At 39.3% G+C, this 144,179-nt stretch overlaps 1 protein-coding gene across 1 annotated transcript; it reads left to right on the top strand.

The window, feature by feature from the left end:
* The first annotated feature begins 64,957 nt into the window (after positions 1–64,957).
* On the top strand, positions 64,958–107,226 carry Apt1 (Acyl-protein thioesterase 1). Its single transcript, XM_067135955.2, has 8 exons — positions 64,958–65,187; positions 65,282–65,375; positions 83,048–83,079; positions 85,984–86,049; positions 90,910–90,957; positions 95,695–95,941; positions 98,895–99,059; positions 106,436–107,226. The coding sequence occupies exons 2-8, from the start codon at positions 65,325–65,327 to the stop codon at positions 106,484–106,486; spliced, it is 660 nt and encodes a 219-aa protein (XP_066992056.1). The 5' UTR covers positions 64,958–65,187; positions 65,282–65,324; the 3' UTR covers positions 106,487–107,226.
* The last annotated feature ends 36,953 nt before the right edge of the window (positions 107,227–144,179 follow it).

Genomic DNA, 144,179 nt, shown 5'->3' with positions numbered 1-144,179 from the left:
AAATTGTACAGGAGTTAATCCTTTCGAAGAAATAGCTGATTTTACTCTCCACTATTCATATCTTTCACACGCAATATTGAAATTGAGAGACTGTTTACTCATCTCGTAATATCAGATGAGAACAAAAAGTCTGTTCAAAACACCATTTACAACGCCTGGAAGGTATGCATTGCCACTTAACGGTGTGGACGGACAAGTTGCCGACTTAACTCCCAGCCGTTCCAGTGTAAGGGCACCTGTGTTATCGCTGCTGTAGAGCGGATTGTGGCTTAAATTTAAAATTTTTAATCCTGCTGAGTGGATCATGATGCGGAGTGCGTCGCAGTTGAAGCAATAGGCCTACTTCAGCGTACGAATTGCTTTAGAAGTACCGTGCCGAATTGCCTAAGTTATGTCATTTCTTTGTTGTGAACTCTTGGTTTATTTCGGAAATGTTTCTTCTTCAACGTCTTCTTCTTGTTCTTCGCGAATGGGTCACTTTGGACAACGCGGAATCAACATATGTTGAGTTTTCCTCCTTGCCCAATAGTTCTTCATTTTAATCGATTATTGTAATTTCTGCTCCTCCGACCAGGTACGTCCTGTTGGTTTCTTATCCTTTTCCTCAAATACCCTTGTGTGAATATCTTTCCTGATTACATTTCTATCCTGCAGATTTGGTGATCCTAATTCAGTGAGGTCTTTCTCTACTTGCTTATATAATTTTGATCTCGTACGTCTGATTTGCAGAAATGTATCTACTCGACAAGTAGTCGTTCTTTCCAATTGGTTTAAAAATTGAATTCGTAGAAGTGGCATTGTATGAGTAAGTTTACAAAGTTTTAAATATATTTCTGAGTTGGGTTTTGGGTAATGTATTCCGTTTTTAATTCTGGGCCCCAAGATTTTTCTCATGATTTTCCTTTTTTTAATATCTATTTGTTCCTTTAAATTTTTATGATGTAAATTGAGCGTTTATGAAGCTTAAAGAGCTTCAGGTTTTATTATCACTGTTAAGTAATGACGAATTTTACTGTTTCAGGACAAACATTTTTGGTTATAGACACTCTTTGTGTGTTGAAAAGCATTATCCAATTTCTGAATTCTTGAAACTACTGATTTATTTTCATTGCCATTTTCATCGACCCATTAAACTAACAGTAACTAGCCCTACTTAGTATTATTTATATTTTAGCGACTTTTTCCTATATTTGAGCTGATTTTGAGCGACTTGTAAATATAGTCTCTTGATAACATCGTTTTAAAATTCCCAGACACAGTGTGTAGCATTTTCGTTGAACAATGGTGTACATTCATGTGGTTCATGATTAACGTTATTTAAAAACCCAGAACAGAACAAGCACATTATACTGAATCTGCCCGCAGTCGATTTCTTTTAGGTAGGCTCAATTGTACAGGTTGGTCCAAGCGTCTCGTCACAGCCCCGAAGGAACGTGGCCTACCAAGCGACTGCTACTCATCCCGAAGGCCTGCATAGTTGGTTAGCACGAGGAATCCTCTCGGCCGTTATTCTTGGCTTTCTAGACCTGGGTTGCTATATCACCGTCAGATTGCTCCTAAATTGTAATCACGTAGGCTGAGTGGACCTCGAACCAGTCCTCAAATCCAGGTAAAAATTTCTGACATCCGCGAATGGAGCCCGGGGCCATTCGAGTAACAGGCGGGCATGCTACGCTTTCATCGTGATGCCGGCATAACAGCACTAGGACCTACGAAAGGTTTTCATTCCCTTCCCCAAAGGAGAGAAGCGGGCCACCTAGGAGGTAACGCCTTCTCTCTGGCCAGGTGTTACATCACAATAAAATCTATCTAGCTAGGGGCTTTACGTCGCACCGACACAGATAGGTCTTATGGCGACGATGGGATAGGAAAGGCCTAGGAGTTGGAAGGAAGCGGCCGTGGCCTTAATTAAGGTACAGCCCCAGCATTTGCCTGGTGTGAAAATGGGAAACCACGGAAAACCATTTTCAGGGCTGCCGATAGTGGGATTCGAACCTACTATCTCCCGGATGCAAGCTCACAGCCGCGCGCCTCTACACGCACGGCCAACTCGCCCGGTCACAATAAAATCGAATTCATTGTAAGAAGGTAAAGGTTTTTAGACACTGATAGGTTAGAATGGAAACGTACGGTACCCAACAAAAGTTTAAGATCATAAGCGAAAATCAGTAACACGTGGTCCTATATTTATTGTGCGAATTGGTCTGCAAATATTTTTGGATTATTCGTGTTGATATATAACTTATTAAAAGAACCGTTGAACTATCGAATGAAATTTAAGTGTTATAATATTTTTAACAGTTGGAGAACCCATTAAAAATACCCCGCTTTTTGGAGTAAAGACCATCATATGCACTAAGCTACAAAAGGTATAGGGCTAATTTATTTTTTCTAAATAACTACTCAATAGAGTGTATATTGCCATAAAAGCCGAAAGATGAAAGTATCATCGAATCGTTTTTTCTGGTGATGATCTTTTGAAATTTCACATTTAAATAATAAAAACTAACACCGTATTTAGAAATGCTTTTAAAATCTTTGGTATGAGCTACCGTCACCAAACTTGAACTCCTCACATAGTACAGGCTTTGCTCACTAGATCGCAGGGGTAGATACATGTTACGGATGGAGAATTATCGCTGACTGACCTCTTATCCTTGAGGTTACAGTCACCGTCCGAACTGAGAAGTGAGTGTCGTAGAAAATGCGAAAAAACGACCCTGTGATGCTTTCGTCTTTCAGATTTTACGGAAATATACACTCTGTTGGATATGTATTTAGAAAAAATAAGTGGCCATAATACCTGCTGTAGCGTGGCCTTTACACCCAAAAGTGGGGTACTTCTATAGGTTCTCAAAATGTTTCAAAAATTATAACTCATAAACAACATTCGATATGTCAGAGGTTCTTTTTCCATAAATTGTATATCAACAAGAAAAATCCAAAAAATATTTACAGACCAATCGTTCCATAAATGTGGCATGAGGATTCCCTAACTGATTGTCGCTGGTGGAAGCACGCAAATCGGCTCTCCGTTGAAAGCAGTGTGTGGTGTGGAAAAGTGCAAATCTGTGGAACTTGTGCCAGGGTTCAAGTTGAGACCAGTTTTAATCAATACCAATATGTATATCAAAATAATATTAAAAATGGGCCGTCATCCTAATAAAGCTAGCAGCGGTAGTGCCTGCAGTGATGCCAACGAAATCGAACAGGCGGTGAGAAAGGTACTGGATGAGGCCGTGCTCTCCGAACGCTTCGTGGACAGTATGGTAAGTGCAGTGGCGAAACAGGTGACGGAAATTGTGGTGAAAGAACTTAAGCGTAGTCTCCAGTTCAATGCCGAATTGGTGAATGATCTAAACAAAAAAACTCGAGTGCCGCGAAAGAGAAATAAAACGTCTCAAAGAAGAACTTGAAGTGAAGTGGGACTCCCTGGAACAGTACCAAAGGAGGTCAAGTTTAGGTCTGTTTGGTTTTGCTGAAAGTGAGGGTGAGAACACAGACGACATTGTTGTGAGCCTCTGCAATAAACTGGAGCCCAAGGTAACCAAAACTGACATTGACAGGAGTAACAGAGTAGGACCGAAGGTGCCTGGAAACTTCGGCCCATCATTGTGGAGTTCACGTCCTTCCGCTCCAGGAAAGAGCTTTTCACACCGAAGTGCCAACTAAAAGGAACACGATACGGGAAGACTTGACTGCAACTCGTCTAGCAATTCTGAAGGCAGCCATCACTGTTCATGGGCTGAGGAACATTTGGACTGATCACGGGGATGTCAATAATTAAGTTGGCAAATGGTACAAGGCGTCGTATCAACCGCATGTGTGTTATTCCTGCAAACATCACCACATCAAAACAGAACTACACTCGCTTTTAATGTGAATACCGAAATATTGTCTTCTCTTGTTTTCATAGTAGGAATACACTATAGTCAACTTTCACTTTTCTTTCTCCTCTCTCTCTCTCTCCCTCCTTCCCATTCACTTAATCTCCCATAACACACTTCCTATCACATCTTTTACTTTATCAGGTATATGTTTTCAAAGTATAACATCGCTAGTTAGAACCCTCTAATTTAAAATTAGACTCATTTGTGTGATTTACCTTGTATAATTTGTCTGTAGTGTGTTCTATCACTGTTATTAGCTTCGCATTGTCTTTTATTTCTACAATAGTCAGTATTGCTTGAACTGTATTTAACCGTAGTCCTCTCGTTAGTTCTGTTTTAGATTAAATTTTCTGCTCCGAAGTTGGCATACCTTTTAACACAATAAGGACATGCTTCTGACGACAGCAGGTCTAGGCGCATTCCATCCCCTTACCCCCCTGTTCCGTTAACCGCTCCCTTCACACACATGGCTACTAGAGCAAACCCAGGTCCTCTTTCAGTTGCTACTATCTTGAAGGAAACCTTGAAACAATTTCCAAGAGCTCTTAATGTTTGTCACTGTAATGTGCAGTCTTTGTACTACCAAACGCGTAAGGATGAAATATATATTTATAATCGTATGGCCTCAGCTACCGGGTGCAGACATTTCAATTTGAAGCCATCTGGCTGTCTGCTCGTCAATTTCGACGTTCCGTTTTACTCTAGGTCCCCACTAGATGGCAGACCGAGTAAACCGAAACTCTCTTGGGCGTCTAAGGCTGAGATTTAATTAATTTTGTCGGGTAAACACCAAATGTGTCACCAGAGATCTTTTACATGCCGACATCGTACGACATGGAGTGTCGAATGGACTTTTTTCCGCCCTTCAAAAATCCGACTACCTCTGCCGGGTTTGAACCCGCTATCTTGGGATTCGGAGGCCGACACTCTACCACTGATCCACAGAGGCAGCTAAGGATGAAATGCATAAGCTGTTTCCTTCGAGCCAGTTCCATGCAATTCTTATGTCTGAAACGTGGCTGAGCAGCAAATGCCCCAGCTCAGTTGTTGACATGAACGGGTACGTCCTTCTTCAAAATGATCGTGAGGGTAAAGGTAGTGGGGGGGGGGGGGGGTGTCTGCTTATGTTGCCAGAAACCTCCATCTTCAAGTAATTAACCATTCACCTTCACAGTCTGAACGTAAACCGGAGTGTTTGTTTGTAGAGATAATACTGTTTAGAGCGAAATGCTTGCTAGGAGTGGTTTACAAGCCTCCGAAAGTAGGATATTTGACCGACCTTGGCACTGAAATACTAAACCTTCTGCCAGACTATGGACACGTTATTATAATGGGAAACTTCAACACAAATTTGTTAGACAGTACCGCAGCTTCAACTCGACAGTTTCGTAATGTTTTCGAAGCATGTAACATGACAATTTTACCCCTCGGACCAACCTACCACACTAATTGTAGTCACACTCTTCTCGATCTAATAATAACAAACAATTCAGCGAAAGTCCTGCAACATGGACAGACATCAGCCCAGGGACTATCTGGACATGACATAATCTACCTGTCCTTCCAATTGCAAAGCCCGAAACCAAGGACGAAAGTATTATCATTCAGGGACCTCAGACGAATTAATGCAGATATGTTAGAAGATGCTATTTCCGTGCCGTGGATGGAGATAAATCGCGCCAATAATGTAGAGGAAATGGTCTCATTTAATAACCTAGTAACGCAACTCTAGGATCGGCACACCCCAGTGCGTACGGGAAAAGGTTCCAAATCTCCTAAACCGTGGATAGGTGACGAAATTCGCCACTTAATGGCTAAACGAGACTCTGCTTATAGACGATACAAGCACTACCCAACGGAAGTGAACCACCAGACTTATAGAACACTGCGTAATAAAACGACCTTTAAAATTCGAAACGCTAGACTACGTTATGACCATAACTTGATTACACCTGACTTACGCCCTGCGACGATGTGGAAATCTATGAAATAATTTGACATCAATAAACAGAAATCTAACGAAGAACTAAATTTTAACGTAGATGAATTAAACGACCATTTCATCTCGCCAACGGGAATTAATGCGGTCTTGAAAGAGAAAACAATTAATACATGTGATAATACGCCATCTCCACACAGAGATGAATTTTACTTCAGTTACCCCACACCGCAAGAAGTGATTGACTCAATACATAGTTCGCCCGCTTCCGAAAATAAGACTCGTGAAAGACGGTGGTGACACTCGGCCGATTAGCATCTTATGCATATTATCAGAAGCCTTAGAATGCATAGCTCACAAGCATATTACCAACTGTCTTACTCCTCGATATCCGTCAGTCCGACTTTAGACCGAGACACAGCACTTGCAGTGCATTAACACATGTGACTGATGACATAAGGCAAGCTATGGACAACAAACAACTGACAGTTCTAACGTTATTGGACTTTAGCAAAGTTGTCGACACTGTTGACAGAGACATACTTATATATCCAAATTAAGTAGTTTAAATTTCTCCGCGAGTGCACTCCAGTGGATCAGATCCTATCTCACCGGTCGTCGGCAGTGTGTATTTAACAACAGAAATAAATAATCAAATTGGCGTACGTTTGACGTAGGAATACAATAAGTATCTATACTGGGCCCCTATTTTTCTCTTTGTATATAAATGCCATATCTTCCGGATGAAAACACTGTAAATACCACTTATACCCAGATGATTTACAGATATACATATACACAGCAAACCCGAAAACCTACACTCAGAAACGCTTCACTGGAATGAAGAATTGATGACAATAGATATATGGGCCAAATATCACGGATTAAAACTAAACCCATCAAAATCCCAGGCAATAATATTATTGGTTACCCTAAACTCAATCGAACAACGTTACCACAGTTGTTCGTAAGTGGTACTCCCATACAGTATAGCCAAAATGTAAGAAATGTTGGTATAATATTTGACGAACATCTGTCTTGGTCTGCTCAAACTATATCTGTGTGTAGAAAAATATACGGAACGCTACACTCTCTTAGTAAATTCAAATTCACGTTCCCTTCTAAACCAAAGAAAATTCTTGTTGAATCACTCGCATTACCTCATTTTGATTATTGCGATATAGTTTACAACAACTTAGGAGCAGACTGGGGAAGGAAATTACAGAGTGCTCAGAATGCTTGAGTAAGATTTATCTGTGGTGGTGGTGGTGATTATTGTTTTAAGAGGAAGTACAACTAGGCAACCATCCCCTATATAACACTAATCAGAGAGAAAAAATGGAAGGGGTCCGTCACTTCGAAAAATGAAGTTATCGGCCAAAGGAAGACAAGGGCCACGAAGGGCATGAAAATGAAAGACTCCCTAGCCCTCGCAAACCTAATAGCGTCGGGGTCGGAAAAGAACAAGAGTTGACCAAGGGAGGTCGGATAGGATAGATGAAAGTGAGGAGCCGGGCACAAGTAAGTGGAAGCAATGCCAGGACTCAGCTGAGGGCCCCGTGGTCGCCAACCCACGCTCCAAAGTTCAGAGCCCCCGGGGCCCCTTTTAGTCGCCTCTTACGACAGGCAGGGGATACCGTGGGTGTTATTCTACCGCCCCCACCCACAGGGGGATTTATCTGTGGACTTCGTTTCGCTGACCATGTCACACCGTCTTACACACGGCTCGAGTGACTTCGTCTGCAAGAACGACGCACACTTCATAAACATTATACCGTTAAAATTTCTGAACCAGCCTATCTCCGTGATCGCATCAAGCTCCTCTCCACAGACCATAACAAAAATACCCGATCCTGAAGCATCATGAGTTTATCCCTTCCTGTACACAGAACAGCAATCTACAAGAAATCATTCACCGTTACCGCAGCCCGACAATGGAATCTCTTACCAGTGGACGTCAGAGGCTTGTCCAGCAGCTCAACTTTTAAACATGCCTGTGTCGAAATACTAGGTAAACATGCTGAAACATCAAATTATAACCTGAAAACACCTCCTCCTACCACCTCTTCATCATCATTTCCCTCTTCCTTTCACAGATCTTATTATTATTATTATTTTTCTTACTAATCCTTCTCTTCCTCTCTCACTCGAAGGCGATATTTTGGTGTACTGTAAAAATGTACATATTTTCTAAACTTTATCTTAACCTAAGTAGTAGTTACAGTACTCACTATTCATATATTTTTAATTTACTATACGTACAATGTGTATTATATAGAATATAGATGATATGATTATTTTAGGTGTGATTACTTTTAAAAATACTATTACTGTTATTATTGTTAATATTGTCATATTGTCATCAGTAGTTATTGTTAAGTGTTCTAGGTTAAAACTGATTAAGTGTAAGAAAGGGAGTACATCCCTAACTTTGCCAGAATTAATAACATGTTATTATTATTATTATTATTATTATTATTATTATTATTATTATTATTTGTTAAGCACTGTAGCCCGCTTACCCGTTCTGCAGTGATAGTGGTGGGGGTCGTTATTAAGAGGAAGTACAACTTGGCAACCGTCCGACTCGTTGGCTGAATGGTCAGCGTACTGGCCTTCGGTTCAGAGGGTCCCGGGTTCGATTCCCGACCGGGTCGGGGATTTTAACTTTAATTGGTTAATTCCAATGGCTCGGGGCTGGGTGTGTGTGGCGTATTCAACATTAGAGATCAACCTAGGTAGGACCCTCATCTTCACAGACATGTAGGTTGCCTAATAGGCCGTCTACTAGAAAAAGAGCTGCACCAGGCCTCTCCGGAGGCCATACGCCATTATTATTATCAACTGGGCAACCATCCTCTCTTAACACTAATCATAGGAAAAAAATGAAGATATCTGACACTTCGGAGAATGAAGATATCGGCCAAAGAAAGACGAGGGCCACAAAGGACGTGAAAATGAAAGACTCCCTAGGCCTCGTAATCTAATACCGTAGGGGTCGGAAAAGAACAAGAGTTGACCAAATGGTCAGTGGTGAGGAACCAGACACAAGTAAGTAGAAGCAATGCTAGGACTCATCTAAAGGCCCCGTGATCGCCAACCCAGGCTCCTAAGTTCAGAGCAACTAGGGCCGCTATTAGTCGCCTCTTACGACAGGCAGGGGATACCGTGGGTGTTATTCAACCGCCCCCAACCACAGGGGATTTTGAGAGTATAACTAGGCAACCATCTCCTATTAACATTAATAAAAGGAAAAATGTTGACACTTCGAAAAATGAAGGTATCGGCAAAAGAAAGGAATGGCCCATGAAGGAGGTATCAAATAATAATAATAATAATAATAATAATAATAATAATAATAATAATAATAATAATAATAATAATAATAATAATAATAATAATAATAATAATTGAACCCTTTAGGTCCATATTGAGGGAAACCTACCTTCCTTACCTATCAGCAAAGTTCATGAGATCTGTCTCTTGGGTCGTTTCGGGTTCTTCGTCACTTGCTGAGGTAAAGGTAGGGTTCATTAATTCTAATCTATCTACTGGAATGAAAGGTCTGTTTAAAAGATTCCTATTTATTCAGGAAAATTCTGAAGTAATTTACTATGTCAACGGTGTCATAGTCAATTGTGTCCACTGGACACCACAATCATTTTTACATAAACGTCAGAACACTGGTGTGAGACTTTAACGTAACTGCCTGATGGGCATTCTCACTAGAAACCATTATCTCAATTATTAATCATTTAAGAAAGGAAAGTCTGGAAATCCTTAAATTCGGCTTCCATGTGAGGCCACATGTACCATCATAGTGATTCGTTATGGTCCAGCCCTCGTAACACGAACTCTGGACTCTGGGAATAATTAAGGCCGTCCAATCGGTGTGTGCCACACAGTGGTTCTACGGCATGGACCCTTAATTGAATCGATGTGACCTGCGTCTATGTCATGGACCGACATCTACTCTTCTAAGTTACTTTAAAGTCATTGTGGATGATGACCGCAAGGAAATGATGCTACAATGGCATATGGCCCTAATCTAAGTCACTGAGGTTGATGATCCCCTGACCATCCAAGTTTCTATGCTGAAGGCTAAACACAATTAAGTTAGATCGGTTTATGACCAAAGTTCCACTTTACTATCCCCAGCACATTCACTGCTCAATCAATCAAAGTTCAATAATTACAACAATAGCAATGCTCACAAACTTTGTGGCAGAAAAATCCATTTTCTTCGGATATGTCCCCTTAATCGTTACTTTACATGTTAACATTCCCCAGAAAACAAACTAAAATTTCCAGAATGCATCTCCAAGTTATTCGCTTGATTACAGTTATTTCAAATGCGGTTTCACTGCATTTAATAATTAAATAAATGTAAATGATTTAACGAAATATTAACGAACAACAAATTTTATCTCCGCGGACTCTGGTTTCTTCACAAATTTCTACGCAGCTGTGATGTGAGTTCAATATTGCGATGTTTATCTGGCTGGAAAAGAATTTTACATAATTCATGTCCAGCTGTATATATCCTATCTCGTGATATCATGCTTAAAAATCTAATCTAGTCCTAACCGTTATTAACACTTGGATATCCTAATAATCTACGCACAAACCAAACAACTCGCCATATAATTACGATGTCATATCACGTCATTACCATTATGAATTTTGCACACCCCTCACAGACAAACCGATCATCACGACCATCGCTCTATATTTTGGACATCCCTGAAATTGGGTTACTCTGTTCCTTATACTCAAAGTTCGTGATTTCAAATGTTCATTACGTCCCCAATTACAGTACTTCACAATACTTAGATCATTACCGGCTATGAATTTCAACTAAATCCAGCATTTTAACGTTTCCCCTGGCCGAGAATTACAGTACAATCTCAAATCCACTCCTTTCCCGCTATCATAGCTGAGGTCTCTCACCCCATGCTCGCTTGGCAGTTACATGAAACACCTGTTTGTTCCAGTTGACTGGCTTCTCAAAATGCTCACCTTTTAAACTCTGCCGACATAATTAAACAAATACGATATTCTAACCAACAAAATGCACAGATTATGCTTCAAGATGCCCACACTAATTATACGCGTCGCCAATTGATACCGCTATGGATTTCTATGAATTCCTTTCCATTCCCAACATTATAAAATATTCCTCGGGCTATCATGTCCCGGCTTCAAATGACAGGACTCTAACCTGATTCGCACATCTCATCTCAACTCATATAAAACATTCCTCGGGCTTCCGTGTCCCGGCTTCAATGACAGGTCCAACCTGATTCACAAAACTAACCTCTGTTTCCCAGCTCCACAATTATCATCGACAAAGAACTGGAATAAAATCCTCACTAGAAATCCCGACGTCTAATATCGCACAATGCATTAATCATGAATAACTTCGCATAATGATATCGTATTTAATAACTTGATTTTTTACGAGAAATGACTGAAACATTCTACTAGATCTTCTATTGTCAGTCAGACACAGTTTAAAATTGGCATTAAAAAAAACGTTTCTCTCCGTGACCAAATTCATCACCCTAGGTTCTCATCCGACAGCGCGCTTCCACTCGATTGAAAATGAGTGACCATGGATTATTATTATTAACGTCAAATTGCAGACAGAAGAATTTTACGTCGAATGAACATCTTAATTTGACATCACAAAATATAGGCAGTACACTCACACGGATGACGATCTACATTGGACGTGATATCACTTCGGAACCCATTTCAATAACTTTTTACAACATTATACGGCACTCGCAAGACTTCAAAAATTTATCCAAGTGGAAAATAAAACAAATGACTCTTTTAGTCGTACTCTCACATTTACAAAACTTAGTAGGGTGACCACTGCGTCGTATATCCCCATTCAAATACACTTTAAGAAATCACGAGACAGGATATAAGAGGTAGTAAGATGGAAAGTCACCTACCTCATGTCTTCATGCCAGTATTCGTCTTAGGGCTCACCTGCGACCCTGGCATTTTATTTAGCCATTTTTACATTCATGGCTTCACAATTTATTATAATTTCTTCAGGTTTCCTGGAATAAAGCATAAAAAAAAGAAAATACCCTTCACTTGTTTGCTTGAACGCACACGATGGACTATAACTATTTCCGCACACGAATTACTTAATCACATTAGAATTTATTCAGTACTTTGACCGTCCTATCTGGTACAATTATTTCACTCAAGAAAACTATCTCCTCATGGAGTCAAGACTTAGCCGCAATGGCTAAAATCTGCAGTTGAACTCAGTCTACTTTCGTTGGTTTGATTTCGCAGAGCAGCTCAACAATTTTTCGTCCGCTTTGTATCACAAATGCCGGAGAAGGAGGCTTCGTCATGGCGTCCCTTCATATTTATAGCAGTTACCCCCTCTCTTCGGATCTCTCCCTTTGCCGCCAAGAAAATTTCTGTAAATTTTCTGACTTACCTAAACTGTAATTTCAAGAGTTTTGAAAGTGATTACATGCTTGCTACATTTCTGGCGGTAGTGTTCATGGACATTTAAAAATTTTACGGGTTCGATTTGTGAGATGATTGACCTCCTTTGATAGGCACTATATTTTTTTGACTTGGCGTGGTCACGCCATGTACACGCGCTTTGAAATAGTTCATAAAAATGACTTGAGATTCTTCCGCCGTCGACACGTGTGGTTGACGTCACGTACCCCAGAGCGTGGGACCGAAGGTAATCACCCCCTCGTCACGTGTCAAATCCATGCTATCAAGAATCCAACTTTTAATTTAATTGTTACATTATGCATAATGTTCTTAGGGCACAAAGGTCATGGGTTCATATTTCCCCCAAGACACGAATTCCTTTCGCACAGTGACAAGGAATTTCCTTTAAATACTCCAGATGGCGAAATTTCTAATTTTGACGTCTGATGAAACATGACCTTTGAATACGAATTCCTTTCTTCTCTCTTATGCAATCGCTCATCTTCTGGTGTACGGATACTGGTTGATGCCTTCAGCTTCCTGGTAGTTCTTGGTTGCTTGGAGCGTTCGGGGTTGCGGGGTAGATCTCCAGTGAATTATAGTTGACTTATTGGAAGTTAGGTGGTTTGTCCTTCCAACTTCTCGACGAACTTGCATTCACATCAAAATGCGAAGTTTCTGGGTTCAAATCCCTGTCCTCATTACTATCGTTGTCACTGACTATTTTCATTTTTGCGGGTGGTTTACCGTTCTTCTTCTTCATCATTCTCCTCATCTTCTTCATTTCAGCAGCTGGCTGACCCTTCTTCTTCATCATCATCCTCATCTTCATTTTAGCAGCTGGCTTACACATCTTCTTCATCATCATCCTCATCTTCTTCATTTTAGCAGCTGGCTTACACTTCTTCGCATTTGCTTTATCCTTTCTTGACGGACTATAATCGTCATCGCTGGCATCGTCGTCTGAATTTTCGTCCCTCGCATCACTGCTGCTTTTCTTAGGCCTCTTCTTCTTATTGGCACCAAATCGTTTAGGTTTTGCTTTTTCCTCTTCAGACCCATGCCATAGATCGGAATGTCTGGATTTGTAATTATTCCACCTTCTATCGGCTTCATTTCCACAACGGCGTCTGCGTCTTTGGTAAGAATTTTCCCGACATCGACTCTGGTTCCTCCTACTTGGATCACGGCGTCTATTCCACTTTCCGTACAGGTAGCTAGGCTGTTCCACGTTCTTACTATCCTGGTTTAGTACGGTTTCAAATCGTTGCCCATTATTCTCTTGTATGTCTGCCTGCGAAACATCCCTTTCCGGTCTACGCTCTTGGATATGAATTACGACATTCACTGGATTTTCCACATGCTTAGTTACTTCTGACGCTGATTTGAGAGACTGCATGTCATCTAGCTGTTCCAGTGTAGTGTCCGGTTTAACATTCACTATTTCTAACTTCTCCTTCAATTCTTTCGCATCCGCCCTTATATTTTCACTTAGTTCCTTCAAGTCTGCTTGTACCTCCTCAATACTCCTAGCCGTTTCTTCCTGAGTTGTACCTAATTTTCTCATATCCTCTTTATTCATCTGGATTAATTTAAAGTCAATGGCCTCAATACGCTGGTCTACAGTTGCCTTGACGTCTTCGGCTACCTGGTCTACTTTGTCATTTACGACGGCTATCTCTTTACACAACATTTCCTTATGTTCATTCATTGCTGTGAAGACCTTTGACTTATCGTCTTCACGCATGATGTTGAACTTCTCTACCTCTGTCTTCAGATCGGCCTTGAGCTCAGCTTGATCTGACATCAACTGCTGATGTAGTTCCCTACTTTCGTTGACGTGCCTATCGAGGTCTCCTCTAATTTTGTCCTGATTTTCACTAAGAACACGATGTAGCTCGCGAGTTTCTATAAACTGCTGATTTATTTCATGTTTAAAGTCACCAATGTCCTTCCTAATATCAACGCTAGCTTCCTTACAACTATCCTGAGTGTCCTGCACTTTAATGTCAACATTTTGAACAACTTCCTTCATACCTTTTAATTCTACATCTGCACTATCTAATTTATTGTCCATGGTTCCTACGACTTCCTTCATACCTTTTAACTCATTGTTAATAGATTTTACACTCTCACTTAAGTCCTTCCTATCGGCTTCCGCAACCTTCCTATCGGCATCCATTCTCTCCATAAAGTCCTTCATCATTTGGACCACCTGCCCTTGGGCCAATTCTCCCTCCTGCATAAACATACTGTATTTAACAGAAAACGATAGGTCATCGGTGAGCCCGAGACTTCAACGGCGTATAATAAGACTACAACGATAAACATCACAACATCCTCCTATCTAACACATCACACTGTTAATGCAACATTCTCTAAAAATTTTATTTAATAAAACGTGAACTGCAATGTTCACTCGATCAAAGTGATCAGCCAAAACACTCAAACCAGTATTCAAAATTTTGGGAAATTACACTAACACACTTAAATTATACCTTTCATTCAGTAGATAAACTATTCTCATAGTGGTATCTCCTAGCCTTACTCATCGGGCGTTTATCTATTTCTTCGAGTTCACTATCAACTCTGGCGCACGATTTTATCATCCATATGTGGCATAGCCTCAACATTATTTCTCTTTTCCTCTAGTACACGATCTTTTTCAAAATATCCTTATCGTTATCGTGACTTAGGTTCCCTCATCGTTATCGTGACTTATGCCCCATCGTTGGTGCGACATTTTAATGAACCCTTTAGGCCAATATTGAGGGATACCTACCTTCCTTACCTATCAGCAAAGTTCATGAGATCTGTCTCTTGGGTCGTTTCGGGTTCTTCGTCACTTGCTGAGGTAAAGGTAGGGTTCATTAATTCTAATCTATCTACTGGAATGAAAGGTCTGTTTAAAAGATTCCTATTTATTCAGGAAAATTCTGAAGTAATTTACTATGTCAACGGTGTCATAGTCAATTGTGTCCACTGGACACCACAATCATTTTTACATAAACGTCAGAACACTGGTGTGAGACTTTAACGTAACTGCCTGATGGGCATTCTCACTAGAAACCATTATCTCAATTATTAATCATTTAAGAAAGGAAAGTCTGGAAATCCTTAAATTCGGCTTCCATGTGAGACCACATGTACCATCATAGTGATTCGTTATGGTCCAGCCCTCGTAACACGAACTCTGGACTCTGGGAATAATTAAGGCCGTCCAATCGGTGTGTGCCACACAGTGGTTCTACGGCATGGACCCTTAATTGAATCGATGTGACCTGCGTCTATGTCATGGACCGACATCTACTCTTCTAAGTTACTTTAAAGTCATTGTGGATGATGACCGCAAGGAAATGATGCTACAATGGCATATGGCCCTAATCTAAGTCACTGAGGTTGATGATCCCCTGACCATCCAAGTTTCTATGCTGAAGGCTAAACACAATTAAGTTAGATCGGTTTATGACCAAAGTTCCACTTTACTATCCCCAGCACATTCACTGCTCAATCAATCAAAGTTCAATAATTACAACAATAGCAATGCTCACAAACTTTGTGGCAGAAAAATCCATTTTCTTCGGATATGTCCCCTTAATCGTTACTTTACATGTTAACATTCCCCAGAAAACAAACTAAAATTTCCAGAATGCATCTCCAAGTTATTCGCTTGATTACAGTTATTTCAAATGCGGTTTCACTGCATGTAATAATTAAATAAATTTAAATGATTTAACGAAATATTAACGAACAACAAATTTTATCTCCGCGGACTCTGGTTTCTTCACAAATTTCTACGCAGCTGTGATGTGGGTTCAATATTGCGATGTTTATCTGGCTGGAAAAGAATTTTACATAATTCATGTCCAGCTGTATATATCCTATCTCGTGATATCATGCTTAAAAATCTAATCTAGTCCTAACCGTTATTAACACTTGGATATCCTAATAATCTACGCACAAACCAAACAACTCGCCATATAATTACGATGTCATATCACGTCATTACCATTATGAATTTTGCACACCCCTCACAGACAAACCGATCATCACGACCATCGCTCTATATTTTGGACATCCCTGAAATTGGGTTACTCTGTTCCTTATACTCAAAGTTCGTGATTTCAAATGTTCATTACGTCCCCAATTACAGTACTTCACAATACTTAGATCATTACCGGCTATGAATTTCAACTAAATCCAGCATTTTAACGTTTCCCCTGGCCGAGAATTACAGTACAATCTCAAATCCACTCCTTTCCCGCTATCATAGCTGAGGTCTCTCACCCCATGCTCGCTTGGCAGTTACATGAAACACCTGTTTGTTCCAGTTGACTGGCTTCTCAAAATGCTCACCTTTTAAACTCTGCCGACATAATTAAACAAATACGATATTCTAACCAACAAAATGCACAGATTATGCTTCAAGATGCCCACACTAATTATACGCGTCGCCAATTGATACCGCTATGGATTTCTATGAATTCCTTTCCATTCCCAACATTATAAAATATTCCTCGGGCTATCATGTCCCGGCTTCAAATGACAGGACTCTAACCTGATTCGCACATCTCATCTCAACTCATATAAAACATTCCTCGGGCTTCCGTGTCCCGGCTTCAATGACAGGTCCAACCTGATTCACAAAACTAACCTCTGTTTCCCAGCTCCACAATTATCATCGAAAAAGAACTGGAATAAAATCCTCACTAGAAATCCCGACGTCTAATATCGCACAATGCATTAATCATGAATAACTTCGCATAATGATATCGTATTTAATAACTTGATTTTTTACGAGAAATGACTGAAACATTCTACTAGATCTTCTATTGTCAGTCAGACACAGTTTAAAATTGGCATTAAAAAAAACGTTTCTCTCCGTGACCAAATTCATCACCCTAGGTTCTCATCCGACAGCGCGCTTCCACTCGATTGAAAATGAGTGACCATGGATTATTATTATTAACGTCAAATTGCAGACAGAAGAATTTTACGTCGAATGAACATCTTAATTTGACATCACAAAATATAGGCAGTACACTCACACGGATGACGATCTACATTGGACGTGATATCACTTCGGAACCCATTTCAATAACTTTTTACAACATTATACGGCACTCGCAAGACTTCAAAAATTTATCCAAGTGGAAAATAAAACAAATGACTCTTTTAGTCGTACTCTCACATTTACAAAACTTAGTGGGGTGACCACTGCGTCGTATATCCCCATTCAAATACACTTTAAGAAATCACGAGGCAGGATATAAGAGGTAGTAAGATGGAAAGTCACCTACCTCGTGTCTTCATGCCAGTATTCGTCTTAGGGCTCACCTGCGACCCTGGCATTTTATTTAGCCATTTTTACATTCATGGCTTCACAATTTATTATAATTTCTTCAGGTTTCCTGGAATAAAGCATTAAAAAAAAAGAAAATACCCTTCACTTGTTTGCTTGAACGCACACGATGGACTATAACTATTTCCGCACACGAATTACTTAATCACATTAGAATTTATTCAGTACTTTGACCGTCCTATCTGGTACAATTATTTCACTCAAGAAAACTATCTCCTCATGGAGTCAAGACTTAGCCGCAATGGCTAAAATCTGCAGTTGAACTCAGTCTACTTTCGTTGGTTTGATTTCGCAGAGCAGCTCAACAATTTTTCGTCCGCTTTGTATCACAAATGCCGGAGAAGGAGGCTTCGTCATGGCGTCCCTTCATATTTATAGCAGTTACCCCCTCTCTTCGGATCTCTCCCTTTGCCGCCAAGAAAATTTCTGTAAATTTTCTGACTTACCTAAACTGTAATTTCAAGAGTTTTGAAAGTGATTACATGCTTGCTACATTTCTGGCGGTAGTGTTCATGGACATTTAAAAATTTTACGGGTTCGATTTGTGAGATGATTGACCTCCTTTGATAGGCACTATATTTTTTTGACTTGGCGTGGTCACGCCATGTACACGCGCTTTGAAATAGTTCATAAAAATGACTTGAGATTCTTCCGCCGTCGACACGTGTGGTTGACGTCACGTACCCCAGAGCGTGGGACCGAAGGTAATCACCCCCTCGTCACGTGTCAAATCCATGCTATCAAGAATCCAACTTTTAATTTAATTGTTACATTATGCATAATGTTCTTAGGGCACAAAGGTCATGGGTTCATAATAATAATAATAATAATAATAATAATAATAATAATAATAATAATAATAATAATAATAATAATAATAATAATAATAATAATAATTGCATGTGGCTATTCCTAATCTGGCGTAGCCTTTGTAAGGCAGGCCTTGTCGTGAATAGGAAAACTGCGTGTTATTATTATTGTTGCTGTGTATGGTTTATGAGTTGCAGGGAAACACCCTGTCCCCGAGCCAGGACAATTGACCGTTTAAGGTTAAAATCTCCGAACCGGCGGGGACTCGAACCCGGGGCTCTCTGAACCAAAAGCCACTTCGCTGAGGATTCCGCCAAGGAGCCGGACACGAAGGGCCTGAAATTGAAAGACTCCCCAGGCCTCGTAAACCTAGTATCATCGAGGTCGGACGAGAGCAAGAGTTGACCAAGGAAGGTCGGATAGGAAAGATAAAAGTGAGAAGCCTGACACAATGCCAGGCTCAGCTAGGGGAACCGTCGTCCCCAAATTCAGAGCCCGTGATCCCCCTTTTGGTTGCCTCTTACAACAGGCAAGGGGATACCTTGGATGGTATTCTAACCGCCCCCACTGGGTGCAGATCACCCTGTGGGATAAATATTTTGAATGTTCTGGTGATTACTGTTTGACATACGAAATGTTTCACTAGACGTTTTCGGCAGGTGATCTGTTTTCATTCCACTCCCCTTTATATAAGGAGATACAGTAGTGGGTTTTTAAACCACCGTGCTGGACACTAAGGCCCGGTTACTTCAACGAATGTTAAGTGTTAACGCTGCTGTTAAGCTGACTTAACACACAATTTAACAACATTACCGTCACATCAAGAAGGGTTAACACTAACAAACTGTTAATACCTGTGTTAAATTAACATGACACCAGTCCCGTGTTAAACCTCTTAAAAGCTGTTAAAATTTCATGGCACATCTATAAGACTTAAGTCTGAAGCTATACTGCTGTATGAAAACAATCTATAAATTAAAGAAGGCAACGGACAACCCATAGTAAGAAAAAACTACTTTCTAGAATTGTTAGAAAAAGATATATAATTACCAGAGCCACAATGAACAATGTATTTTTAGAAACTGAAAATAGATTAGAGGTCCCCTTCTTTCTTCCTTTCTTTCTTTCTTTCTTTCTTTCTTTCTTTCTTAATCCGTTTACCCTCCACGGTTGTTTTTCTCCCGGACGCAGCGAGGGATAACATCTCTACCGCCTCAAAGGCAGTGTCCTGGAGGGTGAGACATTTGAATGGAGGGTACAACTGGGGAGAAGGACCAGTACCTCGTCCAGGCTGCCTCACCTGTTATGCTGAACAGCGGCCTTGTGTGGGGATGGGAAAATCGGGATAGACAAGGAATAGGGAAGGAAGTGGCTGGGACCTTAAATGAGGTACCATCCCGGCATTTGCCTGAAGCAGAAGTGGGAAACCAGGGAAAACCAGTTCGATCTCGAGGTGGGAATCGAACCCCCTCTACTCAGCTGACCGTCTGAGGCTGAGTAGACCCCGCTCCAGCCCTCGTACCACTTTTCAAATTTCTTGCCAGTGCCGGGATCGAACCTAGGCCTCCGGGGGTGGCAGCTAACCACACTAACCACTACAACACAGAGGCAGTTAGAGTTTCCCACAGACTGAAACTTATTAGTGTCTCCAGCGCAGGAGTAGCTTATAGTTCTTAGATATTATGTTTCAGACTATTTTTATATAACTTAATTGCAGGAGACTACGCTCATGATTTCCGCTGCATTGGCAAGGCATTACATTACTTTCCCCGCAGTGAAAGAGTGCCCGAAAATCATTCAAGATGTATATCAATTATCACATTTTCCCGGTATTGTAGGAGTCTTGGATGGTGAGTTCTTTGCTTTACGTCCCACTAATTGCTTTTACGGTTTTCGGAGACAGCCTTAGATGGCACTCATATAATAATAAATTGAATGTTGTGATATAACCGTCCGGTTTTTTTTATTTATCAAGCACACCCGCATACTTTCGAATTAAATCTATAACAACGTTTCCCTCCAAAATGCAATTCCAATAATCGCTCTAGGGGCTTTATGTAAAGAAACAAAAGACGCCCACTGCTAAACGCGTTCCGAAATCTCACGGTTACATTTTAATTTTTGTCTTTAACAATTATTGCTTCCTAACAAATGTTGGAAATGTGTGCGCGACCGAGCTCTATAGCTACAGTCGCGTAAGTGCCGCCAGTATCCAGTAATCGGGAGATAGTGGGTTCGAGCCCCACTGTCGGCAGCCCTGAAGATGGTTTTCCGTGGTTTCCCATTTTCACACCAGGCAAATTTTGTACCTTAATTAAGGCCACGGCCGCTTCCTTCCAATTCCTAGGCCTTTCCTATCCCATCGTCGCCATAAGACCTATCTGTGTCGATGCGACGTAAAGCAAATAGCAAAAAAAAAGTGTGCGTGAAACACAGAACTTTTAACCAAAGTGATAAATTAATAACAATTGTTAGTTAACATTTTGAATGTTGAAAACCTTTCTTAGCAGACAAAGTAAGATCCCTATACTACGAAAGTTTTCAAATTGTGAGTCTTATATAGCTCTATCAAACTAAAAGTCACTTCCGGCCAAAATGCGGTCCCGGAAAAAGAGTCTAAAATCGTTTGTTTCTTTACTCGTCCTTTTTTTTTAATTCAAATCCTAACCAAATTAACCTATTTACATAATTGTTTCTGTAATATGTTCCTTGGTTCAATACCCTCAGGTACTTCTTTGATTTTTGAAAAATGACCACACCGAATGTAGTTATAAGGGCTTAAGTGAAACTCTGCATTGATTCAGTGCCCGTAGTGGTGTTTAAGTGAAACAATCCATTGACTCACATTAGCACTCGTAGTGGTAGAAAAACGCAAAGCGTTAATCTAATTGACCGGATAACGATGAAACTTAATTATTATTTTATATATAGGATAATTCTTTCGTGACAGGGAGTAAGAGTATACTGTAAGTCGTGTTATATTAGTTCCTCGGAGAACAAGTTACTGATTTAATTTTCAACAGTTAGAAGATATAATATTTTTAAGAATAAATAAAGAATATATTCCCATACTTTATTAAGCTATATTTTATTTACCTAAAATTCGTGGCACCGATCTCGGTAGCTGCAATTGCTTAAGTGCGGCCAGTGTCCAGTATTCGGGAGATAGTAGGTTCGAACCCCGCTGTCGGCAGCCCTGAAAATGGTTTTCCGTGGTTTCCCATTTTCACACCAGGCAAATGCTGGGGCTGTACCTTAATTAAGGCCACGGCCACTTCCTTCCCACTCCTAGCCCTTCCCTGTCCCATCGTCGCCATAAGACCTATCTGTGTCCGTGCGACGTAAAGCAACTAGCAAAAAAAAAAATCAACATTGAATTGCTTGTCTGATGGGCTAGAACTGTGGAATTTTTTTAGTAAACTGTAATACAGAGTTCAAGAAACCGACCGTAAAGGTAGTTTCCCTGCTGGGCGAATGTAGGGGCTGTACCATAACAAGGACAATGGGGAGGTCAGTATCTTCCCAGTTTTAGCCGCTTTTCGCCATTCTTCTTCGGTGGAAAACTGGAAGTGTTAGAGAAATGTTAACCCAATTGAAAGGAAATGAAGTTTGTCAGCTTGGGACTTACTTAACTTTCTCTTACGTCAGTCATGGAACTAAACCCTAATATTTACAGCAATTAAATTTGAGAACCGCAACCGTCACCAACATCATGTTACGTAACCACCGGCCGGAAAGGATGTGTGCCCAGTTTGGATGGAGCTTTGTTGATATTCTGGAGTTACGTTTGTAAATATGAGAAGGACATCCCCCTTCGAGTGGAAGGAAGAAGGGAATAGAAATACGTTAGTGGCATCGAGTCTTATTCCTGGAAGGGCAAGGCCACCATCTTAACTTTATGGGGAATCTGCGTACATCGAGGAGAGGGTGGACGTAAACTTGAAGTGGGTAATCACAAATAAAGCTTCCTTCAAGGATACTGATACGTCACCAAGCATGTGGCTGCGAGGTTCGGTTCTAGCAGCTATGAGCTTACTTTCGGGGGGTACAGGGCTTGAACTCCACTGTCTGCAGCCCTGAAGATGGTTTCCCCCTGGATTCCCATTTTCACACTAAGTAAATGCCCATGCTGTACTTTAATTAAGACCACATCCGCTTCCTTCCCACTCCTACACCTTTCGTATCCCATCGCCGCCATAAGATCTATGTGTGTCGGTACGACGTAAAAGAAACACTGGCACGTCACTACAGTATAATATTTAGCTAAATGGCCACATAAAAATCTCAATTATTATTATATATATAGGATAATTCTTTCGTGGCAGGGAGTAAGAGTATACTGTAAGTCGTGTTATATTAGTTCCTCATAGAACAAGTTACTGATTTTATTTTAAACAGTTAGAAGATGTATGTATGTATGTATGTATGTATGTATGTATGTATGTATGTATGTATGTATGTATGTATGTATGTATGTATGTTGGGTATTCAGCCCGAAGGCTGGTTGGATCCTCAACAGGTTCACCATTAGCTGTCATAGATGGCCTAGATGTCACTAAAGAGGCGTACTAGGGAAATGAGGAGTGAGGTAGTTTCCCGTTGCTTTCCTCACCGAGCCAGAAGTTGCTATTGCACATCTGTCTGCCAAGCCCACTGAAATGCCTGTACCAACCGACCCTATGAGCGACATTTTCACACCATTCATAGCAGGGACTGGCTGCATAAGGAATGGCATTAGTAGCGTCACTCATACCTCAGCCACTTTCACATTGTCAAAGCCAAGTATAAGACTGAGACAGATCAATTAAAGTAACAATTTTATTCTAGCCCATACCAGAATACATAGCGCACTGTAAACACTACATCTTGCCAGCAAAGGCATAGTTAGAAGATAACGATCATTAAAAGTCGAAAATATAATTTTTTGAAATATGTTGATGTAGGCCTATTTATTTCAACCCCACTTCAAACGTATGTCCTGTAATGCAGCTACTTTTGACTTATAAGCTTTATCCCTTCCGCGAAAGAATTATGCTGTTGGTCCACATTAATTATATTTATGATGGTGGCCTTTTTAGCTGTGAAAGTTTTCTGGGAAGAACATCTCGATACGCATCCCATTAACTAACGAAGAGTGGTGGTGGTGATTATGTTTAATAATAATGCTACTTGCTTTACGTCCCACTAACAACTTTTACGGTTTTCGGAGACGCCGAGGTGCCGGAATTTTATCCCGCAGGAGTTCTTTTACGTGCCAGTAAATCTACCGACACGAGGCCGACATATTTGAGCACCTTCAAATATCACCGGACTGAGCCGGGATCGAACCTGCCAAGTTGGGGTCAGAAGGCCAGCGCCTCAACCGTCTGAGCCACTCAGCCCGGCCTCGATTATTTTTAAGAGGAAGTACAGTTGGGCAACCATCTTCTCTTAAGAATAACGATGATGGTGGTAGTGATGGTTAATGGGATTATAATTTTACAACCTATTCAAAGAAAAAATACAGTTCACCTGTAATGATGAACTTAAGACATTTTGTTGGCAAATTCGATATTTTATGTAAAAAAAACATTTCTTAGTAGATAAAGTACGGGTCCCCATACTATGAAAAACGTAAAATTAAGCAATTTCCTCAATTGTGCCGAAAGCTAAAGGGCTACCACTAATCCTGGTCTTGTACCAAAACTAAGGAATAATTTTGTATCGTTTTCGAAGCTACAGGAAGAAACCGTATTCTCTCCTTACTTCACACTTTAAACAAGTGATCTATTACAATACCGCAGTGACTGACCGCTCATTCACTGGGAAGGAAGTCCGTACACTCCTTTCGGTCTAGTGAAAGATAACAGCGATAAATATCACGATAAAAAGTAAGAGCTCAAGGCTATGCTTGAACGTAGCGGGAGGAGATTAACAAACGTGATAACGTCTCACTCCTCAGCACGATCGAAAATAAGCCTGTCTATCGCAGGTTATTTCTGGCAATTTATAAGTGATACATTCTAGCGCTTAATAATAATAATAATAATAATAATAATAATAATAATAATAATAATAATAATAATAATAATAATAATAATAATAATAATAATAATAGCAAAGCAAAGTCACCTCCGTACAGGCCATGAAGGTCCTTGGAGGAGTGGAAGGTAAAGGCTTCCACCATTGTTAACCTCGGCACGTGATGGGGTAGAGTGGTTAGCTCTACGCCCGGCCGCCTTTGCCCCCAGGAATTAACCTGGTACTCATTTTTGGTGTAGGCTGAGTGAACCTCAGGGCCATATGCACCTCCGGAAGTGGAAATCTCGTTTCATAAATGTTACGACTTCCTGACGGGGATTCGAACCCACGTCCTTCCGGGCGAATAATAATCATCATCATCATCTGTTTACCCTCCAGGGTCGGCGTTTCCCTCGGACACAGCGAGGGATCGCACCTCTACCGCCTCAAGGGCAGTGTCCTGGAGCTTCAGACTCTTGGTCGGGGATACAACTGGGGAGAATGACCAGTACCTCGCCCAGGCGGCCTCACCTGCTATGCTGAACAGGGGCCTTGTGGAGGGATGGGAAGAGTGGAAGGGATAGACAAGGAAGAGGGAAGGAAGCGGCAGTGGCCTTATGTTAGGTACCATCCCGGCATTCGGCTGGAGGAGAAGTGGGAAACCACGGAAAACCACTTCCAGGATGGCTGAGGTGGGAATCGAACCCACCTCTAGTCAGTTGACCTCCCGAGGCTGAGTGGACCCCGTTCCAGCCCTCATACCACTTTTCAAATTTTCGTGGCAGAGCCGGGAATCGAACCCGAGCCTCCGGGGGGTGGCAGCTAATCACGCTAACCACTACACCACAGAGGCGGACCGCGAATAATAATAATAATAATAATAATAATAATAATAATAATAATAATAATAATAATAATAATAATAATAATAAGGGATAATCCCGATCATCTAGGGCAGGAGGGATTGAAGTCAACTGTCTGGCTTTCACTTACGACTTTGCTATACTGTCGGAAAGTCCAGAGATCGCAATCATCCAGAAAGAAAGAAAGAAAGAAAGAAAGAAAGAAAGAAAGAAAGAAAGAAAGAAAGAATCGCTAGCCAAACAGGACTGAGGATCTCAGCAGAAAAGACCGAATTCATGACGAACGCCGAAGATGGGCCAAAATTCCTGGAAATAGAGATAGGGCGGATATAAAGGGTCAAGAATTTCAAGTACCTTGGCGAGACCCTACAGAAGAATGGACTTGGAAAAGCTACAGTGGAAGATTGGATCTCAAAAATGGAGAGAGCATATGGCTTGACAAAATCCTCTACAGTAAGAAGTGCTTATCCTGGAATGCCAAAATAAAACATTACAAACCCGTGATCAGAACAGAATGCCTGTTCACGAACTACAAGCTGGAGAAGTTAGAGGTCTTGGAAAGAAGAAACTTTGGAAAAATTATGGGAGCTGTCCATACTGAAAGCTGATGGAAACTTCGGAGGAACAAAGAAATTTACCAGAAGGTGTAAAGAATCTCGAAGACCATGAAGAAAAGGAGACTGGCGTTTCTCGGACATCTGTACAGAATGAACGCAAATAGAATTACCAAACAGATATTTGATTACTTCTGGAGAAAAAAGACCACTACAGCGTGGATTAAGGAAACGAAGAAGGATATGGAGAAGTTAAACATTTCGGGAGTCCAACTGTTAAAAAAAGAATATATTTAGGAACACAGTGAAAAATACGGAAGGGTTCAAGCCGCATGAAGAACTAAAGTGACCGGAAGAGCCTGGACAGATGAGCAACGGAAGCAAGCCAGGGAATGCATGAAGGAGAACTGGACACAGAGAAAGCTCCGCACGAAGGGAAAGAAATGAAGCTGTAGAGCGATAGTAATAATAATAATAATAATAATAATAATAATAATAATAATAATAATAATAATAATAATAATAATAATAATAATAATAATGGTTTGTACCTCCCACTAACTGCTTTTACGGTTTTCGGAGACGCCAAGGTACCGAAATTTGGTCCCAGAGTAGTTCGTTTACGTGCCAATAAATTTACCGACAGGAGGCTGCCACATTTGAGCACCTTCGAATACCACCGGACAGAGCCAGGATGGAAGCTGCCAAGTTGGGGTCAGAAGGCAAGTGCTCTACAGCCTGAGCTACTCAGCCCGGCAACACAGTAATTAAAACTGAGTGGATGTGGTGGTGGTGATTATTATTTTAAGACGAAGTACAACTGGGCAAACTTTCTTTCTTAATACTTATCAGCGAACAAGAGTTGATCAAGGAAGGTGAAATAGAAAAGATGAGAACGAGGAACTGTAGAAATAATACCCAACTAAGCTACGGCCCCGTGGTTGCCAAGTCATGCTTACAAATTGAGAGGAAGGGGCGTCTCAGTATACGCTGACTTACCCGAAGCCAACTTTTGGGTGAATAATCGTAGTGGATTATCGTCTTCGGAGTGGACAAACGCCCTTAAAATATCGTCCAACATCTGAGCGGTCCCTGCAAGGTGCACAAGTACAACCCGCTGCCGTCATCCTGACTGTGGCGAGACTGAAACTTTAGAACACGTGCTTGGTGTCTGTCCCAAGAGAGCACTGCAAAGAAACAATCGCCATCACAAGGTTAGATCAGCTCTAGCTTCAGCATTGAGGGAAATGAAGTGGCAAGTTTATGAAGAAGTTCACTGTGTGTCTTCTACGGGGTCGAATAGAAGAGCCGACGATATTGCCATTCGTCCAAAAAATAACACTGCTTTAGTGTTGGACGCCAGTATTCGTTTTTAAAAAGACATTTAGCAGGCGATTGAGGTTGAAAGAGAAAAGAAAGATATTTGTGAACCATGCCTTCCATATTTAAGGGAATATTACATCATCCGACTTGAGCATTGGCCAGTTAAATGATTGCTTCTTTGGTAGCAGGGGAGGTACTACAAAATACACCTGGAATATCTTGAAAGGGTTAGGTATCCCCAGAAATACACTCAATTACATCATAATGGGCGTTATCAAAGGTTCATTAAGCATTCTCCACCACCAACTTTATATTTCATAATCCCCTATGAATGTGTTGCATTCCGTAAAGTCCAAACAGGTTTTTTCATTTGTGCATACGAATAGTTTATTATTTTCCAAATTGTAACATTAACATTCAAATATTTATCCTGAATGAGTATATGAGCGGATTTTTTTTTTGTAAAATTCAGGACCTTTGTGGTCACACACAGTACGTGTGCTGATGTTCTTGTGATATATATATATATATATATATATATATATATACACACAACATATTATGAAACATCAAGAACCCAATGAATGATTTGTATGACACATTTCCTGGTGTACTGTGCAACACAGCTGATGACAATATTATATTAAAACTTCTATAAACAATGTTCGGAAGTAACTTGAGAGGAACCATAAGTAGCTTTACCAAGAAGAGACAGATAAGTTATCGTATAATATACGTCGAACTGGTGTCTATAATTACGTCTAGTAGAGCTACCAACGTCAAAATATACGGTATTCTTCATTCTTTTTCTAAAAATATTTCTTCTCAAACTGTGAATTATAAAAATATGTTTACGATAGATTCCTTGGGCTTGACTGACCGAGATTAGACCAGGGCTTCGACCAGGGCCACGCAAATTACGGTCCGGAGGCCATATTCGGCTTGCGAAGTATTTCTTTTTTACTGTCATTAATTTTTTAGTTTAATTTCACGTGATTATCCTGTCTGGAAAGCCAAGAATAACGGCCGAGAGGATTCCTCGTGCTGACCACACTATACCTCGTAATTTGCAGGCCTTCGGGTTGAGCAGCACCCGCTTAGTACTTCCTTCGGGGTTGTTGCGCCATCGGGTCCGGTTTTGTTTGGTTTGTACGCAGCATTGATGAATTTATCTTTTTTCTTGTACAAGGTGTCCAAAAAGTAACTACGCAGGATTGAAAGGCCCTAGAACGCCTTGCGCTTTCAGACCCTTCCTAGCCATTGCATTCTTCTTTATTTTCCCTTTCTTTGTATTCATTTAGATGGGGACCGTTGTCTACATAAAACAATAGACTTATCAACAATATATCTGTAATATTAAAAGAAGCGTTTTGACAGATAGGGCTGGAGGGAGGAGCATTGCACGGTGTTGCCACATTCCTGCATTCCTTTCTCTTTCACTTTGCTCTCCAGCTCACTTGTTCGTTCGTTCAGACCGTTGTGTCCTGTTGTACATAACTTACAGTAGAAGTGAAAGGTTTGATAACACGGACCGACCAGTAAACTTATCTTCATGGCAACCGCAGTGGATCTGCCCACGTTTCCATGGCAACCATACCCCCTTACACACTTCACCCCACCCATGCAGGCAGTATTCCGCATTTGGAATCGGAAGAGTAATCACGTATCCATCAGCGAATTCATGGAACACTAGTGGGCCTTGAATCCGGCACTAATCTACAAGATCTTCGGCTAACGCAGTCTCCCTTGCCGTTAGCTGTACCTGAAATCTGATTGGTCGACGTCATCACCGGCCAACCAATCACAATCATCCCTTCCTCACCTGTGTAGAGGATTGCAATTTATGCTTCTTGCCAGGGAGACACCCCTCTAAGTTGCCTGAAGCAATTTACAGTTTAATACACTTTCATTCCCTTCCCATACGATCTACCTTCCTGGTATCTGATCTCCTCCCTCATCTACTCCCATGGGTCGAACCCTAAAAAGGCACAACCACTCCTTGGAGCATACAGCTGCCACTTCCTCTCCCTCTTCCAGCTATTCCAGTCTACCTTTTCTTTCACACACACCTGGTGCATCTCAGCCATCCGAACAGCTATGTATGTCTACACCTAGCTCTCATCAAAACAACACTACTACCACCCCTTGCTCAGTCGGGGTGAACCAAGTAGCCTCGACTAGTAAGGGCTCTGATGGTACCACACTTCCACCAGGTGCACACCTCGCCTACAAATTACAAGGTTATCAGCAGTTGACAGGACAACCATCCAGAAACTTGAATCTAACCACCTCAACAACTTCTACACAAATGAAAACACAGCCTGTTTTCAAGCCAAGGCAAAAACCTAAACTAGTAGCTTCCAAGTTTTGTATATATAGCACCAATAAGGCTGAAGAGATTATCGGAAATGCAAAAAGACAGACCCCAGATGAGGATGGTTTTCTGTTTCCTCCTTCTAAGAAGACCATCAAGCAAGCTACTGAAACTAACCAAACACAACCTCTGCCTACAACAAATACCTATTCCTCCCCGCAAGATGACATGGAAACTGAAATTGATGTTGCTGAAAATCAAAATCAAGATCCTCCTAACACCACTCCTAGAAGAATTCGTAATGACACTATCTTCTACATGCAAAGGCGAAAATTCGTTAAAGATGCCATCAAAGGGAAGTTTACTGCCAAAATACTCTGTAATCACGTGATTCAATTCAAAGGTGATACTGTTGAAGATCATAAAACTTTAATGACTGCATTAAAGCAAGATGATGTACAATTCTACGCCCAGTCTACCGAGAAAAGTTAATTTTTTACTGTCATACTACGACAACTACCATTAAATACAAATGTTGATGAAATCCACTTTACATAAGAAGAAATGGGCTACCCTGTGCTAAAGGTCGTCCAGCTGACTAATTGCTACAGAAATACAATTACCAACTCTACTGGCGAACAACAGGAAAGCTTTGAAAGAAGAAATATCCCGTTATTTGCCGTAACCAACCATGAAAGACTGTGTAAACGCCCGTAGAATCTTCAAACAACAGCTTTATCTCTTTGATCTTGAAGTCACCGTCGAGTGCACCTTACAAGAAATTGAAAAATTTACCTGTGTCAACTGTGGTGCCAACCACACGGCAAATTATGAAGGTTGCCCTGCCATCAAGAACGCCAAGCGTCTCTCTAAAACTAAACCTTCTAGAAATACAGAACCTTCTACCTTCCAACTTATTGGCAGTGAAATTCCTTCGTTAACAACCCCACAGAAAATACTGCCTTTCACTTCTGCACATCAATCAAACTCTATTAATGAACCTATCCTTACTAATCTTACTCCTCAATCAACTAATACACCTATCCAATCATCTTCAAACATCCGAAACCGAACTAGATCTTCCTCTACTAACATTAATCTACCTTCAACTAAAGAAGCAGCCCAGAAGTACCTTTCTACCCTTCCACCATTTCTACAATACCAAACTCCTATATCCCATATCCAGCCTTCTGGTATGTTAGAACTTATCAACAACATGTTATTAGATCTCACCTATCCTCCTAAATCCCTTGAAGCTGTAGTTTATCAACATCTTTTCCAACTTCCTATCTTTTAAATTACTCATTCCAATCATTTCTGTAGAATAATACCTTTACCCAATCAGAAACATCCTTCCCCTTAGATGTAGGCTACCTGCTTTCAGGTTTCCTGTACTAACGCTGAAGACTTTTTATATACCTACCTATTGAACTTGCCGAATATTTTTTTTTAATACTGCATGTCTCCTTTCCTTTCTTCTCATTTCTATTGAATTTAAACAAATTTTCCTTATCTAATGAAATTAAAACTCTCTCCACTTATCAAAGTTGTATACTCCAGGAACCTCAATCAGCTTAAGAAGATTAAGAGACGCACGATGGTCGGAGAATCTTGCCTTACTTACGCTGTTTCCCCTGGACTGATGCAGGCAGTAAACGAATCTCTGTCAACAACTGTCATAACGCATATTTCAATATTACTACGCGTACTATAGAGCTTGGCTAATCCAACTGAAATGCAGCAAAGACTGCGAACTACGCACAACCACCTGCTGCCCTTCTGCTCCTAGTCGTATAGGATAAATATAATTCTAATCTCTACAGGGGAGCGTCAGGTCACGAGCCAATAACAAGTGAAAATGAGCCAACATTGCCGAATAGTGACTGTAGATCTGTCTCGCCCAGCTGTCACGCGAGACGTTTCCGTTAAGCCAGTATTGAAGCGCGTTATTTCCGTCCATTGCACACGACTTGGCAACACCGAGGTGGGTGCAGACCGTCGAAATAGTCAGTGCTGCCGGGTGTAACCAACACCACCTAGATAGAGTGTTGCAGTTTATTGAGATTGTAAGTAAAGGTCTCTTCATATGTTTTTCAGGATATTTAGGGGACGTAGTAAGGATGTAAAGGAGGAGGTATATAGAATAAGACTCTGGTAAGACCCCAAGTAGAGTATTTGTTCCAGTTTGCAGGGCCCTTACCAGGACTTCTTGATACAAGAACTGGAAGAGATCCATAAGAAAGCAGCACGATTTGTTCTGGGTGATTTCCACCAAAGGGGAAGTGATACGAAAATAAGGAGACGAGCTGCTCGACTAAGCGGTATGTTCCGAGCATTCTTTTTTTTTATTTTGCTTTACGTCGCACTGTCACAGGTAGGTCTTATGACTGCAATGTGATAGGAAAGGTCTAGGAGTGGGAAGGAAGTGGCGATGGCCTTAATTCACTCATTCCAAGGAATAACAAGATAATAAAATAATCATGTTATTTGCTTTACGTCCCACTAACAACTTTTACAGTTTTTCGGTGACGCCAAAATGCCGGAATTTAGTTCCACAGCAGTTATTTTACGTGCTAGTAAATCTACAGACACGAGGCTAGTATATCAAAAGTTGTCGCGGGAAGCATCATTTTCAATCAATATGAAATCACCGATTCACCAAATACCTATTGTCAACCCATTTTGCGTTATATTAAACAGCTTTTAAAAACGGTTTTGGTTTAATTTTGTTTAATTCAAAAATGAATGAAGTATGTGCGTTGGATCGTGAATGAAACTGACTTGTCCTATATTTTCTTATGTGGACCAGTCAAAACCAACGTACAGTAGTGTAAGTCACATTTGTGTATTTTTTTTTTTTTTTTTTTTTTTTTTTGTTATTTGCTTTACGTCGCACCGACACAGGTCTTATGGCGACGATGAGGCAGGACGGGGCTAGGAGTGGGATGAAGCGGCCCCAGCATTTGCCTGGTATGAAAATGGGAAACCACGGAAAACCATCTTCAGGGCTGCCGACAGTGGGGTTCGAACCTACTATCTCCCGAATACTGGATACTGGCCGCACTGTATTGTTAGCTGGTAAGATTTAGTAGTTCTCTTTAACAGAATCAGATGTGTAAATTCACTGCCAATAATTCATTTAAAAGTGAACAATGTCCATTTTAACAATAACAATAGAAAATGTACCACACACAAGACAAACTGACTTATCTGGTTGAAGGCATTTTTATTAATAATATTCAGAATATTAACAAGATAGCCGGGCTGAGTGGCTCAGACGGTTAAGGCGCTGGCCTTCTAACCCCAACTTGGCAGGTTCGATCCTGGCTCAGTCCGGTGGTATTTGAAGGTGCTCAAATACGACAGCCCCGTGTCGGTAGATTTACTAGCACGTTAAAGAACTCCTACGGGACAAAATTCCGGCACCTCGGCATCTCCGAAAACCTTAAAAAATAGTTAGTGGGACGTAAAGCAAATGACATTATTATTAACAAGATAACTTATCTGGTTCTTACCGGGGACTGTTTTGGATTCTTGAATAATCTGGAAGAACAACTCGGCTATTTCTTCAATATTATGGCGAAATAACTTATCTTGTTATAACGAGCATTGACATTAGTAGGTTGCTGCAAAGAAAATATTTAAAAAACAAAATGATTAGTTATCTGGATTTACCTCAGGATTAGTGAATTAAGGTACAGCCTGGTGTGAAAATGAGAAACGATCTTCAGGGGTGTCGACAGTGGATTTTCTAACCCACTACATCCCGAATGCAAGCGCACAGCGGCACGACTCTAAACCACACGGCCAACTCACTCGGTGTTCCGAGCTGTCAGCGGGGAGATGGCGTGGAGTGACATTAATATACGATCAAGCTTGAGTGGAGCCATAATATGAAGCTAAAGAGGACAAACTGAGGCAAATATTCATAGAAGAAGTATTAAATTAGCACCGTATCCAATGCATACGATAGCAATTGTAGCAGGCTCCGAGAGGGATGCTGAATGTAATTGTCATCAGCAATGTCAAATTCAACCTTTAAAATGAATGCTAAAAACTAAGGTATTAGTTGTGAGTAAACATCCTGAGCGAATTCACACCAACGTCAAACTTACTGACAAGGTTACCAGTTTCCTTTGTCTAGGAATTCTGATCACGAACGACAACAGCTGCAGCAAAGAGATCAAAGGCGAATAAAGATTACCAACAGGCGTTTTAGTAATAAAAGAAATCTTGTGATCACTGCAAATTTAGATTTTGGAATTAGGAATAAATTGGTGATTTCTTTTGTATAGAGTGTGCTATTGTATGGCTGTGAATCTCGGGCAATCAGAAATCAGGATTCGAAAAGATTGGAAGCATTTGAGATGAGGGTCTGGAGACGAATGCTACGGATTAAATGGACTGAAAAGAAAACAAACAAAACCACCCTGTAAGAAGTTCAAGGGAAGATATGACTGTTGCTAACAATACTCAGAAGTAATAATAATAATAATAATAATAATAATAATAATAATAATAATAATAATAATAATAATTGACAGTAGAATGAGTTCTTGGTTCAGGATACTTACAGGGATTAGACAAGGCTGTAATCTTTCACCTTTGTTGTTCGCAGTTTACATGGATCATCTGCTGAAAGGTATTAAGTGGCAGGGAGGGATTCATTTAGGTGAAAATGTAGTAAGCAGTCTGGCCTATGCTGGCGACCTGGTCTTAATGGCAGATTGTTCCGAAAGCCTGCCGTCTAATATCTTGCAACTTGAAAATGGATGCAATGAGCATGGTATGAAAATGAGCCTTTTAAAGACTAAGTTGATGTCAGTAGGTAAACAATCCAACAGAAGTGAATGTCACATTGGGAATACAAACCTGGAACAGCTAGATAATATCAAGTATTTGTAATGCGTTTTCTCCCAACATGGTAATATAGTAAGTGAGGTTCATGCAAGGTGCAGTAAAGGTAATGCAGTGAGCTCGCATTTGCGATCAACAGTATTCTGTAAGAAGGAAGTCAACTCCCGGACTAAACTAACTTTACATCGGTCTGTTTTCAGACCAACTTTACTTTATAGGTGTAAAAGCTGGGTGGACTCAAGATATCTTATTCATAAGTTAGAAGTAACAGACATAAAAGTAGCGAGAATGATTGCTGGTACAAACAGGTGGGAACAATGGCAGAAAGGCACTCGGAATAAGGAAATAAAGGCTAAGTTAGGAATGGACTAGATGGATGAAGCTATAGCCTACGCATAAACCGGCTGCGGTGGCGGGCTCATGTGAGGTAGAATGGAGGATAGGTTACCTAAGAAAATAATGGACTCTGTTATGGAAGGTAAGACGGGTATAAGGAGACCTAGACGACGGTGATTAGACTCAGTTTCCAATGATTTAAATATAATAGGTATGGAACTAAACGAGGCCACAGCACTAGTTACAAATAGAGGATTGTAGCGACTATTAGTAAATTCACAGAGGCTTGCAGACTGACGGCTGAAAGGCGTAACAGTCTATAATGAAGATGTATAATAATATTCTATATATATATAAAACTAGCAATTATCCGCGGCTTCGCTCGCGTGGATTTCGTAATTTGATCAAAGTAATCGTTCCTCGCTATTGTACTAAGACATTATCTGAAAATTCCTAACGTATAAAAACTCACCCAAAAATTGAGTTTCATTTACCCCAGAAATTCTTTTTAAACCATATTTGTGGTATTACCTTTTGGGGCTAAGACGACTATGCGACATAGAACTGTACATGTGAGAAACAATCTTCTCTCAAGTCGAAAAAATAAATAGATACATGTTACTTTATTTTTAAAGGAGGTTCCAAAAATCTATTCCCACGTCTGTAACATCTTCAGTTTTTGAGATATACATAAGTATCCCCATATGTCCGGCTCCATGGCTAAATGGTTAGCGTGCTGGCCTTTGGTCACAGGGGTACCCGGTTCGATTCCCGGCAGGGTAGGGAATTTTAACCATCATTGGTTAATTTCGCTGGCACGGGGCTGGGTGTGTTGTCTTCATCATCATTTCATCGTCATCACGACGCGCAGGTCGCCTACGGGGGTCAAATTAAAAGACCTGCACCTGGCGAGTCGAACATGTCCTCGGACACTCCCGGCACTAAAAGCCATACGCCATTAATTAATCCCCATAAAAGGAATTCAACCCCTTGATCAGTCCTTCCCCTTCACCCATCACCATTTAACTGTATTTTCCGAAAACAAAAATACATGTTTCTTTATTTTTAAAGGAGATTCCAAATACCAGTTTTCACGTCAATAACATCTTCAGTTTTTAAGATATAGGTATCCTCATAAAATATAATTCAACTATTTTTCACTCTTTTCACCCCCCGTTAAGCGCCTTCTCCATAAATAAAAATGTACATGTTCCTGTCTTTTTAAAGGACTTTCCAAATACCAAGTTTCTTGTATCTAACATGTTAAGTTTTTGACATATAATGTAGATATACCGGTACTCATTTTAAAAATTCACTCGCCTTTCCAATTCCTTTCAGCCCCTTAACTGGATTTTCCGAAAACCAAAAATACGTGTTTCATTATTTTAAAAGAGATTCAAAATACCAGTTTCCATGTCTGTACGTTTGTAACACCTTCAGTTTTTGGATAAGTACTCATAAAAATAATTCAACTTCTTCGTCTTCACTTCTTCCCAACCCTCTCCCGCCTTAAGTGGACTTTCCAAAAACAAAAAAAATACGTGTTTCTTTATTTTTAAAGGAGATTCCAAATACCAATTTTCACGTCTTTAACATCTTTAGTTTCTGAGATATAAGTATCCTCATACAAAGAATCCAACTAATTTTTCAATCCATGCACCCCCGTTAAGTGGATTTTCCGAAGACAAAAGAACACGTGTTTCTTTACTTTGAAAGAAGATTCCAAATAAAAATGTTCATGCCTCTAAAATCTTCCGTTTTGAGATATAAGTATCCTCAAAAAAGAATTCAAATCCTTTTTCATCCCAGCCCGTTAAATTTATCCCCCCCCCTCCAAAAATGCATGTTTCTTTATTTTTACAGGAGATTCCAAATACAAATGTTCACGTGTGTAACATCTTTAGTTTTTGAGATATAAGTATCCTCATACAAAGAATTCACCTAATTTTTCAATTAATTCACCCCCCCCCCTTAAGTGGATTTTTCTAAGAAAAAAGATTAGGTGTTTCTTTACTTTGAAAGAAAATTCCAAATACAAATTCTCATGTCTGTAACATCTTCAGTTTTTGAGATATAAGTATCCTCATGAAGAGAATTTAACTCTCTTTTCATTCCACCCCCGCCCGTTAATTTGGTTTCACCCCACCCAAAATATTGCGTGTTTCTTTATTTTCCAAGGAGATTCCAAATACCAATGTCCACGTCTGTAACCTTCAGTTTTGAGATATAAGTTTCTCCAGGAAAAAATTCAATTTTTTCACTTCCTTTCACACTCTCCACTTAAGTGAATTTTCCAAAAACAAACAGTACCCGTTTCTTTAAAAGAGCTTCCAAATACGAATTATCACGACTGCAACATCTTCAGTTTTTGAGATATATGTATCCTCGTAAAAGGAATTCATCTCCGTTTTCACCTACCAAGTTGATTCCCTCCCCAAAAAATGCGTGTTTCTTTACTTTTAAAGGAGACTCCAAATACTAGTTTTCACGTCCTGTGGGTGGTGGCGATAGAGTAACAACCACGGTATCTCCTTCCTGTCGTACGGGGCAACTAAAAGGGGCCCCAGAAGCTAACTTGGGGAGCGTGGGTTGCAACCACGGTGCCCTTAGCTTAGTCCTGGAATTGCTTCCATCTACTTGTGCCAGTCTCCTCACTTTCATCTACTATATCCGACCTCTCTTGGTCAAGTCTTGTTCTTTTCCGTCCCCGAAGTTATTAGGTATCAAGGCCTAGGCAGGGGAGTCTTTCATTTTCATGCCCTTCGTAGCCCTTGTCTTTGTTCAGTTTTTGAGATATAAGTACCCTCATAAAAGTAATTCAACTACTTTTTACCCCCCCCCCCTTCCTACCCGTTAAGTTGATTCCCCTCCCCAAAAGTGCGTGTTGACATCTCATTATCGCATTAGAGCTGTTTACGTACATCCTGAAGTGAAAAATACAGAGAACGGGCATGCAATGTACTTAAAACTAAAGGTCTGTCTTTCAAAAGTCACAAATATCCGAAGAATGCTCTCAATCACTAACTTATGTTAGATTCGCAAATACAACTCATAACATTCCTTCAGCCGCCCTAATCGATCAGTTGATGGGCTTGGCGCGCTTTGTACAGTGCGACATGTACATCCCGAAGGCAGAGACATTGATGGTGAGGAAGAGGAATTAAGAAATGGAATAATTTATCAAGGGACATGTTTCTCAAATTCTTTGAAATCATTTAAAAAAAGACTAAATAAACAACAGTTGATAGGGAATCTGCCACCTGGGCGACAGTCCTAAATGGAGACCATTGATTGATTGATTGATTGATTGATTGATTGATTGATTGATTGATTGATTGATTGATTGATTGATTGATTGATTGATTGATTGATTGATAGTCAATAATCTGATGGGAAACTCTCTTTCTACCAAAAGGACTCGAACAAGCTAACTGTAGTTTCATACCATGGAAACTTGGTGGTGGTGGTGGTGATCATTACTGTTTTAAGAGAAAGTACAACTAGGCAACCATCCTCTACATAACACTAATCAGAGAGAAAAATGGAAGGGATCCGACACTTTTCGAAAAATGAAGGTATCGGTCAGAGAAAGGCAAGGGCGATGAAGGGCGTGAAAATGAAAGACTCCCTAGCCCTCGGAAACCTAAGAGCGTCGGTGTCGGAAAAGAACAAGAGTTGACCAAGGGAGGTCGAATAGAATAGATGGAAGTGAGGGGCCTGGCACAAGTAAGTGGAAGCAATGCCAGGACTCAGGTAAGGGTCCCGTGGTCGCCAAACTGGCTCCAAAGTTCAGAGCCCTTGGGGCCCCTTTTAGTCGCCTCTTACGGCAGGCAGGGGATACCGTGGTTGTTATTCTAACCCCCCCGCAGAGGGACCATACCATGGGGACTTAACGGGTTAACAATCAAGGCCACTATGTGGGTAATATATTGAAATAAAACATACTAAGTTAGTCATATGGCACTTTTACCTGAGAAATTTCCTGCAAATCTTCGTGAAATTCCCACCTATGGTTTAAACGTGATGTCACTTCGGTAAGTAGACAGACAGACACGTTATTTCATTTTTATATAGAGAGATTCATTCATCTCCACGTGTAGTCTTCAGCATTTTCGAAACCAACCAACACAGAAAGTTGAAGTTCCGCAAATTTGTAAAGAAAACGTAATTCATTACGTCATTAGCGTCGCTATTACACGTGTGACGTCATGTCGCTTATGTTTTGTGGCATATTTTACTTCATGGTAGAAATCACTGGCGGCGGTATCGTATTTCCTTTGAAGTGTTCCTTGTGGTGATGGTGGTCAATATTGTCTTACGGGAAAGTACAACTACCTCCTGTGAGTGAGGGTATCCCCTGTCTGTCGTAAGAGGCAACTGAAATGGGATTCTCAGGGATTCTCAGGGATAGGCCTCTGGATTCGATACCCAGCAAGGCCAAAGATTTTGTAGCAGTCACCACAAGAGAAGGCCCTTGGCAGCGTAGAGAGAGAAGAGCCTATCAGTAAAAAGTTCTGGAAGCTTCTCCTTATGGAACTATAAAAGCAGGGCACATATACATAACTCCTTATGAGACGCTTTAAGGGTGCTTGCGCAAGATAGTTGCTACTCTTAGCTTAGAGGCTAACGTGTCGTGATAGTTCGATTCATTAAATTTAGGGCTTAAATGCAAAATGTTAAATATATCGAAAACGGTGCACCGTAGAGCAAAACGGACAAAATTTTTCTGCCTAATACCTAGGTTCGCAGTATGAGGAACAAGAAAATCATAGTCTAATGATGGGATCAACGGTTCGGTTCCTACTTAGGCCCTTTGGCATTTGCTCTGTTTTAGCTTGTATTGAAGCGAGTCTTCGTAACATGATCAGGTCTAGCTATGGTAGAGAGTATAACGTACCGTGCAGGTTCGATTCATTAAATTTGGAGGCTTAAATGCAAAATGTTAAATATCTCGAAAACGATGCATCGTAGAGCAAAACGGACAAAATTTTTCCGCCTAATACGTAGGTTCGTAGTATCAGGAACAAGAAAAAACATAGTCTAATGATGAGATCAACGGTTCGATTCCTACTTAAGCCCTTTGGCATTCGCAGCTATCTATTTCTACAAGATGGTGGCTGCTCTTATGAGAAACAAGATGCCTTGAGACGTCCTAGGGTTGCTTACGCAAGATGGCAGACACAAAATGGTGACTATACATAGCTCCTTATGAGACGGCCTAGGGGTGCTCGCACAAGATGGCGGCTACTCTTATGAAGAAAGCTAGCTTAGAGACTACTGCGCAAGATAACAGCTGCTGTTATGCATGTGGTGGAGGGCAATTTGAAATTCTATGTGCTTAATCAACAGAGCACCCCGCTGCCCTCTTTAGCTGAAATGTGGTGGTGGATAATTTGAAAAATTCTTTTGACAGCTATCATCTTTAAAAACAATGGCGACTATACATAGGCTGTTAAGGTCTTATCATTCTCCTCCTCCTCCTCCTCCTCCTCCTCCTCCTCCTTCTCTACCTCCTCCTCCGCCTCTTATGTCAAGGCATAGCTTTATATCGAACAAGTTTAAACCTGCATCGCGAAGGCAAGCGTGTGCAGCGATAACATTATTGTGCATGTTTAGACTTTCGAAACATAAGAAGAGTAGAATCAAACGCTGTACTCGATACGACATGTGATCAGAACATTGATTGATGCGTTCAGAAAAACAAAATAAGTGATCAAGACTAGAATCGAACAATGTACTCAATACATCATGTGTTTAGAATATGTCAGGGGATACGCTTGTTCTAAGAAGATCAGATTGAAACATAACAAGACTAGAATAGAACACTGTAATCGATGTTGTTAACTTCAACATGTGATCAGAACATTGATTGATGTGTTCAGAACACAAAATAAGTGATCATAACTAGAATCGAACACTGTACTCGATACAACATGTGATCAGAACATTGATCGATGTGTTCAGAACACGAAATAAGTGATCAAGACTAGAATCGAACACTGTACTCAATACAACATGTGTTTAGAACATGTTAGGGGGTACCCTTGTTCTAAGAAGATCAGAATGAAACATAACAAGACTAGAATCGAACACTGTAATCGATGTTGTTAACCTCAACATATGATCAGAACATTGTTTGATGTGTTCAGAGCAAAAGTACAATTTTGATGATTTGCTTAGTGTAAAATCAAAAACTATGGAAACACACTGTGCACATATCGCGTAGCTAACTCGCTCAGTAAGCAATATTGCAAAACTACAACTTCAATGATTTGCATAGTGTAAAAATCAAAAACACACTGTACCCATACTGCGCAGCTAACTCGCTCGGTAAACGATATAGCCAAAGTATAACTTCAAATTATTTACCTTCCATCATTCGTCTTGTGTGTAAAAATCAGTCGAACAAGTTATCGCATAAACATGGCTGAAAAAAAATCGTGATAGGGTATGGAACCCAGGGGTTACATCTTATCAGAAGGGCAAAAAGGATGAAAGGACTCTTCCTCCTCCTTACCGCACATTCCTTGAAGGGCTAATTGGCTGAAGGGCTAATGGGCTAAAGGGCTAAAGGGCTAATGGGCTAAAGGGCTAATGGGCTAAAGGGCTAAAGGAGCAACAACCTCGTCGATCGCAATCAGCAAGAACGCTTGTACTTTGTTAAGTGTAGAAAATTAATCTTTATTGGTAAATGGTTTTATGTTCAGAACAAGGAATGGAACCTAGGGGTTACGTCTTACCTAATAAAATCCCCGAGGTGCGATGAGTTACGTTTTTCGAACTAGTGTTTGGAACACTGAACTTTTCAAGATGATAGCAGAGAGTTTAGCAATGTTCTGTTGTTGGATTTTAAATTCCGCGCTACAACATGCATAAGGTGGTAGCCTTGAGGTTTACCGCCGTAAAGATGGCAAGAGTGAGGTTAACAATGTTCTGTTGTTGGATTTTAAATTCCGCGGTACAACATGCATAAGGTGGCAGCCTTGAGGTTTACCGCCGTAAAGATGGCAAGAGTGAGGTTAACAATGTTCTGCTGTTGGATTTTAAATTCCGCGCTATAACATGCATAAGGTGGCAGCCTTGAGGTTTACCGCCGTAAAGATGGCAAGAGTGAGGTTAACAATGTTCTGCTGTTGGATTTTAAATTCCGCGCTATAACATGCATAAGGTGGCAGCCTTGAGGTTCACCGCCGTAAAGATGGCAGCAGTGAGGTTAGCGACGCTCTATTGTCCTTCAAAGTGAGGTTAGGGTTCGTCAAGAAGACAGCTGTCAAAAAAGCACGTGGCTATGTTTACCAAACAAGAGCACGTGGTCGTGACGTCACGGTCACGTAATCAATCCTTAGCTCGACGTCGTTAAGAGCAGTATTAGGGTTAGCTATGCTTAAAAGTCTTGGCAACAGAGCAGCAGTATGAATTGCTATGTTTCAAAGCGTGTACACATGACCTATCGATTTTACATGCATCGACCATCGAACTAAACTTCATCCGCTAGATCGTGCTGCTATCTTAGCATAACCTATACCCATAAAATTAAAGTACAATGAATAGCCATGTCTCAAAACGTGTACACATTACCTATCGATTTTGCAAGCATCGACTCTCGTACTAAACTTCTTCCGCTAGATTGTGCTGCTATCTTAGCGTAACCTATACGCATGACCTTAAGGTACAAAGAATAGCCATGTTTCCAAGCGTGTACACATTACCTATCGACTTTGCATGCAACAAATATCGTACTAAACTTCTTCCGCTAGGTTGTGCTGCTATCTTAGCATAACTTATACACATGAACTTAAAGTACGAAGAATAGCCATGCTTCAAAGCGTGTACACATTACTTATTGATTTTGCATTCATCGAATCTCGTACTAAATTTCTTCCGCTAGATTGTGCTGCTATCTTAGCATAACCTATACCCATGAACTTAAAGAACAATGAATAGTCATGTTTTAAAGCGTGTACGCATCAACTATCGATTTTGCATGTATCGACTCTCGTGCAAAACTTCTTCAGGTAGATTGTGCTGCTATCTCAGCATAACTAAGACGCATGAACTTAAAGAACAAAGAAGAGCTATGTCTCAAAACGTGTACACATTACCTATCGATTTTGCAAGCATCGACTCTCGTACTAAACTTCTTCCGCTAGATTGTGCTGCTATCTTAGCGTAACCTATACGCATGACCTTAAGGTACAAAGAATAGCCATGTTTCAAAGCGTGTACACATTACCTATCGACTTTGCATGCAACAAATATCGTACTAAACTTCTTCCGCTAGGTTGTGCTGCTATCTTAGCATAACTTATACACATGAACTTAAAGTACGAAGAATAGCCATGTTTCAAAGCGTGTACACTATACTTATTGATTTTGCATTCATCGAATCTCGTACTAAATTTCTTCCGCTAGATTGTGCTGCTATCTTAGCATAACCTATACCCATGAACTTAAAGTACAATGAATAGTCATGTTTTAAAGCGTGTACGCATCAACTATCGATTTTGCATGTATCGACTCTCGTGCAAAACTTCTTCAGGTAGATTGTGCTGCTATCTTAGCATAACCTGTACGCATGAACTTAAAGTACAAAGAATAGCCATGTTTCAAAGCGTGTACACATTACTTATTGATTTTGCATGCATCAAATCTCGTACTAAATTTATTCCGCTAGATTGTGCTGCTGTCTTAGCATAACCTATACGTATGACTTTAAGGTACAAAGAATAGCCATGTTTCAAAGCGTGTACACATTACCTATCGACTTTGCATGTATCGACTCTCGTACAAAACTTCTTCCGCTAGGTTGTGCTGCTATCTTAGCATAACTCATACACATGAACTTAAAGTACAAAGAATAGCCTTGTTTCAAAGCGTTTACACATTACCTAATGATTTTGCACGAAACGACTATCATACTAAACTTTTTCCACTAGATTGTGCTAAAATCATGTAAGTGTGCTGCTATCTTAGCATAACCTATCGATTTTACATGCATCGACTATCGTACTAGACTTCTTCCGCTAGAGCATGTAGCAATCGCTTTTGTGTATCCCAAACCCCTGTGCACGAACTTAAAGCATAAAGATGAGCTATGTTCTAAAGCGTGTACACATCACCTATCGATAATGTATGTATCGAATATCGTACTAAACTTCTCCTGCTAGAGCGTACGAGTATCGCTTGTGCGTGCACGAACTTAAAGCATAAAGAATAGCAATGTATAAAAATCTTGTAAACAAAGCAGCAGCATTACGTATAGTCAAGATTAAATGCGTGCACACATCATGTATCCATGATGCACACAGTACTAAACTTATTCCATTAGAATGTACAAAGTTCGCATGTGTTTGTACTGCTATCTTAGCATAGCCTATGTGCATGAACTTAAAGCATAAAGAATAGTTATGTGTAAAAAATCTTGTGAACATAGCAGAGTGTTAACTACGTAGGTGTAGACATTGAACTTTACATGCTGAGGCAACATACTACGTGACCGTGACGTCACGACCACGTGCTCTTGTTTGGTAAACATAGCCACGTGCTTTTTTGACAGCTGTCTTCTTGACGAACCCTAACCTCACTTTGAAGGACAATAGAGCGTCGCTAACCTCACTGCTGCCATCTTTACGGCGGTAAACCTCAAGGCTGCCACCTTATGCATGTTATAGCGCGGAATTTAAAATCCAACTTCATAGAAGAAGAAAGAAGGTGATGAGCAGATTCGTAAGTATGTTATTGTCTAGCTCATGTTGAGAAGAGATTTTTTTCTAAACAGTGTTTGATTGCAATGCAGTGCCAAACAAGAGCACGTGGAATTTGCCGCCACCGGGCAGCACGGTGATTAAAGATGGCGGATGACAGCTGTCAAAAAAGCACATGGCTTTGTTTCCAAACAAGAGCACGTGGAATTTGCCGCCACCGGGCAGCACGGTGATTAAAGATGGCGGATGATAGCTGTCAAAGGTAAGTAGCTAAAGAGGGGACAGCACGGTGATTAAAGATGGCGGATGACAGCTGCACATGGCTTTGTTTCCAAACAAGAGCACGTGGAATTTGCCGCCACCGGGCAGCACGGTGATTAAAGATAGCGGATGACAGCTGTCAAAAAAGCACATGGCTTTGTTTCTACGTGGAATTTGCCGTCACCACATAGAGGGCAGCACTGTTCTTTCTGGATTAAAGATGGCGGATGACAGCTGTCAGAAAATAGCACGTGAATTTGTTTCCAAACAAGAGCACATAGAATTTACCGCCACCACATAGAGTGCAGCACTGTTCTCTCTGGATTAAAGATGGCGGATGACAGCTAACGAAATTGCCCGCAGCACAGTGCTCTATTGATTAAAGATGGCGGATGACAGCTGTCAAAAAAGCACGTGGCTTTGTTTCCCAACAAGAGCACATAGAATTTTTCAAATTGCCGCCACCACATTTCAAAGGTATCTAGCTAAGGAGTACAGCACTGTGCTCTGTTGATTAAAGATGGTGGATGGTAGCTGTCAAAAAAAGCACGTGAGTTTGTTTCCAAACAAGAGCACGTGGAATTTTTCAATTTGCCGCCACCACATAGAGGGCAGCACGGTGCTCTCTTGATTAAAGATGGCTGCTGTCACGTGGAATTGTCTGCCACCACAGGTATCTAGCTAAAGAGGGCAGCACTGAGGTTTGCGATGCAAGATGGCTGCTGTCAAAAAGCATTTTTCAAATTATCCGCCACCACATTTCAAAGGTAAGTAGCTAAAGAGGGCAGCACTGTGCTCTATAGATTAAAGATGGCGGATGACAGCTATCAAAAAAGCACGCGGATTTGTTTATCTCGAGCTAGTGAGGTTAAGTTGGTAGCACTAAGGTTTAGGCCCGCCAAGATGGCTGCACTGCCGATGACAGGTGACGAAAGAGGGCAGCACAGCGCTCTGTAGTTTAAAGATGGCGGATGACAGCTGTCAAAAAGCACGTGGCTGTCAAAAAGCACGTGGCTTTGTTTATCTCGAGCTAGTTAGGTTAAGTTGGTACCACCGAGGTTTATTCCCGTCAAGATGGCAGTACTGAGGTTAGCGATGCGTTGTTGTCTGTCAAAAAGCACGTAGCTTTGTTTACAAATCTGTCAAAAAGCACTTGGCTGTCAAAAAACACGTGGCTTTGTTTACCTCATGCTAGTTAGGTTAAGTTGGCACTACTGGGGTTTAGGCCCGTCAAGATGGTAGTACTGAGGTTTGCGATGCGTTGTTGTCTGTCAAAAAGCACGTGGCTTTGTTTACAAATCTGTCAAAAAGCACGTGGTTGTCAAAAAGCACGTGGCTTTGTTTACCTCGCGCTAGTGAGGTTAAGTTGGTAGCACTGAGGTTTAGGCCCGTCAAGATGGCAGCAGTGAGGTTAGCGATGCGTTGTTGTCGATGACAGCTGTCAAAAAGCACGTGGCTTTGTTTACAAATTCAAATTTCCCGCGGGAGGTGGAGGAGACCTCTGGGAGGCCTCTGGCTGAGGTGGAGGTGGAGGAGGCATCTGGGAGGCCTCTGGCTGAGGTGGAGGTGGAGGTGGCCTCTGGGAGCCTGAGGTGGAGGTGGCCGCAGAACCCGCCTATTATACTACTAACAAAGAATAAACATGAAGCTCTCCACACAGGGTAATCTTATGAAACAGGAAAATCATAGGCAAAAATATCAAGAAAACCAAACCCCATGGCGAAACAGCACCGAAGGGCCATGGCCTACCAAGCGACCACCGCTCAGCCCGAAGCCTGCAGATTGCGAGGTGTCATGTGATCAATACGACGAATCCTCTTGGCCGTTATTCTTAACTTCATAGACAGGGGCTGACATCTCACCGTCAAATAACTCCTCATTAGTAATCACGTAGGTTAAGTGGTCCACGAACCAGCCGTCAGATCCAGGTAAAAATCCTTGACCAGCCTGGGATTCGAACTCGTGGCCTCCGGGTAAGAGGCAAGTACGCTACCCCTACACCGTGGGGCCGGGAAAATCTCAAGAAGGGAAACAATAATGGACTTGTACACCCATCATCAAACACGTTCTTCTTCAACTTCGATAAACTGTAATTAACAGTAAATCTGAGAGTTCAAATAATGTGGTATTCTACATGTTATTTCGCCTGGTGGCCATGATCGTTTAAGTGTCAGGTAAAGGTCCGACACCGTGGTTAGCCGGTTCGAATCCCGTTGGTCGAAAAAAAAATTCACCATCGGAATGTTAGCCGGTAGGGTACGAGAGGCGGTGGTGTATATATTCTAATCACTAAATTATGTGCCATGATTCTGAATTTAATTCCAAACCTCTCCGCAGGGTTCATACGAAGTGAGAGCATATGACACTGTTGATGGTGATTTGTCCGTAGGATGGTGACGGTAAGCCTTGAGCAGATCCCTTGGTGCTATTCGACAGGAGTAGGCTATGTGTTGGCACCGGTTTTCATACTCTTCCTTCGTCATTCATTTCATTTCTCTGATGAGGTTGACGTCAATAAGTGTATCCGGTCGTAAAACCTTGCTACGAAAATTCACCCCAGTTCATACCCGACCCCGTAGAGGAACGGGATAAGAGCTGAACATACATTCAGCATGTTGGTGTCAAATACAGCAATGGGAATAACCGTTCTGGTTCGAGAAACTTTCAATTTCAAACTCTTGGTATAAATTTGAAAGAAACAGTTATTTCCAAGCTAAGCGCTGATTGGACAAAAAATGGCTGATCTTTCACTACTCCTACAATCAAGTGAATCTACTGTTGCATGAAGATCGCTGGACATCTTTGGCGCAGGAGTTGTCAGACCATTTTACTGTAGCGTACCAACGTATAACCGTAGAACCGCCATGTTTACGCCAACCCACCTTAACTGCGGTATCCAGCCCTAGGCATATGATCCACCATTAAAAAAAACGCCCGAGCGAGAAAACCCATACACTATATGGCCCGCAAAATATGGCCAGGAAATAATGTTGTTCTAGAAAAAAAAGTTCAAAGAACGAAAATCCCAAAATATGATTATGGCCAACACAGATAAGTAAAAACAACTTTTTCATTACCTTATTGTACTTTTATGTTGTGATTTTGTTGTGGAAACATTCTCGTTTTGATGATAAGATGTGGTTCAAATTAAATGTTAAAATGACAGAAATGAAATGGCGCATGGCTTTTAGTGCCGGGAGTGTCCGAGGACAAGTACGGTTCGCCAAATGCAGGTCTTTCGATTTGACTTCCGTAGGCGACCTGCGTATCGTGAAGAGGATGAAATAATGATGAAGACGACACATACACCTTGTCCCCGTGGCAACGAAATTAAGCAATGATGGTTAAAATTCCCGACCCTGCCGGGAATCGAACCCGGGACCCCTGTGACCAAAGGCCAGCACGATAACCATTTAGCCATGGAGCCGGACATGACAGAGATATATTGCTAACTCAAAAGGGGAGCCGATGCTTTTGTTTCAGGAAATGTGTCATTTTCATTCACAGTAATATAGCAGCATGACGAATAGAAGAACCAAATGTGAGGACTCAGCCGTTATAGCATGCTAGTTTGTGGCCCCACCACTGCAAGCACTGCAAGTGATTCTGTCCAACACGTGTTCCAGTAGTTCCGGTAAGCCGGGAAAGTAATTAGTGCAAAACTGAACTCAAAATCGATGTGGGGCGAAATATTTTTTGATTTATCGATTCCATAGACAAAATTTCAGTTGATCCTTCAGGAGCTGGCTGTTGTCTTCAAAATGTTATGGATATAATCCCCCATTAACTGAATTGCCGATTTTTCTTCAGAATGAAAGAAATCCGGTGAGATTTACAGTCCCGAACATCCGCCAAATCTTCACGCAAGCTTTCGAAAGTCCAGTAACCGACAAGCTGAGTTGGTAAGTAGAGTATTGCCTTTAAATAGTTCATGGATGTTTGTTTTAATATGCTGGGTATTATATGTTATTTATCTGTATATATACACTCGAGTAACCTCTGCTTTTCGCAACTTATGATGAAGATCGTAGCTCTTATTTCTTGTGTGATTTTTTTTCCATTGTACTCTGCCGTGGCATTGCAATTGTAATCTCTCATTGTTTTTAAAAGACAGTGTATATACTTATCAGTTACGGAGTAATAACTTTCCCTCCGGCCTCATTCCTAAGAGCAGCTGATCGGTACTGTGGACATAGCCCACTCTAGCGCTACCTGGAGGGGCGCGCTTGAACTCGATGAGTCCTCACACTTGTTCTTCTATTCGTCATGGTAGCAGGGTAAATAAACACAGGCGATGCTTCGACAGAAAATACCTTGTAACACAATATGCACAACTGCTGACTTGTACAACAACTGCTCCCACTTACACGGGGTGTGAAGACATTGTCAGCCTCGGCTAGTGGTCCTCCAGTGTCCATTCGCCCCACCAAATAATAGGATACACACTATTTTTGAACATTCAAGACAGCGGACAGAAGAATCCGTAAGTGGTCAGCTGTTGAACATGACAACCAAACAGAGTTCTGCTACTGTTGTGTTTTATTTATTTATTTATTTATTTATTTATTTATTTATTTATTTATTTATTTATTTATTTATTTATTTATTTATTTATTTATTTCATGCCTTCATTTGTGGCGAAGTTAAGGTTCACGGCCCTCTCTTACACTTAACCAGATATCTAATAAACTTTATACAACAGAATAATGAAATAACCACATATCTAATAAACTTTATAAAACAGAATAATGAAATAATTTAACAAAATATAAATCCTAACCTCATTCATTCTTCCATTCATACTGCCATTCATACAAGCTGGTTATACATTTAATAGGTAATCTCGGCAAGACCGCTTGAAAGAAGCTAAGGAAGTGCAATTCCTAACACTAACTGGAAGGGAATTCCATAGCCTTGCACCAGACACGTGAAAGGAGCGGTTAAATGAAGATGAGCGATGCACAGGAATTGAGAGTGTCGTAGTCGATCGTGTGTTGTGTTCATGAGAGGAGGAGAGTAAATTAAACTTTGAGGATAAATACTGGGGTTTAGATTCATTCAGCAGACGAAATACGAGAGTAGCAACGTGAAGATGTCGTAGTTTATCGATTTTTAACCAGGAGAGAAGTTCATAATAGGGGGAGATATGAGTTGAAAATTTAATTGAAAATATAAACCTAATGCATGAGTTCATTGCCCTCTGTAATTCTAGTGTCTGTTCCATGGTGGCATCTATCATTACAATATCACAATAATTAAGTATGGGAAATATGAGGGTCTGGATAAGTTTAATTTTCAAGCTTAGTGGAAGAAGTGATTGGCGAGTTTTGAGAGGGTGAAGTGACGAGTGAATTTTCCTACAGATGCTTGTTATGTGCTCACTCCAATCTAGTGTGTCACTTATGATAATTCCAAGATTTTTTACCGACTTCTGAAATGGTATAGCTACACCACAAAGCAAAAGTGAAGGCAATAATTTCTTATTAAGGATATTTAACTGCCTTTGTTGCCCTATTATAATAGCTTGTGTCTTTTTAGGATTAATTAATAAACAATTCTTATTAGAATAGGAGCTAATCAGATTTAAAATGGAATTCATCTGATGAATTCCAAACTCAATATCAATAGCTTTACAGTGATAATATATTTGTAGATCATCTGCATATAAATGATACTTACAGTTACTGAACTGAGAAGATATATCATTGATATATAGAGTAAACAGAAGAGGTCCAAGCACGGATCCCTGTGAGACACCTGCTTGCTTCGTTTTCCAGTCTGTGGTAGTGCCGTTTATGACAACACGTTGTCGCCGATTGGAGAGGTACGAAGCAAAGAGCTGAATAGCAGAGGGACTCAGATTAAATCTTTGTAGTTTCGCTAATAATATGTCAATATTTACTGTGTCAAACGCACTACTGAAGTCAAGTAGAATAAGTATAGTCACTTTCCGCTCATCTACAGCTCGTCTAATGTCGTCTGTAATTCTTAGCAGTGCCGTCCCTGTGCTATGTTCTTTCTTGAAACCAGATTGGAAGGGGTCACGCAGAGAATATTTTTCCAGATATTGTTCAAGTTGGCTATAGATCAATTTTTCTAGAGCTTTAGACAGTGCTGAAAGAATGCATACAGGACGAAAGTCGGATGCTACATTAGCTGGCGACCTTTTTGGAACTGGGACAACTTGTGTATCTTTCCATTTTGTCGGAAAATAACTACGGGAGAGGCATGCATTAAATAAGTCAGTAATAACCGGCAATGTTATATCCATAATGTTAGTAATAAAGAAAATAGGGATTTCATCAGCTCCTGTTGCATGAGATTTAATTGAAATCAGTACTCGTCTCACTTCAGACTCTGAAACAGTTCGAAATTCGAAATATGGACGATCAGATGATTGTTGTCGTATTATAGACTTGATGGTGGCCTGCACTATATCGTGTTCAGGAGTAAAAACATCTGTTGAAAAGTGTCTATTAATATCGTCAACCGGTATTTCTGGTTTAGCATGGTTCACAGGAGGCCTTCCAATACCTAATGAACGAAGTTGTCGCCAAGTACTACCAGCGTTTATATTATTGGATAGACGCCGGAAGTAATCGAATTTCTTATTGCGGATAATTTGTTTAATTCGATTACGCAGTACATGGTATTGTTCAAATGTGTCAGCTGATAAATTTCGTTTGTAACGTCTATATAACGAATCACGCTGAGCCATCAAACATTTAATTTCAGTTGTCAGCCACGGACAGGGCGGCCGTGTTACTTTCATACAGCGCTTAGGAGCATGCTTATTGTAAAGTCCATGAATATGAGAATTAATATTTTCCAGTTTTTCATCTATGTCATTCATTAGTATTATGTCACCCCAAGGACATTTGCATGCATCTTCTTTTAGGTGATTGAAATCTATATTTTTAAAGTCTCTAAAAGTCACGTATTTCGACCTATATTTAGGAACTCTTAGCGAATACGCTAAGTATATAAGGTCATGAGTTGATATTTCAGGAACAGGTATTTGACCGTGTTTAAGAACCTTGTGTGGATTATTGGTTATCATGAGATCAATCAGTGAATCGGAAGAGACGGTGGAAGTATGAACGTGGTTAGTTGGTTCCAAGGGCAATATTATCATGTCACAGGAGAGAAAAATATTTCGAAAACGTATTGTTTCACTAGTCCGAGTTAACAAATTTGTATTAAAGTCGCCTAGTATAATCACGTGTTCATAAGATGGTAAAAGTCTCATTAAATCATCCTCTAACTCACCAATGCCCCCTGCATTTGGAGGCCTATATACAACCCCAATGAGTACTTTAACAGTGTCTATAATAATTTCAACAAACATAAATTCAGGACCAGGATTTGTAGTAGTGGCAGAAGTTTTTACCACTGTACTCCTGAGATTAAGCTTACAAAACAATGCAACACCACCTCCACGCCTGCTCATCCTATCAAATCGATGAATACGATACCCTTGTATTTCAACCATACTGGAAGGAATTGAACTACATAGCCAACTCTCACTTACAGCAATTATATGAAATAAACTGTTTTCAAATATAGCTTTCAGTTCATCATGGTGAGCTACAACAGATTGGCTGTTAACATGAGCACACAACAAAGCGCGTGGAAATGCTTTCACTTCCGTTTCTAAAATACTACCAACAGAGAGATCTGAAGAGAGAATCTGGGAAGAAAGAGGGGTAAGAGGAGTAAAACTAGAAGTCGGTGCCAAAGAGAAAGGAGGGGTGGTGTCTGTGTCCAAGTCTATGCTCGCAATAGAAGTGAATGACATTGTTATACTTAAATCCTCAGGCAGAAGTTGAGAATAAACAGATAGCGGCTTACCTCGACATAGCATAAAATATAACTTCCAGCTGATTCACACAAACACACACACTTACTAACCATAACTAACCTAAAACACAGAATTGGCCTAGTATTATTTATTTATTTATTTATCGTGTCATTAGCAATAACAACAGCACAATCATAATTATTTCCTAGTGCTTTCGCCTAACCGTCTAATCAAAGAATTTAATTCTGCAGGAGTGTTTAAGTGCATCTTCTTTCCATCGGCTGTGAGGACGATAATCGTGCCATTTTGCGTATAGGTGTTACGCATTCCAAATATATCACATGCCTTGCGGAACATCTCCTTCCTTGTAGCTGTCAGAGATTCAGTAATAAGAACTTTAGTGCCTTTTAGCAGCCGCTTAGCGCGCCACACTCTATCTCGTTGCTGATATCTAAGAAATTTTATGATAATTGGCCTGTTTCCTGAAGTCACCACATCAGCAGTCGATCTCTGTTGTCGCCCTAATCTGTGACATCGATCAATGCACTCAATATTCAGGTCAATCTGCAGTTTATCTCTGATGGTATCCAAGGCCTTGCTGTACACATCTTCATCAGCAGTCTCCTTAACACCATGCAACAGGAGACAATTGCGTCTGCTGTATTGGGCCGCTTCATCTGACAATGCTTCTTGTATCTCAAGACGCTGTTCAATTTCACTTATACTTCTCTTCAAATCGGATATTTCCGCTGAAATCGATTCTCAAAAGTCACGGAAGTCACTTTCAAGCACACGTAACAACTCTTTGGGATTAGTGGCATTGTTAGTAGTAACAGTTAGAGCTTCCTCCAGGCGCCCTTGGAATTGAGACATACGTCTTTCAAATTCACTGATCTTCTCATTCACAGCTTTGAGGGTCATGTTTGATGCACTAAAAATGAAATATATATATTTATAAATCTAGTGGATCCCACTCACGGTAAATATGTGTGATATATTTTGATATTCGGTAGGCGAATTACGGAGCACTTTCACACACGTTTAACTACAGGCGCCTTCAATGTAAAATGTGCTATGGTGGGAGAAGTGTAGATGTACGGGGTTGGCAGCAGTGGCCAAGCCACATCATGATGCTGGAGAGTGATTATTGGTTTCCTATGTTGCTATAATACGACTTGTCATTTATCAACCTTCGTTTACTAAAACGTGGGTAGCGTAAAACTAACATTGTGGCAACCGCGACAGGTCTTACTGGTGCTGATATTTAAATATTACGTTCGGGACGGAAGAAAGACGTTGTGAAATATGGCTCTGAAACCTCTATTACAATGAGGAAGGTGAAACGTTCAGGGTTCATACGGCAATTCAACATTCTCAAAGACGGACTGAACGACAAAGAATTGGATCACGAAGAAAGAAGGAGGAAAGTCAGAATCTCCTTTTCCTTGCTTCAAAAGAAAAACGAATATCTTCTGACGCTGGATGGTAATATCTTAAGTTGAAAATAGAGGCGGGTCACGAAGGCTTGGGAGATGAATACCGTGTGGCCGATGACTACCAGTGACTGTTCCTTGACGCCGAGGTAAGTGTGAATGAAATATTAACTAATCCGGCGAACACACTTGATGGTTCGTATTTCAACAGTGGGGCTGATATCGCAAGTAGGCGGAAATTCAAACTCCCGAAGCTGGAATTATGGAAATGTGATAGTGATGTGAAACAATGGTTACAGTTCTGGGGACAGTTTGAAAAGATCGATAAGGACCCCGACATTGTAACAGAGGATAAATTCCAGTATCTAGTGCAAACTACTGTTGAAGGTTGTCGTGCTAGAGAAGTGATCGAGAGTTTTCCACCTACCGGTGAAAATTATATTAAAGCTGTAGAAAGCTTGAGAAATAGATTCTGTAGAGATGATCTACTTGTAGAAATGTATGATAGAGAATTGTTGGCTTTAGGTTTGAAGAATGCTTCCTCTGTAAATGATTCCACTTCATTGTGTAGTCTTTATGACAGTCAGAATTACAAATTAGGTCACTTGAAACTTTGGGTGTCACTTCTGATAAGTGTGCTGCTATGCTATATCCTCTGGTTGAATCATGCTTACCTGAGGAACTGCTGAGAGTATGGCAAAGAAGCAGTACTTCTGTACCCTCAATCAGTGTTTAGAAAGTGGACCTAATCTCATTGAATGGTAAGGAACATTATGAAATTTCTGAAACTCGAAGTTGAATCTAAAGAAAAAATCAGGTTAGCAGTAGCAGATTTTGGTATTCACGATAATGTTTACAATAATGCTCAGACAGTACTGTCATGTAACAAGCCTGCCACTGCTACTGAGTTGCTAATAAACAGTAGGGTAGAAGATAAAAGACAGGGTTGCATTTTTTGTGATGGTCAGCATGAGGCTTCAAATTGTTTTAAGGCCCAGAAGCTCAGCCTGCCAAATAAACAAAGGGTACTGAAAGGTAAGGGTGGTTGTTTTCGTTGTTTTAAGAAAAGTCATTGGATAAACAGATGTAAAATTGCTGTGAGATGTTTGGTTTGTAGCAAGAATCACAATGGTTTAATGTTCTCTGATGTACCTAGTACCGGAAAGAAAGATTCTAAAAATAGTTCAGACCACAAACATAAAAATCAAGCGAAAACAACCTCCCTAAGTAGTACCTCTAACCGCCAAGTTCTTTTGGAGGCCTTAATTGTAATTATTAAGGGTCCTAGATTTTCTGCTTCAGCACGATCTCTAGTTGATTCAGGTTCGCAGAGATCCTATGTCAGAAAAGAGATTATGGAAAAAAAATGGGTTACACACCACAGAGGAATGAAACTATTAAAACTAATGTGAAAGAACATTCATGTTATAACGGAGAATTACAAAGTTTGCAGGGTGAATTTCAATGTAATTTTGAAGCTCTGGCTCAGTATGTCATATGTGATGGTACTCCTTCAGTCGAGGAAGGGCCTTGGTAGAGATTCCAGAAGCTAATATTTCTTTAACTGATGTAGAAGGTAGGGATAGACCTGTCGACTTACTAATCAGAGCAGATGTAGCAGGTAAATTAATCACAGGGAGACTCAAAATTTTAGACTCGGGACTGGTGGCTTTAGAAACCAAAATTAGGATCGCGGTGATGTGTAAAGTACCGTGCCAATCGGCGAACAACTTAGCAGTAGACTTTACTTCGCTGATCATCAATGACGTCAGTGACCTCTGGAAGTTGGAAACAATAGGTATCTCGGATTCGACCATTCAGAAGTCCACAGAAGAGAGAAAATTTGAGATTGCATTGACAAAACTGACGATGGACGCTATGAGGTAACTTTGCTTTGATAGGAGGAGCATTTACCTCTTCCCAATAACCGATATTTGGCATTGAAGAGACTTGAGTCCACGACTCGAAAACTGCATGACCAGGATTTATTTAATTCCTACGATGATGTCCTGAGCGAGTGGGAACAGCTTGAGATAATCGAAGAAGTTCCTCCTCAGGTACCTATCTATGGTTTATGGACACTACTTGCCGCACCGAGCTGTCGTGAAGGAAACCAGCACCACTAGGAGGCGTCCTGTATTTAATGTCTCTGCCAGGAAGCGAACCTCGCCCTCCCTCAATCAGTGTTTAGAAAGTGGACCTAATCTCACTGAACCCATTCCCTCTGTCTTGCTCAAATTTCGAGAAAGAAAGCTTGGTGTAACAGCAGATATAGAAAAAAAATTCCTGCAAATTAGTATTAGAAAATAAGACAGATAATGGTCGCTTCTTCTGGTGGGATAAAGAAGACCGAGAAAAGGGAGTTTTTCGACACCAAAGGTTTGGTAATTGGATTGAGATGTAGCCCATTCATCTTGGGTGCGGTTCTCAATTATCACATTAACGAAACAATACGAAGCCCTCACTATAACAATGGAATCATGTTGAAATCGAAACAAAGCTTGCATGTTGACAATGTGGTCACTAGCGTTGAATGTGAATATGAATTAAAGCAGTTCATCAGCGAGGCCACTGATACTATGAAATTTGAGAAATTTAATTTAAGGGGATGGCAGTCCAATCACTACAGTTTTGATTCCACTGTAAAAGTTGGTGTGTTAGGAATGTTTCGGGACACTGTTTCGGATACCCTGACTTTAAATTTAGAATGGATGGAAAGTTTTCTAGTAGATGAGGTTACAAAAGTACTATACTTACTGTTGCTCAAAAGATCTTCGACCCAGTTGGTATAGCCAGTCCTGTATTATTAATTCCTAGGCTATGGTTGCAGAAATTTTGGAGGAATGGGTTGTCATGGGACGAGGAGACCGATGCTGGTACTCGAATTGAATTTTTGACGTGGTACTAACATCTTTCACTTCTTAGGAACTTAAAGATACCACATTGGTTCTTTTACGTAAAAAGGGGCAGTAAAGTAAGTATCCACACCTTCTGTGATGCCAGTGAGCTAGCCTACGGAGCGGTTGTATTTATAAGAATACAGAATAATTATGAAGTGAAGGTATGTCTTCTAGCTGCCAAAGCACGAGTAGCTCTTATTAAAGCTGTCTCCATTCCTCGATTGGAGTTGTTAGCTGCGGTGGTAGGAGCCACATTATGTAAACCTGTGCGAGATACGCTTACATTGAAGGATATTGACTTTTATTTCTGGAAAGTTTCTTCCACGGTATTGACCTGGATCCAAAAACAAGACAATTGGACAGTGTAAACAACCGAGTTCTGGAAATACGAAGTCTGATTCTTTCCGAATCTTAGAAACACGTGCCTGGCCATCAGCATCCCGCAGATTTAGTCTCGAGAGGGTGCCGGGCAGACAAGCTGTTAAGTTTGAAATGCTGGGTGGGACCAGATTGGCTGAAAGAACCTCCACGAGATTGGGGTTCGGGAGAGATAGTTGTGAACGAGCAGGTGATTCGTCAAGAAATAGACGACTCGACACAGGTGGTGAGCTGTCTTATGAAGGAATCGATTGTCTGTGAACGGTGTCATACACCCAAAGAGACACACACCAATCAATACAAATATAATGGTGTTAGCTGCTACTACAGATATTTTTCAAGCTAAAAGAGATCCGTATGGCGGAAAAGAGTAGTAATACGTCTGACAAAAAGAGTCGTCCATCTCAGAGGATGCCAAATGCCACACTTTTTAAAGGTATTTAAGGATGATGAAGGGTATACCCTCTAGAAGTTTCGTCTGACTGGGTAGAGGAAGTTAGGACATCAGACAAAACTGATGAATCCCAGGATCTTTCTGAGAGTGAAGGAATACCAAGGACTGCCAGGAGTGGCAGGCAGATAAAGGTGCCTGAAAGATTAGATTTTTTAATTGTTTATCTTATTGTTCAGTAGGTTTTCATTGTATTGTGTATATCCCTCATTTTTGTATGCATTCTGACTTGTATGTATATACATTTTTCTCATGTAATTTTTGATTTGTTAACAACCAAATTAAGGTGGGGGGATGTTGTGTTTTCAATGTAAAATATGCTATGGTGGGAGAAGTGTAGATGCACGGGGTTGGCAGCAGTGGCCAAGCCGCATCATGATGCTGCAGAGTGAGTAATGGCAAATTCAGTAGAGACAATACGCGACGGATTTAGCCTTGTTAAAATGGCAGACAATTCGACGGTGCGCTCCTAGTGACTTGACCTGAAAAGTTGCGCTAAATTCAAATATCAATGGACATATACGAAAATGGATAAATAAATTACGTCTAGAAAGAAAGTGTTATTGAGATATTAACTTCGAAGTTGCTAAAGCAATTCTGGATAAATGAATGAAGAATTATTTAAAAGGTTATTATTTAAAGACTGAAATTAGACATATAAACGAGATGTGAAATGGACTGCTGTGAAATGGCTTGATCTTTCATTTATGCATTACTTTTCTTTTGCTTTAGCATTCCTGCCTGAACTTTTACGGTTAGATTTAATTTTAAAACATTTTATCATCACATTAAGACACTTGTCAATAAAAATATCGGCACATTCCTTGCACACATGATGCAATGAATTAACATTTAAAAGCAGGACAATTTTCCTCTTAATTCTTATATAAGCGTAACGTCCCTTCTTTCTTGAACACCTTATCCAAATCACTTCTGTGACATTTCAAAACCCACAGACCACACCTACAATAACACATCGATATGGAAGGTTAACTGCTGCACTATACAATAAAATATGCGTATTATATTTTAAGCCAGTTAAAATATGGGTCGAGCAGGTCAGAAGATTATGAAGTACTATAAAAATCTCTTTGTCACTGGAAGAATATATATGCAAACACAATATTACTTACATTTTCTTGTCACGAGGTAAACGAAAGAAAGACCGCGCATTCTTCTCTACTTCATAGTAACTGCAGCCAAACACAGCACATACCTTTCCCCTTGTGTTGAGAGGAGATATCAAGGAATGACACACGCTACTATTTTATTGTCAACTCACTGAAAACGCATAAATAACACCAAAAACTTCACACACAAATACACGTTCTCTTATGACAGAATCCGTAGTTCTCAGGTCCATCCGGTAGAGAGAGCTCTAATAGCTGTCCCTCGATATCTCGCTGAGTGTCGTGTATTGTCTCTACTGTATTTGGTAATGGCTTCCTATGTTTATGTTGCTATGGTGATGTGTTGTTCGCATAGATTGAATAAATACCTGTTGTAAGTGTAATGCGACTTATCATTTAATAACCTTCGTTTACTGATACGTGGGTAGCGCAGAGCCATCTACAGTTAAAGCCGGAAGGTACGCTTGGCAACGCTGTATCTATCTGTCAAGCGGAGGCCGAGAGAAAAGGGGGCGTGTCCGTCTTTGAATTCACTTCAATGATATTCAGCGCACTTAGACCAACCTGATGGTTATGAAAAATATATACACCGTGAAAAATGACACTAAGAAACACACACATCAAGAAATGCACTCAGTAAAGTTAGAAATACACATTTTACATGCATAAAAACAAAACCCTTTAAAGAACAGTACTCACAAGCTCAATATTTATGGAGTGTTGACAGCTTCCTTCGTTTACTGATTTTATCATCACTGCTGGCATAACTCTTGTTCTTAATCTGCTTTCTATAATTATTCAACGTGACGTTGCAAAATGTGGACAATAAACAGTCTATTAGACTATTATTGTCATGCCCACAGTTACCCTGTTCAAACCAGAACTGTTGATTTTCATCTCTCCCTAAAGCAGCTCTGGATAGAGAGAAGAGAACTTCTTTGTGATTTCCACAATCCAGGTAGTCTTCCTTGTAGTCTTCAGACACCAACAAGGTAAACATTCCTGTCACTGTTACACAGACACACACAACACAATCTGATGGCACCACTAACCCACCTCTCTGAAGTTCTTCAAAATAGGGGCCATCTGTTTCATTGCACTGCAGGAGACCTAAACATGTGTCACAGCTTATCCTTTTGGATATTGCCCTTACTGCATACCCAGAAATGTATATTACACCTGACATCTCAAAATGCCCATCAGAAATGTCACATGATAAAAGTGAGTCGAACTTTTTAATCACTGCCATATTGAGCCTAATATCATCTGTCTTGGTGGAATCAGACATTTCTAACTGGCTACAGTCAAACTGCACTTTTCCATACCTAGATGAGTGCAAGCCCAGAACACTCTTAATCCTAATTTTCTTCTCACTTTCTATAACTTGAAGTGCAGTAACATTGTAGTTGCAACCACTAAGCTGTCTGTACTGACCAAACCTTCTTTCCAGATTGTCACTCTGAAACTTCCCTAACAGTAAATAATTTGGTTTCACAGTTTCAAATGAAAATTGGATAATTTTTAACAGGACAGTTGTGGTATGTACCAAAGCTCTTGAAGTGTCAGTTGTTAAATGACTATGAACCAAATTTAAATCATCCCAACTGCTTACCCACTCACAGAAATGTTGAAGAAATTGAATGCGGTCATCATCTAGTTCAGTAAAAGGCATTTGATTGTGGTCCCTCTTGCAAATTCCTTTAGTTACACTTTTGACGTTTACAATACGCCACCACTTACTAATAATTTCTAAAAAAATTGCAGTGGCATTAGAATCTAGTTGACTGGTTTTTAAAGCAGCTATGGTGGTGTCATGGAACAGATTATCAACAAGTAACACTTTCTGCCCATCAAGATTGTTGGGATACAACATTTTATAATTAAGTTTAAAAGTTGTAGCAATCAGGTTAGATGCATGACTGTGGTACACATAAAGGTTCCTTAAATCATTAAAGCACGCCTTACGGATAATCTGATCTACTTCAAAATCAGGGAAAATAAAAGTTTTGTCTCTGTCTTTCTGATTCAGCCAGTTATTCCTGATGTTCTTAAATATATGTACAGGATCAAACATGAGAAATATCTGTAAATTCTTGTGTTGGGGATTTGGTACACAATATGGACTTTCACTTCCTAACAATGAACACATACTGCTAAACATATTCTTATTTATCCTATTGTTGTCACATATTATGCACATAACAATTAGTCCTGTATTCTGAACAAGTGTCAGGTTAAATAAAATATCTCCGGACTGTGCTTTCACTGGGGTGAGAGAGATGACTTCCTTAAAGGATCCAAATGCAGAATGCACCATGAAAGCTTGTAATGTTCTTGCTTCTTGTAAAGGGCTATTCTTGGCTTGACCAATGAGTACTCCGTTCTTGTACTCGAGAGGGATTCACATAGATTTCATCAAGACTTAAAACTACATATTTTTCAATGTCTGATAAAATTCCTTGTCACTCGGTAAAGAAAGTTTCTGTTTTCCTTTTCCGAATTAGGTGACACTTGTAAATTTGCTGCTAAATTTTCAAGGTACTTAGGGTGTGGTATTATCAGTGTACCACTCTCACGCAAAGAACAATAAGCAGCATGAGACCGACAGTTCAACATAAAGGCAAGAATCAATGTACTTTTTGAGTAACTCTTTTTCCTTTTAGTACAAAGTTCGAATTGTTCCCGTAAGAAAACAAGGTTAGATGAGAAGTCTGTGCTTTCACTGCTAACCTCGCAAAACTCTATGAGCTTGTCAAGCATTTTAAGTACATTAATTTGTACACATTCAACACTAACACTACTAGCAGTGGCTCCTGTATAATTTAATAAATATTCATTTAGCTGAGACCACTTGGAGATTTTACCATCAGCTAAACATTTAATTTCTTTGACTGACACTTGATAACTATTAACATATACAGTCACATGCATATCCTGGTGAATTTTTAGTAAATTACATTTGGCAAATCATCCAGATTTAATCTGTATATGCAAAGAAATTCATTACAGATACCTGATCTGCCAAACTGACATGTCAATTTTGGTATGAAGAAGGGATCTTAAATGATTAAAGTCAGGTATTAAGTCATGTTGAAGCTTTGATTCCTCCAAATCTGTTTTCCCCTTGTTTTCCCTACTCTTAATTTCCAGTCTCCTATCTTCAGGATCTTTTCTTTTTACACTCTTTGATGACAAATATTTGGGCAAATTTGGGAAAATAGTTCGACATGCATTAGGAAGAAGTTCATTAGGTTTAGGTGGTTGTACAGTTATATTGCCTTTACTATCACAAAACTTTTCCCCTTTTGAAAAACTATCATCTGTGAAAATGTTTTATACACACGATTGAATCCTTCCCAGGTTCCCAATTATCCCGCTTAACTTGACGAATCCATTTTTGTTTTAATTCCTCATCAGAAGGAAACCTAAATGAGGTAACATAACCATCCTTTTTGATGTCATAGTTGCTACGACGCATAGGAACACAACATTTTCTGGGCATCTGCAAATACACGAAACGTGTTAATAACCCAAATTTGGGCATGCCTTCACGTATTTCGATAATAGGTTCTACGTATGTCACTCAGTCACCTACCTTGTTACATATACTCGAACATATCCATGAAAAATACAAATAAACACAACACGAAGTTCACTACACATCAACATACACAGACAGCTCCCGCGCTTTCGCCTCCGCCTCCGCTGGACGTTGCCAAACTTACATGACTCCGGCTTGTAAAATGTAGACGGCTCTGGGGTAGCGTAAAATTAACAGCTACATTTGTTATCTCTATTGGTTTAATTAGGTCTAACATAAGTAGCACTTGAGCTTTAAAATCATAGCACAAGAACCGTTCGGGTTATTAGGCCATGTGTGCTTGTGCAGTGTTTCGCCCGCAGCGTGCCATTGGATTCGTCATTTAGGCACGCCTTTCCAGGACAATGCCTAAGCCCAGTAATTTCAACAAAGCGAAACACACACATACGGCCTTATAATCAAAAAGTTCTCATTGTTGTGATTTGTTGATCTGAGGCCTTGATAGCCTTAATTGGTATATTATATAATTTCGTTTCACTTATAGCAAACTAGCTGTTGTACTCGTGCTTCGCTACGGAATTCTCAGAAAGACTGACTTTATGGTTTTCCTAAATGAAGTCAACATAAGTCATTACGAAACGTCAGTACGAATGTAGCGATTAAAAGCAATGTTATCGTATAAAATACTCGATCAAAAGAAAAACTGCACATTTTCTCACATTTAACGAACAGTGCTACGGTGCCGATCTAACAGTCCAAAGTTCCAGAGCTGGAATGACCAGCCCGCAGATTGCCGTGAACACTCCTCTGCCTATGCACACTGCTAATTTCCATCAGTGCCTCAGAGTAGAGACTGAATATCTCGAATGCTATGATGAACCAGTGTGTTACGTACGGTACCAGTAGTATCAGAATATGTATGAACCAGAGGAATGGCATGCTAAAGAAGAAAGATATCTAACTCCCCCGCTACTTCCCGTCAATATTCAGGCAGGCTGTTACACTCGGTACGACCGGGCGAGGTGGCCGTGTGGTAAGGGGCGCGCACCTGTGAGCTTGCAACCGGGAGATAGTGGATTCAAATCCCATTGTCGGCTGGCCTGAAGATGGTACTCCCTGGTTTCCCATTTTTACATCAGGCTCCTAGCCCATCGTTGATATAAGACCTATCTGTGTCGGTGCGACGTAAAGCAAATTAAAAAACATTCGGTAAGCAGCAGTAATCCTATCTATCGGAGATGAGCGACAACAGAAGACACAAAGCACATCACAACAATCAATGGTCAATGTAATGTTATTGTTGAGCACTTTTATGAGCTCTCTAAATTGTAGGCCTTCACATTTAGTTTTCTTTCGACTCTGTGATATTAGGGCGTCATATAATTACTGATAGAGTAGAATGTAGTTCCAAATTCTCCGACTTTACATACTGAGTTTCATTAAATTATGTTTACCAATTTTCTCGTGACTTTGCGCTGAGTCACTTAGTAACAAAAATCCAAATTCATTAATATCTCTGTGATCATAGCCGGTATGGTAACGATGTATAAGAAACAAATGATCGGAAATTTAATACTATATAAGTTTAGTTATACAGTATTTATCGATAGGCCTACGACCATTAATAACATTTGAGAATTAAATTTTAGGCCTTCCACTAAACTACCATTTCCCTCCGCGTGAATAAAATTAATTATGGCCTAGATTATAGCGACTTATTCCCCGACTTTGCCTACCGATTTTCATTAAGATACAACCAGTAATAACATAAATATTTGAGAATTAAATTTTAGTCATTCCCCTGAATTACCATTTCACTCAGCATGAATACAGTAATTTATGGCCTAGATTATAGCGACTTATTACCCCAACTTTGCATGGGTACCGATTTTCATTAACGTAGGGCCTACTGTACGACCGCTAATAACATAAATATCTGAGAATTACATTTTAGGCCTTCCCTTAAACTACCATTTCACTCAGCGTGAATAAAATTATGTATGGCCTAGATTGTAGCAACTTATTCCCCGACTTTGCCTACCGATTTTCATTAAGATATGACCATTAATAACATAACTATTTGAGAATTACATTTTAGGCCTTCCCCTAAACTACAATTTCACTCACGGTGAATAAAATTATTTATGGCCTAGATTGTAGCGATTTATTCCCCAACTTTACATACCGATTTTCACTAAATTCTCTTCAGCCGTTTCCTCGTGATGCGAGTACATTCATACAGACAGATAGACAGACAGAAATTACGGAAAAATTAAATCGTACATCTCCTTGTTACTGTGGATACGGCTGATACAGGAATACCATCCTTTTTAACGGCGACTTTAAAAATGTGGAGACCGTATTTGTCTCCCCCTCCTACCGACAAGCCTTGTAGAAACTGGTGCAAAGAGGATAGAACTGGTGGCCATATTAGTCTACCTTTCTCATTTGGTGTGAATTCCTTGCGCTGTAATAAGGCGTAAGCTTTCTTCATTAATTTCTTGCATCCTTACTTAAGTTACTTAGTTGTAGACTACCCTACAGATGACAGCACTATGTAACCATATAGAGCTATCTAGCGGATCTACTGCAGTACTACTTCAGTGTGTACATTTGGCAGTATTGGGAAATTTAGCCATCAATATTTCGATTCAAGGAGCCAACATGGTTCTGGGTTTAGAGCTTTTCATTTGAATGAAGCATGTCGTGTGTGCTAATTAAATAAACATCCTGACTTCCGGTATCTCGGTTATTCAGAGACAGTTGTAAATTATTAGTGTATTTAGTCTGTCTGATATAAAATAAGTCTTTAAACACATTAAAAATCACGAAACAGCAGGCTGTCGGCGAAAGGAGAGGTGTAGGTTATATACGTGTTACATAAACCTAGGGATAATATTGTTAATTGGATAATTGAGAATTATTCTACATTGTGGTGCAAATTCTCATTTCAGTTGACGTAACCAGCTTATTATCAGTAACTGCCTGTTCTTCATTATGGCTGGAAGTCCTGTAGTAATATCTGCAACAGCAAAACACACTGCTACGGTAAGAATTGTTCACTGCATTTGCACCAACATTTCATTCTAATCCGCATGGAAAGCATTTGCAATCTTGTTTGTACAGAGTGCATTACATATTAACGTTTATATTTCCTTACTATCGATTTTGTTTCTCTCGGTGTTAGAATCATTCATGTGCGAAAAACTTGTGAAGGTCAGTTCCCTAATCTCCGCGCTTGCTTCGTTAATTTATATTGGCATTTATGCGTGTATTTTTGTCAGAGGTCCAACACAGGCGGGTCGATAATGATCATTTCTAGAACTGATTTGTGCCTCAAATTCATTTTATCCCTTTTAGAAAACTGGTAATCCTAATGACATTTTCTCACAGAATCACATGTTTTACTTAGCAAAACAGCTGTATATATTTATCCATTATTATCATTGATATTGCTGAAAATATGAAAATGTGACTGATCGTAATTTCAGTTTGGTTGACCTCTTCTAATATTACATGCAGTTGTTCTGCTGATAAAATAAATCCTGATATTATTCTGTTTAAAATGGTTCTACTAAATTCTCATGCCATGCATACAGGAAGTCTTGGGGTGGATTGTGCCAGAGAAAGCACCTTATTCCCATGGTTATGTTATATAAAATATATGCTTCACTTTGCTCATATTTCTAGTAGACTGTATAATCCCTTGTACTCTTTACTACTGAAATTCCACTATGTATGTTCTTGTGTAACTTAGTCTGTGTAGCTTGTGGGTTGCAGAATTGGCAGCTGAATTTGGCTGATGATTTAGTTTTAGTGATAAGCAATTTACATTGGTCATCAGGTCATGAAAAAATCTTTCATATATATATTTATTTAGTTATTTATTTTAAAAGAACTGAGAATACTGGTAAAACAGGATTGCTGTGATGTTGGCCCAAAACCTCACTTGTGAACTGTAGGCACATATTGTAATGATACAGGCCTACTAACAAATAGGGCATAGCTACTTCCTTCTTAATTCTGACCCTGTTTCACTACAAACATATTCAATTGTATTCCAAGAACCCAGGATTTTAACTACAGGTACAGTGCCCCAAATTTTTATTTTAAGAGAGGACAGGTATATGAAGACCAACTGGTAGATCTATCAAAATGCCCAGAATAATCTATTTGAAAACGTAGCATGCAACTGAATTGTGAATGAGAAGTTTCTTAAGCCATTGTTTGGATATATATATCAATCTGGGGTTATATTCTTTAACAGGGAAGTGTTGTATTACTGGTATTTACTTACTTTTTTGCTATGGTTTTCTACATCGCACTAGATGGGTCTTCACAATTAAGTATTTATTTATTTTCCACCTAGTCGATACAATGATTCCTTAAGGCAATTTTCAATGGTCAAAAGTGGTACATGTTTCGTATATTATCAACATCTTCAGCCACATAACACTATTTAGATGAAAAAAATATATAAATTGACAAAGTAATGCTTTAGAGGAAGTGTCCTTAAAATTAACATAAGATTGACAACATTAAAACAAACAAATAACTCAAGAGAAAATATATAAATTATTTCTGCTTTCTATTGTAGCATTAAGGTATTACTTTGTCAATTTATATATTTTTTAAATCTAAACAGTGTTATGTGGCTGAAGATATTAATAATAATAATAATAATAATAATAATAATAATCATCATCATCATCATCATCATCATCATATGGCCTCAGCTACCGTGTGCAGACATTTCGATTTGACGCCATCTGGCTGTCTGCTCGTCAATTTCGACGTTCCCTTTTACTCTAGGCCCACTAGATGGCAGACCGAGTAAACCGGATCTCGGGCGTCTGTGGCTGAGATTTAATTAATTTTGTCGGGTAAATACCAAACGTATCACAAGAGATCTTTTACATGCCGACATCGTACGACATGGAGTGTCAAGTGGACTTTTTTCCGCCCTTCAAAAATCCGACTACCTCTGCCGGGTTTGAACCCGCTGTCTTGGGATCCGGAGGCCAACACTCTACCACGGATCCACAGAGCCAGATGTTGATAATATACGAAACATGTACCACTTTTGATCATTAAAAATTGCCTTAAGCAATCATTGTATCGACTAGGTGGAAAATAAATAAATACTTAATTGTGAATCTATTAAAGTGCGATACGGACCATGAAGCTGATTTTTTCTAGATGGATCTTTCGGCAATTATGGGATAAGGTATGACAGGACTAAGACTGAGAAGGAAGCAACCATGGTCCCAGCATTTGCCCTGGTGTGAAAATAGGAAACCATGGAAAACAGTCTTCAGGGCTGCTGACAGTGAGGTTCAAACCCACCACCACTACCTAATAATAATAATAATAATAATAATAATAATAATAATAATAATAATAATGCTACTTGTTTTACGTCCCACTGACTACTTTTACGGTCTTTGGAGGTGCCGGAATTTAGTCCCGCAGGAGTCCTTTTACGTGCCAGTAAATCTACCGACACGAGGCTGTCGTATTTGAGCACCTTCAAATATCACCGGACTGAGCCAGGATCGAACCTGCCAAGTTGGGGTTAGAAGGCCAGCGCCTTAACCGTCTGAGCCACTCAGCCCGGCACCACCACTACCTGAATGCAAGTTGACAGCTGCACTACTCAAACTGCACAGCCAACTTAGCAAGTTGGCTTATATTACTTTGAGTTGATATTCATTTCACATGCAACACTATTAATATCTTAAAATAATTGAAAGAGTGGGTCCAAGAACCATGAAAATCCATTTTTGGTGACTCTCACTTTTTATAACTAACTTCACAGATAAAAAATTAGACCTTTAATTTGGTGGAAGAACAGTGTAGCTAATGTCCGTCTGATATTCACAGAGTTGTGTACAGAAAAAAAAAAAAAAAAAAAAAAAAACCCTCATTAAATGTAGTGCAAAATCCAGATGAGTTCACAATGGTTTGACCAAACCTGTATGATGAAACCTTTGGTTGCAAGGACCAAAACAAAGTTAGAAGCTTACCTATTATAATTAGTATTATTTGCTTAATATATTGCAACAAGAAATGTGGCAGTGCTCAATACAAGAACTACATAATGGTCTTGTACTTTCTATCTGTGCTGTAATCTGATTATTTAGGAATCAGAAGAGAAATTTAATGGTTGTGAGACTGTTAAAACTTCTGTATACAATTATTCATTCGCTTTGGTGCAATCACGAGATAAGCCTGCCCTTGTTTGCTCTTACTAGAGTTAGTATTAATAAATGTTCCTACGAGCATTATTCATTTATTTATATCCACTAACATTTGTTATTGCAATTAGGCTAAATATGATTCAAGAATTTTTTTGTTCACACGTTTTGCTGCCTTGAAAATTTGACAGTTTAGACTTTGGCCTACATGGATCTGGATCTTATGTCCACTCCTTCAGTTGTATAGAAGATGCAGTTAAGTACTACATATATCTCAAAACAACTATTTTTCAGTTTTCTACCATGGTTTCACAGCACCATAGATCCTTTAATGCAACTTAGTTATTGTGACAGATGTTGGTGCTTCATGTTATAAGAAACAAAAGATTTTGTCTCAACATTTATCAAAAGAGGAGAATGAAAATATTGGGTTAAAAAAAAAAAAGGAGGAATGGCCATAAAAATGGGGAAATAAGATAGCTCTGTTCTAGTTGTCATCAGATCAGATTATGTATCATCAATCTGAAAGTGCCCTTACATTGATGACAAATTTCCTCAATTCAGAGTCAGTCATAGAAATGAAGAGCCATATTCTTGAATAAGTTACAAGATTGTGAGAGACTAGGCCTACAAGAAGACGATGACAATGTTCCTCTCAGTTTTAATTACTGTGATGGGGTGAAAGTACCTCATGGGGATCATTGTAAGTACGTAGGTATTAATATAAGGAAAGATCTTCATTGAGGGTAATTACATTAACAAGACTGTATTGTCGCCGTGTCCGGCTCCATGGCTAAATGGTTAGCGTGCTGGCCTTTGGTCACAGGGGTCACGGGTTCGATTCCCGACAGGGTCGGGAATTTTAACCTTAATTGATTAATTTCGCTGACACGGGGGCTGGGTGTATGTGTCGTCTTCATCATCATTTCATCTTCATCACGACGCGCAGGTCACCTACAGGCGTCAAATCAAAAGACCTGCATCTGGCGAGCCGAACTTGTCCTCGGACACTCCCAGCACTAAAAGCCATACGCCATTTCATTTCATTGTCGCCGTAAGACCTATCTGTGTCAATGTGACGTAAAGCCCATTGTAAAAAAAATCAAGTTCATAAATAAAGGTTACAGATATCTTCATATAGTTAGGAAGTTATTTAGTGGTTGTAGTAAGGATAGAAAGGAAAGAACATACAAGTCTCTTGTAAAACTGGAACTAAAGTATGGTTACTGTGTATTGGACCCACACCAGGATTACTTGATAAGTGAAGTGGAAAAGATCCAAAAGAAAGCAGCACGATTTGTTCTGGATGATTTCTGACAGAAGAGTAGCATTAGGAAAATGTTGACAATTTTTGGCCGGGATGGCTTGGGAATAAGACAACAAGCTGCTCGACTAAGTGGTATGTTACAAACCATCACTCTCATTTTTGATCCATTTGAAAACAGCCATCTCACTTAGTTTACAAAAGGAGTACATTTATTGTTCCACCTGTTCAATACAATCAGTACCACGTTATGTGGTAAATTAGACATAGAAAATCTAAATATTATGGGGACATGTTTAGAGGACAATGACACTTTATAATTTGTAAAAATTGAACTATGATTTCTGTGATATTACAGAATAGTGGTTATAAAATATGCTGTTGGGACATGACATGTACAACACATGCTAAAATTACTTTAAACTAATTTAAAATCTTGTCTAAAAGAATTTTTTTTTTATCAAAATAAAGTTCTAAAAACGGCACATGTCTGGTACTGAAGTGGATCCTCTTCGTTATAAAAGTCAGCATATATTTGCTAGGGCAAATCAGTGGTACAAAAAATACTACTTCACTCATTTCCTTAGTATGCCTCTTCAGTGATGCCTAGGCCATCTGTGACAGCTGATGGCAGAGCTGTTGAGAATCCCACCAGTGGAATTGCTGACGGACTGAACATACATACATACATACATACATAAAAATAAAAAAGAAACTGAAAGTAATAAGTCTTTGTGGAATTTCTAATTATTACAGGATATTAGAATCATTATGTATTGATGGTTTTCACTTTACAAAGGAAATTTAATATGTCCTCCTATTCAATACATACACATCTCCACCATTAGATGGAGTAAAAATAGTCAAACCGAGTTGAAACATGTTTTCTTCAAACAAGTTGAAACATGTTTGACTATTTTTACTCCATCTAGTGATGGCGTTGTGTATGTATTAAATAGGACATATTAAATTTCCTTTGTAAAGTGAATGCCTAATTCTCATTTATAAAGAGTGTGTTCCTACGAACAGTCAATCGTTTAATGAAAATGTTTGTCACAGTTTCGAGGTTCAATTAATTTTTTGTTTCTTGATTATGGTCATGCATGATTGCATTGTCCTTCAATTTTCCTTGCATCATGGGACTGCACAGGCAAGTTTTAAATCTTCTCGTGGCAGAAACGGAACGTTCTGAAATACATACAGAAAAATTGGTATAGTTAAAGCGATCTTTAGCAAACTTCTCTGGATTGGTTACTCTTTATCAAGTTTTGGACGTCATGAACCTACTACACTGTCGTAGCAGGGGAAGGGCTGATACTCCCACGTGGCACGTTCCAGGTGGACAATAGATGGCTGCTAACCGGCTTGCCAGCAGACTTGAGCGAAATAAAATAGCTCTCGCGGACCAAACACACAACCCCCTGTGGGTGGGGTACGCAGATGAAGAATACACCCATGGTATCACCTGCCTGTCATAAGAGGCGACTAAAAGGGGCGACCTAGGCGCAGACATGGATTGTGGTTTAGTACAATGTGTTGGACCTCCAGTGGATGGGAGGGGCGAATACATTCACTGGTAATCCCTGCCTGTCGTAGAAGGCAACTAAAAGGGTCATGTGGCCATGGTCCCCTCTTTATTTTTTATTGTTTTTTGAGGGTTAGATGTAGACCGATTCCAAATTTTTGATGTGCGTACTGCTGGGAGATGGGCCTCTTAAGTGCGCGTTTACACCTGAAAGCCCGTGCAGGAACCACCTAGGGAGCGGCGGGTGGGAGTGTCATGTACCCTTGCAGTAGGGTGCGCACGGCCAAATGCCAGGACATATTATTATTAATTGTTTTTATTTTTTCTCTATATTTAGTGCTCTGTACACGCTATGGGGTACATGCTATTGCGGGTGGCTGGAGGAAGGGAGTCCTAGTGCTCATTGCCTCAGTCATCCCGTATTAGGCATCGTCCAACATCGGACCCCGGGCAGTACCGGCTATGACCAGGTATTGATTGAAATAATAACATTAAGTTATTTATTAGACCACCTAATCAATACAAAATCGTCTTGGATGATTTACATAAATTTGTTAGCTAATAGTGGGACATGTTTCGCCTTCTCTGAAGGCATCATCAGCCATAGTCTTAACCTTAAATTAAAAATAAGCGTCTAAATAACATGTAGTAATGAAATGAATTTTAAAAATCTTGAAGAGATTTGAAGTAAAATAACATTAAAAATAACAATGATGGTTTGAAAATACAATGTGATGAGATACAATAGTGGAAGTATTAACAAAATTAACATTAGAAGGCTGCTAAAATAAGTACAATGGATAAAACAACAGATTGTTATACAACAAGTAGTAAGATTACATAAAAGTAAAGTTGATAGTCATGGCGGTTATAATTAGACGATGGCGAAAAATCTTATATAATCAAAGTAAAGAGGAGAGAATAAAAGTCAAAGTTAGTCGAGAGATCCAAAGTTCATCATGATCTTGAAGATAAAAGACGAAAGTCAGATGCATATGGTGAAGTTGTAGAATACGTTGAGGATATGAAGTTGGTGAATAGAAGTTGAAGAACAGTTTCAAATAGGATCACTATGGACCATCTCAAAATTTGAAGTGATGTTCAAATGTTGTAAATTGTGAGTTTGTAGATATTCTAGTTGAAAAAGCATATAAAAGTGGAATCATTTGACGGTGACAAAGATAGCTTGTAATATTATTAGTTAGAAGAATTTGCAACCGTAGACTTCTTCAGTTATAACACACGTAGCAAGAAGTCTACGGTTGCAAATTCTTCTAACTCATAATATTACAAGCTATCTTTGTCACCGTCAAATGATTCCACTTTTATATGCTTTTTCAACTAGAATATCTACAAACTCACAATTTACAACATTTGAACATCACTTCAAATTTTGAGATGGTCCATAGTGATCCTATTTGAAACTGTTCTTCAACTTCTATTCACCAACTTCATATCCTCAACGTATTCTACAACTTCACCATATGCATCTGACTTTCGTCTTTTATCTTCAAGATCATGATGAACTTTGGATCTCTCGACTAACTTTGACTTTTATTCTCTCCTCTTTACTTTGATTATATAAGATTTTTCGCCATCGTCTAATTATAACCGCCATGACTATCAACTTTACTTTTATGTAATCTTACTACTTGTTGTATAACAATCTGTTGTTTTATCCATTGTACTTATTTTAGCAGCCTTCTAATGTTAATTTTGTTAATACTTCCACTATTGTATCTCATCACATTGTATTTTCAAACCATCATTGTTATTTTTAATGTTATTTTACTTCAAATCTCTTCAAGATTTTTAAAATTCATTTCATTACTACATGTTATTTAGACGCTTATTTTTAATTTAAGGTTAAGACTATGGCTGATGATGCCTTCAGAGAAGGCGAAACATGTCCCACTATTAGCTAACAAATTTATGTAAATCATCCAAGACGATTTTGTATTGATTAGGTGGTCTAATAAATAACTTAATGTTATTATTTCAATCTAATATCATCAATACGGACCAAAAATGATATTTATTACATGTAATATGACCAGGTAGGTATTGCCTTGACTGCTTGGTTCGGCTACAGAGACCCCTGATCGGAGTAGGTAGCATTCGGGAAGGATGATTTCGGGCATGGCTTTGAAACATCACTGCCCAGCCCAAGGTGGTCCCCCACTGGTCTTTAACTTTTGCTTCCTTGAGAGGTTCGACTCTCTGGGAACATGCACAGTGTAAAGGAATGGGATCCAGCTTCCCTAGGTTTCCGGTTGCTACCAGAACCGATGGGCACGATTTTAAGCTGGTGAAATCGATCCTTTTTAGTAGACACATTGAAGGCATCTACGGTGAACTTGAGGATCTCAAGAAAATACGCAGTGGTAGTTTGCTTTTGAAGACTCATACAGCACTGCAAGCCGATCGGTTGCTTAAGTGTGACCACTTTGGTGAAATCCCTGTCAAAGTGGAGGAGCACAAATCCTTGAATTGGTTCACGGAGTCATCTTCCACCGCAACCTTATTTTGAACACTGACGAAGAGTTGATGGAAGACATGAAGAACCGTGGCATGACACGCGTCCAGCAGCGCATTACGTGCAAAGTCAACGGTGAAGGCGTTGCCACTGGTGCCTTCATTCTCTCATTTAAGTTGTCAGTGTTACCAGACAAAGTCAAGGTAACAACTTGTTGTTGCAATGTGAGGCCATACATCCCGCCTCCTGTGTGATGCCATCAATGCCAGAGATTTGGACATATGGTATCTCGTTGTTCGAATCAGTCTGTGTGTGGTACATGTGGAAGAGTAGCTCATGGTGCGGAGGAGTGCACAACTCAAAAATAATAAAGATGTGCGCAACACCATACAGGTGCACTAACTGCTCTTGGTCTTCATTCTCCTCGAGATCGGAACTGCCCGACATATCTGAGTGAGAAGAAGATCCAGGAGATCAAGACCCCGGATGGTCTTTCTTACCAGGAAGTGTGCAGTAAGTTTAATTCCACAAATAAACCTGCCAGTACACTAGACTACAGCATGATAGCTCAGAGTCTCCCAGGTTCGTCTTTCACGACATCGTTACCCCTGATGATCGCTGCGCCCAAGGCGACTGTTGCTCCTGAGAGCAAAGTCGCAAAGAGTAAAAACTCGAAGGGGGTGACCACCCAACCTTCGACCAACAAGAAGTCTGTGCCGGCTGGCAGTCCTAAGCTGGCACAGCAGGGTGGGGGGGCTATGTCTGCGAAAGCCGTGCCCAAGCCGCCGGAGGCGGCATCGTCGATAAGGGCTAGCAAATTATCTCCCAGCTTGTCCAAACTTGAAAAGAAGGCGGAGAAGAGGAGCGTCCTTATCGGGCGCTCCTGCACTTCTGCAAAGGAGAAATCATCCCCTCCATCTGGAGGGTATGAGTCTGCGCCAGCAGGTACGCCTGTTCCAAAACCTGTGCACTTCCCTTGTAGGGGGTCTTCCCACCCCTGGAAAGCGTCGAAGTTGTGGACGTCAGTCCCGCCGTCTGTTGATGACGGGATGGACGCCGAGCTTTTATCTACATCTTCGGATGTAGATGTTGATATTGATAGTGTTTAGGTTTAAGAGCATCTTGTCGCTCTTAACCTAACACTCTTTTTATAGTCCACGCTATGGCACTGTTACAGTGAAATTATAATGGTTATGACAGGCATCTTGCTGAGCTGCATCAGGTCATTAGTGAGTTCGCGGCGAGTATAGTCTGTATTCAAGAGACAAACTTCAGACCAGGTCATCATACGGTCTTGAAAAATTTCAGACTATACTCGACAGAATAATATTATGCTCACCGGGCATCCAGTGGCGTGGGCATTTTTGTTCGTTCTGACACCTATAGCGAAGAGGTTCCTCTACGAACCCACTGGAAGCAGTTGCGGTGCGGATACCACTGCCTGTCATAGCAACAGTGTGTAACATTTATTTTCCACCAGGCCAGCCTCTTAACATAAATGATATCACTGATCCTATAGATCAGCTTCTACCTCCCTTCCTCTTATTGGGCGATTTTAACGCCCATCACCCCATTTGGTGCTCTGAAACGCCTTGCCCCAGGGGAAGGGAGTTGGAAGCATTAGTAACAGAGCTGGATTTGTGTATTTTGAACACAGGTGCACCAACTCATTTCAGTAGTACATTACGGCAGATACTCTCTCATAGATTTAAGTCTATGCAGCCGAACGTTGATTCCACTGTTTCGGTGAAATACACACGATGATCTCTGTGACAGTGACCATTTTCCCATTATTCTTACTTTGTTGAAACAAAAATCCGTCGAGGCTCCTCCTCGACAGATTCTTAAACATGCAGATTGGCCAATGTTCACATTACTAGCTGTCTTTGACGAGACCAGGTGGACCGTAAATGGCGATATAACTTACATAACACAAGTTATTCTTGCTGCTGCTGAGGAGTCGATTCCCTCCTTCTCAGGGAATCCTCATCAAAAAGTCATCCCTTGGTGGAACAAAGAAATTGCAGCAGCTATTAGAGAACACCGTTGTGCTCATAAACGTTATTGTAGGCATCCTACTATGGTCAACTTGATAATATTTAAAAAACTCTTGTGCTAAGGCATGAGTTCTTATTCGCCAAAGTAAGAAAGCATCGTGGGAGAGGTCGTCTATGACGTCACATACTCCCATCATCTCAAGTGTGGACTAAACTTCGACGTATTTTGGGTATTCAAGGATCATCATCTGTACCAGGAATTTCCATTGCAGGCAGTATTAACACTGACCCACTCTCGATTGCTAACCATCTTGCAAGTCATTTCACGGATGTGTCTGGCTCCAAGAATTACCGTTGTGATTTCCTCGCTCTGAAGCGGGAGGCAGAACGTCATCACCTTAGTCTTGCCACTCAAGCTTCAGAGGACTATAATGTGCCCTTTATGGAGTGAGAACTCCGCAGTGCATTGGTGCTTTGCAAGAACACGTCCCTTGAGCCATACAATGTCCATAACCAGATCTTGAAGCAGCTTGGTGAGGATAGTCTATTATATCTTCGAGTGTTCAACCGAATCTGGATAGAGGGTGAGTTTCTGTCTCAGTGGCGAGAGGGCACAGTCATTCTGTCCTCAAGCCTATTAAAAATCCTAAGTATGCAGGAAGCTATAGAACCTATTTGTCTCACTAACTGCTTGTGTAAGCTATTTGAGAGGATGTAAATCGCTGACTTGTGTGGTGTCCGGAGAAACAAGGACTGCTTGTGTAAGCTATTTGAGAGGATGTAAATAGCTGACTTGTGTGGTGTCTGGAGAAACAAGGACTTTTGTCCGAGTACCAGTGTGGTTTTCGAGCTACTCGCTCGACCACTAACCACCTGGTATACCTGGAGAGTTCTATCCAGGATGCATTTCTCTGCAAACAACATTTAGTGGCTGTTTTCTTTGACTTAGAAAAGGCCTATGATACCACATGGCAATATGTTATCCTTTCAATCCTGCATCAATGGAGATTCCAACGTAACTTGCCGGTATTTATTGCGAATTTGTTGTCCCTCCATCTGTTCCGTGTCTGAGTTGGGAGGGCATATTCGCAATATCACGTTCAAGAAAATGGAGTTCCATAGGGATCGGTTCTTAGTGTGACTCTGTTTGCGATTGCCATAAACGGTATAATCGCTGCTGCTCGTTCAGCAGTAATACCGTCGCTGTATGTGGACGATTTTGCTCTGCACTATAGCTCACTTAATGACAGTCGCAGAGCGACAATTACAGCAAGCTATTAGGAGAGTGCAACAGTGGACCTTAGAACATGGCTTTCGGTTTTCCACCGCAAAGACCTCCGTTGTCCACTTTTGTCGGCAGCACACTCTTCACCCGCATCCTGAATTTTATTTAGGAAATGTCACTCTTTCCGTAGTTGACACTTAACGATTTCTTGGGCTCCTTTTCAATAGCAAATTATCCTAGGAGTCACATGTGCGGCAGTTAAAAGTACCATGCACCAAGATGCTGAATATCTTGAAGTTTCTTAGCAACCCTAATTGGCGTGCTGACCGCACGGTGCTCCTGCGATTCTATAGGGCACATATTTTATCCAGGTTAGACTACGGCAGTGCAGCATATGGCTCAGCAAGACCATGCGTCTTTGCGAAACTGAACAGCATCCACCACAGCGGGGTTAGGTTGGCGACAGGAGCTTTTTGAACAAGCCCCATAGCTAGTCTGCTCGCTGAATTTGGTGTGCCGCCTTTACACCTGAGGCGCCAGCAAATGCTTCTATCATATGCTGTAAATTTGCGACAGATGCCACTTCACCCAAGCTATCCTTGCGTATTCTACAATGGACACCGTCGGCTGTACACTGCTTGCCCTTGAGCAACGAGGCCGATTGGAATAAGCTTGGATAGCAGTCACAGATTGTTTGATGTACCTTCGGTTCCTTGCCTTGTCAGACAACCAAGTGGGGTACCTCCGTGGGTAATACGACGAGCTGAAATAATCCTGGATCTGCACACTGGCCCGAAGGGAAACACAGACCCTTCGATTTATCGGAGGCTCTTCCTGTCCGTTGTTGGCCGGTATCCAGGTTGTCGTCATTTACATGGATGGCTCGAGAACAGACACGAAAAGTGGACTGTGTGTTCGTTGTTGACACTGATAGGTTTCTTTTTGCTCTCCCGGAAACCTGTAGTGTGTGCACAGCAGAGCTCTATGCCATCGGTGAAGCTCTGCGGTACACACTGTCCGATGAGCGCCGACACTTTCTTCTGTGTATTACTCCTTGAGCTCGCTACAGTCTATTGATGCCTGTTTCCCTCGGCACCCTCTGGTGCAGCGGATCCAGGACCTGCTGGTCAGGTGTTCGGATGCCGGCACCAGAATCGCGTTTATTTGGCTCCCAAGCCACATGGGTGTAGAGGAAAACAAGTTAGCAGATAAGGCTGCGAAGGGAGCAGTAACACTGCCCCCGTTGCCTTACACGGTTCCAGCAAGTGATATCCATCTGAGCTGAGACATCTGGTTATGTGCCATTGGGAGACAAAGTGGCAGGCCACTCCACTTCCGAATAAGCTGAGAGCGATAAAAGGTACAACAAAGGTATGGAGGACTTCCCTTCGGGCTTCTCGGAGGGAAGCAGTGGTATTATGTCGTCTTTGGATCGGCCACGATATACTAACGCACTCCCATTTATTGAAAGGTGAACCCACTCCAGTGTGTACTTGGCGGCGATCATCTTACCGTGGTACACATCCTTACGGAGTGCGTGGACCTGGTCAATCTGCGTTGGAGGCTAACTCTCCCGAGTACCATCTCCCTCGTCCTGCAAGATGACAAACATTCAGCAGACCTCGTCATCCATTCTATGAGGGATAGTGTCTTTTTTATTGCATGTAATAATGTCCTTTGTCTTAGTGGATTTGTGTTAATTGCGCTCATCACCATTTATTTTAAACTCTAGTCAGTGGATATATTTTAATTATCATCTCATGTCGTCCATCTCGTACCATTAGGGGCCGATGATCTTAGATGTTAGGCCCCTTTAAACAACAAGCATCATCATCGTCATCATCAAGGGGCAACCAAGGAATACTGTATTTTGAACCATAAGATTACCTGTGATTAGAAGCACCATAAGCCAACTTTTCTTGTGATTAGTACCACTATGTGAGGAATACCATATGTCTGTTGGTGGATCACTATGGGTTTACAGTACGCGTGTATAGTACCCGCCACTATGACAGAGGCTCTCGTCTGTCCAGGTTCGGTTGGAACACCCCAAGGAGAAAAAAAGGGTCTATGCTCACTGCGGTGTTTCATCATCTGTTTGTAGACATCATGGGTCTGCGTTTCGAGGAATGCCACAGGTTTGGGCATTGCCTGTGATTAGTACCACTATATGAGCGATGCCATGGGTCTGCATTGCCTGTGATTAGTACCCACTATGTGAGAAACACCATAGATCTGCGTTACCTGTGAGTAGTACCGCAATGTGAGGAAAACCCTGGGTTTGTGTTGCCTAGGAGTGGAGCCGTTATGTGAGAAACACTATAGATCTGTATTACGTGTGTGTAGTACATTACTTGTGAGTAGTACCACAATGTGAGGAACACCATGAGTCTCCGTTATTTGTAATTAGTACCACTACATGAGAGATACCATGGTTCTACTTTTCTAGCGATAAGTACCATTATGAGGGGCCATTGACCTGGATTTTGGACCCCTTTAGATGACAAGCATCATCGATTCAGGATTGTGCTTTGGAAGCAGCCCCTTGTTTTAAGTTAGTTTCTGGGAAGGTGGGGCATTGCAGATTGGATCCACTGATTGTTTTAAGTTCATAAACTTTTAATATTGTGAGTTTGATCCACTGATTATTTTACATTCATATTCATCCATTCATTTTTCATCTTCAAGTTTTGAATTCTGGTAGGTGGATGAATTTTAGAATTTTAAATTGGCATTACCTTTCATCTCATTTCGTACCATTAGGGGCCGATGACCTAGATGTTAGGCCACTTCAAACTACAATCATCGTCAAGTTTTGGACGAATCAGATCTAATTAATAAAATAAAATATCAATATAACTCAACTTGTGATTGAGAATAAAGAAAACAAAAGTTTCTTAGTGGGCTCTTTACCCATCTCCCCCGCCCCCAATTGGTAATGTAGGGACAAAAATATCTTGGTATTGCTAGGGTTAAGAACCATGATGAAAACTTCCTCCCTTTTTTTTTTTTTCTTTTCATCTGTTATTAACTTTAAAAAATATATATATATTTCTTCTCCCTGTTTGTGGGGGTTGCTAGGCACTCCCACAAAAGTTTTATGCAGGGTGCTCGAGCACTGTAGTGGAGGTCTTTACCTTCCACCTCTCCGAGGGCCTTCATGGCCTGCTTGGAGGTGGCTTTGCTTTTGCTTTGCTTATTCTTGGAAGAGTTACAAATCTGATTAGGGATATGAGGGGACGGCTGCCTAAGTATCCCCCTTAAACCAATAATCACGGAGTAAATGGCTGCATGGTTTGGCACACGCAGCTATCAGCTTGCATTCAGGAGATCGTGGCTTCAAACACCACTTTCGCAGCCCTGAAGATGGTTTTCCGTGGTTTCCCATTTTCACACCACGACAAGGTTGTACCTTATTTTAAGGCAATGGTCGCTTCCTTTCCACTCGTAGCCCTTTCCTATCCCATTATCATGAAAAGACCTATCTGTGTCCGTGCGATGCAAAGCAAATCGTAAAAGAAAATGAAACAGTTACCACCATAACCACAGATTCACTGTGCCTGTGGCAAAATGTACATAAGACAAACATACCGATCCAAGGAATGTGAAAGAAATATCTTCAATTGGCCAGTCAAATCAGCAATTAGCTGAATGTGCCCTATCTTCAGGGCGTGATTTTGTGCTCTTACCCATATGAAGCACAGTAGGTCTAACAAGCAAACATCCACAATGGTGAAGTCGCCGATCGCGATGAAACTTAGCAAACACATTGAGGTACATGTAAAAACAATGCCAGCATCAATTTTAGCCGCCAACATTCATTAGCGCGTTAACTAAGGGGCCTAAAAGTTGCGACATTTGAAGTTCCGGGCGATCAGCGATGAATACCTGCTGGCCAATGCTAAGCCGGCACACACACTTCCCATCTGGAGACACACCCTCTGCACCGCCTTTTACCCTCCAAGTGGTTCTCCCCGGCACGTTCCCCTCCCTTCTCCTCGCGCTTGCCGGTTGCTTGGCTGTGGAACGAGACCGGCGCTATATTTTGCTTCTTCACGTACCATAATTATTGAAATCCTTTAAATCACGTTCCGTTTCACCATAATGATAATAAATAACCTAAACGTATTTACTCATATTTTATGCAAATGTTATATTTTCATTCCTGCTAATTCCGGTGGGTTGTCAATTCGTGGGTACAACCCCGAGTTAAGCACCATCGGGCGTGGACAAACGTGGTATAAGGTACCGCGTCCGACCTAGGCTTAAATTATTATTTACGTCTAAAACACCTTGAAGCTGTCGGTAGTCATTTAGAGTGGACATACATATGAAATTTATTAAAATAAATCACACACCTTGAAACAACGTTAAATATCCTTTTATTTAAAGAAATTACGTGCCCAGGTAGAGGATCACAATGAATGTAATGAGATGTTGTACCTCGGGATATCAAAATATGGCTACAGGTCCAGACCTTCTTTTCATGTCCACTCCCCTACCCCCATTTTGTGTACGCTATCAGTTGTGTCATAACGAAACGAAATCGCGAACAACAGCAATTATAAACTCCGAGTTAGAAACTGCTGGTATTTTCCGTATTGCGTACTCTGGTATAAGGAATCTAGATAGAATGTTTTTATTTGTGCTTGTATTGAACGATGTATTTATGTTTTGCAGTGAAAGGCACAACACATTTCAATTGCAGCCATGGTTGTCGAACATAAATCAATTAAATGCATAGACAACTTTGATATGAGTATGACGTGGAATGATTGACGTAATGAGCAAAGTCTTTAAAAAGAAATAAAGATGTGCATTTATATATGCAGTAGATATACCGTAATCGCAGGCAGAGCTGTAGTCCTACTTACTCGTACTTTTGCGCTATAGCTGACAGAGGTCTATGTGTTCAACAAGTAGCCATATTAAAGTATCACACTACAGTCTTCTGGGTACAATGGCAGTTACACACGTAAAAGTGTACATGGCTATTGTACGAACTGGTACAACAATGTAAACTGCCTATACAATGTGGAAATTCCAAGGGAGAGCTATGAGGAAGGCTGATAGCGTACGCAGTGTAGCACAGGTTCTGTTCGACAGCTAAGCAGACGGCAGCGCGGGGAGAGGGAAACGACTGGTGCTGAACCAGGCGGGGCGGAGGGGTGGAGGGGTGGAGGAGCAGATGTGTGGCACAAAGCAGCGTTCCGGCTAAGCATTGGTCAGGAGGAATTCATCGCTGTTCGCGCGGGACTTGAAATGTCGCAACTTTTAGGCCCCTTAGTTAACGCGCTAATGAATGTTGGCGCCTAAAATTGATGCTGGCATTGTTTTTACATGTACCTTAATGTGTTTGCTAAGTTTCATCGCGATCGGCGACTTCACCATTGTGGATGTTCCCTTGTAAGATCATGCAGGAAGAGGTGGAAATAAATAAATCCCTGTAATTTTAACAGGGATACTGGCTATCTGTTGATCTATACATGGTTGCTGTCCTTCAGTTTCTTCATTTCTGTTTTTAAAATATGTACTCTTCTGCCAGGCTGAATAGCTCAGATGGTGGAGTGATGACCTCCTGAACTCAAGTTGATGGATTCAATCCCAGATCAGTCCAGTACTATCTGAAGGGGTTCAGTTATGTCAGTCTCATATCTGTAGATTTACTGGCATGTGAAAACTCTTGTAGTACAAAATTCTGGAACGTTAGTGTCTCCAAGAACCATAAAAGTAGTTTGTAGTATTTAAAACCAAGTATTATTATTATTATTATTATTATTATTATTATTATTATTATTATTATTATTATTATTATTATTATTATTATTATCATCGTATGTATACAATATTATTAGGCTAATTCTTAGAAGCATTTTGTGTAAAATTTGACGTTTATGGTGGAGTACCCTTACTATTTTAGCATTTGCATAGCAGTTTGTATTTTCTGTTTATGGTGTGCATATATATAATTTGTTTTGAATGCTTTTTTTTTTTCCTTCATGTTTTAATCTTTTCTCGTTTTTTTTCCTGTTGCAGTTGATTTTCCTTCATGGACTTGGAGATACAGGGTAAGGCTTCATTAGGATATATATAATTAGGACAGATACTTTCATAACTTTATCTGGCAAGGGAAGGGCCAGAAATTTTAATTTCCATTTAATTTGTTGGATATACCGCAACAAAATATATAAACACAATTTAGAACTTCTAAGCAGTGCTATCATTTTTTTTTTTAATCTTTGTAATACTGCCTCTTCTTATGCTTCTCTTCTAAAGCATCCTGGCCTAAAGTTCAGTGTTCTCCCCGGAATTTTCATCAGCCGGATGGCAGAAATGAGAATGAGTAGCCGGGCGGAGAATACTTCGTTTAAAAAAAATGATAAAATTTCAGTGTATTCCCCTCAGGGCATTAACAATAATATCATACAGGTAAACATTAACTGCAAAAATTAACTATTTTAGTGATATTATCACAAACGAACGAGACATAACAGAGTATTTTTAACTTCTGGTGTTTTACTGCTCGTTTACAATCCTGTAATACCAGAGCTTACCACTCACTCGCTGTGGAGTGACGTCATGAGGAATCAAGTGCTTGCATGCGATTCCATGCTAATCCAAACACCACTCCCACACGGCACTACGTAATAGTCAAGCTAAACATTTAAACTCCGATGTAATTGATGCAGTTATGCTGACAGTGATGATTTCATTTAAATAAACAGTTTACAGTATTTACATGTTCATTTAGAACACTAATGACTCAAATATGTATTGATATTATGTAATTAGCACATATCTAGGTTGTGTTAGCCGGGCAGTTTGTGAAAATGGCAGGGCAGTGAGCCCATTGAAAAGGTCCTAGGTAGAAAACTGAAGTTGTCTTCCCTTCCAGATAAATATCCTTCAACATATAAAGTACACACTTGGATTCAAAAATTGATCATGCCTTAGGTACAGGTTACTGTTTTCATCTTATTGTCAAATTTGGAGAAGCAGTTGATAAGCTCCATTTTGTTTCTATTATACTGTGCATACTACTTTTACAATTTATGCTGAATTATTTCTATGACCAAAAGTGGCTATAGTCCATATGGTGGATTCCTCCTGCTTCCGTATTCAAACCAGAGTGACATGACGCGTAGTGAGAGATACGAGATACTGGTGTCTGAAAACATATTGGCAGCAACAGTAGCAGTTCCTCCTTTCTGTATAGATAATTTCATATTTTATTTTTAAATAATTAGCAGTTGATGCCGGCCTGTGCACAGCGATCAAATGATTAAAACAGTGCAGAAATCTACTAACATAGCAACAACTTTATCAAAGGTTTTACTCACTGTATCCTGATCAGAATCAGCAGCTAAATTTATAATGATGAACTGATCAATGATTTGGTTGGCTAGCTGTTCTCGTTCCCATTAGAAATAGTTTGTTTTTCTTACGTACCAGCATGCCTCTTTCCACAGCTCAGTGGTAATTGAGTGTACCACATCTTGAAATATTTGTAACATTTCCATGATAAATTTTGTATTAGTGTACTTTTTCATACAGTGTGTTTTACTTGTACCCGTATAAGCTTGATGGAGTTACATTCACAGTAGTACAAAGATAATTGAATTCCACTCTGATTTCTTCTGGAATTGTATCCATTTTTTACTTTCTGAATCACAGTTTATGTAATTGTATGATATGTTAAGAAGGAAGCCATCCTTTCCAGTGTCAACTTGGTCGAATCGGACATAAAAATTTTCTGGTCTGTCAGACACACAAAATTCCAATATAAATTCTAATGCTATATAAACATATTCACGCTATTATGCAAAAAATGGCATGTATCATTCTACAAGAACTTCTATTGCATCTTTTAAATGCAACAAGGTTATCTGCCCAACAGCATGAGTATAACAGTGAGTGGTGATAGAAAATTTGCCTCTGATGGATGTTGGGGACAGCAATTATCTAGTGTGAAAAAAAGTATTGTCTTTTCCCTGAAACATGGATCACATACCTTGTGCCATACTGTAGTTCTTGTAGAACAAAACATGTCATTCTTTGTATAATAGTGTAAATTTTTTGTGTTTGACAGACTGGAAAGTGTTTGTCTCATAACTGTATGAGTTCACATAATTTCTTCTTAAGATACACCACAAGAATCTCATATTTAAAGGAAAAATTGTCTAATTAATATACAAAAAATATTTGTTCTTGTTATTACTATACACAGCCTTGTTTAACACAGACCAAAGCAGACTTGGCAAGTGTAAGGACTGTGGTTGTTTATTTTTTGGCCTACCTGTAGCTGTCTGGTAGGGATAGGATTCAAGTACTAGGTGGGAAGAATCCGTCAACTCAACAGACTGTAATCATCCTTTAAACTGTTGCAGAATTGTTAATCTATTGTGACATTATATCAGTAATCATATTCCAGTTGGAGAGCATCTGTTTTAGCCAAAAGCAGTTTTCATCAGGGCGGTAGGTATGTCTTTTACAGTCCAGGAAAAGCTGAAAAAACTTGTCTTAAAGTGATTGATTGAAGACTCACAGGGTTTTCCATCCTAACCTTTTCACTGTTTCCTTTTAAATCTTTGGCTTATTGTCCGACTTGTTGGCTGAACGGGCAGCTTACTGGCCTTCAGTCCAGAGGGTCCTGGGTTTGGTTCCCGGCCGGGCCAGGGATTTTAACCTTAATTGGTTAATTCCAATGGCTGTGTGTATGTGTCTTCATCCTCATCACGACGCGCAGGTCGCCTACAGGCGTCATATAGAAAGATGTGCACCTGGCGAGCCGAACCCGCCCTGGGATATCCCGGCACTAAAAGCCATACGACATTTCATTTCATTGGTTTATTCATTCCGTGTAACTATTTTATTCAGACACAGAATGATATATTCTTTTTTCCTTTTTTTTTTAAATATGGTCACATTTGCTTATTAGTTTTTAAATTGTTTTTGTGGTGTTTTTTTTCTAGGCATGGCTGGGCCAGTGGTATGGGAGCCATCAGGCCCCCTTACGTGAAGGTTATCTGCCCAACAGCGTGAGTATCACAGTGAGTGGTGATAGTAAATTTGCCTGTGATAGATGTTGGAGACGACAATTATCTAGTTTGTAAAAAGTATTGTCTTTTCCCTGAAACATGGATCACATACCTTGTGCCATGGTCTTGGGATTGGCATTGTGGCTTCCCACTTCATTTAGGTTTGATTACTAGTTCAGCTACATACCATATTTTCTTGCGTAATTATCATACAATTTTTTAAAATGAAAAACACAGGCAAAAACTTCAGATGCATAAACTATTCAAGAAATTCAGATGATTAAAAATGATTTACAATTCATTTACATTTAAAAGGTATATCAAATATAATATTTGGGGTAAAATTCCGGCGTGAGATTTTTTCTGAAAAGCCAGTAGGATACTTAGGTAAGTTGGACATGTGGGTTTGAAGTACAAACACTGGGAAATATTCTTCTCGTTACAAGCTGATAATACAACCTGAAGTGAAATAAACCTGAACTAATAAAAGGACAATTCATGCAATGACATAACGACATACCGGCAAAAAGAAGAAAACTGTCCAACATGAGAAGGGCCGGGCATCGAAGGAGGGACCCTGCTAGATTTCCCCAAACTGTTTGTATCCAAACTTGTACAAGTACGATATGTCCATCCACCCTTTCTTGAATACGAACGTGGATCCCTTGCGGAAAATTTACTTTCGGCATTGTTTTTCGTTTTAGAACAACTTAAGGTGCAAGCTTTTTGCCATCAGCTTTTATAGCAAGCATTGCAGTACATCGTTTTTCGCTTCCGGTAGTGTGTACGATAACACGCGGTATCCCTTATCATTTGTTCGACTTTGTGATATATGGAAACTGATTGGCGTGTGACCTGCAGTTCCTATTTGGGGGATCAATATATTCGTTCATTTTATGCTTGTCAATCACAAAGCGATGAAAATCAGTTGCTTTTTGGTTGAAATCATTCAGCATTTTCTGGCATAATGCTGTTCTTAGTCAAAGAGAGAGTCCAATTCTCTTCATAAAATTATTCATCTTGCCGCGGCTAACTTTCAAATCCGAGACACTGATCCATGTGCAGCGGATATTTCTCGTCCTTTAAAATACAGCATTTCGTGAGAAACAGCATATCCAACGTTGCGTAATAAAATCATATATTTAAGCAGATCCTCCTCTACTTGTGGAAACTTGCCGCTTTTTAGTCTGCAAAATGCTGTGCGAGACTTATTAGATTTGCCACCTTGCAAAGCCAATTTGAATTCACACTAAAAGTGATCTGATTGGCAAAGTTCAGCAGCTTATAAAATGACAGCGGCATGAGGCATAATTTCTTTTTTTTTTTTTTTTTTTCAAATTATTTATCAGTATGACCAACCCTGTAACGCTCATATACCCGGTTCACACTTTTTCTGACCACCCTATATGTCTCAGCGTCTTTCTTCTCAACCCTAGCTCCTGTTAATGACAGATACATGCATTTGTACAGGCCACATAGCCTCATAGATTATCATTAGGAGTGATGATTTTTCTCAACAATGATGATATGTGAAATGCTTATAAAGGCTTAATTTTTGTATTATCATTTTTCACATTCTGTATACTCCACACTGTTTTACTTCTAAATTGACGTTTTGGCTGATTTTGACTCTGTCTGGTGGTTATGCGCTGAAGCAGACATCCAACCAATCCAAAGCTGCCATTCATATCGACTTATATCGGCAGAGTGTGAGCTCGAAACCTAGTTGCCAACTCTAATATTTACACTCACCACTTGGTTAACCTATCTCGCTCAGCATGTATGGTATTTGGTACGGTTCGCAATCTTTTGCATTTTTCATCAGTAATTACTGTTTTTCCTATTAGTCTTCATCTCTCTAGTATAGTACAGTATAGCGTAGTTTACAGTTTAGCATAGCATAGCACAAGTTAGTACAATACAGGTTTAATAGTTCAGTGCATAAAAATAGCTGTAGTTACATTTACAATCGTGTATTGGTTAGTGTACTAAGCGATTTACTGTTCCCAAGGTGGAAAACGTGTTAGCCGAAACTGTGGCAAATGTCGGGCTAAATTTGACCAGAAGAAGAGATAGAATAATTTGACCAGAAGAAGAGATAGAATGACAGGGGACATCTTAAGACACACAGGACTTGTACAGTAAGGTAAGGTAAGGGTTATTCTGCCCGAAGGCAGGTCCGAACCTCCGCAGAGGTGTTCCTGAGCCAGAGTTTACGTGCGGTAGGGTGGCCAGTTCCTTTCCGCTCCTCCATTCCCTTATCCCCCACCAACAGCGCGTGGCAACCCATCCAACTCCTGACCACGCCCAATGTTGCTTAACTTTGGAGATCTCACGGTATCCGGTGTTTCAACATGGCTACGGCCACTGGCACTTGTACAGTGGCATGTAATTAATTAGGTGGTAGCCGCCGATGACTGGAGGAAGGTTGTGTGCCATATACAAACAATAATACATAAGACGTAGGAAAATGAAGGTGTAGTGGAGAACTGCATCAAAAGTTTAATAATATATTTGGGAGCCCTCATTGTTGGAAGGTTCCAGTGACTCTGAGATCAGTGGAGCGTTCCCTTTGTAGCCGATAACCTCCTTAGTGTGCCAGCCATTAGCGGTGAGTGATGTGTTATTTCCTCATTCTCTTTTATTAATAAAATATTCTATTTTTAGTGTTGGATGTTATTAGTAAGTGTAGTTTTGTGAATTTGTTTCCAATCCAGACTCATTAGCTTTTCTGAGAATATTTTACAAGGGCTGTTTGCCGCGGTTGTATTGTATCAACTGTTCTCGCGGCAGTAGCATGCTGGCAACAGAAGAAAGGCGATGCTCATATGTTTTGTGAAACATCAATTTAGAAGTAAAGCCATGCGGAGTATAAGTAACGTTTAATGTGTTTGCTGTCAGCTGTTAAGCTCAGATCCACAGAGTTTGCCCAGGAAGCTCTGCAATGTATTTCGGGTCCTACCATCAGTGTAGATATGGAAGGATATTTTGTTAAATGCAGTATAATTTATGTAATTGGAGAATCAAGTGGAATGACCACGCTTATTGACATGCTACAGCTATGTAGCTAAGCCCTGCATTCAGGAGATGAGTGAGTTTGAACTCCACCGTCCTGAGAATGGTGGCTTCCCATTTTCACTTCCAGACAGATGCCAGGACGGGTCATATTCATGGACCACAGCCAATTCCTTGCACTTCCTTACCCGATTTCATTCACTATCACTCATTTCATCTCCATTAGCTCCTCAACCAAGGTTGGCATCAGGAAGGGAATCCCGCCGTAAAAACATGCCATATGATTTCACTTCACCTTATCCCTGATCCTATACATTAGAAAATGCGACTAAGGGACATGGGACATATATAATTTAAGTTATTGGAGAGCTCGAGTGAAAGAACAACATGTTCATATATCTTATATGATTTCCTTCAACAGTGTCACTGATTCATAGATTTTATTAGTTAATTTTGTATATTTTCACTCTGATTTTTCATCGAGATAACTTCGTGTATTTTTCTCTGTTATGCTTTAGCCTAAATTAGATGTATATTTCATGTATTTTTATTTCAGTATTAGCTCTATACAAATACGATTTTAATTTCACATTGATATTATCAAAGGACATTACTCGGTTACAAAAATTCTTTGTTTTCTTCAAAATGCTATAAAACATTAAATTGCAAGTGTATAAACACTACAGAATGCAAAATGTACAAGTCTAAATGCTAAATTTTAAAGCTCAATAAGTCACTATCCCTATACTCACCCAGTTCATGGAACTATGGACCATAATGGCCCCACTCCCTACTTAAAACAGAAAAAAATACTGGATATCTTATCTCTTTGCTACTTTTTCTTCATAAATTTTTCAAAGACTTTTGATGGTGTGTGATGGTGGTAGTAATATTGCTTGCTCTGGCCTTCAAATAGGGCTTTGTCAGTGCCATTAAAAAAAAAAAATGTCTAGTGGCCTTAAATGTGTCTTTTTGTACAGTGTGGGGAACCTCACCTGCAGTACTAAGGTACTTAACATTAGGTTGGTTTACTCTATTGTGGAATGGCACCTGCTTGAATTTGCCTGGTCTGAAAATAGAAAACAGAAAACCATCTTCAGGACTACCAACACTGGCTACTATCTCCTGAATGCAAGATGGCAGTTATGTGACCCAAACCGCATACCTACTAGCTCAGTTGACAGACAAAATGTCGAGACTGTACCTTAATTAAGGCCACGGCCTCTTCCTTCCCACTCCTAACCCTTTCCTACCCCATTGTCACCATAAGACCTCTGCGTGTTGGTGCGACATAAAGCAAATTGTAAAAAGAAGTTGACAGACAAACCATCCGTCACCTTGTCCAAGAGTATTCTCTGAGACCCTATCAAGGACACTTTACGAACTTTGCAACCAAGCAACTGTCTATATGGTTTGGGTCACATAGCTGTCAGTTTGCATTCGGGAGATAGTGGTTTCAAACCCCACTGTCGACAGCCCTGAAGATGGCTTTCCATGGTTTCCCATTTTCACACCAGCAAAAGGCTGTACCTTAAGGCCATGGCTGCTTCCTTCCCACTCCTAGCCCATTCCTATCCCATCGTCTCCATAAGGCCTATCAGTGTCAGTGCGGCGCAAAGCAAATTGGGAAGTTAAAAAAACTGTATATTTGTTATTTTAATAGTAACTTGTATTCATTCCTGTTTCTATCATTACTTTCATTTTGATATTGTGATGTACTGTACACTAAATAGCTTTTGTTTCTGTAGCCACTGTTATTTTCATCAAAGTCAGTGCTGTTAAGCTATTAAGCTATGCACACTTTTTCACTTCTACAAAGAATAAAATATGCCTTTACTTTTTCAGACCAACAATGCCAGTCACATTAAATGGAGGGTTCAGGATGCCATCATGGTAAGTGTTATAGTTAAACATAGTAGAATATATTGCACCCGTCATGCCGGGCTCAGCTCGGCCGGTGAGCGAAGATCTCCAGGGTGTAGATCGTTCGCTTATCGGCTGTGCGAAAATTTTAAAGTGCAGGGATAGATGATGAACTAGTGGCAAATGAGAGAAAGCTAAATAGGTTTTACACATTTATTACAACTACTGCTCTTCATAAACTTCACAATAATTTACAAAATCTAGGTATTTTGTTTATATGATTAGTCTTCTTTTATGTCGTAGTCACTTAGATACTTCATCGAAAAATCGAACAGCAAAAGGGCTGAATCTGCAAGTATAATATTTATATTTTAGTGGAAAGTTAATTAAATAATTAATAATAATTGATTTGATATGATCTCTCCCATTGATAATTTAATAACTTGAAAATAAACTTCCTTCCTTCATAGATTTGGTTTTAAACAAGTTTGAAAATGATCATTTTCATTCCTCTTTGAAAATTAAATTAAAAAAATTTCTCTCATAAAATTATGGTTAAATCGTCTTCCTTGACCTTTAAATTAATTAATAAACTCAACTTTATAATTATTTAGTAGTTGCTTCTCACATAATGGCTCGGAACTTGACCTCATGTCAATCGTTGTTTACCCATTAATTGAAATAATTAATTAATTGATGCTTACAATTTGATTTTTGTGAGTTCAATCCACTGACATGGCCTATACTCATTTATGTGTATTCGTTAAATAAGATCCTATTCTTCCTTAAAAATGAATAAAATTCACTAAAGGTTGAAATTCATTCAAATGGTGAACCACTAAAGATGGCGTAAATTAGGCCAAAAATTTCACGAAATAACGAAGAGCATCATCACAAATATGGATTGGAAACTTATATTAAGCAAAGTACAGTCAAATCACACACACTACACTCACACAAAGATACACGGAAACATTATATACATATTTACACGAACGCTAGCCCTTGACTATTAATTTTTATGTTTAGACAAAGTTAGGAAAATTATTCTCATGATGACACTATCGTGCTGACCTCCTCTCATCAACTGGAAATGTGACAGCAATGACTATCACTTTATTAAGGAACACATTTATACGACGATGTTCAGAGAAAATTTACGAACACAAAATCATCCAGAAATCATCGATAACATCGCTTAAACATAGGCCAGAATTAACATTCCGCGCACGCGGTTCATGAGCTACGATATTTATTTTTACTTCTCCACTATAATTGTGATTCTCGATCGATCTGCACTCACAACGAAGAAATTACATCAAGTAACATATCCTATTCTTAAATTGACTCACCAATGGATGCACAGCTCGACTGCTGAATTCAATAATATCCATCTATCAGTCAACTTGATTATCACAACACAGCAAATATATAAAAAATTGTATCGGTCAGATACTGCCATTTCCCAGGCCTAAATTACAATAAATGAGCGCACATCAACCATTTTCAATAATAACTAATATTATGCTCATGACCTTAGGTGTTCTTTTACGCGATAATTTAGTTAAATTATTTTTATTATTATTATTTTCCCTGGCCGCGCAAGATCATACGTGCGGAAGCTACTGCACAATAATATTTCAGATGACTCTATAGCACACAAAATTCAACCATACGTCGCATAATGAAGAATGAACTCTGACATAATAGAATCCACGAAATTACTGTCCCATTTGATCTCATTTAAAGTCTAAAAATATTCAAATAGTCCTAGTTTAACGTTGAGGTCATTTTACATTTATTTCTCCTGCCACAATGAACTCGGGACAGTTGAAACACTTCTCGAAGACATCCACTCAAACAAACTAACAGGTTCAAATACTCACACATCCTCAATCTACCATCACCAAGAAAGAAGAGATGGAAAAATTCTAACTAATAGAATTTTTTCTAAACAAATAAGTAGAGGCTATGTCATTACAATTACATTACAAAAGGAAAGAAAGAATAACAAAGTTTAAATATTACTTGGTGGTGACTGTCGGCTGTAGAACTCGGGCTGATGACCTAGTGCATTACCACATTACGCACCATCGATCCTGGTCACGCCCGCCTGGACTGCCTTACATTTTACTCGTGCATTGGAGACATGCTGGGGCGCTGGAAATCACACCATTCACCAAGAAAGAAGACTGGCATCCTGACTTGGACTCGAACCGGTGATCTCTTCTGTGGAATTTCTTGTGAAGCTGAAACTAAAAATAACGTCTAAGACAAGGCCCAAAACTCACACCGATGTTTGATAAGATGATAAAGAAACTTAACTTTTGAAATCTGTTGAATTATAGGTGGGATCCGAAAATATCTGAACTGCAGTTATTACAAGTTGTAGGCTCTGAATGACGAAGTTCCCTCAGCAAGCGAAGTGCGTCTTCTTCCGTCCGTAGTTGAAGCTAGAGTAATTCTCCACACGACGTGTTCAGAGGTAGAAATTTCTGAGTAAATTTTCCCTAGGAAAATCCATTATTCACTGCCTTAAGACAGGGGTGCGTCTTTTCCTCATAAGCGATTGGTTAATTTATTAACTTCGCACCAAATTAATCGCTTGATTGGCTGCCATAGTCAGACGTCATGCACCTTCACAATTATCGATCGAGCACTTGACAGACATTCTGCCCGGTCACGTGGCATTCACGGCTGATTTGAAGGTTATTTGGCTAGCTGTATCTGCGCTCTCCCTTCGTTTGTCCTTGAGTGGAATTCCCAGCCACCTGGCGTATCTCGCTTAGCCAGCTCGATGTGATACAACTCCCTTCCTGGTTCACAAAATAATATTTCAACACACAGTAGAAATAAAATACTTCCCAATAAATTATTTTTACCAATTTTGAAGGGGACAATATTAACATTATTGAGTTATTGACATCTATTGAACCTCAGTGACAGTGAGAGGTGGTGGTGGTGGTGGTGGTGGTGGTGGTGGTGGTGGTGGTTTTAATAGGAAGTACTAGACAACCATCCCCTACATAATACTAATCAGAGAGAACAAAAATGGAGGGGATCTGACACTTCAAAAATGAAGGTATCGGCCAAAGAAAGATAAGGGCCACGAAGGGCTGAAAAATGAAAAGAATCCCTAGGCCTCCATACGTAATACCGTCAGGGTCAGAAAAGAACAGGAGTTGACCTAGGGAAGTCGAATAGGATAGATGAAAGCGAGGAGCTGGGTGCAAGTAAGTGGAAGCAATGCCAGGACTCAGCTAAGGGCCCTGTGGTTGCCAATCCTCGCTCCCAAGTTAAGAACCCCTGGGGTCCCTTTTAGTCATCTTGTACAACAGGCAGGGGATACCATGAGTGTTGTTCTACCACCCCCACTCACAGGGGGATGATAGTGAGAGGTATTAGTACAGCAAAACCTCTCCTTATGGAGATTCCTAACGTACAGACACTCCTCAAATATGGACAGATTTTTAGGTCCTGAGTAAATTATGAACTTAACTCTTGTTTGCAGACACTCTTGGATGGCACAGGCAGATGTTTGATAGTCTTTTTTTGCTAGTGGCTTTACATCGCACCAACACAGATAGGTCTTATGGCGACAATGGGATAGGAAAGGCCTAGGAGTTGGAAGGAAGCGGCCGTGGCGTGAAAATGGGAAACCACTGAAAACCATCTTCAAGGTTGCCGACAGTGGAATTCAAACCCACTATCTCCCGAATGCAAGCTCACAGCCGTGTGCCTCTAACTGCACGGCCAACTCACCCGGTCCAGTGGTATTTGAAGGTGGGATGTCGGCCTCATGTCGGTAGATTTACTGGCATGTTAAAGAACTCCTGTGTGGGACTAAAATTGTAGCTCGAGCTGCACACGACATACCAGCCCTCTTACCATTCTTATATATCTGGCAGTTCCAGGAATTGAACCCAGGCCTCCGAAGACAGCAGCTAATGCCCCTAATAGTTTTTTCAGAGGAAGACAAGGAAGGATGTATTCTCTATTGTATCCGTGGTGGTTGGTAGTGTGATGAGTTGTATCCGAACGAAGATGTGTATTAAGACGATCACCAGTCCCAGGTCTGGAGCTAAAGGAACGAATCAATTGCAAGTAAAATCCTCAGCTTGACCAGGAGTAAAACCTGGGGCCCTATGTACTGAAAGCCACTACGCTGACCAATCAGCCAAGTAGTTGTATTATGTAATACACTTTACTTTGTTACAAAAAATGGAAAGGGGGGGTGAGGGCTGTCCAGAAATGTACTGTATTGACTACTGTAGTAGTAGTAGTAGTAGTAGGTATACTTTCTAGCTCAACTGCCTAGCCTGCCAGTACCATCAGTTGGAAACAGATGAATAAAGAAAAGTCTTAAAATGTTGCCTGAATGATTGGTTCGATTACAATGATCAGTTCGATACATACATTATTTTTTCTTTTCGCCCACTTGTCAGTTGTTTTGTCTCTAGTTCTATGGCATCTGAATATTAAGGTTTGACAAACTGCAAAAGAAGTTGAAGTTATACCATATCCCTTTCTTTCGACTCTTTCTATTTCCAAGTTTTAAAGCATTTGCACTAGTGTCGAAAAGTTCAAACTCACCCTAAGAATACTCTAGCTCTTGTTATGTATTGGGCAGCAGATTAGTGATATTTTAAATCAAAGTACAACCATAGGCATTCATTATACACCCTTAACATTGTGTTGCAGAACCCCATTTGGGAATCGTTGATGTAATGTAACATTTTTACTTAATATATAATATTTTGTGTGCAGGTTTGACCTGAGAACCTTGGATGCCAATGGTCCAGAAGATGAAGAAGGAATTCGGCGAGCATCAGAACTAGTCCATTCTATGATAGAGCAAGAAGTGAAGGGGGGGATAGCTTCAAACCGAATAGTTCTTGGGGGATTTTCCCAAGGTGGAGCCTTGGCAATCTATTCAGCTTTGACATATCCTAAACCTTTGGCCGGTGTTGTTGCGCTGTCATGTTGGCTTCCTCTTCACAAACAGTTTCCCGCGGTAAGAGAAGTTATCATGTAAAGTGGAACCTCAATTCTCCGTTTTGGGAGGGACCATTAAAATAAAACGTACAACACGGGAAAACGGAAAATCCAGGAATGAAAAGCCATCAGCAATTTGGCTAAACATCACAGAAATGAAATATGTATAATTATAATCTTACAACACTCCTAAACCAAACCAAACTACAGCCCCAATGTGCCTTTGCCTGCCAACCGACTTCTGCTCAGCTCAAAGGCCTGCAGATTACGAGGTGATGCATGGTCAGTGTGATGAATCCACTCGGCCATTATTCCTGGTGGCTCTCTAGACCACGGTCGCCATCTCACCATTAGATAGCTCCTCAATTAAAGTTAATCACGCAGGCTGAGTGGACCTGGAACCAGCTCTTATATTCACAAAAAAATGCCTGACCTGGCCGGGAATCGAACCCGGGCCCTCCGGATGAGAGGCAGGCAAGTTAGACCACGAAACCAGCATCAAACATTAATTACCAGTACACGAGTTCAAAACTTCGAAACTTCATATTCAGTTTTAGAGGTGAAACTTCGTCAGTTTCCCTTGAATATGTCAGCAACTCTGATTAGCCAAACTCTTCGAAAAATCTAATAACGTCGAGCCAAACGACAATCGACCACAAGTAGTTTTTAATTCTCTCTTCTAATAAAATAAAGCACATTAGATACAAAAGCGCCCAGCATGATGGCAAAATCCCTTCTTTTCTTAATCTTCCATTGTAATTTGGTCTCAGGTTCATAGTCAGTTTCTGGAAATCTTGTACCGCATAAATTAGGCCTACATTTACTTTTAAAGGTTATGTTGAACTCGAGAATGGTTTTGAAGTATCGAATCTCAGAAGTTCTCAAGTGCATTATATTCAATTCTGTCAGTCACTAATCCAGTCAAATTGGAAAGAGAAAAGGATATCATCAAAACTTCAGAAATAACGGTTATTTGTGCTCAGCTGGAAAGCGCGCTTGCTGCACGTCAGTACGGTACGAGTTGGAAATGATACAAACCATTTATTTTGTACATGATACATGCACAAATAAAACGACTGCAGTTTTTGAATTTTAACACAAAAACGTAAAATTCCCAGTCTTATATTAGGACCAAAACAGTAACTGTCAATCCCAAGACCTCCCATGGCTTTTTGTATGTAAGGTGCAACATCTGTTCTGGTCTCGATAACATAATAGTATACGATAATATTAAAATACTAGGTTTGTGCAAGATTTGTGTTAAGAAGGAGCAGTTTTAATTCTTGCCTAAAAGCCCAGTTACTATACAGTGCCCTGAGGAAAGTACCGAAAACCTGTTCGGCAATACAATAAAAAAAAAGTAAAAATATAAACATCTAACCCTGGACATAATGTGGACATTTTATAAGTGCGAACATTTGACGAAACTCGTTCCGTCTTCAAGTAGAGCTGTCGAAATGCTCTGTATCTCCTTACAATTATTGTGGCCACTCTCCGCTTTATAATTTCCGAGATTCTCTAAACAATACCACCCGAAATCGATGCTAAGATGGTCCCTAAGTAAGTTCACTGCTGATCGCTTTTCCAGTACAGTACTTGCTCTAATTATCGCAATGACGGGACATTAACGCCCAGATTCATAAAAATGCCATAGTTGTCCTTTCGTGAGATACAGTTTATTGAAAAATGCTTGATCGAGGATTTAGCGTTGATGGGACTGAAATTTCTGGACGGTTGATACGGGAAATCATTTCTTCAAGGAACGGATAATGTGGGATTTTTTTCAACATGATTTAATCACGATGCTCGCCAGACCACATAATTTGAACACATGATCCGGGGAAACGTAGGGTCCGGGAACGGATAATCGAGGTTCCACTGTATTCCCTTTTGTAAAGATGCATAAGATTTACGCATTATTAGAGTACATTATAGCTCCTGTTTAGATACGTTGCCTGTATTCTACCTTTTCTTGATGATAATATTGCTATTCTTCTTTCGTAAAATCTGTTCTTTATGTCATATAAATTACCACTGGCCATATGGGGTGGTCTAGAAGCAAAACTAACAATCTCCACTTGATCTAATTTTACTGGAGAGATATTTTTTTTTTTTTAGAATTCTGTACCTAAACAAGGTCATTTTAAAATTATTTCTGAATTGTGTGTTCCATTTCTATACCATGTGACCTCCATGAATGAACTAGCAGCTACAATGAGTACCAAGATGATGACAAATTTAGGATTGCCAGTTTTGCATCGGATAAATGGCGATCTCTAATTTTATACCTTACTCACTGTGGTGGTTTTGGGAGCTGTAATGAAAGGTGGGCAATAATCAGTTTAAAATACAAATTAAATTTATTATATCTCCATTTTTAGTAATAATCATAATATTCAGGAATGGAATATGCTGCTAATTATCCTAAAATCTGAACCTTCTATTAGCCAGTTGGATTCTCCAAACTTTGAACCCCACTGTCAACAGCCCTGAATAGATAGTTTACCATTTTCACACCAGGAAATGCTGGGTGCTATACCTTAATAAAGGTCATGTTCACGTCCTTCCCACTCCTAGCCCTTTCCTACCCCATCATTGCCATAAGACCTATCTGTGTTTCTCCAAAGACAGCCATTTCCACATCAAAAGAGCTGAATGCGTGTCTCTCTCATGGGTTGGCAATTCTGAGAGAATTGGTTAATGCACCCATCCACAGTGTGGGGAGTTCAAGTTTGAAACCTATGAAGGTCACGATTTAAGCTCTTACATCTTAGAATGAAGTATTACTGTTACTGAACTGACTAATTTAATATGTTGACTTGTTGGAAAGTCTCCTTACATTTAGAATTGCTTAGTGTAATCTCCCACTGTGGGTGACTATGGTTGGGTTATATGAAATTATTTTGATTTTATGTGTCTGTTGTAACATTCTACAGTAGTATGAATGGTGATCCAATTTGTTTTACTTGCAGGCTGCTATAGCCAACAAGGACATTCCATATCTTCAATGTCATGGTGACTGTGATCCAATAGTTCCATATAAATGGGGTCAGATGACTGCTTCTCTTTTGAAACAATTTCTGAAGCAAGCTGAATTCAGAACGTATCAGGGGATGATGCATTCCTCTTCAGATGAGGTAAGTCTTTGTAATGGCAGTTTAGTTACCAGGCTGTCAAGAAGCCTATTAGAGGGTAGAATAATATCATCCGTCACCTGAGACCTCCATTTACAAGTGTAACAGATACTATATTTACCAGATTGTAAGCCATCATTTTTTTCTTTTTGTTCAAAAATTGCCCCTCTGCTTAGAATCCCTACCATTAGCATGGCTGGTAAAGTAGAAGACACACTTTATTGACGCAGTGGGAAAAAGTTAAAAAAAATAATGCCGGTAGCATCCAAAAGTAAGTTTTTGCCATCATGTAGACTCGAGCCCGGTTTCATCAACGGTTGTTAAAGATGTTAGTTAACACCATTTTAAAAATATAGCATGTTAAGATTCTTGTGTTTCTTCGTACTTCTCCTGAGAAAAGTTAGCTAACGTTAACTCCTGCAAAAGTTATGAACCGTTCAAAATCGAGAAGGTAGTGGCTGAACCAAGTGATTTTTCCAATGCAATTTTGTTTTAGCACAGCTGTAAAACAGGGTGCATGAAATCAGCATGAGCACTCGTGTTGTCTGAACATTTGAATCACATTCTCCAGCTAAGAACAGGAAAACTTCTTGTACAGGGCTATTGTCCTTTCCATGCTTTCCAGGATCGCTTTGTAACTTATCCCAACTTTAAACCATGCTCAGATGAATGGATGTACAAGAATGGCAAGAATTAAGAAAGGGGTGAGGCAGTTGTCCACTCTCACCATACGTTTTCAACTTGTTTATTGAAGAAGCAATATGTTTTTTAAAGGAAAGGGCTAAAGGAATAAAGGTAAATGGGATAAGAATCCACAGCATTAGATTTGCTGATGACATTTCCATAGTAGCAGACTGAGGAGGAATTAAATAGAATGTTGAATCTTCTGTGTGATACATTGAAACATTACAAGCTTAATATCAATAATAAGGAAACCAAAATTTTAGTTGTGAGAAAAGATGGCAGGAGAGCTAATACAAACATCAGAATAGGAAATTCCAAAGTAGAACATGTGCAAAATTTCTGTTACTTAGGAAGCATTATCACTGAAGACAATAGATGCACCAAGGAAATCAAAAGAAGAATAGCTCTTGCTAAACAGGCCTTTCAAAATAAAAGAAATCTTTTAACAAATACCCATATAAGTTTAAAAACAAGAAAGGCTTCTGTAAAATCCTTTGTCTGGAGTGTCCACCTTCATGGTTGTGAGAGCTGGGCAATTGGAAAAAAAGGAAAGAGATTCATTGGAAGCAACTGAAATGTGGATTTGGAGGAAAATTATGAGGACATGTTGGACTCAAAAAAAAAAAAGGACTAATTGAAATGTTCTAAAGGAAGTCAGTGTGCAACGGAGACTGATAGAGGATATGGAAAGAAGGAAGGTAAAACTTGTAGGTTATATCCAAAGACCTAATGACTTCCCAGTAAATGTCTTTGAAGGAAATATACTAGGAAACAAAGGAAGAGGAGGACCAAGGAAGACATAATTTGAGGATGTGAGAAATTTGATGGGCTGTAAAGACTACAAGGAAATGAGAACAGCAGGATTGAGAGGAGAATGGTTGCGGCGACAAGGCTTAGCCTTTAGTGTATAATGATGCTGTCATTTACAGAACCTGACCAGAACTACTCCCTGATTTAGATCATTAATCCATTGAACATTAATAGAAAAAAGTATCCCTTCTGATTGCAGCATATTTCAGCTCTGTTGCCTCCAGGTGAATGTACTACAATAAACCCTCGTTAATTCAAAGTCGTTGGGACGCAAAAATCAGACTTCAAATTACGTGATTTCGAGTTAACTGCCAATTCGTAATTCAGAAATGCAAGTCCTTGTGGTGTCACAAAATATTCTAAGACCCGTTACTGCATGCAGTTAACCTTGATTCACAGTTGAAACCTTTCAAATGATATGGAAAAAATCTATTTCCAAAATGTATCCAACAACGTGCATTTACAGTATTCAAATAATGCACTTCAATAAATCACTGGCAAACATAACCTCATGCAGTGAAATTAAAAAAAAAAAAAAAAAAAAAAAAAAGAAGACATGATTCAAAGATGAGGAGAAATCTATACTGGCTCCATTGTGCACTTGCTCTATTCATTTGATTATTGTACTGTATGTATTTTAGATGCCTTTTACTTGCACGGAAAGTACCCGATGCCCTTAAAACATCGTGGCTTATCGAACTTTCTTATGACGAGGGGAGAAAATCTCTTACTTCCGTCTGTATTACAACACAGTACAGTGACTCTATACTTGTACGATTTCCTGCCATGGCACTTCTCTCATAATTCAGAAATGCTAATCCTTGCCGTGTCAAATTATCCCATTAATACATGCAGTCACCTTGATTCTCAGTTTAAACCTTTCAAATGCCATGGAAAAAAACTATTTCCAAAATGTATCCAGCAAGGTGCATTTACATTATTCATCTCGGGATGAGGAAACGAGTTTACGTTAGTTAAGAAATATTCGCGGTTGTTGCTATCAATATAGCAGGCGAGATCATTAACAAAGTGATCGTTTAACCCTTTCGCTTTCAAGCTCTCAGCTGATGATGTGTGAAAACTGTCAGCCACATTTACCCCCCTATGCACATATTGCTTTTAAAATTACATGAAAGGCACACCAATAAATATATCAACATGAACATTTCGACTTATAGAGTATATATCACTTATTGTCACTCCATGTAAGTCATGTCCCTAAACCAGAGGGGTTCAATTTTTTTTTTTTTTTTAATGCAGAAACAAAGTTACAAGTTTTGGACTTAGAAAGTTTTGAAATAATTCTGAGAAATGGTGTTCAATGCAAAAATGTGTGATGTTAGTAGAAAGGTCATATTATTGTTTACTAACATAGTAAATATCAAGATTCTAATGCATTAGATCCAAGGATAGATTAAATAGTGTAAAGTGATGTATCACAGAAAAAAGTCGGCCATGTTGTATAAAATACACATTTTTTACTGGAGGTGGTGGATTACTATTATCGTCATCTACACTTTCTGATTCGGACAAAGAAACGTCATCACTTGAATAACTGTCAAGATATTCAGTGATATCATCAGATAAATGAACTCTCTTCGCCATGTCGCATGCGATAAATAACTAGGCCTAACGTAATTGAACTATATCCAACTATAAAGTTTTTTACAGGTTCCACCTATTCAGTACAAAACAATGTTGCCTGAATGTATTACATCATATTAGCTTTATTTAGCAGTACTAGTTTTGGCATCTAGCGCCATCATCAGCTGCAAGAAAGTCATGAAAAACTGGCAATTAATATATATAGAGTATATATCACTTATTGTCACTCCATGTAAGTCATGTCCCTAAACCAGAGGGGTTCAATATTTATTTATTTTTTAATGCAGAAACAAACTTTGAAAGTTTTGAAGTAATTCTGAGAAATAATTGTTGTACAATTAACTCCTATAGACCTTATATTAAAATATATATTTAGATAAAATACAAAGTTATTGTCTCATCTTTCTACAAGTTCACAGACTTGTGGGTCATATGTCACAATTAAAAACAACCTGAAGAAAAAGAAATAAGGTTTGTGTGCGTTCAAAGTTTTTCATCTTGGGGTACTGCGTTCGATCTTGTTTCTTGTTTACTTGGTATTGCTTAAATTATTTTTTATTTTTAACACCTTGTGTGTCAGTATAGCACTGGCCTTCAAGGTCGAATGTACTGACTGAGTTAAAACTGTGTACATTCAAATTAGTTGGTGTTAACACATTCACGCCCATCATCTGAGCGGCTATTTAAAGGGCTGGCCCAGCTATTCCAGCTGTTAGTGGCAGAGCAAACAATAACAAATTCTTTTCACAATAAGTTCTAAACTATACAAGATATGGAAACAAAAATTTCCACATACCTTAATGAAGTCCTCTAGTATCTCTGTAGGGTGTGGTAGGCAATGTCACACTTTCCTGGGTGAATGGGAACACCACACTTTCCACAAAAATAGCGTGTTTCACTAATAATTTTAGTTTTGAAGCACACTTTGCACCTTCTTCAGGGGAACTTGACTATATTTAATGAAGGAAACTTCAAGAGAATATGCTCTTTTCTCTTTCCATCTAACCTAAATGATGGATCCTTGGCCGGTGCCCTTTTTGGCGGCACAATCGCGCGACGTTGACTTGGAGCTGATGAAGTAGATGGAGCTGAGATTTTGGAGAGAAGTGACTGTATTTGTATGTCGGGTTCACTTTTCCCCCCGTTTGAGAATTGCCTGGTGTTCCTTTAGATCTTTTGGTACACCCCTATTTGACCTATTGTTCCACATACAGCAGTGTTCTGTTCCCGCAGTTGTTTCGCGAGTCCAACGCTATTTGTAATAATTGTCCGTATAGACTGTATACCCCTGGCCAAGATAATTTTCAAGCAGCTGAAAAACTGTGCTTTGTAAATTCGCATCACTTGCATCATTTATATTGTCCCTACACGCCAAGTTACACTTAAGAACGCGATTATACCAAAGGATTATACACTCGCTAGTGCAATCATAAACCAACTACGCAGCTAGTTTTACCAGCGCTATGCTACCTTCAGAAACAAAACGAAGAAAGTGCATTGGGAGGGAAAATCGCCGTGGCCAAGCGGTTTCTGATGAGTAGAAGCATTCATAAGGTTATTACTTTCATCTCTCTCGCACATATTTGTGACCAAAATAGATCCCAGCTGCGTAGGAACGGCTCCAGTTCAAGGTTGCGCTTATCCAGGTTAACTCGGATACGGGCGTGAATGTGTTAAAACACCAAATTGTTCGGTTCGAACTTATATTACATTAATAAAACTAAATTACACCAAAACCTCATTGTGCTTGCGTTCGTTTATAATATGTACTAAAATGTGCCATCCTCTAAAAAATAAAAATATGGGTTATATCTAATACTTTGCTTACATAATGCACCTAAGGCTGGAAATTGACAAATCACAATCCACCAATAGGACTCTGTTCCACTAGATTCCCGTTCTTTTTGCCAATTCAATTGCATGACCACATGTAGTCATTTCCTGGCCTACTGATTCAAGAGGAATTACATCACCTGTTTCAATATCGGTAACTGCACGTGCGGTATAGCGTGCCTCAAAATTAAAGCACCTTACAAAAAAATTTATCAGATTAGAAGGTTACACAGAATTTTAAAAAAGTAATTTTCAAATAATTCTTCAAGAAATTCTTCAAGTTAAAACGTCCCAAATGTCTTTTCTTCACACTTGCTGACATTAATTTAAATGATCAATTACATGAAATTTACATACATACAAAAATCACTTCAAAATTAATTCTCGCATCTTACAATGTTCATTTACAGTTCCATATATCTTGATGTTTTCCTATTTTTTTTTAAATTATTCCAAACATATTTAAATTAATAATTCTTCCAGTTACATAAAAAAATAATTCCAGCAGAGTCCAGAGTTCTTATTTCATTTCTCACAATACAAAATATTACAAACAAAAATGAATTCCTGCTGTCCTTTCTTGATGACAAAAATGCAATTCTGTTGTTCTTTCTTGATGACGCACCTGTCACAGCTTACACTGATTGGATAGGATACAGTATCATGTTACGATATGTAACTCTCATCTTTACCCAGGATGCCGTGTTTGTTTACAAACTGATGTCAAAATTTTATTTTTTGGATCTAAATGTGTGTATTCCAGTTAGGGAGCTTTTAAAACTGATGTAAATTAGTAAACTACATGTGTTTAAAGGGACAATAAGGAGCAGTCTGTGTCAAACGTAAAATATTGCAAGAGCCTATTGCAAAAGAGAGTAAATTGTTAACAGTTTGTATGTAGCCTAACAAAGCAGTCTGCATTTTTACGAAGGCAGATCGAATATAAACGGGAATTTGAATGTACCACTGCTGTTAGTAATAATTCTGATGCAGGGCTTTGCCAGGATGTTGGTAGGGGTGTCTGGAGAAGGGCTTTGCTCACGCGAACGACGGTTGCTTCAGTACATCATGAAAGAGCAAGAGGTGCATACATCTGTTGCCAACGCATCATCATCAAATTTCTTGCAAAAGAGGGCACCAAACCTTCCGAGAGTTTGAGATGGCTCTGCACACAGTTTGGGAAAGAAACACTTTTGCAGACTTGAGTGTATGAGTAGGCTAAGAAACTTGTGGCAGTAAGAGAAGCTGTGGAAAATGAACCTCACGAAAGGAGATCACGGACAAGCATCACTGCAGACAACATTGTTGCCATTCGTGACATTATTGGTGAAGATTGATAAATAAAAATTTTGCAAATTGTTTTAGCCATAGGATTATGTTACAGAAGTGTTCAAAACATCATCCGAGATGAACTCTATTTCAGAAAATTGTCATTACAATAATAGTTGAATATCTTATTTAATGTGACATATCGCGCAACTTTGTATTGAAAAGGTGAACCCATAAATAAGATATTCAACTATTATTCTAATCACAGTTCAATACGGATCAATTATCATGAAATTTATAAATTGTCAGTCACGTGGGTTCCTCTTCTCCTCAATCAGGAACAAAAAACTTTACACCAGGAAGTTTGTCGGAGACTCCTGCATTGCTACTAGGAGGGAGAGGATTTCTTGCATTGTATTGTGACTTGTGATGAAACTTGGGTGCATCATTACACCCCAGAGTCAAAGAAAGCAAGCAAGCATGGAGTGGCGGCAAAGAGACGAAGCAGGTCCAGTCAAGGCCAAAACACATCCATCTGCTGAAAAGGTGCTTGCAGGCGTTTTCTGTAACTCCACGGGCGTTTTACTGGTGTATTTTCTTCATGAACAAAGCACAATTAATGCAGTCTATTACTGTCACCTTTTGGATGAAGCGAAAGCTGCGTATCGCAACAAGCGACGCCGGCAACCGATCCGAAACGTTATTCTTCTCCATGACAATGCAATGCTGCATACTGCTGCTTTAATGCGGGGAAAACTGGAGGAAATTCACTGGACACCTCGGGAGCACCCTCCGTACAATTCCGATTTATCACCCTGCGGCTACCATTTGTTTGGACTACTCAAACAAGACCTAGGAGGACAGCGGTTCGGTGATGATGCAAGTGTAGAAGAGTTGTATGCAACTGGCTTCGCACACGTCCCTCTTCTTTCTATCAGGACGGCATAAAAAACTTACCAATCCAATGGAGAAAATGTGTATTGAAGGCAGGACACTATGTAGAAAAGTGATCTCTCTATATGTGTATTTTTTTGGTTGATGCAACAAATTTAAAAAATAATTCCCATTTATTTTTGATCCACCCTCGTAAATACAAAAAATGTTGAGTAAAGAGCACTTGTTTTCTAACAAGTTCTAGTAAGCCAGTATTTTAATTTTAAAATGTTTTTTGTTTTCAGGAAATAATGGATCTAAAAGCTTTCTTGGAAAGAGTGATTCCTCCCATCTAATGCTTGTGGAACTGTGGAGAAATTGAGCAGGCTTTCAACTCCAACAGTAGCAAGTAACCCAGGTAGTGTGCATCTAACACACTAGCACGGCATCAAAGTCTCTTCAAACCGAACCAACAAGTACAGCTGTATAAAATTTTGTCTTAAAAGAAAACAAAAGTACTCAGTAGATGATAGCCAATATATTTTTCCTTGTCACAACAGAGTTGGTCATGAATGGAATACATTGGATGTGTCTTTTGAATCCTTACTGGTTGGGATATGTTGAAATTCAGTAATTTTGTGTGAAAAGATATATAATTTCTAGGTAATAATTCTCATGTACTGTTCTTAATCTGTTAAGTATCATTTTGAATAACGCAACAGCTAGTGATGGTAGGTTGTGTTTCCTTCCGTTAGTACAAATCATTGGGTACTGGATGTAAATAATCAGTTATGTCCTTTGTATTGTTGGAAATGATCTTGTAGCCATAAATTACTGCCAAGACCATAACAGTTGTGATATTGTATACCCTGACACTGAAATATACTGTGATGTATTTTATCCTTATAATTTAGAATTCTGGCTTGTGTAAATCGTGATTGGTTTGTATATTATGTACAGCTACAGTATTATAACAAATTCTTTGAATTCATCCTTGTAAATGTGCAAGGTTAAAGTCATGTGCTGTATAATGAGATAATTTTTAAGTTAATCATAGGATAAACTAAAATAAATGCTGACATCTCTTTATCAAATACTGATGCTTTTTGATGTTTTATAGACAGTAATGTCTCTTTATCCTAAGCACCTTACATACCCAAGTATAAGACTATACTGAAAGTAAGGTATGTTCAGTTCAGATTCCGACTGGGTCAAGTCCTAAAAGATTCACTCATTTTTTAAAAGTATGCCAATTCATATGTTTTAACATAAGGTAATACTTTTTCATGGCTCAGACAGATGTTAGCCAATCATTGTTGCTTAGTGACTGCATCCATTATTTGTGCTGTTTTCTTTGGGATCTGTGATTTTTCCTTTTTCTTGTATTCCAATAACAGACCTGACCAGGTGGCCGTATCTTTTATACTACAGAAGATGAAGTTCCAAACCTTAATCAGGCATTTTACAGGAAATTCTAAGCTAACATAGAAATAGTGTATGCAGTTTACAGTTTTTGATAATATTTTAAGAGGTTCTTTAAAATATATACTGTATATATTGAGAAATCATTGTTTTAATAATTTTCCTCTTAATAGAGAACTGTGTTTATTGCTAAGAAATGAGGTATTTCTAGTTTCTTTCTTTTTCTCTCTCTCTCTCTTCTCCATGTACTGTGTTAATGTTGTGTAATGGATGTTAAGGAATATATACTATACAGACATTTTATTACTGAGTTAAAATGGCATGGTACAACCTGGAATCCACACAAGGACCTCTTCTTAAGTGGGGATAAAGATTGGTAACTTTCCCTGAAATATTTGGGGGGTGTGCATGCATGCGTTCTCAGTTAAAGCATTTACAAGACTAAAGTGATGTCAGTAGGGAAGAAACCTGAAAGAATGATGAATATCAGGTTGGGACAAAACTGGAACAGGTATTTTATGTACAGTGAACCTCATTAAGACTTTTCTGCAGGGGACGAAGAAAGACGTGTTAAGCGAGAAAATGTACTATTGAATAGACAAATAAAAACTATCCAACAAGGATATGTAAACACATGATATGTTTTTTCCGACATGCAAGAATTTTAGGCAGTGTATGTATGGGTAGACCTATAGTGAAAAACATCTAGGCCTACCGTTTCTAAAGTTGAGAAGATGAGAGTAGTAAAAGGTGTGAAAAAAAGATGAGGGGAACAAATATGAAAGCCCTTTTTGACTGGGGCTTATTAACAGCAATGTATTAAAATGTGTGTAAAACACCAGACAACAAATATGACAATATAGTACGACTATAATATGAAATATAAAAGTATCAGTATATTATTGCAGATCACACTCTTTCTAAAACAAATGTTAACTGAAGCCTTGTATTTCAGACCAGTGAATTATTAAACATTAAACATTGTGAAGTTTTCTGGTCCCACTCGTCAACCATAAATGATTTGGAGGTTAAACTTGCCCACGTTCGAGAGAATGGTTTGACCACAATCTCGAATGCAACAACACTTTGATTTGCTTCGATCGACTCAGGTAGAAACTTGAAGATGCTAATTTTGACATATGTGCCACTGCTGAAAAATGTAGATGTCTGTTCACTTCCTGGATTTTAATTTTTCTTCATTAGTAAGCGATTTCACGACTTTTTCAGTATCCATAACTGGGCTACCACAAGACAAGTATGCACTACGCTAATCAACTTCACATGATTATGTTCCTAATCCGTAAGTAGGCTATCATGCAACAAATATCGCTACTCTTCACACTCAACACAGGATTCATTTCTAACTTCTGGATGGAATGCAAAATACAAGCACAAACAGGCTTACTGGGTTATTCAGCAGTTTCCCTGAAAACTGGCAGGCAAAATTAAACTTTCCTGGCACTAACGTCTTGCTCCCCCAAAGGTGTAATTTACCCCTATAAAGTTTGGGAATTCAAGGCCATTTCCCATTTTCGCGCAACTTTCCCTGACCTGTCTCCTGTGATGAAAACCATGTTCTTTTCAAAGGGGATGACAAAGTACATTTTCAAGGATATGAAAAATGTGATGGTACTAAGCGGTAATAGCGAAACTTTGTGATGCGATAAGCGAGGTAGTTTTACACAGATTTAATATGATTTGAATCGCGACTTCGAAACAACATGCTAAGTGAGAAAACGTCTTAATGAGGCTTCACTGTTCTTAGGATGTGTATTTTCCCAGGATGGTAGCGAATCAAGTGCAGCAAAGTTAATGCAGTGAGCTCATAGTTGCGATCAACAGTGTTCTGTAAGAAAGAAGTCAGCCTCCCGGACAAAAGGGGGTGAAAGCTGGGTGGACTCAGGATATCTTATTCATAAGTTAGAAGTAACAGGACCCCCTATGGGTGGGGGATGCAGACGTATACACACACGGTATCCCCTGCCTGTCGTAAGGGGTGACCAAGGGATGATCGAATTAGAACCATGAGACTACTTATAATTAGTACCACCATGCAGGAAACACCATGGGTTGCTTTTACTTGCGCGTAGTACCACTATGTTAGGTACAAAATAGGATTGTGATTAGTAGCAACAGAGTGCGCTGCCAGCTTTACAGTTCCTGTGATTAGTACTACTATATGAGCGACACCATGGTTCTGGCTTGCCTATGATTAGTACCCACTATATGAGCGACACCATGGTTCTGGCTTGCCTATGATTAGTACCCACTATATGAGGAACTCCACGGGATAGTAAGAGTCCCTGTAGTTAGCACACTTCTGTGATGAACACCATAGGTTTTTGTTGTCTGTAAATAGTGCCGCAATATGCGAAATACCATAGGTCTGTGTTACATGTGCGAATTTTATTACCTGTGATTAGTACCATAATGTGTGGAACATTGCGAGTCTAGGCTACTTTTTATTAGTACTGCAACATGACAAATACCATGGTTCTACATTCCTAGTCATAAGTACCATTATGAGAGGCTGATGACTTGGATTTTGGACTCCTTTAGACTACAAGCATCATTGATTCAGTATTGTGCTATAGAAGCAGTCCCTTAGTCAGTAATATTGTTTTACGTCATTTTCTGTGAATGTGAGGCATTGTGGGTCGGATCCACTGATTGTTTTAAATTCATATCTATCCCTTCATTCTTCGACCTCATGTTTTGAATTCTGGTCAGTGAGGATTTTGGACTTTTAATTTGTCATTACATTTAGTTTCATTTCGTACCATTAGGGGCCAATAACCGTGATGTTAGGCCCCTTTAAACAAGCATCATCATCATCAGCAGCAGTAACAGGATTGAAAATGGTGAGAATCATCGCTGGTACAAACAAATGGGGACAATGGCAGGAAGGTACTTGGAATGAGGATATAAAGGCTAAGTTAGGAATGGACCCGATGGATGAAGAGGTATGCATAAACCGGCTTTGGTGGTGGTGGTCGTAGGAAGCAATTGGAGGAGAATAATACAGGCATTTGTTAGACATGGTTTCTAACAATTTAAATGTGAGATGTATGGAATTAAATAAAGCCACAGAGCGAGTTCCAAGTAGAGGATATGGAGGTGTTTAGTAAATTCAGAGTCTTGCAGACTGAACACTGAAAGGCATAACAGTCTATAATGAAGTTGTATTAAAACATTGCAGTCGGGGAAATAATTAGTATTAACTAACACCACCTGTGCACTCTACTGCCCATACAAATTGCAATAAATTTTAAGATAAAATGTCAGTGATAAATGCATATTACCAAAGGAACGGACAGTGTTATAATATTAACAGCAAGTGAACCAGATTCATAGTATCATGATAAATTTAGCAAGATTTGTTCATTATTTCTTTCTTGTAATAATAATAATAATAATCATAATTTAGTGTGGCTATAGCTAGCCTGGTGCAACCCCTGATGAAGATAGGCAGCATCTGCCATGAATAGGATAGTTTTTGGGTGCGGTGAACAAGTTGCAGGGATGTTGGGGACAATCAAACACCCAGTCCCTGAGCCAAGGGAAATAATCACTTAAGGCCCAGCTGGGAATCAATGTAGAGCACTCAGAATCGAAGGCCACTGCACTGACTGTTCATCCAAGGAGCTGGACATTCCTCTCTTGTATATAATTATGTAAGATTTGCAGAGTTGGAAAGTAATTGAGTAAAAGTAATTGAATTATTTGTAATGATTACATTTTTTAGTAATTTTTACTTGTAACCATTACTTTTCACAAAATGTAATTTTTAGTTGTAATTTACTTTTTGGTATAAAATTGTAATTGTTACATTCCAATAGTCGATATGCATTGCATCGAGAGCTTAACAACTTTGGAACCCCAGCACTTGCAAGACGCCAAGGGTATAATTCCAGGATACGTCGCACATACCTTCATTTACTGGCAGATTACCATGGTTACTGGTTGAGATTTAGATAATCGTGTGCTGTGTGGTTGATATTGTGGTGGTGGTGATTATTGTTTAAAGAGGAAACACAACTGGGCAACTACTCTCTACTAACATTAATCAGAGGGAAGGTGAAGGACGTCTGACACTTCAAAAAGTGAAGGTATCAGCAAAAGAAAGAGAAAGACCATGTAGGGCGTGAAAATGAATTACTTCCTAGGCCTCGAAAACCTAATGTCATCGGGGTCGGGGCACTGACACTAGTAGTAGCAATGCCAGACTCACCTAACAGAACCGTGATTGCCAACCAACACTTCCAAGTTGAGAGTCCTTGGTCTCCCTTTTAGTTGCCTCTAACTACAGGCAGGGGAAATCGTAGATGTTATTCTACCGCCCTCCCACACAGGCTACATGTGGTCAAGAATGGAGCAGAAATAAACATGTGACGGTTAAAAGTTTAAGGCATTTCCATTCCCCTATTTGAATAAATATTTTGAATTAGTTCTCCTGAAAATATGCAAACACGTGACATGCAAATTTTGCTTGGGGGCAATAATTTTGAATGTCTGATCAGTCTCACCTAGTGATGATAGCCACTTAAAGTCTGCTAAATAACACAAAATGGAAGAATGTACTTTTCCTTGCAAACTTTGGTATCATTCCATCCCCATGTGAAAAAATATCAGTGATTCTGTAAACACTCATGTTCTGTGAATTAATTGTAATTGAGTACTTTTTTTTTTCTCAGCCCATTTACTTTTATTTTGTACTTTTTCCATCACTGAACATTTGTAACAACAGTACAAAGGTGTGCTCACAGAAGGAAGCTAAGTTGTACGCCTTACCTATTAAACATGGCCAGGTCTTCTGTTGAATGAACACACTTCCGATCAGTCTGCCACCAGTTAATGATTTATTTCCTGTTTTCAAACGCATGATGTCAAAAACTATTCATTGAAAGTACATCCCTTGAAAAGCCTTTTTATCATTGTTAAATTTACTTGTGTTTGGGGTACGTTATTTTCATGAAGTATGTCATTATACTGTTCTGTAAGTGGTAAAGACAGAAACCATAAAAATGCTTATTGTGAGCTATTTTTTGAAGTTAGGCATATGCTTCCAGTTAGTTTTATGCTCCGTCTGTTGTAGTTTAGGAATGCCAGAACTGTTAAGGTCAAGTATTTTTAGCCAACTTGTTCTACATTTTCTTTTATTACATTCATTTGAGTTATGTTTATAGTTTATAGCCCAGTATTTAAGATAAAAATGCACCTCAGTGTATACCAAATGTCATTGAAATCTCTCCAGCCTTTTTAAGTTACCCACTTACATTTGTATACATTGACAATAAGTGATCCCAGTCATGATGTGACAACATGTGCTATAGTATTATTTCACAAACCTTTTTAGTAATTGGTCTTAAATACTGTTATATGTGTTTTTCACAAATGTTGAGGATCATTGGTATTAGCTTAAATGTATTAAGTTTCACATATTCAAAATACCCATTAAATGGTGAAAGGCTGTCTATCAAATGCAATTTCATCTTGAGTATCAGTTACCATGAGATATGTATGAAGAGAACAGATTCTTTATTATTCTGGCTCGATTGATGGAGAGCCCCTTTCAGAATTCAGTTGGTTTGAAAATTACAAATTAATTCCTGCAGCACAATACCTGACATCATAACTAACAGATTGTGGTTTTTAATCCCTGTTCATTGCCTGTGCAGAAATGGAAAATGGGATTACCATACCTGTTGGGCTACAAAGAGTCTCTTATGTAGTTTTTACAGGATATATGTGTTCAAGACCAATTTATTCATGTTTTGTCCATATTCCCCTTACATCATAACTCATTTTATTGTGGGGGGAAAAGTCCTCCCTGGAATAAGTCTAAAGCCGTTCATTTAGATCACAAAGTGGTTGTAGTGCCATTTTGAGCTGTTATAGTTTCTTATTATTTCATTAGATCTGCATTTGGTAGTATTGTTAATGGAAGAACTCGGGCATACTAGTAACTTAAGAAATTTTTTTGCACATTTTAGCATTTTATTACTTAGTAACTGAACTATATGATGTAAGGAGAGTATAGGCTTACTAGGTTACTAAATATCTGTTTTATTTAGGAGACAAAGTTGTACTTAAGCAATAACAGTAATATGTCTTCGCTGAATGAATTGGCTGCGTAGTACTAAGCTTGCATTTAAAAATTGTGGGTTTGAACCACACTATTGACAGCTGTGAAGATGGTTTTCCATTTTCACTCCAGTTAAATGCTGGATTTGTACCTTAATTAAGGCCATGGCTGCTTGCTTAGTTTTCCTAACCTTTTCCTGTTCTATCCTTACTGAAAACCTATCCAAGTTAGTTCACTGTTAAACCACTATTTTAAAAAACAAAACCAAAAAGAACTAATTTATTTTAGTATTCCTCCAACTGTTCTAGATTCTAAAGGATTTGTTAAGAAGGAAGCCATACTTTCCAGTGTCGACTCAATTAAAACTCAACAGCTTTTCACTCTGTCGAACACACAAGTTCCGTATAAATATTACACTATAACATACCTTAAAATAACACACTATTAAACAAGGAATAAAAATACACACTATTATATTGAACTTGTGTGTTCGACAGACTGAAAACCTTTTAAGTTAGATTCTAAAAAGATGTCAGAGTATTGCATATTTTTTTCCTGAAATGGACAGAAAACCTACTAAGAGAGGTTTATTACAAGCCAAGTTTCAATCCTACACTTGTCCGCAAGTAAAGTAAGAGCCTTGCCAGCTGTGCTTAACTGTCGGCGCTACGTAATACTTGAGCAGTATAACATACAAGGGCTGCCTTGCCACGGTGGTATAGACCTGTCCTCTTCACTGGGAAGGACATAGAGTTTGATTCTCCATCGGGATGTCCAGATTGTAGAAATTAAATTTTCACTTCTAGAGTGGTTCGCTCAGCCTTCACCACAAATGAGCACCAGGTTAATGTCTTTTAGCTGGTAGTTTAACATTGCACTAACACATCAAAGGTTTTTGGTGATGCAAGGATGGGAAAGGTCTAGGCTTGGGAAGGTTTAGGGTAATGAATTCCTTTTTTAACTCTTGTTCATAAGATTTTTCTCAACTTTTTATTCTGTAATTTTTTATTGTTCCTTTCATCCTTTTTGTTACAGATTTAGGGTTGCTGAAGTATAAAGTGCCTCTGGTTTAATTACTGTTATGCAATCTTACTGTTCCAGGAGAGGAGGGACATTATTTGTTGAGAAAACTATATTATTATTAAGTCAAATAAAACAAATCTCAGTTCAGTGGTTACCTCGTGGTTTCTAATAGTTTCAAGAAGTGTGTTCCTGTGAGTATTGTTAATGATAGTATGCCAAATCTTATTTAGATGGAGATCATCATCTTTTCTGTTTCAATCACTTCTCTGTGTATTTTGGAAGGGAAGTTTTGACATTCTGGCAAAAAGGAGATCTGCGGGTAAGTAGGAGCTCCCTCTTTTAAGTAGTCTTCTTCATTTTCCATTTCCAGTCTTCCGAGTCGGGTTGTGATCAAGCACCTCCACAGTTTTCTATCTTTCTACCACTCCCTTCCTTTCTCCAATATTTCTTCTACTTTTACTATCTTCTCTATACTCTCCTTCACCGTATCCATCCACCTCTTTCTGGGCCTTCCATGTCGTCTTCCTCCTATTTTCTCTGTAAATACTTGCTTTGGAACTCTATCCTCTTCCATTCTCATCACGTGTCCATACCATTTCCGCTTACTAGTCTCTGTCTTGTCTTGCAGTTTAGGGAATCCAAATCTCTCTCAGATTTCTACGCTTATGATTTTATCCCTTCGTGTTTTCCCAATTATTCCTCTAAGAAATGTCATCTCAGCTGCTTGGATTCTGCTTTTATCATGTTTTGTTGTCATCCATGTGTCTGCCGCGTATGACAAAATTGGTGTGTAATACATTGAGTACAGAATTTTCTTGCATTTCTCTGGGATGTCCCAGTTCCACACTTTACCTCTCACACATTGGTAAACTCCATTGGCTTGTTGGATTATCTTTCCCATTTCTTCCTTTATTTTCCCAAATTCTGCAGTTATACTCCCCAAATATTTGAAGCTTTTCACAACTTCGAATGGTCTTCCATTTACATCAGTAGGCCCTCTTTCTTCTCACCATCACCTCTCGTCATCACTACTCTCTTACTCTTCAGCACACACATTTTCATTCCATATTTCTCTATCTCCTGATTCCATACAGTAACTTGTACTTCCTTTTCATCATCTCCCCATGTTACTGAGTCATTTGCAAAGAGTAAGGCCTTTCTCTCTTTGCTTCCCATTTTTCATTGTACACTCTTGTGGATTTCATCCAAGACTGTGATAAAGAGTAGAGGGGATAATACACTTCCTTGTCAAAGTCCTGTTTCTACATTGAACCACTATGTTTGTCCTATCTTAGTCCTCACACTACTTACACACTTTTCATACGTGGCTTTGATCATTTGTACTTCTGCTCTGCCTACCTTTTTTTTTTAATCAGTGCATCCCAGACCAGTTGCTGTGGTACAGTCCTATGCCTTTCAGTATCTATAAATATCATCACTAAATCCTCCCTTCTCCATCATGTTCCTTAATGCAAAAATTAGATCAAAAGTTGATCTATTCTACATCAGTACTGCTCTTCCTCCATTTCCTTTTCTACTTTCATCCTCAGTCTTCCCCCTAATATCCTCTGCAAAATCTTTGTTACATGTGAAATGAAGGTAATTCCCCTATAATTGTGACATTCTTTCTTATCCCCCTTATTCAATACTATGATTATCAGACCCTTCTGCCAATCTTCTGGCACTTTTTTAGGTGTTGGAATTAAAATCATTTCTCTTGCATAGGTATACTTTCTTCCATTATTAATGTAATCCATGTAATTTTGGTGCAAGCAATGAATTTGTGCAACTCAGCCATTTTGCATCATCTGTTCAAATATTCAACCATTATACATATCCAGAATAAGAGATGTCATATTCTAGTGTTGATGTACTTGGTTCAAAAAATTACTGAAAGCCACTCAATATTTAATTTGTTATAGTGGTGGTTATTTTCTTTTCAGTTTGACTTAGTTAACATACAACTTTTAAGTTTTGCTGTCTGTCAAAACTGATGCAATATTAAGGAAATACCAGGAAAAGAAAAGCTAATCCACTGTTAGAAAATACCTCTTTAAATTTTTACACTGACAGTAAAACCTCATATAAGATGGAGAGAATCCAAATTCGAGTAAAATCATCTAGCACAGGTTGATCTTATTAATAAAGTGTTTTCAGACTTGAAAGTATAATGCACTGAATAAGTCGTGTCCTAAAATCATTCATCTTTTCAAAAATGTTTGAAACTAGGATTAATTAAAGGAAGAAATGCCTAGTCTTATATTTGGGTAAAGATGGTGTAAACCTTGAAAGGATTGAAACGACATGATAAATGTACATTTTAAACCATTTTAGCCATATATTAGTACCAGAGGTGCCAACTATTATGGATTGTCCATAATTATTACGGATTCCACTTCACGATTACGGAGTTACGGTCAAAGGGGAAATTATTACGGAAAAGCTAACATTATCACGAAAAAATAATTTTCGACGAAAACAAAAGAAAAGGAAAAATGTTGAGTCTTTTCGAGCCTTTCTCCTAAATCATCTTTATTTCTATGCTTGAGAGTTGGCAACGATACTTATTCGATCGTGACTTCCTTTTGCTACCCATAAGCATTGTAAAATTCATTGTGAATGAAGGAGCTCAGGCGCTGCTCTTCTCCACTACAAATCCTTCAGTAATGTTGTATTTGCTGTGTTAAGTGTACCTGACAGTTGACAGAAAGATTGAGAAAGAAGAGAGCGCCTACATTAAGCACATCTGCACTGATATTGCTTATGGTTCAGAAAACGAAAATGTCATCACAGTTCGAAGGATGCTTCAAGAAAAACTACACTGAAAAGCAGCTGCTGCGTGAGAAACAAGCTACAAGGAATGTTTTATCACAGAATCAACAGGTTGCGTGCAAATGTTATTGTGTAATATGATATACTTTTGGATGGATTGCTAGAGGGAAGGGCAAAAGGGGTGTCATTATCAAGAAGGAAGGAGTATGCTTTGGACTTGACTCGAAATATTTCTTGGGGGCGGAGGGCGATTACTGATAATCCACTTCAAAGTTGGCACCTCTGTAGTACAGTAATATATTTTGAATAAAATTAAAATAGAGTTCTGCTGTTTCTTAACATCAGCATTTTATGCCAAATTTTAACTGTTCCACAATTAAAATTAATTACCTCAGTTCATTTTGAGAGTTGCATAAAATTGTCCACTTTAGTGTTAATGCCACACTTAAGAAAATATTGCAGCTATCTGTTCCTTCATTCTCAGTTAAACACAAACAGGAGTGATGCTTCTCCAGCAGGTATATCATAATTTAGTCACCATCTAAACAATCTTATCTCTGGTTGAATCTTATTTATACTTCATGTGATGCAAGCCACTACAAAATGCAACATTTTTATGATAAATCTCAATTTCCTCTGTGAAACTGGTAAATTATAGTGCTACAATCAATGTTATAGAGATTACAAGTTGATGTATTTCTTCCTGCCTTAGCAACAGAAAGCACAAGCACCCAGTTCAACAATATAATTGTGGCTTGTGGTTAGTTTTTAGCTTTAAAGTAAGTTGGTGCCGAGAAATCAGAGTTTTAAATTAATCTATTTTTAATTCAATGATGTGATAAAATAATGTAAAAACATTTTTCAAGAACCTCAAGAATTTTTCAAGCAAGCATGAAGTTCGCTGCAAGAGGATAAAAAAAAAATTGCTGTTAGCCACAAGTTTAATGATCCTTAAACGTGCCATTTAATAATTTACAAGAACTAGTTTTACAATAGATTTGTTTGTTGTATGAATTCGTGATAAATATTTTGCTAACTTGTAAGGTTCTTATACAATTACCTGTGTTTTTTAGACACTTGTTCATGTGTAAGAATGTTTAATGAGTCTCAAGCCCCTTTTATGAAATAAAACAACATTTCTGAAGTACTCTTTTAATTTTTACATTGACAGTAAAACCCCATATATTACCACTATAATTTGAACATAGACGACCCTGTCACAATATTATTAGATTAAATAACAGTGTTTTTAACTGTTAATTAACAATGGGAAGTGAGTATTTGTTTTCTCAAATAAGGCATTCCTACGATGATGGGTACTCCTAGAAAATGTTATAGATTTTTAAACAAACCAAGAGTTTTGACTTTTTCACAATACCTGTAAAATACAAAATTACTGAATAACTGTCATGCTATTTTGATTTATTGCTGGATTGTTTCTAACATATTATATTTTAAATTAGCAATACTGAAATATGTCTTGAAGAATTATTTTGCAAATGGCCAAGCATTTTCTGAGTTTTGTTTTTTACTAGACAAGGATGGGGGAAATTATTATATAAGTTATATCAAACAACTTTTGAATGGAAGCACCTAGCATATGCAGAACATAGCTTTCCTACAGAGTAGATCCCAAAGAACGCTGCTGTACAAGCCGTGGTGTGCTAGACGCTTCCATTCAAAAGTTATATCAAACTTATATAATAATTTCTCCCACCTTATCTGGAAGAAAAAAAAAACAGAAAATCCTGGCAGTTTGCAAAATAATTTTTTCAAAATATTTTACATTCTTGCTAATTTAGAAACAATCCAGCAATAAATTAAAATTGCAGCACAGTTATTTAATAATTTAAAATGTTATTGTCAAAAGGTCAAAAACATTTCTTTGTTAAAATCTGTGAAATTTTCTAGGAGAATCCATTGTCTTAGGAACGCCTGGTTTGGGCAAAACAAATACTTGTTTCCCATTGTTAATTAACAGTTAAAAAATTGTTATTTAACCTAATAATATAGTAACAGTGTCACCTACCATATGTTCAAATCACAGTGTGTCCCTAAACTTTCTGGCAAACCCATAAGGAGAGAATCCTAATTCCAGTAAAATCATTTGGTTACCCTCTAGCACAGTCTTTACCAACCTTTTTTTGTTTGTTTTTTTTGTTTCAGGGAACCTTAGAAATATTTAACCAAATCATGGGAAACCCTGACTGCTTGACACATAACCTAGGACAAAATATATAATAGTGTTGTATATTGGGCAATTTGTTTATTTTCAATAACATTTTAGAACATTGTTTAATGCTCTTCATAGATTGGTGCACAATTTTATTTTTGGTCACAATTTTGATAGGCAAACTTACAACAATCCATTTTGTTGTTTGGTTTTAATGTTTGTCACCATGAAATACTTGTTCATATTAACATGAATATGTTTTTGGGCAGGGGATTTATCTGGAATTAATGTTATCAATTTCCTGACACCATTGTAACAATGACAACCAGTGTTCATCTATGTAGTGTCATCTTCTCACTGTGAGCTTTCTTCCTGTAACTAAGAGCTTAAGAAAAATCTTGTATCAAGTGAACCCTGTTGTACTCCTCAGTCCGGAAATAAAATCCTTGAACTAACTGGAAAACTAATCCAGGGCCTTGTAAAAAGAGACTGCCAGGGCTGGCTAATAATAATAGTAGTATTATATTTATGATGTATATGAATATCTTTCATTTTCTCACAATTCATGAGCCTTACCATTCTTTTTGTGGATACACTCTTTTTTCTTTTGATTTATTGGAACACTATCTCCCACGTGGGTGGAGTCAAAGGATGAGTTATCTGTACCCTCTGCATGTCGTAAGAGGCCACTAAGAGGGAAACAACCAAAGAATCTGTACTTGCTCTCTCTCGTCTTCTAAGCCCAAAAACATATCCTTGATTCTATGTTTTTCTGTGTATCAGAGGAAATGTATGAATGCAAAGATTTTACTTTTTACGAAAAAGGTCTGGAGAATGAAAGGACTATGTTTAAAGCTTTCTGCGAGAAAGCAGGAAACTCTTATTTCACCATTAGCAGTGTCTGGCTCAACTGGTTAGCATACTGGCCTTTAGTCCAAGGAGTATGGGTTTTATTCCCGGCCAGGTCAACAGTTTTGACTTTCATTGGTTAACTTGTCTGGTTTAGGAACTGATTGTATGTGCCATCTTCAACATTAGATTTCATCCTTGGTAGGACTCACAGGTTATCTACGCACATCAACTTGAAAGATCTGCACTAAGCCATTATAATTACCGATGGCAGCAAGTCCACAAGATGGAGTAAAAGTTAACGGGGAGGTTGGTCAACGGTTTAATAGTATTAAAGGTCTTCAGCATCTGCTAGATAAAATTGTAGAAGAAGGGGATAAACTTGGACTCGCAATGAACACCAACAAGACAAAGGTGGTGGCCATTATTAGAACTTGTAATGCACACATTCTTGTGAATATTTTTGGAAAATAAGTTTAATAGGTATGGAAGTTCAAGTCTCTTGGCAGGTGGATTACCGAGGACTTGAATCCAGATTTAAAAATCCGTGTACAAATAGAAACGGCTTGTGCTATCTTTCTGGAAATGAGGAATCTAGTGTGTGACAGAAGCCTCAACGTGGAGACATGTCACAACTTCGTCAGATGCTATGTATATTCATTCCTTTTGTACTATGCTGTAACACCATTCGAGATGTGGGTTTTCTGAAGGATGTTATGGATCTTGTAGACTGACTTTGTCTCCAGTGCTGTCGTACTCAGGCATGTGAGGGAACGAATCTTGGTGTGTACAATCAAGAGTAGAAAGACAACTTCCCTTGGGCATATTATGAAGAATGATAAGTACAACCTACTAAAATTGATCATGCGGCGTAAAACTGATGGGCGTCAAGGTTGTAGTCGAAGGAAGCACTCCTGGCTGAGGAACTTATGGGACCGGACAGGACTAGATTCAAATAGACTGACAAGGACAGCCGAATGCCATGCAGACTTTGCTGTGTTTATGGCCAACCTCCAGTAAAGGAGAAGGCAATACAAGAACTAGATTTTCAATGTGATAGTAGAGTTCACTGTCAACGTGTGTTCCCTCTCATGATCATTCAACTAGCTTGGTGTTATGCCTCCAAGAGATTCCAAGTAGAAGTTGCTTTTAGACTAGCATCAATATGTTACATAAATCAAGCAATGGTTCAGATAGAAATGTATGGCAAGGAGTGATTCTGGAGCATGTCTCCAAATATATGAAGAACTGGAATGTAGTTATGATGTTTTCTGAAACTAAGCAATCCCATCTACAACCACTTAAAATGACATTATCTCACAAATTTTAAAGAATTCTAGATAAGAGTGGTGGAAGTATGAGGGAAAGTCAAGATAAAGAACACTGCTTTATTTTGGAATCACTCCTGTCACTGTTTACTGTCTCATCAATGTATAAGGACTCAAAATTCTGGTTCACAGAATCCCTGTCCACAATCAACACAGTTACCAAAGTTATTCAAGCATTTGTCCTAGTTTGAAATTAGTGTCTTCTTTACTTGACAATAGAAAGTGGCATTCTGTTTGTTGTACACCTCTAACTGATTCGTTGTTATGCCTATTCTCCTGTACCATTTCCTCAGTGGGATTTACAACTGCATCTGATGTTCACAGGCGGCCAATCTGCTTGTTGTCTTGTTTATCATAAGTACTGCAATACCAATAAAACTAAAATTAACTAATTTTTAGAAAATGCTCTGGCATGTTAAATTTAATATTTTGAGAGGAATATTTTACACAAAAAATGAACATTTTCAACCATTATTTTCTTTAGTTGCATGTAAAATTTCATTTGTTCCAAATGTTTCATGATTCTAAAGAGATTTTTAGATCAAAGTCACAGCTACAGGGTGATGACGTGGCTAATCGGCCTGGTTGATATGGGAGCAGTCTAATTCTCGTCTTGTTTTATTAGCTGGGCCTGAAACATTTATTATTTCTCAGGGTATCAATCCCATCAGTTTCAATTGAGTAACTAAAAATATGTTTTATTTTCTTCCTTAAAGGTTAATGAATATCGTGATGCTTGAAATCAGGAGAGAAGCTTTTATGATATGGGTATTTGTGAAATTGGGTTTCGGGAAGTCTGCCATCCAGGAAAATAACCAGGAATCCCATGACATACCTGATTTGAGTTTCCTGTGTTTTACAAACAACCTTTACATAATTCTTTGCCCTCACTAATGATTGAAATAAATTGTGGAAAGTCACTCATGTTTCAGGAGTTGAGCTCTTTAAAGTTACTTATGAAACATACAACTCTCAAATCGTGTGAAGTTGCTTAAGAAGCGTATGAATATTAGGAGGTACATACTATTCCTTTTAAAGCAATGTCCTACATGTTTATTTTGTCTAATGAAATGTCCCAGTGACATATTTATTTTGTGTGATGTGAGATTTTGCTTTCGAAAAGTCCAGGAATGCACTGGGATTGCAGTAGATTGTGGTGATTGAACATAGGATCTTGAAAGTAAAATAATGTCAAGTGTCAGCCAGCATGTTCTTGTACATTCAAAAACTCCAAACTGGTTGCGGAAACATCTGATGTTCGAGTACTTTATTTATGTTTATTCAAAGCTTCAATGATATTCAGGTATGTTAATTACTCAGATAGTAATGCAGAACAATTAAAAATGACTGAAGTACAAGAAATTCATTGAATAAATTGCTGAAACTGACAAAATAATGTAAAATTGAAAAAAATGCCTAATAGCAAAGAATGTCAGAAAAAATTACTTAATATATACTGTATTTATGTATCTTGAGGGCTGACTTTTTATCAAAATTTGGGCTCTTGTAATAAGCAATGATTCCAATAAAAAAGTTTCCACAGTGTTGTAGATAAATATCTGTTTTGTAAATGATGCTTTTAAAAATAGGTTGTGCATTGTACAGTTGTTGTTCTTATTTGAGAGAAACTTACGGTTGTTAACGATTAAAGATGTATATATTGAAAATGGAGTGGTGTAATTTCTGTTAAGGTTCCACCTTTCATCAATTTCTAAATAATTACTCGTTCTGCCATTTAGCCAGGGCACTAGTTTTGCACAAGAAATATTTATTATATACGACCCCAAAAATCTGCAGCTGAACTGGAACCAAAAATAATTCAAAATAAGTATGGCTGGTACTGTACCTTGTTTGTGCCATTTTCTAAATAACTTTATATTAAATGTCTGATTCTGATGAAAAATGAATTGAACTCTTATGCATTAGCTTTGAATGGAATCAAATAAAAGGTCACACCAAATTATAATAATGGTGGTTTGCAACTGAGAAGTGGGGGGGGGGGGGGGGGGGGGCCAAGATTGGAGTTTCCAAAGGAGATGATTTATAACTATTTCATAAAATTAACATCTACTTATAAACTCCGAGGTTCAAACAAAAGCAAGCAAGCCTGTAGTTTTTCTTGACTGTTAAAATCACAATCATAGCCATGGAACCTCCAGTTTTATGTGGAATCCAAGTCTCAAGGGCTTGAGCTTTTATTCAGAGAACAGTATTGTTTGTCCAACCCTTGTCCCGTTTCCCTACGGGGTCGGGTATGAGGTGAGATGAATTTGTCGTGGCGGTTTTTTATGACCGGATGCCCTTCCTGACGTCAACCTCATCAGAGGAGTTAATGGGAGATGAAATGAATGACGTGATATATGATAGTAGGGAGAGGGTGAAACCCGGTGCCGGCACATAGCCTACTCCTGTCGAATAGCACCAAGGGGTCTGCTCAAGGCTTAACGTCCCCATCCGACGGACGAATCACCATCAACAGCGTCATATGCCCTCACTCCATATGAGCACTGCGGAGAGGTTTGGAATTTAATCCAGGCTTTTGGCACGCAATCTAGTGATTAGAAATTGTATACCACCACCTCCCCTACCCTGCCGGCCAACATTCTGATGGTGAAAATTTTTTCGACCAACGGGACTCGAACCGGCTAACCTCGGTGTTAGACCGTTTTAGACTTCAGCGCCTTAACGATCATGGCCACCAGGCGGGCTTATTCAGAGAACAGTATATTTATTGTAATTTCTATACTACAGTATAAGAAAGAAATTATGTCCATCTGCCTGTCTTCCAAACGGGAGTCATGTCTAAAACACAGGACGGAATTTCAGGAAATTTTGCACAATCATTCTTGGAAAGAACTGTCACATGACTGTTTCATTTTAAAATAATCATCATCGTCGGTTTGCCCTTCCAGCGAACTGGGTAGGGTGTTTGAAAACAAGCTTCTTCCAAAGTTGCCTATTCAAAAAGATTTTATTGTCCATGACAGATTCCCAATTCCATCCTCTTCACGTCTTCCCTCAGTTGGTCCATCCATCATCTTCTTCTTCTTGGTCTTCCAGCTGGTCTTCTACCTCATATTCTCATTTCCAAATAAGCACATGGTAACCTTGTGCTATTCATTCGTTGAAATGAAATGAAGTGGCGTATGGTTTTAAGTGCCGGGAGTGTCTGAGAACAAGTTTGGCTCGCCAGGTGCAGGTCTTTTGATTTGACGCCCGTAGGCTATTTGCGCGTCGTGATGAGAATGAAATGATGAGAAGACGACACATACACCCAGCCCCCATGCCAGCGAAATTAACCAATGATGGTTAAAATTCCTGACCCTGCCGGGAATCGAACCCAGGACCCCTGTGACCAAAGGCCAGCACACTAACCATTTAGCCATGGAGCCGGACTATTCATTTGTTTAACATGCCCAAACCATTTAAGTCTAGAAGACCTAAGTCTTTCCTCCATCGATTCATTTAGACCTAGGTTAGATCAGATCTCATCATTTTTCACGTGATCTAGTCGTGTCTTTTGGAGGGCAGTTCTAAGAAATTTCATTTCACAGGCTTTAATCCTACTACAATCCTTTGATGTTAGTGTGCAGGTTTCCAGAGAATATGTAAGGATGGAAATGAAATAGGACTTGTACAGGATAATTTTTTTGTTCTTTGTGGGGCCTTCTCATCCCATAGTAGGTGTCTAACTACTGTAAAAGTTAAAGACTTTGGTTACTCTGTTTGTTATTTCTATCTCAGCTCTATTATTACTAACCATTATGCTTCCTAAATATCTGAATTTGGTGTACTGCTTCAACTGGGTGGTCCTGTAGTTTTATGTTACATTCTGTATTATGTCTGCTGATTTTCACTGCTACTGGTTTTTATGGGTTCAATTTCATTCCATAATAAAAATGTATGATTTATGAAAATGATTTGCAAAAAATGTAAAATAGCTTAAAATGATGTGTTTATTTCTCGCTCAATCACACCAGAACTACAGGATGATTGAGCTGAAATTTTGGATATTCGTTCAGCCATAGGCTTTTCTTATTTTTCACTATTTACGGAACTTCTGCAGGTTTTATCCACTAAAAAGAAGCAACATAATGGGCAAATAGCTATCACAAAATAAAATTCTGTTTTCTATGAAAAAAGGTCATAGGCATTTTCTTTTTAACTCTAATGGTTCTTCTAGAAATTGTACTTATGTGTTCGAGAGCACAAAAAGTGATGTACTGCGTTGTCCTAAACCCCTAAAACTTAACAACAACAACAACACTGCCCAATCTACTATTAGTTGAGGTGTACTCTGTCTCTCATGCAGCCACTCACCTCTGCTAGATGACATTACTGCTGGGCAACCATCCTGTATTAACGCTAACCAGAGGGAAATAAATGGAAGGGGTGTTACACTTCAGAAAATGAAGGTATCAGCCAAAGAAAGGCAAGGGCCACAAAAGGCGTGAAAATGAAAGACTCCTAGTGGTCGAATGCTCTAATACCATCAAGGTCAGAAAAGAACAACAGTTGACCAAGTGAGGTTGGATAGGATAGATGAAAGTGAGGAGCCTGGTACAAATGAGTGGAAACAATGCCAGACTCATCTAGGAGAACTGTGGATGCCAGCACATGCTCCCAAATTAAGATCCCCTGATCCCCCTTTTAGCCACCCCTTACAACAGGCAGAGGATAGCATAGGTATTCTACCGCCCCCCATGTATGGGCGTCAAATCAAAAGACCTGCACCTGGCGAGCTGAACATGTCCTCGAACACTCCCGGCACTAAAAGCCATATGCCGTTTCATTTTACTGCTGCAATTACGAACATTTGTGGTCCACTAACCAACTAATAAAAATACATGGGAGTCTAGCCACATTCACTACGTTTTTAACAGAGCGCTGCTGTACAACTCAAATAACATGATGGTCCATCAGACAACCAGAACTGATCCCATCTAATAACTAAACCACAAAACCCAACTGTTGGTGTGTGACGGACATGTGCCATTCAATAAATTCACCACAACACACATTAATAATCTACTGCCACAACAAACTAATTGTGTCAAGATTTCACCGTAACAATCTCTTTCACCTCTCAAAAACCATTAATTCAGTATACAACACATTTTCTATCAGTTACGAGGTTTACATAACATTATTATTACTTTTGACCTTCTTAAATATTCCCAGTCATCTGATAATGGGCTAGCAGTGTTCTAAAAACATATCCTCCCATTGGGCTAATGGCTTGGCAGTCCTTCTAGCCGCATAACACCTGTCATTTTTATACCTGCGGTAACCCTGGATAGGAAGAATCACTTTGAAACAAGCCAGATTATAATGTATATTCATCTCAAATGAATTTATTCCTCATAACATCTTAACCCTTTGAGATCGCATAATTCCTCGAACCAAGTGGTCATCGAAACCAGGACATTGCAAATACCTTTCATGACATTCTAACACATTATTACCTTGGGCATCATCCCGGATCTCATTCACTATTATTTCCTCGGAGTACTACATCGTCCCGGAATCCCTTCACTACCTTATCATCCCAGAATTCAATTCCACCCATTTATTTAACACTGTCTCTACTGGTTCATCTTTTCCTCATCATGGCTGTTGGATTTATATTTGATCTCAGAGCATATTTCTTACACAATTTTGTGTGGCCCATCTTGATCTCATTTTATTTCATATTGTGGCTTATTTCACGGATTCGTTATTGTACTGAAATTACGTAAACTACTGGAACGAACTTCTAACAAATATTAAACTTCAAATGACAGGAATACCACGCCAATCTTGACTTAATTTAGACATTACAATATCTCTATCCGATACCTACAAAACAAATTTTACCAACACTCAACTATATTTATACATTATAATTTGACACGAAATCTTGACGCACTAATTCTTTAACAACAAACTGGCATAGAACATATCTTCCGATACCTCCTTTAATCCGATTTAGAATAATCGTCTGAAATTCTGTGATTTTAACATAAAACTTCTCATTACTAACCACATGCGAAACATTTAATTAAGTGCCACATAGCACTTAATATTTACACAAAAGCAAAGAAAAACAACAAGCTATCGGCCTGAAACTTCGGCCCTCATTTACACAGAACATAACGATGCAGAATACACTTTAAAGAATACAAATCATGTCACCCACCTGAATTTTTACTGAGCAAGGCATGTTATCAGACACTGCTGTTTGCCGAACGCTCGATTATGTTATTTCACACGTTTCTTCTTGTATATTCTTACCTTTATGTGATATCTACACACCATGTTGACACATACTGTGCACATTTCACATATTTCTTCTTGGAAAATTTTAATTAACAACATTATTCAATTTTATTTCTTACATTCTACACACTGAAAATGTTAATACTTAACAAATATATGTGAATCTTCAATGTTATTTCACACATTTCTTCTTGTATTATATTCTTACCTTTATATGATATCTACATAAAATATTGTACACTTATAACATATAATTTATTCACTTCTTATTCATACTTTAATGTTTACACCATCCGACACATTTAACAGGCAAGAGGAATATATTGAAATTAGCATGCCGAGATATGCCGTTGATTTTATATTGTTTCCCTCGCCAAACATGGGCAAATTTTATATTCACACAAATACGAGTATTTATTTCATTTCACATTCCACCTTACCAGACTACTGCTAGGCTGGTATTCACTTTTACCATGACCAATCTTGAGTGTCCGACACCATCCGCACATAAATAAATGACCAAGAAGAACACAGATCTCACTTCACAAACTGCCAATGATAGAATGTTCGGGCCTCAGTCGGCAATCCTAGTATGCCTGCATTTTGGTGTGAGACAGTGATATAAAGATTACACTACATTAAAAATTTTATTATCCCACGAGTCTCATGTTTGTTGTTGATATCCATAATGTTCAGAAAAAATTTGAGGAATATGAAATTCATGATTTTATAATTTTAATTTGCCTCTAAACAGTCTAAAATGCTGAAGCGTGGGTTGGATAAATAATTTTCTCCCACTATGACAACATACACGTGTGGCTTCGAATCTTCCCACGGTCTAGCACAATCTTTCCATCTTTGGCCAGAAGAGAATTTATAACATGATAATTCCTTCCAATTTACTGGGCATTTCACTGTACCAATCCACGTTTTAATTTACATCTTGATAATAATCCTATCTTATTAATTAGCCATGGGTATACTCGAATCCATCCAAAATTCTCCACTAGGATCTTGTAAATCTGGATTCCTTTCCTGCCCAAAGAGATCACAATCCAACCTAAAAGCTTTTGTCTTGTGGATACGAAATATGAAGATGACACAGGGTGCTCCTCAAGTAATGATGCAAAAATGGGTACTCCTTTCCCAACAATATATCTCGCAGCTAGATGGCTAGTAAATTTAGGGTCCCTTTTGATGACTGATAATGGGTTCAGTACTGCATGCAACATTCATTTGAATAGGGCAGCCCATGGCTAGATAATGGAGCACATTGGAAAACATTCCATTTTCTTGAGGAGTACATGCACACCCCTCAATTTCCAGTGTCCAGGCAAATGCTGGGGGCTGTACCTTAACTAAGGCTGCAACCTATCATTTTCCCATCCTTGCATCAGCAAAAATCTTTGATGTTATTAGTGCGTCATTAAAATCACTAACAAAATAACATTTCTTTGCCCATTTGTATAACGCTGTTGTTAGTTGTTGGTATCTTTAGCTGCGCGGAAAGGTAAACAGCTGGTGATGAGCACACCACTATGCTGTGGTAGCAGCATGGTATTGCCAAACTGAAAACATATCCTGAGTCTTCACAAGCAATACATTGTATGCCTGACCGCATTCCAACATGACTGAACCGAACATAGTCACACTGATGCAATCAGGGTGTGTGTGTGTGTGTGTGTGTGTGCGGGAGATTATTTGACCCTTCTAGCATGGCTGCAGAACACAGCAACTGACAGTAGATGTAGAAAGCAGAATAGTTCCAAAGGTAATACCAGTGTCAGGAGATACTGAATGTTCACCACTTTTCCACAGCATCAACTACAAGACCCTTGGTAATATTACTGAAAGTAAAAATAGATTTTCTCTAACAGTTTGAGTTATTTGAGGTGCGTATAGAACTACTAACACTCATAACAACAATAACCAATAGATATTCAGAGGTAAACTGTATCAAAATAACTGACTTGGCTCTTTTATATTCAAATTGGCAGTAGACATTTGCTTTATCCAAGTTCAGTTATTGAGATTCATTGATGGGCATTACCTTGAAGGGTTATTGGGGTTCTACTGAGCAACACAGGAGTTTGGCAAGGCCACTGAAGAGATAAAACATCTTTATATAAGCAGTCATACTCTTTCATATCTGAAATTCAAATCAATCATTAAATTTTCACCACATTAACAGCAGTTTAATTTTGGATTTGGTGAGCACGAGATTTTAATAATATATTATGTCCTAATAATCTGCATGTTGCCTGGAACTGTTGGTCCTACACTTGTATTCCTACAAGATTTATGTTGTGTGGAACCAGAAGGTTGTGAAGTGTGGTGAGTGGGTGCGCTAACCACTGATCTTAACCACAATGTGATAAACACAGGCAGTGTCTTCCAAAGTTCTGGATTCATACCTTAATTTTCTAAAAGCATTTGTTGTAAAAAAGAGTTGTGTTATAATTCTTCCTTCCCCCTTACTTCTTCTGTAGGAGAAATTAATTCTAATATTTTAGCATGAATGGTACTGTATGGTGGAATTGTGATAGGAAATATGTCATTCACACAGTGGATATCTAACATTTATGTCTTGTAATTTATCTTTGATAAAATGTACGATACCATGCTCTAGAAATCTCAACTCAAGTTTCAGCAATAAAACCTATTGTGTTACTGAAATATATTGTGTTATATTCATTACTCATTGTAGCACTAGAGTGCAGCTATTCTGTTATCACTAAGGTTTGGATGTTAAGGAAAAGTCATAGTTCTTTACTGAGGAAATTTTACCCAAAATCTGAAAAATCACTGAACGATGGGTCCCTGTTCCTGTTTAAAGCAATTATATGATGCATATAAATACATATTTTGGGCATTTTTATAGCTTTTGTCATATTTTGCTCATTTTGGTCATATATGGTCATATTTTGAGTATTTTTGTTGAAATTGAAGCGCCATTTTTAACAAGGTAGGTACAGTAGAGTCTCGATTATCCGACCTAAACGGGACCTGGAGTATATCGGATCAGCGAAAATGTCGGATAATACAGAATGAATATCAACTAAAACAAACAGGAAGGTCATACTGTATTACTAAAACAATGACATGTTTTACGGTACATTATTTATTGAAGTATCAGTTCAGTTGTACAGTACATGCAGTACTGAACCAAAATATTCCAAATGTCTTACGAAAAGAAACTTGTCAACAATTAAGGATGAAGGGAGTTTCCGCCGACATTTCCTCTTCAGTGTTTCCAGCACACGTTGGAACATGAATTTGATGTCACCACTTCTAAGTTGCTGCTCATTTGGGTGTGATGGAGCGTTGTCTAGTTGAAGAAGATGTTTTGTAGGGAGATTGTTTGAAGCTGGAAATGTTTCTACATCTGGAACAAACTGTGTAACGAAACAGTCTTTAAAGATGTCAGCAGACATCCAGGCAGCCTTCTGATTCGTGTAATGGACTGGAAGGGAAGAAATATTTTTAAATGCCCTAGGCTTCTTTGATTTACCAATCATAAGCAATTTTCCTTTTTAAGTTACCAGTAACATTACTACAGTCAAGAACAGTAAATCTTTCCTTACTACACTGCGAGAATTTTTGATGGCAGCATCTTGAAATTTCATCCAGTCTCATAACAATTAAAAATTTGATAACCGGTTAATCCTTCAGCAAACATTATTACTTGACATTCCTTTTAGAATGTCACAACCTCATCGGATTTAGTTTTTCTCCGCAGATATTAAACTGCCTAATGCCGTACCGTGTTTTCCACTGATGAAGCCAACCAGCACTGGCAGGCAGTAAATGTAAGGTCGGTCCCCTTCATTAAACTCCTTCTGGAAGTACACCGCCTTTTCTTGCAGAATGGGGCCAGATATTGGCAGGCCCTTTTCCGGGTTTTGAATGAACCAAAGAAACAGTGCTTCACTTACTTTTTCGTACACACATTTCTCCATTGTTTTGCTAATTTTCAGTGCTTCACTCATTGCTCTGGTAGAGCACCATTTTTAAAAACCTTCCCTCTTTATTTTTCCACTCTCGCACTGTAACACGCCAAATACCATATTCTGAAACCACTTTTGAAGAGCTTCCCTTTTGTCCAGTTTCTTTAACGCACTCAGCTTGTCCTCCATAGAAAGAATCACTTTCATCCGTTTACTCGCCATACTCACAGAGGATATGAAAAGTATAACATTCGCACCCAACCGATACTACACTGAACAATGACTGAAGAATCGCTCCACCTGTTCTTGAGAAAAAAAATCGGTCCTACCGCCAGCAGTCAGGCCAGTGGTGTTCCCACGGTCGCACCCTCCACACCGGGTGTCCCAGAATGTAGTCTCCATCAAAAGTTCTAAATTAAGTCTACCAGTGTCGGATAACACGGAATGTCGGATAAGCGAAGGTCGGTTGAGCGAGACTCTACTGTACATGCTTTCAGTGTTGAGTGTCAAAGAATAACACAGGATTTCAAAAAACTGTAGTAGATGTATTTTTTCTTTCTTTTCCCGAAACAGGTAGATAGCAGGTTTAAAAGACATGATTCTGAAAAAAAGGAGGTGTTGTGTGAACGTACTCCAACAGATACTAAAAGGCATGCTAATACTTCCATTTCTTTTTTGTTCATTTTTTAGGAAAACAGAGTGAGAATTGCACTTTAGGACTGACAGTGAATGAGAGTATAAAGTTTTAATGTATCTACTATAGGTCTGTCAGTTTGAATTATTAAATGTGTCTGCTGTATTACTGCTAATTACTTTTTGACACATTTAATGTTAGTAATACTCTAATATTTGCTACCTACCGCTAAAATGCTTAAGTCATATTTTACATTTTCTGGGTCATATTTAGCAAGTTTTTAGGGCATATTTTGTACTTCTTTAGGTCATAAACTTCTGAACCCTAGTTATCACTCACAAACTAAGCGAGTTGGCTGTGCAGAGTCCTGTAGGTGTGGAAGCGATGCCTCAGGTAGACTGGGTAAGCTGAGCTTTCCCTAAAATATTCTAAAGAATTAAAAGCAAATATCTTATTTGACTTTACTATACCGAACTGGACTAAGACAGGGAAACATTTATAATGGTTATGGATTGAATTCTAAAGGAAACAAAGGCAAGATATGGAGGGGATATGAAAATATTGTTGTTTGCAGATGAGATAGTGATCTGAGGAGTCAACAACACAGAAGTTCAAATCCAACTAAATGAAAATATTGAGAAATATGGTACAAAAATCAGTGTGGAGAAGAGCAAAACAGTGCTGATGACAAGAGGAGAAAGAGAAGGAAAAGTAATCATTACTATCAGGGGACAAAACCTTGAGGTGATTGAATACTTCAAATATTTGGGAAGTGAAGTAATGCAAGATGCAAGGTTTAAGGAGATCAGCAGAAGGATACAAGCGGGAAGTAGGTTCTACCAGAATATAAGGAACCTGGTGTGGAACAGAGAAGTTTGTATGAAATGTAAAGAAAGATTTTACAAGATGTACAATATCCCTATAGTAACATATGCATCAGAGACTGAGAATTTGATGCAAGAAATGAGAGTAAAATTCAGGCCAGTGAGATGAAGTTTCTGAGGAGCATGGTAGAGAAGACAAGAGAGACAAAGTAAGAAATGGTGAGGTAAGAAAAAAGATAGAGGTAGAATAAGAAAAAAGAAGACTGGGCTGGATTAAAATTACTGAAGAGAAGTGGTGGAAGGAGATGCAACAGTAGAGAAGTGCAATCAACACCTCCACCCTTAGCCTACAAGGAATACAAAGCCTGCTCACTCGCAGTGCTCTCTTCACAAACAGTGTCCACCTGGCAGTACGCATCTTGACCACTGCAGCGCTAGTATACCACCTCACATCAGCACTCACTAGCATTGCTAACACGAACAGAATGAAGAATAAAATAATTAATGTTCATCTTTTACCCCTAGGAGTTCAATTCAGCCATGGATTTTCATTTCAGATAACACACATAACTGTCGAAATTTATGTCTGGCATTTAAAAGGATATATCTTTACTACCGCACCGTAGATTTTCAGTGAAAAGGAACGACTTTAACCATTTTCCTTTATATTTTCTTCTCAAATTTTTTTCTTCTCAAGAAGTATTCTCGGCGATACTCATCTGTCATGCCATTAGCGTAGTTAGTGACAGAGGGACGCAGAAACTTTTGCAGTATTATTCTGCTTAGTTCCTCAGGATGATCACTTTTCCCACACCGTAGAATAGGATTTTTAGCAACATGTGGCAACAGTATTTCGGTTAATGTTTGTGCTATTTTTGGACTGCCCTGCGTTACCGATATCATTTCGTCCGTTACTTGCCCCACTTTCATCAGCAGTGAAACAAAACTTGGCTTTGGACACCTGAGACCATCTCTGTCTTTGATTTTTATTAATGACGTTAGTGAGAATGGACTCTGGATACTACTAATTTTTTCAACACACTCTTGATATGGCATGTGGTCTTCGACAACTCTTACCAAATACCCTCCAATATATGCCATTGCAGCACTCGACATAGAAACGCATGGTGCTCCTTCGGCTTCCCTTTTGATGCTTTCAAGTTGTGTTTGAAAATTTCTTGCTAACTGAAGATTCATTGCTGCCGGTTCATCCGTGTGTGCGATTTGTTCAGTAACTAACAGTTGCAAAAGTTGGAAAATATACATTTTATTTACTTTGTTCCAAAAAATAAGAAAACCATTTAGAAGCTTATAGGAGACCATTTATTCCTTTTCTGGTTATTTTTCACAAAAAACTGAACTACTTGTATATTATGTCACTTTACATTCCACAACTATTCCTCTCTTCCTCCTGCATAGACGAGCTCATTAACTTACGTTCCGTGATAAGAATGGGCAGCTGCACTCTTCGAATATTCCAAGGTTCAGATCACAGTTTCGACACTGGCAATTCTTAATATGAGTTTTGTGTAGAGTATACCACGGAAATAATTGAAGTATGAGAGAGCCTTCAAGTTCTGGGGCACCTACTCCAATATTTGTGCCAAATACGATGGCCATGAAACCCAAGGAGTCTGGCATTGCTTATACCTTCCCCAGTAATATGCTAATGTTGACAGATCATGTAACTACTAAATATTTTCATTCCTCCCCTGAAGAGGGCGGGCTTCCTAGATGGTGACGCCGTCTCTCGGGCCAGGAGATTTATATCGAAGATAATATTATCAGAACAGGAGCAATAATAATAATAAGTAACCTAATTTTTGCCATTGCAAGGTCTGCGTATTTACTGTTCCATACCTTGTTTGCTTATTGCTTTAAGCCATAATTCCCTAGTTGGCTCTTGGTAAGGGAATTTATGGAAACTATTTCCAGGAACTTTATTTCTAGAGCCTTGTTTACAAAACGGCACGCAACAGTACACCATTGTAATATAATTGACGTATTTTAACAATACGACATCACCAGTAAGCATACGTGTAGAAATGCCGCCAACCGAGGTGTTCATGTGAGGTTGAATTGCAACACCTCTCGTGGCAAATATAGCATCCACAGGGCAGACAGCTATGAGTGGCTATTGGGCAGGCCTTGTATTCCTTGTAGGCTAAGCTCCACCTGGCAGGAGCTGGACAAGGGGAAATGAAAATGATGATGATGATGATGATGATGATCCTTAAGCGACACTGGCATCAGGAAGGGCATTCAGCCATAAAAAACATGCCACAAAATTTCATCTTCCCTCATCCTCGACATCATATCAGGAAACAGGACTCATCATCATCTTCACCATCGATGCCCCACTCTAGTCGCCCGGGTGTGGTTAACAAGCCTCCTCCACTCCTTTCTGTCCTTCCACTTTTCCTGCTCCATTACTTCCACCAGATTCAATCCAGCTTCTCTAATGTCCTTCCAAATTGTAAAAAGTTTTAAAACTAATAAATCTGATCCATCCACCTTCTTCTCGATCTTCCAACTGGTCTCTTTCCCTTAACTTCTTTTTCCAATTCCCTTCTTGCTACCTGTTCCTTTCCCATTCTTTTTACATGTCCGAACCATCTCAGTCTTGCTTTCTGTATGTTCTGTACTAATGGTTCTATATTTAGCTCTTCTCTGATTTTAATATTTTTAATTCTTTTCATTTCTACTGCTTGGATCTTACTGTCTTGTCTCTTATTAGTTATCAGCGTTTCTAGTCCGTATGTTACAATTGTACTGTTTATATAATAATGTTAATTTTGTTCTCTTGAGTACTTTGTCATCCCATAAAAGCTCTCTGAATTTATGATAAAATGTTACCTTTACGTAGTCTGTTATTAATTTTGGTGTTGATTTCATTACTTCCATTAATAACGCTACCCAGATATGTAAACTGTTCTACATTCTCTAACCGTTCTCTGCCTATATTCACTTGGCTTCTCTTTTTCTCTTTTCCACAGTGCATGACTACAGTTTTCTTTTTACTAATTATCATTCCAAACTCCTTCAGATTTTCATTCCAAACGTCCAATCTCCTTTGTACAGTCGAACCTCCCTTCTGCGGACACCGTCGGTTCCGAGGAAAAATGTCCGTTATGAGAGGTGTCTGCTAAAACAAGTTTGTAAAAATAATCAAATATTTTAGTGGCAAAGAACATCCACCTTAAATATAAGCTTACATATTTTTATTATTCTAAGTCATTTCTGTATTAGTATTTTATAGAGTTATTATAAGTGATTTCACATCATTTACAAACATTACAGCTTTGTGAAGTAATCATGAAGCTTCGTCTGTGTAAATTTAGCAAGTTTTCTTAACTGCGATATTCTCGAAAATGGAATAAAGTCTGTTAAATGGTTCCATAGTGTTCTCAGCGTAGTCACAGTCCAGCATGACACACAAATTCTTTATCTGTTTAAGCATTTTTAGTCCCTGCTTCATTGACAGAACTTGTTCTTCTTCCGCCTTACCGTCATCGTCACTTTTCATTCAACAAAATTTCTTGAAACTCAGTATTTAGGCTAGGTTTACATTAGCAAGTAACTTGCGCACGTTATTGTAGCAAATTGTTGCAAGGCACTTGCTGCCATATTTACACTTCATGCAAGAAAACTAAGCAAGTTACTTGCACAAATTTCTCACAAGTAACTTGCAGATACTGTTTACGTGTGTTTGCAGTGCCAGTCAACCAAAATGGCGACATACAGGCAGATCGGACATGCTACAGCTCCCTTAACTTTTATGAATAGTGAAAAGGAAGAAAGTTAGGAAGGCTTGGGTTAGGGACTGGATCTTCAGAAGACCACAGCATACAGCCTACAGTAATCTGCTGCACAAACTGAGAGTAGAGAATGCGGATAGCTTTCAAAATTTTTGTAGAATACACCATCTACAAATGATCCGGAGTGTTTATTGAAATTAATTAGAACAAAGTGGAAATGTGCTACCTGAAAAAATTTTGTGCACGATTTTCTGCTAGAGATCACACTCTCAATAAATGATTGATTGATTGATGTTTGTTGTTTAACGGGGCCTAACATCGAGATCATCAGCCCCTAATGGAACGAAATGAGACTAAATGAAATGACAATTTAAAAGTCCAAAATCCTCCACTGACCAGAATTCAAAGCATGAGGATGAAGAATGAATGAATGGACGGATGTGAATTTAAAACAATCAGTGGATCCGACCCACAGTGCCTTACATGCACAGGTGGCAAAAAACAATAGTAATACTGACCAAGGGACTGCTTCTATAGCACAATGCTGAATTGATTATGCTTATAGTCGAAATGGGTCCAAAATCCAGGTCATCGGCCCCTCATAATGGTATTTATCACTAGGAAAGTAGAACCATGCTATGTGTAATGTTGCGGTACTAATCAAAAGTAGCGGATGCTAGCGGTATTCCACACATTATGGTACAATTCACAGGTAGTGTAATGGCGCACATGTAACACAGACCTATGGTGTTTTGCACATTGCGGCACTATTTGCAGGCAACGCAAACCTATAAAGGCAATGCAAACCTATGGCGTTCCTCACATAAGTGGACTAACCACAGGGACTCGTACTATCTCGTGGAATTCCTCACATAGTGGGAACTGAGCATAGGTAAGGCAGAACCATGGTGTCACTCATATAGGGGCACGAATCACAGCTACTGTAGGAGCCACCTGCTGATTCACACCGTCACCACTAATCACAAACCTATTGCGTACCTAGCATAGTGGTACTATGCACAAGTAAATACGACCCATGGTGTTCCCTGCATGATGGTACTAAGTACAAGTAGTCTCATGGTTCTAATTGGATCATCCTGTAGTCGCCTCTTACGACAGGCTGGGGATGCTGTGGGTGAATTCTTCGTCTGCGTCCCCCACCCACAGGGGGGGGGGGTGTATTTGGTCCGCGAGAGGTATTTTATTTCCCTCAGGTCCGCCGGCAAGCCAGTTAGGACACCCCTATCCACCACCTAGGACATGCTATGTGGGAGTATCACCTCTCCCCCTGCTACGCCAGCGTAGTAGGTTCGTGGACTCTCAATAAATGGTCCTACCTACTTCATACCCGTGGTAAACGACAAATCAGTATGGTAAAACACTACTAGAAAATATAATTTCGCTTTCTAATTTAAGTATTTAAACTTCCTACATTTTGGCAAATTTACATTCGTTGCATTTGGGAACATTTGATGTCATGGTATTACTACCCTCTGGCCTAAAATGTTCCAATGCCCAGTACCTGGAATTTTCCTCGTCCGAAAATGCAGCTCCTGCTTCGGTCAAGCGGCTTATCAAAAGTCCCCAATGCACATTACACTGACATCTCAGCAAGCAGTTGCGGCAATATATATTCTGTAATGGGAACAAAGAATCCACACTGTCTCTCAGATGCGAACAAACAAAATTAGCAAATAGGCTTTCCTTTGCTAAGGAACATACTTTCTCCAAAATCGTTGCTATGCTACTCTGTATGAATTTCATAGCTGTAAATTACAACCACCAAGACTCTTATTTTTTAAAATTTTGACAAGTTTCTTCACTTCCTTGGAAAACTGTGTTTTCAAGTTGTGCCATTTTCTCAGTATTTCCTTTGATGGCATGTTAAAGTCCTTCGCATTGGTACTAACAGCATTGGGTGTCTTTAATTCTATCTTTGAATTCACTGCTGTGAATGTCCTGAATTTCTGGGATGATCTTGATTTTTTGTATCAATTTACCAGTGTCCTTCCTGGCCCATTGAGTGTATGTGTAGTACTTGCATGAGTTTTAATTTTTTCTAAATTAAATTACTGTATACAGGGAAATAAATGTGTGAAATGTGATCACCTACTTACCTACTTGTGCCTTACACTTGCACAAAATAGTATCAGATTCTATCCTTGCAAGTAACTTGCAGAAGCTCATGACGTGTCCTTCACACTGCTAGCACGAGACTGGCTGCAAGCGTCTTGCCCAAGAAATTGCTAACCACTGCAAGTGAGCTTGCTGAGGGATTTAGACTTGCAATTGGCGCTGCAAGATGCTCCGTGCAAGTAAATTGCTGCAATAACTTGCTAGTGTACAAAGGGCGCTAGGAAAGTTTTGCAATGTGAGCGAACGTTTTAGACTTTTTCGAAATAATTTCCACCACACCCAACACACTTCTCCATACGTCGAAACCAGTCACTGAACCAACTCTGCCACTTTTCTTCGGTTACATTTTCACACTCTTGATCCCATGCTGCCAGAAGCTCCTCGTCGGATAGAAAGCGCCGCCCTTTCAGCTTCATCTTCACTTCTGGAAAGAGTGCGAAGTCACATGGGGCAAGATCAGGACTGTATGGAGGGTGATCAAGCATGGTCAACCCTGATCTGGCAAGAAAATCCATTGTTACATTAGCACGATGTGCTGGAGCATTATCATGATACAAGAGCCAAGTGTTGAGCCGTGACCTTAGACGGAGCTGCTTGAGGGCCTGGATGCCCTGAGGCAGACAAGTCTCACTGTCCCACTTCGCAGTAAATGTCCTTTGTGTTTCTAGCACAACCTGAGTCAGGATGCCGCGTTTAGTGAAGAATACTGCAATCATCCTTTTCTTCACTGACCTTAACTTTCGCACAGTCACAGGAGTACCCTCATCTTCAAACAACCACACCTTGTTCTGGGATTTTGTTGGGACGTCATAATAATAAAGCCAAGTTTTGTCACCTGTAACGATTCTATTGACGTTACGTGAAGTCCCATTTTCAAACTGTTTTAGCATTTCTCGGCACCATTTCACTCGATGTGCCCTTTGTTCCTCTGAAAGTGAATGGGGCACCCAAAGGGAACAAACCTTTCTAACATGGAGATGGTCATGTAGAATTGAGTGAATAACTGGTGCAGGGATGTGGATGGTCTCTTCTACCTGCCGATATGTCAATGCCTTTCTTGCTGTAACATTTTCCTCACAGCTTCAATGTTTTCCTCAGTCACTGATTCAGACGGTCACCCAGAACGAAGATCATCTTCAACCCCAAAATTTCCTCTCTGGAACTCTTTGTACCTGTGGAAAATTGTTGTCCGATGTGGAGTCTTTCCCCAGCACAGGAGTCATTTCCTCCAGGCACTGGTCAACAGTTAATCCACGAGCAAAATTGTAGCGAATAATTGTGCGATATTCACCTTTAGACCACACTGACATCTTAACTTGCCTTCAATCCCACTGCTTGGTAACAACTGGTGTGAAGGTCACACCTTGCTGTCTTCTAGACCGGTTTTCACCCCTCTTTTCATCCCTCACCATAACAGGGGTGTCCAGCCAACCATTTTCGTGTATTGCAAAACTTTCCTAGTGCCCTTTGTAAACCTTCTTTACAAAGGAAGAAATTAAATGTATCCTCCTGCTTAATACATTACATAATTCCATCACTAGATGAAGTAATAAAATTCAAACATGTTTCGACTCGTTTGAGCCATCCTCAGTGAAATAACGGGAGTTAAAGTAATTTACATAATACAAGCTAAAAATGTGCTAAAACATAATGAGCAAACAAATGAAAAACAAAAGAGACATGACAGAAATAGAAACAATACAATATACAATATTTCCATCATTCGATGGAGCAATAAATAACTCGCTGAGACAAATTCAGTGAGGAAAAAGGTTAATTAAGAATAATTGAACCTAAAAAGTGAGTTAAACTTAAGAAAAGAAATGAAAACAAATGATGCAGATGGAAACAACCAATATGTGCTTATAGTGAGGATGTGGACCCCTTAGTCTAAAAATTTCTTACATACATACATTATCATTATAGACTGTTATGCCTTTCAGCATTCAGTCTGCAAGCCTCTGAGAATTTACTAAACGTCGCCACAATCCTTGATTTGCAACTAGTGTTGTGGCCTCATTTAGTTCTATACCTCTTATCTTTAAATCGTTAGAAACCGAATCTAACCATCGTCGTCTTGGTCCCCCTCTACTTCTCTTACCCTCCATAACAGAGTCCATTATTCTCCTAGGTAACCTATCCTCCTCCATTCGCCTCACAGGACCCCACCACCGAAGCCGGTTTATGCGTACAGCTTCATCCATCGAGTTCATTCCTAAATTAGCCTTTATCTCCTCATTCCGAGTACCCTCCTGCCATTGTTCCCACCTGTTTGTACCAGCAATCATTCTCGCTACTTTCATGTCTGTTACTTCTAACTTATGAATAAGATATCATGAGTCCACCCAGCTTTCGCTCCCGTAAAGCAAAGTTAGTCTGAAAACAGACCGATGTAAAGATAGTTTCGTCTGGGAGCTGACTTCCTTCTTACAGAATACTGCTGATCGCAACTGCGAGCTCACTGCATTAGCTTTACTACACCTTGATTCAATCTCACTTACTGTATTACCATCCTGGGAGAACACACAACCTAAATACTTGAAATTATCGACCTGTTCTAGATTTGTATCACCAATCTGACATTCGATTCTGTTGAATTACCTACTGACATCAATTTAGTCTTCGAGAGGCTAATTTTCATACCATACTCATTGCACCTATTTTCAAGTTCCAAGATATTAGACTGCAGGCTTTCGGCACAGTCTGCCATTAAGACCAAGTCGTCAGCATAGGCCAAACTGCTTACTACATTTTCACCTAACTGAATCCCTCCCTGCCATTTTATACCTTTCAGCAGATGATCCATGTAAACTACGAACAGCAAAGGTGAAAGATTACAGCCTTGTCTAACTCCTGTAAGTACCCTTAACCAAGAACTCATTCTACCATCAATTCTCACTGAAGCCCAATTGTCAACATAAATGCCTTTGATTGATTTTTATAATCTACCTTTAATTCCATAGTCCCCCAGTATGGCGAACATCTTTTCCCTCGGTACCCTGACATATGCTTTCTCTAGATCTACGAAACACAAACACAACTGCCTATTCCTCTCGTAGCATTTTTCAATTACCTGGCGCATACTGAAAATCTGATCCTGACAGCCTCTCTGTGGTCTGAAACCACACTGGTTTTCGTCCAACTTCCTCTCAACGACTGATCGCACCCTCCCTTCCATGATGCCAGTGAATACTTTGCCTGGTATACTAATCAATGAGATACCTCAATAGTTGTTGCAATCCTTCCTGTTCCCTTGCTTATAGATAGGTGCAATTACTGCTTTTGTCCAATCTGAAGGTACCTTACCAACACTCCACACTAATTTTACTACTCTATGAAGCCATTTCATCTCTGCCTTCCCACTGTACTTCACCATTTCAGGTCTAATTTCATCTATTCCTGCTGCCTTATGACAATGGAGTATATTTACTATCCTTTCCACTTCCTCAAGCATAATTTCACCAACATCATTTTCCTCCTCCCCATGAGCTTGGCTGTTTGCAACACCAACATGATGATTTCCTTTTACATTGAGAAGATGTTCAAAATATTCCCTCCACCTCTCCAGTGATTCCCTGGGATCTATTATGAGTTCACCCGAATTACTCAAAACACTGTTCATTTCCTTTTTCCCTCCCTTCCTAAGATTCTTTATTACTGTCCAGAAAGGTTTCCCTGCTGCTTGACCTAGCCTTTCCAGGTTATTACCAAAATCTTCCCATGACTTCTTTTTGGATTCAACAACTATTTGTTTCGCTCTGTTTCTTTCATCTACGTACCAATCCCTGTCTGCCTTGGCCCTTGTTTGAAGCCATTTCTGATAAGCCTTCTTTTTACGTTTACAGGCTGCTCTCACTTCATCATTCCACCAAGTTGTTCGCCTTTTCCCATCTTTACACACAGTTGTTCCTAGGCATTCCCTTGCTGTTTCTATTACAGCATCCCTGTATGCCACCCATTCACTTTCTATATCCTGAACCTGCTTACTGTCTACTGTTCGAAACTTCTCACTAATCATATCCATGTACTTCTGTCTAATTTCCTCGTCTTGGAGATTTTCTACCCTTATTCGTTTGCAGACAGATTTCACTTTCTCTACCCTAGGCCTAGAGATACTTAGTTCACTACAGATCAGATAGTGGTCTGTATCATTGAAAGATCCACGAAAATCTTGTACATTCCTAACAGATTTCCTGAATTCAAAGTCTGTTAAGATATAGTCTGTTATGGATCTGGTACCCCTAGCCTCCCATGTGTAGCGGTGAATAGCCTTATGCTTGAAGAATGTATTCGTAACAGCTAAACCCATACTAGCACAGAAGTCCAGCAAACGCTTCCCATTCCCATTAGCTTCCATATCTTCCCCACATTTACCGATCACCCTTTCGTATCCTTCAGTTCTATTCCCAACTCTCGCATTGATCTTGCAATTTGATAATTCAAAAACAGGACTGGAAAGTTCAGACCGGCAGTCCGTCCCTATAGAGTTACCATCACCACGAATGGCTAGAAGGGGAGCGAAAAAGCTTGAGAAATCAAGCTTGAGAGGAGACAATGTGCCAGGTGAAATGTATGTGACAAGTGATGGAAAAATGCTGATGAATTACAAATTATAGAATAGCAGCATTCTCAATTTCTTCTCAATTTAGCAGTCCCGTTCTCAATTATTGTTTCCAATGTTGGCTAGGTGGTTTGCCTTATTTTAAATGGTCGGGAGGGCAGCGACAAAATTGAGAAGCTGTGTTAGAGAAGATAACAGGTGCATGGTAAACTGTATGTGACCATAGTGGAAAGAGTCAATGAAGTTTCAATCTGTAATGGAAAAAATGAGGTTGCGTGT

This window comes from Anabrus simplex, chromosome 1 (genome assembly GCF_040414725.1).
Source record: "Anabrus simplex isolate iqAnaSimp1 chromosome 1, ASM4041472v1, whole genome shotgun sequence".
In the NCBI taxonomy this organism is placed as follows: domain Eukaryota; kingdom Metazoa; phylum Arthropoda; class Insecta; order Orthoptera; family Tettigoniidae; genus Anabrus; species Anabrus simplex.
The sequence above is the reverse complement of the archived record's forward strand: the minus strand, read 5'-3'. Positions and strand labels throughout refer to the sequence as shown.

Coding starts and splice junctions, on each gene's coding strand:
- Apt1 (XM_067135955.2), top strand. CDS start 65,325: ATGGCTGGAAGTCCTGTAGTAATATCTGCAACAGCAAAACACACTGCT. Junction 90,958..95,694: donor GGGTTCAGGATGCCATCATG/GTAAGTGTTATA, acceptor TTTTGTGTGCAG/GTTTGACCTGAGAACCTTGG. Junction 99,060..106,435: donor TGCATTCCTCTTCAGATGAG/GTAAGTCTTTGT, acceptor TTTTGTTTTCAG/GAAATAATGGATCTAAAAGC.